The sequence below is a fragment of the Pan paniscus genome, chromosome 10 (assembly GCF_029289425.2).
Source record: "Pan paniscus chromosome 10, NHGRI_mPanPan1-v2.0_pri, whole genome shotgun sequence".
Classification (NCBI taxonomy): Eukaryota; Metazoa; Chordata; class Mammalia; order Primates; family Hominidae; genus Pan; species Pan paniscus.
Window position 1 is genome coordinate 99,592,683 of NC_073259.2, and position 144,179 is coordinate 99,736,861.

Here is a 144,179-nt window from a genome sequence, read left to right on the forward strand (position 1 = left end):
CACTCCTTAGCAAATGCAAAAGAATGGAAATCATAACAAACAGTCTCTCAGACAACAGTGCAATCAAATTAGAACTCAAGATTAAGAAACCCACTCAAAACCATGCAACTATGTGGATACTGAACTACCTGCTTCTGAATGACTACTGAGTAAATAAAGAAATTAAGGCAGAAATAAATAAGCTCTTTGAAACCAGTGAGAACAAAGATACAAATACCAGAATCTCTGGGAAACAGCAAAAGCAGAATTTAGAGGGAAATTTATAGCACTAAAATGCCCACAGGAGAAAGCAGGAAAGATCTAAAATTGACAACCTAACATCACAATTAAAAGAACTAGAGAAGCAAGAGCAAACAAATTCAAAAGCTGGCAGAAGACAAGAAATAATTAAGATCAGAGCAGAACTGAAGGAGATAGAGACATGAAAAACCTTTCAAAAAATCAATGAATCCAGGAGCTGGTTTTTTTAAAAGATTAACAAAATAGACCACTAGCCAAACTAATAAAGAAGAAAAGTGAGACGAATCAAATAGGCACAATAAAAAATGATAAAAGGACTATCACCACTGATCCCACAGAAATACTAATTACCATCAGAGAATACTATAAACACCTCTATGCAAATAAAATCTAGAAAATCTAGAAGAAATGGAGAAATTCCTGGACACATGCACCCTCCCAAGACTAAACCAGGAAAACAGTCAAATCCCTGAATAGAACAATAACAAGTTCTGAAATTGAGGCAGTAGTAGCCTACCAACCAGAAAAACAAAACAAAACAAAAAAACCAAAAAACCCAAGACCAGACAGATTCACAGCTGAATTCTACCAGAGGTATAAAGAGAAGCTGGTAACATGCGTTCTGAAACTATTCCAAACAATAGAAAAAGAGGGACTCCTCCCTAACTCATTTAATGAGGCCAGCATCATCCTGATAGCAAAACCTGGCAGAGACACAACAAAAAAAGAAAATTGCAGGCCAATATCCCTGATGAACATTGATGCGAAAATCCTCAATAAAAGAATGGCAAACCAAATCCAGCAGCACATCAAAAAGCTTATCCACCATGATCAAGTTGGCTTCATCTCTGGAATGCAAGACTGGTTTGACATACAGAAAGAAATAAATGTAATCCATCAAATAAACAGAAGCAATGACAAGAACCACATGATTATCTCAATAGATGCAGAAAAGGCCTTTGATAAAATTCAACAACCCTTCATGCTAAAACCACTTAATAAACTACGTATTGATGGAACGTATCTCAAAATAATAAGAGCTATTTATGACAAACCCATAGTCAATATCATACTCACAAGGGGTTTATTGGGAGGTCACCCATCATAAGTTGTGGAGCATCTGTATTGTTCAGTGCCAGAGACTGCTCCAAGCTTTCCTCCCTTAAACTATAAAATTATAATTCTATGTAAAAGGTGAAAAACTAAAATCAAAAACATTTGGCAATTTGCCTAGAGTAGTAAGTGGCAGAATGGAAATTAACTGAATTTGGGACTCCCTAAATCCTTAAGTAACCATTCATATAGAAAGCATGAAGGTCTAAAACAGAAGAATAAAAAGTAAAAATCAATTCATCTCTCTCAGTATGACAATCATCATTTTTAGTAAACATTTTAAGCATCAGAATCACCATTCATTGTCCATCTGTACATTTTTTTCTTCTTCAAAAATATTTTTGGTTTGTGTTGTAGCTGCTGCCTCACTAAGTACAGTATATTTATTTCAGATCTTAGAAAACTCTTTTTTTTTCTGGAATAATCAACAACATGTGAAAATTCTTATTTAAAATAGAATTAAAGCACTCTAGAAGCAAGGGACACAACAATTAGTCTCTATAGCAACTGGATATTATACAAGGAAAACAGTGAGCACGAAGGAGAATTTGGGAAGAGGTAAGAACAATTCATGTGAATTGTGAAGAGTCCTACAAGAAAGCCAGATTGTTCCCTGGGGTCTCTTTGAGGGCAGGGAGAGAGAATGAAAATACAGATAATGAGGATGACTCTTGGCAGGTAAATGTTTGTAAAAGTAATGTCATTGTTTATAAAAGTAAGGTCATAATGGAAAGGCTGCAGAGGTGAGGGGTTAAATCCAGGAAGGGAGGTGAATGGAAACTTGAAATTTGGAAATTTTGAATAGTTTGATCTTAGCACAAACCATTTACAATAACTTTCAATATAAAAATTGAAACATGATATATAAGTATATGACTATTTTTCAGCATATGCTATGCATTATAATTTGGAAGAAGGCCTAGATCTCTATGTAATAGTGGAATCTCGCCTATAACTATGTCTAACATGAGAGGCAGAAGGTTTAATAAAATATTTTTAAATTGCCATTAGTCCTGCCTTCACTCATTTAGTTTCAATGAATGACATTTCTAGTTTAAAAAAATAGCATATGAAAATTTCCTCCAATGAAATACCATATTTAGTCCATAATATAAAATTTAAAAGATTTATGAAACCCAATTTTGGCAATGATGTAGGGAAATGAGTACTCACATACATCATAAATTGTCGGTAGGAGTATCTTTCAGCTTAGCAACACTTAAATGGTGTATGGTTTTTAACTCAGCACTTTCATACCAGAGAAATATTTGCACTTATGTAGTACAAGGATCCTTAAAAGAGGAAAGAGTGAGGCAGAAGAGTGAGAGTCTGAGAAGAATATGTGACTGTGCAAGTAGATGATGGGATCACCGTTCACTTTGAAGTATGGGGCAAGGAATGCAGGCATTCTCTAGAAGCTGGAAAAGACAAGGAAAGGAAATCTCCCCTAGAGCCTCCAGAGGGCACAGCTCATTCTTTATTATTTCAGCCCAGTGAGATCTATGTTCAATTTCTGACCTCAATATTCGAAGAAAATAAATTTGTGCTGTTTTAAGCCTTACATTTGTGGTAATTTGTTATAGCAGAAATAGGAATGTTGTGATTTTTAGTGTGCAAGAGATGTGATGTAATCTAATTGCCAATATATGGTTGGCTGCTTTCCTCAAAGCATGTTACCCCATTTGGGGTTCAGTTTCACTTTCTGTTCCTGGAAGATCAGACCTGCACTGGAAGCAATAGTCAGGCCAGTGCTGGTGAGAGGGAGCCCAAGCTGTTGAGTCAACGAATAGCCTCTGTCTCTACCATAATAAGAACAATATTCATGAACCTATTTTGCTAGCATTAAGATGGCTGAGGACAGAATCCAGCTGACATCAGCTAGTGAAGTCATTCTCTCCACTTGGTTGCTTAGTGCCTCTTCTACAATGGCACTAAGAAGTAGTATAGTGATGCTAATACTTTCTGTTCATTTCCATAAGTCCATACACATTTTTCCCCTCCTTGAACTTCTGATTTCACTCATTATAGGCTCTTCAACAGTGAGCTAAGTTATTTATTGCTCATGAGTTTATGTATACCCTTACTTAAGGCTGCTTCTCTCTCCACATTAAGTGAATGACTAGATGTACTTTCCAATACTCTCCCAGTTGATAGGATTTTCCTCCATCACTATCTTCCAGGACCATCCTTGCCTGGAACTTTGTTGCAGAAAAACAAAATTCCATCTTACAAACATATTTTAAGTTGGCCCTTTCATGAGCTCAGTTTGGGCCTTTTCTTCCTCTCGCAGCTGATAGCTCATGAAGCCACAGGAATGAGTCGAAAGAGTGGTGTCATACAGTTGGCATAAATACGTGGGTCATCTTTTTGTGAAGATTACTGTAATCTCTAGCATGTTCAATTCCAATCCTTCATGTATAATAGCCATCTTATGATAAATTGCTGATTAGCCTACCTCACCTTGTATCTTGGTTGGTCTTATAGTAGTCAGTACATGAAGGTTACTTGAGTTTCCATAGTCAGACATTTTTTTTTTATCATGGCATTGTAGCATGTCATGAGCTGCTTTTCAAATGATACATAAGTTCTTTTCTGCAGATGGCAAGGCCTAGTTCCATAATCTCAGAGGTCTGTGCTGTGATTCTCCTACTAGGCTTGCCAGGGGCTCCATTTGGTATTTTTGTTTCCCACAGATGCCACTAACCATGGCACTGCCAGGTTATATGCCTTATGTGGCATAGTTCCTCATATTTGTTAAAGTGGTCTTTCTTCCCTGGCCTCACTCAAAGTAAGCAGTTCCACATCTTTCCCAATACATGTGTCAATGCAATATTTACAAGTTCAAAATATGCTATCCACCAATGGATGTCAATATCAAAGGGCAAAATTTTGAAGAGAAACAGTATGTTGGCATAATCTCGAAGTAGCTTTCCAAAGATATTTATCAATTATAAAGAGAATGTAGTAACTTTATAGTGGTGAAACTCAGCAGATACCACCTATACCAGATAATCAAGGTTAACACACTAGCAATGCGGCACATCAAAATATTGTGCTCCCTGGTATAGCGTACTGACAAAAAGACAACACTTCTGTGGTATCCTTGCCAAAAAATGCATAATCTCCGTATGATCATGACAAAACATCAGACAAATCCAAATATTCAACAAAATGACTTATTAGAGCTCATCAAAAGTGTCAAGGCCATGAAAGATAACAAAACATTTACAAACTATTAGTGATTGAAAGAGACAAAGGAGTCACAATAATTAAATGCATTATGAGCTCTTAAATTTGATTCTAAAAGGGTAAAAGAAACGTTAGGCAGAAAACTGGTGAAATTCAAGTAAGGCTTATGGTTTACTAAATTTATTTAGCATTCTACCAATTTTCTGGTTTTGATAATTATACAATGGTTGTGTAAGTTAACATAAGGGTGTCAGGGTATAGGTTATATGTGAACTCTCTGTATGAGTGTTAACTTTTATGTAGATCTAAAAATATTTCAAAATACAATAGTGAAAATAAATTAAACATTAAAAATGTAATTGGATTAAATATTCTATTTTTTATTCCAAAATGGATGAAAGAATCAGACCCAATTTATGTCGCTTTCCAGAAACACATTTTAAATGTAAGCTAAAAATAGGTTGAAGTTAAAATGATGTAATACTAAGCACAAGAAAGCTGATATAGCTAAATTAACATCACACAAAGTAGACTTTATGACCAAAAAATATTATTACTAGAGACAAAAAGAGATATTTCATAATAATAAAAGTGTAAATTTTTCAAGAAGCTACAAAAACCTTAACTATGCAAGCACCTAATAAAAAAGCTTTAAAATAGGTAGAAAATCAAATAGAAAAAAGTCATAGTTGAAGATTTTAATAACCCTTTGTCAGTAATTTGTAGAAGAAATGGGTCAAAATACCAGTAAAGATACAACCCTATTAAACAATCGACCTAATTGACATTTTTAGAATACAATACCCAACAACTGAAGAATACATGCTTTGTTAAAATTAGGAAGAAAATCCTAAGATGGAGAAAATTTTAAGAGGCTGACAATGTAGAGCTTTCATATTAAGGTAACAAATTAATATTTAACGTGAAGGGCAATGAAAAGACAAAGAAGAATTTTAGCAGGGAAGTGGATGATATAAAGCTGACAATAAATTTTATATTGTTGATTTGCCAAAATTTACACCAAATGTCATCAGGAGAGTGCTAAGCAAAACATTTAAATAGGTTTGGGCCATGAAGAAGAAATTTCTAAAAATAAAATGAAACATAAAGATTATCAGAGCAAATAATTTTTAACATATAAAAATAAAATTTACAGAATGAAGAAAGGGGATTTTTATAATACTTAGATATGCATTAGGCCTAACTAAGAATAAGCAACAACAAAAAAAGGAATTCTATCATAATGCCATTCCCAAAGCATCCAAACACTCACACACACACAGTCACACCCACACACACCCCCACACACAGAGCTGAGTCAGCAGGAAGAATTTGTTCTGGTTCAGAATCTTTCAAGATATTCGTGTAGGATTAAAGCGATTTTCTAGTTTCCTTGGTCTCTCTTGACCACAAAGTCCACGATTCAGTCACTCTATGATTTCTATCAAACGTTAGTCTTTGATACAGGAAAGGAATGTAAAGATAGCATATTTTATTTTCAGCATTGTTATGTGCTTTGAGATTTCTCTTTTTAAGTACTAGATATTTCTACACCATCAGTCACAGGGAAAACCCTACAGGCTACTATGTAAGCTAGAGGCACAGGTTTGGGCCAAGAACAGTTCAAAAATAAGAGCCGTTTGAACACAGAGATCTAACAATGACAAGTTAAAGTTAGTTTTTTCACCCTTTTGGTCTCATAAATTTAAGGAAAGACCTAGATCACAGGAAACATTACTTCTTTCCTATAATTTTTCTTGCCTCTATTTTAGTCTCACAGTTTCTTGGGGCTACCCAAAGAAATCCATTTTCTGTCTTGCTTATCATGTGTCTGAAATTGTCTTTTAACCTTTAGATTTCCAGGCTAAGAAAACTGACAAAGCAAAATCTAACCTGACTTGAAATGTAAATGTTGACCCAGTTTTCTCTTTTATCTTGTTCCCTTAGTACTGATTTGTGTGAAATGGGAACAGATGGTAATGTGTTACTTTTGGGAAAAAAAACACAACAAAAAAACCTTACCTCTAAAATGCCCCCCTTCACTCAATAACATATTGCCATCAATAACTGTCTCATTTGCTTCATTTAATTACTTTGGTCCAGAATCCTTCGGCTATGCAAGTCAAATAAAAACTCAAAATAGATGGTATTATTCTGGAAGGAAAGTGAAGAAAGTTATGATAATATAAATTATTTTGATAGAAAAATTTAGAGACTGAAAGCTCTGTATCTCAGGCTGAAGGGCCGCTGAAGAGATGGTCTCAGGGGCAAGTTTCAAAATAAGCCATGAAATTAGTAACATATAACTTTGTATATTCAGCAGCCAACACAAAGCAGGCTTGAAGCAAATCGAGGACTGAAGAACAGATGAGAGCCTCAGTAGACTGAAGGTGTGCAAATGTTGGCTGACCAGCACAGACACCAGAGTGTGTTATTATGTGTATAAAACAGCTTACTGGAAAACAATCCTAACACTTGAAATTTGCAAATAGAACTGAAAAAAAAATAATTTTGAGCTGCAAAATAAAAGAGTTCTTTTGGAGTAAGAGAGGAGTTCCCACAGGGACTGACTAAAGACAACAATCAGCTGCTTCTATTTAAAGTCTCCCTGTGTGTATGATTTTCCCTCTAGAGAAAGGGCATGAAGAAATGCTTTAAAACCTCCAGTTTCACAGTGATCACGCTGGGGTAGGAAATTGGGTTCTTTCCTTTATTTCCACTCTTCTTTCCTCCACCTTCTTTCCCTTCCTTTCTCCTTTCCTGCATCTTTTTCTCCCTCCTCCCCTCCTTCACTTCTCTCCTTTTCTTTCTTCCTCCTTCCGTTCTTCCTTCCTTATCATCCCTCTTCCCCACCTTCTTCCTTCCCACCTCCCTTCCCTCCTTCCCTCCCACCTTCCTTCCTTCCCACCTTGAAGCTTATAAATAATCCCCTTGACAAAATATTAAAAAGCAGTATCTCCCCCTGACCATTGGACATAATGGTCGTAAATTTTAGGTGATTTATGTCAATATGGATCATGGTGGAAACTGAATTCTCCCCAGCTGGTTCAGATGAAGTAGGTTTAAAGAAAGTACTACTCTCAAGATTTCCTGAGGTTGGATCGCATGACAATGGTCCCAAGATTGAATTTTCAAAACTGTTTTTTTGCTGTAGAATGAACTGGCATTGTAGCAATGCAGTTGTATCAATCAGATCATCATTGACTCATCACTCTTCTGGCATAGTTTCAAAAACACCGTCTAACATAATGTGCTAATTTTATTTAAGCTACTGAGAAAACTCTTAGTGAATTATTACAAAAGACACTGGTTACACAGAGCATAGCGTGATGTTTTAGCTATCAGGAGACCTGGGCTTGATCGCTCTAACCCTTCACAAGATATTGAACCTCAGGAAGGTCATCTAAACTTCTGTGAGCCACAGTTTCCTTTTTATAAAATAGTAATAGCATTAGTTTTTCCCCCAAAGGGTATGAGTATAAAATTAGACAAAATATGTGAAAGTGCTATGAAAGCCACAAGACACTTTGCCTATACTAAGTATTGTTACTGTTTGCCTAATGGAGACAGAATTAGAATATTGATCTTAATCTAGTGTTTAAAAGGCAGACTTCAGAATCTACCTGATACCTTTGATTTCTCAGTCTACCATCCAAGGGATTATTTTGATTCTTGACTGTTAACTAATTGTACTTACCCTTTCTATTCTCAGTATTTCCATCCACAAATGAAGGGTAGTTCTGTGAAGTTTTTTTTTTTTTTTTTTGAGACGGAGTCTCGCTCTGTCACCCAGGCTGGAGTGCAGTGGCGCGATCTCGGCTCACTGCAACCTCCACCTCCTGAGTTCAAGCGATTCTCCTGCCTCAACCTCCTGAGTAGCTGGGACTACAGGCATGTGCCACCACACCCAGCTAATTTTTGTATTTTTAGTAGAGATGGGGTTTCATCGTGTTAGCCAGGGTGGTCTCGATCTGCTGACTTCACGATCCCCCCACCTCGGCCTCCCAAAGTGCTGAGATTACAGGCGTGAGCCACCACACCAGGCTGGTTTTGTGAAGTTTTAATGAGATAATGCATTTAAAGCTTTTAGGACAGTAACTGGCACATATTTCTTCTATATACATGTCATATCTAGAAATCTATACCTAAAACAAATGACTCTTCTGCAAATATACAACAATACATTTTATATATGTTTTAAGTTCCCATTTTAGACTCTACCATAACTTACATTTTGTACTGCAAAATAAATATTTTCCAACAAATTCTTTTGCAAAACTACTCAGGGGATCTCAAAAATTTAGACCAGAGAATTGAAATTACACTGAGATGGAGCTAAGCATTGGTTATATAAATTCAGTTCAGCTGGTCAGGAGATGAAGGCCATGTATTTTTCTGCTGTGTCTGCATTCTCCATTCTCCAGCCATCATAGCTAAAAAATTCTCTCCTATGTTTTCACCTTTAAAAAAAATTATAGAAAGCTTTTCCTCTTAAGTTTTGTGTCTCTGATACATCACTTATTTGATATTTTTGAGAATCTGATTCTACTGTTTACGTTTCTAATGTTGATTTTAATCCTGCTGCTTTTAAAGGTTCTTATAACGTTTCCCTATCTCAAAAAATGTCAAGTTTTCTATCAGCATCTGCCAGTTTTTCAGCTCCCTGTTCAGCTGACCCTTTTTATATTATCTCATTTTTATCTTTTGTAATCTACTATTTTAGAATGTTATTGAGAGCATATGGCCATTGTTTTAAATTCTGCTGAGAGGTCAGACTCAGACTACCTGGGCTTACACTCCATCTTTGTCATTTACAAAGTCATACAGCTGTGAGCATGTTACTAACTTTTTGTTTCAGTTTCCTCATCTGTAAAATGGGAATAATCTCATAATTTATGTGAATTATAAGATACACTGTATATTAAATGTTTAGAACTCTGTTAAGCAATAGCTCTCAATAAGTAACTATTATTTTCTTAAACTATCATTTTTCTAAAAAATTAAATTATTTTCCCTAAAGTAATTATCTATAGCTCTAGATCTAAATATAGATTTAGAGATCTAGATGTGATGATTAATACTGAGTGTCAACTTAATTGGATTGAAGGATACAAAACAGCGATCCTGGGTACGTCTGTGAGGGTGTTCCCATAGAAATTAACATTTGAGTCAATGGGCTGGGAAAGGCAGACCCACCCTTTATGTGGGTGGGCAACATCTAATCAGCCACCAGCACAGCTAGAATATAAAGCAGGCAGAAAAACATGAAAAGACTAGACTGGCCTAGCCTCCTACCCTACATCTTTCTCCCATGCTGGATGTCTTCTGCCTTCAAATATCAGACTCCAAGTTCTTCAGTTTTGGAACTCGGACTGGCTCTCCTTGCTCCTCAGCCTGCAGATGGCCTATTGTGGGACCTTGGGATCGTGTGAGTTAATACTTAATAAACTCTCCTTTATATGTGTGTGTGTGTATGTGTATTCCATTAGTTCTGTCCCTCTAGAGAACCCTGACTAATACACTAGATTTCTCTCTTTTTTATTTCACAGTAAGCTGTTGGCTCAACCTGCCCCTCTTCTATTTTAGAGGTATTAAGATTCAAAAGTGGGAGCTTATTCCTGCCCCTAAATTCTGAAATAAGTATGAATTTCAGTCCACAAATATAATTGTTGAAGTAATAAAACTTGGTTTACTTTCTATAATTCAACTTAAATTTCTAACTCTAGATCTAGAAAAGATTTAGATACCCAGATCTACAGATATAGATATAGACATATATACAAAAACATATATATGCACACATATTTGTGTCTGTATATATGTACATACACATATATTTCCTCTTCTGCATTGAGTATGTTATTTGTAGGCTTCTTCATATTGCAGATTAAATATGTAATTAAAAACTTTTCCACAGACATTATAAAAAAACTACAGATATTCCTCATGAAAATATATGCTGCATTTTAATAAAATATGCCAATAAAAACTCTATAAATGTTTGAATAGCTTTGTGTTAGAGATAGAGAAAAGAGTGGAACTATCATGTTAACATTGGTTTCTTCAGAGAGATTAAAGGTGGTAAGGAAATCTAGTTCTTCACCTGTGTATTGCTTGAAAACAAATATACATACATTCATTTAAAAAAATTAAATATTTTTAAATTAAATTTTTAAGTGATTCTACTTTATCATTTATGACAATAGGAAATTTTGAATTCAGCATATTTATTTAACACCTACTAAGTCTTAGGCCTTATATATGGTGCTTGGGACACAACAATGAATAAGATACAGTATCAGTCTTCAATGATCCTCAATGTAACTGAGTGAGAACACATACCTAAACTACAGCTGCAACTAGTATGCATGGCTGTGAAGAGCATAAACCTCCTTCCTCAGTATCACAGCACCTCACATAGCATCTGGCACACAGCAAATATTATTTAATAAGTGTTTGATGAATGAATAAATGAATAATGTGTATGGTGCGGTGGGACACAAAGGGAAAGTGGACCATTCTACCTGGCAGGTTGTGGGGAGTACAGTTTAAGGGATGCATAGAGGAGATGCTTTAATTCGCCTTTCTGAGTTGTCGGTGTTCATCAGAGCTGCTATGGAGTAGATGTAAAGAACTGCAGGTAAAGTGAGCTGCATATAAAAAGGTGAAATCACACAGCATGATTAGGGAATGGAAGTTCCTCACCACAATTGCAGCACACAGTAAAAAGAGATGGCTGGGTCTGAAAATCTGTCAGGAAAGGAGATAAGGGATGGCTTCATTTGCTATGATAAAGCATGTGTGTTAGAGTGAAGATCAGAGAAAGCACAGGAGGAGGATTGTTACAGGCAAAGGAGTATTCCTTCCTCTGATTACATATATATGGATATAAATTCATATGTCTATATTATATCTAATATTGTGTATATATGCATATTTGCGTATGTTAGGATCATGATTGTTCATCATACTCTTTCTCTATTAAATAAGAGACAGGAGGAGAGTAAATGTGAGGTTAGCTTCAGCTAAGGTGCTTGAAGACAACGTAGAGGATTTGTAATTTCTGTATTCATTGTATGAGTCTCTTGGGTCTTTAGGAAAAGGTACCAAAAAAGAAAATCAAAGCCAAATGGTGGTGCTTGTATTCTTATCCTGGTGTCTAGTTATGGAAGGAATGACAGAGCAGTTGCCTGAGAAAACAATGTCATGGCTGCCCCTTTGAACTTCAGGCTTTTATGATAATGGCCTCAACACTTGCATTGAAGTAGAAACTGTCTCCTACAAAATACCAGCTCTCATAAGTAAATATGAATGTGCAAATTGGAGTATCCAGAATTCATTTTTATTTATCTTACACAATTTTACCTCATTCCAAATGTCACATATTTTGACACTGATAACGTAAATTCTATTGACTTGAGAGTTTCAGGAGGGGAAATGAGAACATGAGGTATTTTGCCAAATGATTTCTCTTTTTATTTCACAGTAAGCTGTTGGCCCAACTACCTCTGCCCCTCTTCTATTTTAGAGGTGTTGAGATTAAAGAGTGGGAGCTTATTTCCCCCTAAATTCTGAAATAAGTATGAATTTCAGTTCACAAATATAATTGTTGAAGTAATAAAATTTGGTTTATTTTCTGTAATTCAACTTAATTTCTTACACAGAGCCCTTACGCCACCACTGATGGGAACCTTGATCACATAAGCTTTGAGGACTTCTGTCCTGTGGTTCAACTCCAGCTTCCCTTCCAGAATCTTACACAAGGCAGGGTGGTTGGGGAATTCAAGTGGAGGAAGGGGAAGCAATCTGCTCTCTAGTCACTTGGATATGATGATCTTCTCTGGAACATCCATTATCTCCATCTGCCTGGTTTCCTCCAGATTCAGAGATTCTCTGCTATTCTGAGCCACTATTCAGGCATAAAAATCCTTTCCCATACTGCATACAGGGGCCATTTTTTTCCCTGGACCTTGTTGTTTCATAATGTACAGTTTTTCCTCTGCATTTGGGACACAGACCGCTCTATTTCATTTCTCATTTCTCCCCCACCCCAACCCAGAGTTCTCTTTATAAGGATATTTGGTGTATGTGTGTTGGGGGGGTGTTGTTTTGTGTACTAGTTTATTGCAAAAAAACCCATCTATTCTTTCAAATTCCTTCTTCCAAGTGTTGAGATTTTTTTTTTAAACCAAAACTCAGAAAGACTCATGGTGAGTTAGGGGATAAGAAAAAGAGAGTACCTCAAAATGTTTACTCACCATGTTTTTGTCTATCATAGCCATCCGTTTTGCTGGACTATAATAAAATTGGTAAAGAACTTTGGCATCCATAAATGTCCTTTTGTTGGGAGAAGGACTCCTATCATACACCTACCGGCTAAAGCTCAGTTTGATTTAACCAATGCTTACTGAACTTTTCCTGTTTGTAATATACTTTGCATAACACAAAGTTGAAGAAAAATAAGATGCTTGTCCTAGAGGAATTTGCAGTCTAGTGAAGAAGAAAGACGAGAACATAAATAACAGTAACGCAAAACCTGAAATGATTAATTGGCTCACAAGAGTCATAAACAAAGAGTTCTGACTGTACTGAGAAGGCAATTAATTTAAATCAGGTAATTGAAGAATACTTCAGACCAGCATTGAGTCATAGTCTACCAGAAAGAGAATATTAACAACTCTCTGGACATTTCTTCTGCTCTATGGGTAATTTGGAGTTGGGGTACAGAGGATTATTCTGGTTCTTCGACCCCTGCATAACAGCATTTGTGTGCTTTGGAGAGTCCAGAGCTTAAAGGTAATTTTATGCTCAACGATTCTTCTCATACATCTTCACTCACTGTTAGAGGTCCCTCTCGCTCCCACCTCACCCCATCCATCAGGCATTATCTGCTATTCTAAAGCTTATGCATTTCAGAATCTAGGTCAGTCCTTCTCTTGCCATCTTGTCTTTTGGTGGTGGTGGTAGTATGTGTTTGTTTCTCTCTGTATTTTTTTTGTGTGTGTGCTTCCATTAGCTCTTTTTTTCCCCACCTGAAAAATTGATTTCAAATTTTGAAGAAGTTGGTGCTTGGCATTTTCTGCTAACAACACTTTGGTCAGAAGCCTTTGGAAAATGAAATGTTCACATGACAGAAAAGGAACATGAGATTTCCTTTAAAAATATGAAAACCTTAAATGTATATTACAAAGTGAAAGAAGCCAATCTGAAAAGTCTACATACTGTATGATCCCAGCTCTATGACATTCTGGAAAGACAAAACTATGGAGACAATAAAAAAAAGAAAGAAAAAAAATCAGTGCTTGCAGAGGTTAGGGTGGGAGGATGGAATGAATACACAGAGTATAGACAATGTTTAGGGCTGTGAGACTATTCTATATAACACTACAAAGATAGAAACGTCATTATACATTTGTCCAAACCCATAAAATATGCACCAAGCTTGAACCCTAATGTAAACTATGGACTTTGGGTGATTATGATGTATTAATGCAGGCTTACCAATTGTAGCAAATGTAATAATACTCTGGTGGGGGATGTTGATGGTTCGGGAGGCTGTAGGGGAAAGGGGTACAAGGGAACTCTGTACTTTCTACTTAATTTTGCTATGAAACTAAAACTTCTCTAAAAAATAAAGTCTGTTCAAGAAGCTAAAAAATTAGTATGCACTGTTCTCTCTGCCCCACTTCTCACAAATTAGTGATTGCTCTCATACTCACCTAGTCACAGTACTATATTCTGATTGTGTATGAGTCTCTGTTGTCTGTCAACCTGGGTAAGTGAAATTGTCTTTCACTTGGCAGAACATAAGTGGTAAGGAAAATCTTTGACTATCTTGGTCCACATGAAAAAAAAAAAAGATTCACTTGATTTTGCTTCCTACAATAAGTATTGTGCCTTGATGTATACTTCAAAGAGACATGGCACAGATAGAGAAAGGGCAAAAAGAAAGAAAAAAAAATCAATATGGGAAAATATCATTTCTGATTGCTGTGAACCATTTCAATGTTCCCTATTTGTTTTATCAATCAAAGAAAGACTCTGATGGTATACAGGCTTATTTAGCACCATAGAAAATGTGTGTTTATGATGTCCAGAGAAGACAGTCTGTCCTGGCCAGTCACCATGGTAACCTCTAAAAGCAAAGATTATGTCTGATTAGGTTGCCCTTCTCAGGAGGAACTGACCAGAAAAAATCTTTTGAAAAGTTTAAAATGAAAGGTAGGAAGATACTGGTACTAATTTTGCACAGCTGTTCTCCTCCCTGACTCCCTTAATAAGAGTGACTCACGCTATTTTCTAGAACCTTTTTTCAATCCCATAGAGAGCTTCCAAAGACATCCTCCCCTTGTTGAAAATGTACCTCAGCTCAGTCCTTTGTGGTTATTGTCACCACAGCCCATAATCAGAATTCCTGATACCTTTGTGATTGCCTGTAAAGAGATTAATGAATGTTCCGAAAGAAACAATTAAGGAAATAAAAGAAGTGAAACATAATCTGCTCTGAAGAAGTTGTGAAAGGAAGCAAAAGCTCAATCATGCCTCTCCTTCAGTGATTTGGAAGGCGAGCAAACGCCAGCAAGGTGGAAATATTGAAGAAGCCGGAAGACTACTTAATGTCAGAGTTAATTTGTGGAAGTTATTAGTGCTCTTTGTATTAAAAATAATCCTTTTTGAGCAAGATTTGTGTTTTTTTTCTCAAGCTTCTACAGCTAATACTAGTGCCTTTAAAGCAGAGGGTATATCAGTTATTCTGCTTTCGATTTCATTTTTTACACAATGTAATAAGTGAAATTATTGGGGAGTTACTAACATAAAGAGAAGTATCAAGTAGAGGAAATGATAGGTGTACTCCTACTTAACTCAGATGGTATATTCTTACTGGACTGATAGAATATTCTGGACTGGCAATATAATTTATGTAAAGTCTGCAAAATATTTGCAAACTTTTTGGTGTTTAATAGACCTAAAAAAATGGGTGGCATTAAATGTCACTGTAATCATTTACATGGTAAATGTGATTATTTATTCAATTTATTGCCTAAAAAAATCTGCATTTGAGCAAAAGATAAAAGCTAAGAGTCATTCTTTTCTCTCTTTTTATTGAAAGTAAATAGTTTTTTAAATTATACATGATTATTATAATAAATCTGTGGGAAATGTGGTAATATATATACAATTAAAACTGCACAACCCCTTTGCCTACAGGTTGATTTCCACGTGTACATGAAAATGTGTTAGATGATTCTCATTGAAGCAAAAGATACAAAGCTATATAAATGCCCTCTGTGGGCACCAGGTTTAAAAATTATGATGTATCCATATGATGTAACACAATGTTGTTTTCAAAAAGAGTGAGAACCTGCTATATAGGTCAATAAGGAATATTATCCAAATATCTTAAATGATGATGCAGCAAATACATAATGTCTATGATGTGTCAGATATATTCTAAATGCTTTTTGTGTATCAACTAATTTGATCCTCACGACAACTCCATTAAGTAAATACCCTTATAAGTCCCATATTATAGAAGAGTAAAGAGAAGCACAGAAAAGTTAGGTAACCTGCCCAAGGTAACACAGCTAGCAAAGGGTAATGACAGGTTTTGATCCCACAGTCTGACTTCAGAGTCTGCTGAGTAATACTGTAAAGCAACTGTCAGAACAGTGCGTGTAATATATTGCTAGTGTATAACTAAAAGAATATATATATACATACACACATACATATAAATACATACATATAAATACATACATATATATACAGTTGATCCTCATTATTCATGGGTTCTTCTACTTGCTAAGATATATTTGTATTAATAACTCCAAAATCAATACTTGCAGAACTTTCTAGGTTAAAGAAGGCAATGCTCTGCCCTCTTATTTCAGCTTCCATACTATAAACAAGTGTCCTTTTCATGGTCTATTTAGTGCCAAATGTTTCTCATTTTTGTGCTTTTTTGCTGGTGATTTTACTGTTTAAAAATTCCCCCAAGCATAGTGTTGAAGTGCTGTCTACTGTTCCTAAGCACAAGAAGACTGTAATGTGCCTTATGGTGAAAATATGTGTGATAAACTTTGTTTGGGTATGAGCTATAGTGGCTGTGAGTTTAATGTTAATGAATCATAAACAAGATGCCTTCATACACAAAAACACACAAAATAAAGTTACGTATAGATCAGATGATGACACTGTTGTGACCAAAGGCTTTCAGAAACCTAACTCTGTATTTCCCATAGAAGCAATGGTACAGTAGTGACTAATTCAGTGTTCACAAAGACTATAGAACACACCTACTGAAAACAAACATTTTATATTTATATATATATTTGTATATATATATATATATGTATGTATATATTGCCTAGCAAAATCTTACAAAAATGATGAACTATAAACTGTGGGTGTCTTTGAGAGGGAAATTAAGGTACTGGAGTTCAGAAATGGAAGATTTACCTTTCACCTTAAGAAATTTTATCATGTATATTCTTCATGAAAATATTTTTATGTAAACCGTACAGAGAAAGAAAAAGTTTTCCAAACTTCTGCCTAATCCCAACTTCCTGCAAATAGTTTCATAAATAATTTTTAGGCTTTTAAAATACAAATAGAAATATATTATTATATTCTATAGCATCTTTCTTTTTGAAACTTTATATGCTGAACTTCTAAATCAAAACATAAATGACTACCTATTTCTCCCTTTCTATGTCCCACCAAAAAGAAATAAAGCCCCACAGTCTCACACTAAGAAACAGAATCATGGATTTCTTTTTCCAGACTGTCCACCTACGACTGGCATTTCTGCAAGAGTCCTGTAACAACATTTTGAAGATAAAATCATGCCACGACTCTGAAATTGGAAGTACAGAACATATAAGAAAATAAATCAAGAAATGAGGGGAATCTCCTGAAAGGTTTTGCTAATTTTTATATTTTCACTTCTTAGCTCCAACCAGAGAATTTTTATTACAATAGAAGAGAAAATAATTTACTCCAAGTCAGTCACATATTAAGCATTTTCTAGATTTTACTTGGTCTTCATACTACTAAAAGGTGATATAATTATTCCTATTTACTGATAGAGAAAATAGGCTCTGAACGATTAGGCAGCTTTCGCAAATCAAATCATTCATGTCTCTTGAAAGCAAGATAAGGAGCCCTTTCCTATGCTCATCTTCAGGTGAATGTCCATAAATATTTTTGTACCAATTCTAATATTTGACTGTCATATCTGCAGGTTACTGGACCACTTTTTATTGTGATACTTAATTTATACAACATTAAATGGCCTCCAGTGTCCTCAAAGACTGCCTAGCAGATGTAATGTGGATATCCCAGAACACAATAATTAGACTTTTAGAGTCACAAACACACACCGCTCATTATATTAGAAACTGAAACTCTAACCATTTCAGTACTGCTCTTCACGAGGGTTAAGATTTTGATTTTGTTGTTTAAAAAAACAAAAACAAAACAAAGCAAAACAAAACAAAAATGACCTCCTTAAGATACTGACACCTAGGTTTAAAGGAAAAAAGTGCTGCAAACTTAGAGCTACTTAAGACAATGGCTTCTAGAACTGAGTTAAGTTGAATACAAATGAAGTCAAGGAACAGTTCTCAGGATCGTGCTGTATTTAAATTAGACCTACTGGCATATTTAATGTTTGAATTGTAATACTCACTGATATCCTCTAGAGGGAGAATGAAACAAGAATAGGCAAATTATTTATTTTAAAAAGTGGGTGAATTTGAATAATCCTGAAAATTGTCCCGTAACAGAAAGAAGTCATTTAACCAAATCTGTCATAAACAAACCACAGACTGGTTAATTTTATTGTGGTATATTTTCTAAGTAGCTGAATTAGCTTCTATAATAAAGACCCTATTTTTAGTTTTCTATTAATTTTGAATTAGAAAAAAAGCTACATGCACACACCCACAAAATTTCACCCACTTTACTACTTATAAATTGCAAAAACGTCTATATTATAGCATAGATAATGATCTGCTTAAAACACTTTCTAAAAACTGTGCATTTCATTCTTAGTATTCATAAAATAAACACAATGCCCATCTACCCAAATATAATGTGACACAGCCTAAGTAAAGGAGGCATTCTGCAAAGCAAATTACCAAAGGCTACATAAAATACTTCATAAGGTTAAATCTCAGAATAATTATTCCTCTTCCCGTCACAATTTTCTTAGGATGGTCAATGTTCTGCTAAAATCATCCAATCTTTTAATGTTTGGAGACCCAGAGAAAAAGCACCAAAATAAGTGTTTATGTGCATTGTACAAGAACTGAAATCCAGGTAGCTTCACTGTTATTACAGAATCTGAAGAAATAAACATCCCACAGAGATGAGATCACTATCTCCAGAAATAAAGGTTTCCAAAAGAAAAACAATTGTGAAAGGAAATTATCCTCTTTACTAACAATATGGTGATCAGCCATTCCCGCTTTCTCCTGATGATGAGGTGATGTCACCGGTCAGAAGCACTGGCCTATTTTCTGTACTGCCTATGGTGGGTTGGATTGGATGAAAATAAACATCTTACATAACAGGCCGGCTGTGCTCTCTGTCTTTTTTTTTTTTTTTTTCCAAAGAGATTTTCCCAGCATGAATTCAGTGTGTACAATTAACATTGGCCAAATTTCAGCTGAAAAATCTGTTAGGTTTATAAGCAGATTAACAAATACAGCTTATGTATGCTGCCTCCCATTCCTCTACCAGCCCAGCTCCTTTTTACACACACACACACACACACACACACAGGCACACACACACCACCACCACCATCACCACTGACATCACCTCACCCCCACCACCTCCACCCCTCCTGTAATCAAAACAGCTTTGTACGAACAGAAAAGGGACAACAGGCAAGTTAAAATTGAAATTGGTCTTTGAACAGCAGAAACAAAATAGAAGATTGCAGATTAGAGCCATTGTCTTGTCCCAGTAATGTAAACCAGACCCCCCTCAGTGCTTATTTTCTCAGAATTGAAGAAGATAAATCAAAGATTATGAGCCTAACCAAAAAGAGGCATCCTTATGCTAGTGGCTTTTACAGTCATGAAAAGAGCAAAGCCAGAAGTGAGTATTTTCAATTGTCATTTGTAATAATTAGTAAAAATACTGCAGTTTTCTGTCATAAATCCTGTTGTACATGGAGGAATTTATTAATCTTTAAGCTTTGGTATTTATTGTAGATGCTACTTATACAGAGGAAACATAAAACTAAAGGACTCAGCTTGATTTTCCTAATTCCTGAAGGTACAATAAAATCAGAGATGCCAAAGATCTGAAAGAAACATGTGCTTGAACAGCCTGGATAGCAGCTCATTTAAAATCAGCAATATAATTCACAGTGGGGTTTGGATGGAATACTTTAACTGACCTAGTGGTCTTAGTTTCAGAGAAAATCCGTCATACAGTCTAAACTCAGTAAATATCTGAATATGTATCATATGCCTAACAAATGGCAAATATTGATTAACTTAAATATTATAGAGTTGAACTTAGATGATGAGATAATTCTTTGCATTGTTAAGCAATAAAAAACATTACTAATTTGTAGGCCAAGACAGAAAAATGATTCAGAGTGAATGCAAAGGAGATGATGAATTAAGATGATCTGATCCTTCCTGTCATAAAAAATAATCACCATTTTTCTAACCCAAATAAGAGCCACACTGAAAAGGGCTGAAATGCAGCTCTCTTTTACTTGGTGCATATATTTAATGTCAAGTCAAGAAAGCCAGTCCTGTACCTGTGTATGCCTTACTGTGTATCCATTTACAGTTGCTGATCTATGTTTACAGGCTACTCTATCTCTTAGTATGTGCTTCAGTATGTTATATATGTACTTAATATATACCAGTAATACCCGTTTGTTTGAAGATAGAATATGCATGTGAAGAATTAGCTGTAATATTTTGGAAATATAATTAAATTTGCATTCTAAATACTTGCATTTAAATCTCAGCTTTGATTGTTACTGACAGTAAAACCTTAGACAATTAATTGTGCTTCTCTAATCTTCAGTTCTCTCATCTGTAATGTGAAGACAATTATGTTTTTAAGAGATGTTGGGAGGAAAGAAAGAAAACACGTACAATGGATCCAACACAGTGTACAGCAAATAGTTGAATATCCATGTATGTGTGTATATGTATGTGTATATATACATAACTTTGAATGATCAAAGCAATATATATTCATTGAGTAATTTTGCAAGGAAGCAAGATTGAATTATTTAACATTTAACAATAAAGGAAAAATATAGCTTTTTAATTTCTTAGAACAATTACTTATTTACTTGACTTAAAGGATGATAATGACCCGTAATTTTTGTATATGTATAGTTATTTGCATTGAATGGGTAGTATTCAAATTAATTTTCAATTGTTGAATCAAACAAATATGTTTGAATGCTTATTTTATGTTTAATAATAGAAGAGGGGAAAGAATTATTTCAGCAGTTTATTGTCTTCCAGGAGATTTCAAAGTTTTGGGAGAGATGATACATTAAAGAAACAATTATAAGACACTTAGTAATTATCTTATTATATCAGATGTAAGTGTTCTAGGAGGCAAAAAGAAATGTTGGTAAATTAAGAACAGTTACTGCTTTTATGTGCATTTATAAAATGGCAAAAATCTGTTTATTTTATGAAAGAAAATTCTTTACGAATATCTAATATGAAATTATGATCTCTTGAAATATCTTCTATACATTTAGGAGAATAATGTTTCTTGAAGTAAGTATTTTTTGACAGTGCTAAAAAACTCAAATCTCAGTAGGTTTACAGCTGAAAATAATTTAAAAGAAACAGCAAAAAAGATGAACATCTTCAGAGAAATATACTTGTAACAAGTTAATATCTTTAAAAACTACATGTACAAAATAGTAATGTATAGAACATATTTTCAAGTTATAGTTCTGTGAGAAAATTAAAAATGTGGAATCACGGTCCTTTTTTTACAAGCTTTGAATTACCATTTTTAAAACTGGTGGTGAAAGCTGATTGATTTTACTAGAGTTTTAGTTTGCTATTTTTGAGAAAATTCTGACTGAAGGAAATATAGGTTTTATACACTCTGGAAAAGAAGGAAGAAACCCAGCTTTTCCTTTGTGTAGAATCTCAAGTCCAGATGCTGTTTTTTTCTTCATGAAAATTCATAGTGTATCTATTATAGCTTCCTAATTAAAGTCATACATGTATGAATAATGTTTTGAAAATCAGTCACTACCCACTTTACATATGTTAACATATATTATGTTTTAGAGTCATTTTTTGCCAAAGAGCTCAGGGTGCTACATAACTTACATGAAGTAGCAGTACTACTAATGTTTTGCTCATTGATTAGCTTCAGGAATTTTATAATGATGAAAAGTGAAAAAGCTAGAGTTTAATATTTTCTAAAACCCAATTAAATTCTGTGACTATAAAAGTGTTGTTTCATTTTCTTATGCTTCCAAAAAGCTGTACCTTTTAATTAATTCAACAAATATAATTTTTAAATATCTAGTTAATGCCAGTCACTCTTGAAAACATCTGGACTATATCTGTGAAGAAAGCTGACAAAAATGGCCGAGCGCAGTGGCTCACTCCTATAATACAGGCACTTTGGGAGGCCGAGGCAGACAGATCACCTGAGGTCAAGAGTTCAAGACCCGTCTGGCCAACATGGTGAAACCCCGTCTCTACTAAAAATACAAAAATTAACTGGGGGTGGTGGTGAGTGCCTGTAATCCCAGTTACTCAGGAGGCTGAGGCTGAGGCAGGAGAATCGCTTGAACTCGGGAGGTGGAGGTTGCAGTGAGCCGAGACTGGCCACCGCACTCCAGCCTGGGTGACAGAGCTAGACTCTGTGTCAAAAAAAAAAAAGAAAAGAAAAAAGAAAAGAAAGAAAGCTGACAAAAATATTTCTACTCTAGCTTCCATCCTGGATCAATGGTAAGTTAGAAATACAACAAATAAGTTAATTGTATAACATATTCGAAATTGTATAACATATGTAACAAAACTGCACATTCTACACATGTATCCCAGAACTTAAAGTATAATAAAAAAAAAAGAAAAGAAAAGAAAAGAAAGAATTGTGTTGAAGAGCCGTAGAATAGGGTGAATGGTTGGAGAAGGAAGTGTTATTTTAAATGAAATCTTCAGGGTTCGCCTGATTGAGAAATTAACATTTGAACAAATATGTAAAGGAGGTGAGAGAGGTGAGATTTGAATGTTTTACTGCTATTAAACAGCGCAGTATCAATTATCAGGAGTCTGGCTCAGTCACTAACTGAAATTGGTGATTCTGGCCAAGTATTTTACTTCTTTACCTGTAAAACAAACACAATAAAAATATCTACTCAAGATTGAGGAGAGGGAATATAAGACCATTTATTGCACAAATACATTGCTCATTGCCAATGGGGGCTAGGCACGCAAAATGAACAGTACACAATCTCGTCCCTTCAGGAACTCATGTTCATTTCAATAATGATTACATGCCAGCAATGAACAATGACAGTGTATTGCAAGGCTTTTTGGAGACTGTCATGTATTTTGCAATTGAATGGATATTGGAATGCAAAATTGCCTTTCTGATTTGTCCTTCTCTTAGAGCTGTGTATCACTGAACCTGACTGACTGGATCTTCTTAAAGCTTCTCATTGGCTGTCTCTCTCCTTCTGTAGCTTCTCCTACCTCTCAGTCACTCATTCTCTATTTAATTCACTGACTCTTCTTATTCTTTCAGATCCTTTATAAATAATATACCTTAAGAATTCTTTCTCAGTCCTCTTTGTATTTATTTGTGCATGCTCTCTGTGGATAATTGAAATGTTATTGATTTTAAATATCAGCTCTAAAGACACAGCTACCTCTCCATCTTACCCAAATTCTTAATTGAGATGTAAGACAAGTCTGCAGATAGAGAATAAAATAACTTTTATATTGCTACAGTTAAGAAGGAGGACTCAGCTTTATATGGGGAGCAAATGAGTCAGCTAAATGGCCCTCGCAATTCCCTGCCCACTTACCACAGTTGGGGACCATGTCAAGTCTCTCCATTTTGAGTATCCTCCTGGGACCCCAGCAGGCAGTGTCAATTTGATCTGTAGCCTCTGTACCAACAGCAAAAATTTTGCTCTGTATTCCTTTGTCCATCCCAAATTATGTTCAGCCATGTTGTGCAACCTAGCATGTTGGGGATTCTCCAGTAAAATTAAAGAACCACGTTAGGATACCCATATGATAAAAAAAAATAAAGATTATCCAGTAAAAAATTTAACCCCAATAGATAATCAAAATGTGAATATAAGCTCCCTGACATTATAAAATTACCAGAGAGAGGCTGAAGATTCAATAAAATTTCAATTTCAATAGAATTAAAATCAAAATCAAATTCCACATGAATTAAAAGTTCACAGAAAAAAGAGTCAAAAATTCATCTCTGTATGACCTACTATTCATGGTTGTGGTTGGAGATGTTCTCGATGCCTGGGTAGATTTCAGGCTCCTTTAGAAGTTCAAGCCTAGGGTGGCATGGATATGGTTCTTTCATATATCAGAATTTTATGCCTCATTTTTTAATGTAGAGATTATTTATTATTTATGTTTCCATTGAGGAGTGATTTACAAATAGTGTCACGTGCAGATGTTAAGTGTACAATTCAAGCAGTTTTGACAAATATATACACCCACACTTGCATTAAGTAGTAGAATGTTTCTGTCACTCCAGAAAATTCCCTTGAGCCACTTGCCAAGAAATTCCTGTCCATCAAGAAGGGGCCATTGTTCTGATTTCTCTTACCAAAGATCAATTTTGCCTGATCCAGAAATATGTATACACAGAATCATAAAGTGTGTACTCTGAGGTGTCTTCTTTCACTCAGCATATTTTTTGAAATTCATTTATGTTGTTATATGTATTGATAGTTCATTCCTTTTTATTACAGAGTGATATTCTACTGCATAAATATACCACAGTGTAATGGTTTTTTTAAATTAATTCTCCTGTTGATGGATGTCTGAGCTGATTCCAGCTTCTTGGAGTTTATGATATGTACATAATGTACTTTTGATCTAAATACTTTGTTGGTATGGAGCCTATATATATATATATACACACACACACACACTTGCATACATATATATATGGCAGTGTTGTACAAGGATTCTAGTGAGTAAATTTTCATTTTTCTTGGATGAATACTTAGGAGTAGAATTCCTGAGTAATATGGTAGAAACATATTTAATTTTACAATAAATTATCAAATAGATGTATCATTTTATACTCCTATGGTAATACTGAGAGTTTTGGTTATTAATTGTCTTTTTAATTTTATCCACTTGTAGGTGTGTAGCAGTATCTTATTGTGGGTTTAATATTTTTACCTCACAGTAATGGCGTCCAAACTTCCAAGATTATTACAGCACTGGCCTCAAGTCAGTTAGTTTTTTTCAGACAGTACAGTCCCCAGCTCCTAGAATAGCTTTTCTCTTATGTAAAATTAGAAATTCAGTACTCAATGATATATTAAAGAAATAGCAAAACTCTTTCACATTATTTGAGTGAAGGAAAGCGTGGAAGGGGACATTCTGCTTGTTTCTAGTGTCATTAGGATGTCAGTCTAATCGATCCATTCTCTATAACCAATGGACTTAATCTCAACTGATAGAAACCTACCAGCAAGATGATAAATTAAATCCTAAGCATTTACTCTTCAGGGGGAAGCAAGATCTACTATGTTTGATACTTCTGAATTTTCTCCTTAGTTCCACCATCTTCCCCAGGTGGCTTTCAAGGTCACCTTGTTCAGCTGATTAAGCTGATGGAGAGGACTAAAGCAGAGAGGAAGGTACCAGGAAGGTTTATATGAGGCAGGGCTGAAAATGGTACACCACCACTACCACTCAAATTCCATCAGCGAAAACTCAATCATATGGACCCAGCTAACTGCAAGAGAGACTGGAAATGGGATCTAGATGCAACCTGTAAGAAGAGAAAACAGGTCAAAACTAGCTAGTAGTCTCTGCACACCTCATTCTAGCCTGCAGTGCCAAGCCTTATGGTGACTGTAATAGTGCTCTACACCAGCCCACACACTGAAATTGCCTGTTAATTGCTAAAACCATCATCGGTTTGCCAAAATCTGCTTGGCTGAAGTCCTTTGACACAATCTAAAAAGTGTTCAGACCTTTACTGAACCTCCTTTATGCACCTTCACCACCTGAGCACTTTTGGCAAGCCCAAGTATCTTTGCTGTGGTCTGAAAGCCTTTCTTGAGGTCTGTGTGTACTCAGGTTGCTGCCTCTATAGAAAGACCCCACTTGGGTGTGACAAACCTATTATAGTCTGAGGTCACTCACCTAAGTAAAAAACCTTTGACCCAAAGTTTTAATTTAAGCCTTCATTCAGGCTGCAGCAGTTTAAAGTGGATCCATATAACATTTCAAAAGCCACCAACATCAAAACATCCTGCCCGCATATAAAATTTAAAGCCCTAAGCCATATACTCTGGCAACACCAGATGCTTCATCACTCGCTATGTATATTTTGCCCCCCCAAATTATTTGTTTCATTTTTCAATGTTCCCAGCCAACATATATATATTTTAAAAAATGCTGGATCTTGATATCGCTTTTTCCAAAAGCCACAATTCTCAAATCCTCACCCTCAGCAGCAGAGGCTGTCTCAGCACAAGGATTAGTAGAGGGGAAAGTGACTGAAAGCACATACTGACTTCCAAGGATGGAAAAGAGCCAAGCATGCCGAGTTTCTTCTCACATTTAACAACCATGCCTCCATTCCCTGGTGCTGAGTACATGGAGAGATAGGAGACCTTACGAGTTCTTGTAGTTGAGCTTCCGTAAAATGGGAGTTAACACCAATGAAGAAGTGGTTCCCTGGCCCTTACAAACAAGAGCAGTGTCTATTTATCTGGCCCTTATCTCTTTCCTAAACTGCTCTAGAACCCTTTTTAGAAATCACTCAGTGACTTCCCATTGCTTTTAAAGGTCAAAATGCTTTAACTAGGCCGCAGGCCCTGCATAAACTTTCCCCAATCCGGCTCAACTTCATTCCTTCCTCACCTTCCCTGTCGCTACCACACACCAGCCAAATTGACTTTCTTTCATATCCTTGAGCTAAGCAAGCTTATTTCTGCTTATTTCAGGACTTTTGAATGTGCCTAGAACAATCCCTGTGTCCCACTTCCCTTCACCCATTGTCCAAACTTTTTATCTAATTAATGCCCACATATCTTTCAAGTCTCGGCTTGAATGTCACTTATTCAGATGAGTCTTTATTGACTCCTTAGAGAGTATCAGGCTTCCCTTCATATTTAAATATCATCATTAATTTCCTGAAAGAACTTAACACAGTTGAAACTACTTAATTCTTTAATGATTTGTGTTTACTGTGTCTTTCTCCCATAAAACCTAAGCTTCACAGTGGAAAACATGTCTGTCTGAGTCATTCCTGTTTAAGACAATACTTGGCATTTAGTGGATGTTCAATAATTATTTGTTGAATTAATATATCTAAACTTAACGGGACTCTCATGATACGACCCTCAACATAGATCATCAGTTAAAACTTACAAAAAAGACTAAGTTTTCTCAAACACACTACGCTGTCCCACAGTGATAACGTTACTTACAATTAATCTAGTACTGGAATATTCTTGTTGTCTTATCTACGTCTGAAAGTGCCTTAACAAGCCTTCTATGCCAACCTGTAGGATTATTATTTTCTCCATAAATCCATTCTGATATGTTTCATAGGTTGTCATCTCTTTCTTGCTTCTTTAGGCTAAAACAAAACAATGTACTTTGATACATTTTTCATTACAGTACAATTATGCGTGTCCCCTTTTTTAAGCCCCGATAAGACTATAGACTTCCTTAGAGGGGAGACTTATTCTCTCTAGCTACATCAGTGCCTGCTACAGTGCCTCATAAAGATGTTGTTCAATAAACAGTACTGAATTTAATACCACAGGATATAAGTCTAAATCTCACTGCCATAGATCTAAAAAAGAACGGATGAAGATCATGATATAAAAGCCACAGTCTCAAAAATTTATTTATATCAGTCCATTGATATAAGCTTGCTATGAGCTGAGCCTCTCTCCCTTGTAAGGCTGTCTTTTCTTTTTTTTTTTTCTTTATTTTTTTCATGTTCTTTTAGAGCATAGATAACAATGGTGCACTTAAGCAATCTCCCTGAAGTAAGGAAAATCTGTACTGAAATGTTAGTTCTGCCCCTTACAAGCTTTAACCATGAATTGTCTCCTAGACAGTGTCAAACCGATACTTTAAATTCCATATCTCCTGCATCTGTAAAGCACTCTAAAGTGGATACACTGCTTTTATTGACATTTAATGGATTCTCCCCTAGATGCTATGCAAATGCTTTAAAAAGATCAAATTGTCTTTACCTAAAAACCAGCTGGCTATACTTACTAATCTATTTTTTTCAATTATTTTATTGTCCCTCAGGTACTAAAGAAAGAAAACTAGTGTCTTACATCTAGTAAGTACTCAAGCTCGATAAACTGTTTTTAAGACCTCCATGTCGTTATTTGATCAGTTGTGTGATATCACAGAAAAAGCATAGAATTTTCATTCAGAAGATAAACTTTTATGTATCTTAGCTCTACCACTTTCTAAAAACCACGTAGTTTTGAGCAAATCACTCTAGTTTTTGCTTTTGTAAAATGGAATTAAAAATAACACTCACCCTATTTCTTTCACTGAAAACTTTTTCCTAAAGTTTAATTGCATGTATCTACGAATACTGTAAAACCCAATTCAAATAATCATGATAGAAGTCGTAAGTATTGCTGTTGTTCTCAGTATATAATTTGCTTATCATTTTTGATAATAAATTTATGTCAGATTGTACATTCTACTGCCAACAGTGCTATACAGAAAGCAAATTCTCAATATTATAAATACTGTTTGAATTTAAACATAAATGTATTTCTGATGGAAAAATATTAAATACATACATTTGTATTTATAAATGTAATAGTAGGTATTATGTGTATATTTATCCCTTTTTCTCAACTAAAATTAAGAATGTAAATAGTTTAAGTATAAATTTTTGGGAAGCAAATGTCTATATTTAGAGTAGTGGATTTTAAACAAAACATGAGTTTTTGTCTTTTAGTGATTAGAAAAAGTAAACATAACTTATCCAGATAATTCTATCAATTCTCTCCACTCTGTCCTTATTCCAAAATTTCTAAACTAACTAGATGTGAGGAAAAATTGCATCCAAAATAGTTTTAGGTGGAGATAACCAAATATTCAATTCCAGGTGTTTTTATGTTCATTGACAGTCATTCTAGTCACTAATCTGAAATGGTAATGATTATTACAGATTTTTTTCTTTCCTGAATTTTGAAATATTGGATTTAAAGTTGATGGTTTAAAAATCCTTATAGGTCCTTTTCCAGCAGTTCATTCTCAGTTGTAGGGACTTTGCAGAATCTGCACTAGTAAAAGTGCTGAAATTGACTCTCTCAGGGTCACAGGAGAAGGCTGCATGTGTGCATTCAGGTGCTCAAGGAAGTATGCATTCTACTCCAGCAAGATGACTTGGCTTAATGCAACTTGCCTCATTAATAACAGAGCCCACAAACACACAAGTCAGGGCTGAAGGCTTGCAATTGGGAGCAATATTCAGATTAAGTAAACACCGTCTCCTGGAAAAGATAGGAGTTGAAATCAACTCTGAGAGAACTCTCGGAGGATTCCAAAAAAATTCACCTCACTTCCTCTTTTGGCTCAGAGGGTTCAGAAAAGCAAAGGAAGTAAGATATGACTCTATGTTCCAGAGCAGAGAAAAAAATATGCACTTGGCACCTTTTACCTTCAAAGTGCTGCACATGGCTTAGAATCAGGAATTGGGCCATTGTTTTATCTTTTTTCTACCTTAGCACAAAACAAAAGATTTGAGAATAACAGTAAATCAAGATCCTAAGGGTAGTTCAGTAGGCCAGAGAAGATTTTATGAGATGAGAGAAGAGGTAAGTAAAATTATTCCCAGAAGTAGAGCGAAGAAATGAAATCATCTCTCCTTGTCTCTCGTGGGAAATGTGCCTTTTAATTCCTGAGAATAAGTGCACACAAAAGCTAAAATAGAGTTTGGTTTCTCTGAAATAGCAATCTTCAAAATATGTTCAGACTGCTTGACATACTAGTAAATGAATAACTGTGAAGAAAATTAACTAGAACATGTAGATATGTCTAGTAGATTGTTAACAATCTGCTTAGCTCCAGGTAAACATTTTGTTCAGAGTGGCATTGAGAGGGTGAGTTAGTCAAGCAATGGTTTGCAAATGCTTCCCATGTGGAAAAGAAACACCAAACATTTGCCCCTGGTATAATTTGGCTCCACACACACGCACACACACACACGCATGCATATATGCATAAAGATACAAACATATACATGCAGTTGTGTTTGAATATAGCACATATTTAGGTGTATACCATGTACATTATTTGTAAGCACAGATTACATAAATGATAAAAATGCTTCTGTAGCTGGTGATTACTTCTTAGAGTGAGTGAAAAAATATTTCATGTGACACCTGAGTTATATCAATACATTAAAATTTGAAAAATATACAAGTCCTACATTAGAGGAATGAGGTTCAAGAAGAGTTAATAAGCCATACATATCATATGTGTGTCTATGTGCACATATAACCTACATGTACATATAATATTTGTATGTATGTATGTGTTTATGTACGTTGGTTTTATATATATACTTACTTACATACATATACATACAGATATATTATCAGTAAAGACAACTTTAACCATTAAGATAAACAATGTTTCTGAGGATAAACATCCTCAGATTTTCAAATTTGAGGCATTAAAAACATATTTTCCACTAAAACAAAGAATTAGCCCCAATTCTCCCCCAAAACACAGACATTTATATACAACTGAATTTTGTTGTTGTTATTGCTTGCCTAGCCTCTATTTCCCATATTCCCACTCAATTTATGTGATTTGAATTGAGCTGGCCCTAATCCCAACCCCTTAGGAAGATAAAGTGACACAGAGCTGAACCATAATCTTTGTCATTGACAACAGTGATTGGTTCAGAAATGGTCCATGACCCTATATGGGAAAATTAGTTTCAAGCCCAAGGTTGGAGTCAAACTGTTATTATCAGAGAAACTGCCTGGAAATGGCATCAGCACAGAGGAAAGTAGAGCGGAGACCTAGAGAGAGCAAGGGAGTCAGTATGTAGGTTTTAGAGTGGGTACCACAAATAAGGGAGAAGCCGCCATCTGAAATGGATACTTAGCAAACCAATATAATGTGAATAATCTAGGCCATGTCAATGCTATAGACTGAGAGGAGGCTTAGAATTGTGTTATTGACTGGGCTGGGATCGATATTTATCTTAACGACTCAGTGCTATTGCATGTCAGACATACTATAATGATAAGGTCACTGATTTTTTTTCAAGGGATTGGGGAATAATTGAATAATATTGTCCATACTCTTTTATCCTTAAACCTTCCTCCAAAAGAAGGGCCCCATTTAATGTCATATAATGAAGCTGTCAAGGAAATGGAAAGACTTGGAAGGGATAATAAAGTTTCACCATCTGTTTTCCTCTCTAAGCTGTAGCAGAGCCTGAGGGAGCTGAGCCTCCTATGAATGAGCAGGGAAGGATTATAAAAGCCTCTTCTTGCCCTAGATCCTTTCCAGTTGTGGGCAATATTAAAGAGGTAGCACCATCCTTATTGGAGTTTGGAGTGTTGTCCTTGGGAAGGGCACTTGGTATTTAAGTCACAACAGGGCATGGAACTAGAGGCTTAGGACTAATTCTGGACTCTGGGTTTTAAGGGGTGGATGAGTAAAAGGATAGGGGCTTTCCTCTCTGTTGTTTGGCTTCATTTAGCAGCCTAGGAAATCATATCAAGAATTCGTGGCTGTATTATTTTATATGTACAAGTATGCATTGCTAAATCGTGGGGATAAATTCTGATGATTTCATCATTGTGCAAACATCGAAGAATGAACTTAAACCAATATGGTCTAGCCTACTACACACCTAGGCTACAGCCATGTACAGCATGTTACTGTACATGAATACTGTAGGCAATTGTTAACACAATGGTATCTGTGTATCTAAACATATCTAGACACAGAAAAGCTATAGTAAAATACAGCATAAAAGAATTTAGAAAGGTACAACTGCATAGGGTACTTAGCAGGAGTGCAGCTTGCAAGACTGAAGGTTGCTCTGGGTGAGTCAATGAGTGAGTGGTGAGTAAATGTGAAAACCTAGGACATTACTATTCAGTACTTCAGACGTTATAAACTGTGTATCTAGGCTACACTAAATTTATATTGAATATATTTATATTTCTTCAATAATACATTCATCTTAGCTTACTGTAACTTTTTTACTTTATAAACTCTTAAATTTTTCAGACTTGACTCTTACAGTAACACTTGGCTTTAAACACAAACCCATTTTACAGCTGTACAAAAGTATTTTCTTTATATCTTTTTTCTATAAGCTTTTTTCTCAATTTTATTTAAAAAAAATTTTTTTTTACTTAGAAAAAAATTGTTGACAACTAACACACAAACATCCGTATTAGCATAGGTCTACACAAGGTCAGGATCATCAAGACATCACGAGAAGATAGGAATTTTCCAGCACCATTTTAATTTTATGGGACTATCATTACATACGCAGTTCATTGTTGACTGCATGTTGTTATGCAGCACATGACTGTATTTGGCTGCATGTCATACAAATAGATAATGGCCAACTTAAACCGCAAGGGGATATATTACAAGTATGCTTGGATAACTCATAGAATTCAACCAAATACAATGCTAAATCTCTGGAAGAGTATAAACTAGTTGAGGTCAGGGAGTCTCAGCAATAGAAATTTGTAAAACTTTTCTTTAGACAGCTGGCATTAAGGTGAATTAGTGTTGCATTTTCATTCAAGATTCTCAATTTGAGGGAGAAAGTTTTTTTATTAAATCTTAAAGCTATAGAAGGAGGTCAAAGTCACCTTCGGCCCACCTTTGGGTATCAGAAATGGTTGCATAGGTGAGAAATTATAAATAGGCCAAAATTGGCTTAGATTATAAAAGAGAATATTTGACCAAGAAGAAAAAAAAGTGTACATTTGGCCAGAAAAATCCAACATTATATTTGGGAAACCCAACTGAAGTGATAGATAACTAGATGGGTTGCAAAACTAATAGATAAGAAGGGAACAACCCACCCTTTCCCACTGAAAATAAAAATTTAAATTCTCATGTGCTGATCTTCAGGGATACACATGAATGGGAAGATCTTTGAGTTGAATTTAACTCACTTCATAAGTGTTCTTGAGTGGAGGGAGGCTACAAAAGATAGAAAAGTGTTTAAAGAGAAAGCAACCTTAGCCCTTGAGTGTAGCAGAAATGAAGAAAGAAAGGTACAAAATATGTCAGGAGCTTGGTATTAACTTGGGATTTAATAGATTAAGGGCTCCTGATTCAATTATGATTGTGTTGATTGAAACAGCTTAGGATATAGCGCAAACCACTGGGATTTTTCAGACCCTGTTTGAATCATCCTTCAAGATTATCTGAATCCCTTTGCTCAATCTGTATATTTACCCCAAACCTTCAGATGGCTATTTTTCTCCTGAGATAATAGTAGAATAGAAGCAATACAGGCCTTTTAACATACACTAACTGAATTCTGCTCTGAACTGTATTAATTGCTTGAGGATTTAATGAGATAACACACGTAAAATTCTGGAAATACACTAGGTTCTCAGCAAATATAATTTTCTTTTCCTTGACTTTCCCCTTGATACTGTGAAAGAGATACTCAGGATGTTAGATATTTGCATTCTAATCTCTGCAAAGGTACATTCTTATTGTATATAGAAAATTTGGGGATAAATTTGTTGAGAAATCCCTCCTGAATTTGCTTACCATTCATCAATCTTGCAGAATATCTGAGTATCTAACGGAACTGGGAGCATCTAGTTTCTGTATGCAAACCAAGATTATTCCTTATCCTTTGTGGCTGCAAAAAGGCTTTGCTCATAAAGCAAGCAGCAAAGCAATATTCTTCTTTAAACATCTTTTAATACAACACTGTCCAAGAGGCATGTATACTCCTGGATTGTTCATTCATTTCAATCATTGATGTGATCATTTGAAACTGGAGGAAGGTAGCTCTTTAGCATATGGTCTCATTTTTCTTCTTAGCTTAAGTCAGAAACAACTTGGCTTCTCCTAGCAAATGGTTAGTTGTGAATGATACTGGAGCATTTCCTAGGTTCTAGAAGTAGTTAAATATACCTATGTGTGTACCATATAGTATACAGTTGATGTATACCTAAATTTTCACTAAGAAAAATTTTGGGGGGGAGATAAATCAACTCATTTGAAATGCATGGGAAAGTTTGTTCTTTGAAGACACCCACAAATAAATCCCTTTCCTAAATGATAATTTTAAATACAGATTTTTCATATATTGGATTTTCTAAAATATATAATTCATTCTTTATGTGAATCTATAAAATGTAACTTCAAAGGCAGAGTGACTCCGTAGTGACCATCAGCACACACATGCACACACACTCTCAGAGACATACACACACTCATTCACTCTCTAAAAATATCCATATGTAATTGACTAACAAATAAGTTGAAAGCTTTGGTAGTTTGTGTGGCCACTGGTGAAGAAGCTTTGTTCTGCTACTTCAAATAAATATAACTAAACTCCTGCCGGGGATTGTATCAGACAAACAATAGTAACACTGTCTCTTTACTATAAACTCTGCCAGGGTAGACACAGGTCTTTGAGCTTTTAGGAGCTGAGCAGAAGGAACTCTTCACCATGTCTGCCCCCAGAAAGCATCTTTTTTATGACAAATGGCAACTTGTATTTATCGTTCCCCACTATTGGTGGTAAGGGAAACAGTTCAGCCTCCATTATCAAAAGAAAAATTAAAATTTAAACTGGAAAGAAATCCATGGTTTATCTCACACAGTGCTTTTCAGACTGTTGAATTTCATGGACTAGCAGCATTTGAAAATATAACCCAAAATTCTAAAAAGTAAAATAACCAGAAGGAGGAAAGATACTGATATAGAACTTTTATACAGTGAAAAAAGTATTAAAAAATACCACTGCCAGTTTGAAAATGGCAGCTTAGATTCAACATCTTTTTCTCTTTTTTTCTTAGAAATCATTCAAAGCAGAAAGAAGACCATGAAAAAAACGTACAAAATACACTTTCAGTAAAATTGGGTGGTATCTGTATCCTCAAATTGTAGAATAGGAAGGCATTTTCAAGGGCAGTGGCAATAGAAGAGGAGTGTCACAAAGAACAGGAAAGCCACAAATGTCAGAATAGCAGAGTACTTTTCTAGAGCTACTTTCTGAAAAGTAAAACCTTAACCACCTGTTAGCAGCATCAAAAATGGGTGTACACATTAAGAACACACACTTCAAATTCATATATCTATATATATGAATGCCACAGCTACTATTGCCATTGGTTCAAGAAAAGTATAAACTTTTCACCCCAAATATTGAGTCTAAGGAAAGTTTAGAAAAACTCTAGTTTCTCCTACTCATGAGCCCCTACAAATAAATGATAAAGTACACACTAACTTCAAAAATAAGTATTCTACATATAACCCAAAAATGATGGACACAAATATTCTACAATAATCAAAATAAAGTAACAGAAATGCAGACATTAAACCTTTATAAGAAAATTATGTTCACGGAGTATCTTCAAATTGAGACCATATATTTTGTCATCATTAAAAATATATTAAAATTTTTCTCTTTATGAAATATAAATACAAAGAAGAGATGTAGTAGTTCAAGGAGGATATAACAATAAAACAGGAGGATATAAAACAGGAATTAATATAGCTTGGGAACGAAGTGGAATAAAAAAATGGAAACAAAAAAAAGGCTGGGTGCAGTGGCTCATGCCTGTAATACCAGCTCTTTGGGTGGCTGAGGCGGGTGGATCACTTGAGGTCAGGAGTTTGGACCAGCCTGGCCAACATGGTGAAACCCCATCTCTACTAAAAATACAAAAATTAGCCAGGTGTGGTGGCAGATGCCTGTAATTCCAGCTACTTGGGAGGCCGATGCAGGAGAATCATTTGAACCTAGGAAGCAGAGGTTGTAGTGAGCTGTAATCGTACCACTGCACTCCAGCCTGGGCAACTAGAGCGAGGCTCTATCTCAAAAAATAATTTAAAAAAATAAGTGAATAAAAATGAATTTCGAAGGTCTTATATATATTATATAAATATATAATTTATATTTAATAAATTTAATATATATTATATAAATATACAAATATAAATATATGAATTTATATTATATGTATATGATTAAAGCACCAAAGAAAAATGTAGTTGCACACTGACTAAATATGTAAAAAAACTTTAATCTAGCACATGAATAGGTGCTCAGACTTATTAATTATTAAGAAAATATAAATTAAGACTTCAATCAAATACCACTACCCAGATACTAGAATGGTTAAAATTAAAAGACTGACAGCCCCAAATATTGGGAGGACATGGGGTACCCACACTTACTGGTTACTGGTTGGATCTAAGGTGATCCAACCACTTTTGGAAAAGGTTTAGTAGTCCTTTACAAAGATAAACATATATGTGCCTTAGACACAGAAATTCTAATTCTTGGTATTTATTCAGTAAAAATAAAAAACATTCACTATAATAACCATGTATAGAAGAATATTTATACTAGTTTCATTAATAACTCACAGAGGAAAAGATATACAAAGAATATAGTGTGGAATGATACTAAGCTATCAAAAGGAACAAATTACTAACATACCCAATATCTAAATGAATATCAGAGACAATATGCTGGGTGAAAGAAGCTGGATTCAAAATATCATATACTGTTTGATTCCATTTATGTGAAGTTCTAGAACAGGCAAACATAACTATATTTTTAAAAAATTCGGGCTAGGCACGGTAACACATGACTGTAATCCCAGCACTTTGGGAGGTCGAGGCAAGAGGAATGCTTGAGCTCAGGAGTTTGAGACCAGCCTGGGCAGCATAGTAAGACCCCTTCTCTAAAAAAAAAAAAAAAAAATCAAAAAATTAGGTAGGCATGGTGGCACACACCTGTGGTCCCAGCTACTCAGAAGGCTGAGGTGGGAGGATTGCTTGAGCCTAGGAGGTTGAGGCTGCAGTGAGCTGTGATCACACTACTGCAGTTTAGCTTGGGCAACAAAGCAAGGCCCTGTCTCAAACAAACAAACAAAAAATTGAAATAGCTGTTGTCTTTTGTAGGGAGACTAATTGAAAGGGGGCATAAGATAACTTTCTGGAGTGATAGAAACATATTTTATCTTGATGGGATTTGGGTTAAGAAGTGTATACATTTGTCAAAATTATGCAGTTAAGATTAGTAAATTTAAATGTCTGTACATTTAACTAAAAAAAAAAAAAGACAGCCAATACTAATGAATAATCAAATGAGAGTTACAGAGTAGGTGGAAGCACAGATAGAGCAAAAATGGCAAAATTTTGTTTCTGTTTTTGTGGTTTTTTTCTTTTTTAATTAGTCATTTTTAATTTTAATAGGTTTTTGGGGAACAGGTGGTGTTTGGTTACATGGATAAGTTCTTTAGTGGTAATTTCTGAGATATTGGTGCACCCACCACCTGAGCAGTATACCTTGTACCCAGTGTGTAGTCTCTTATTCCTCACTCCCCTCCCACCCTTTCACCCAAGTCCCCAAAGTCCATTGTATCATTCTTATGCTTTTGCGTTCTCATAGCTTAGCTCCCACTTATGAGCGACAACATACAGTGTTTGGTTTTCCATTCCTGAGTTATTTCACTTAGAATAATGGTCTCCAATTCCATCCAGGTTGCTGAAAATGCCATTAATTTGTTCTTTTTTATGGCTGAGTAGTATCCCATGAGAGAGAGAGAGATATATATATGTATATATATGTATGTATGTTTTATATATATATGTTATCTATATACACATACATATATGTATGTATATATGCTATATATATACACATACATATATGTATGTATATATATGTTATCTATATACACATACATATATGTATGTATATATATGTTATATATATACACATACATATATGTATGTGTATATATGTTATATATATACACATACATATATATATACACCATACATATATATATATCTCACATTTTTGTTATCCACTCATTGATTGAGCTGGTCCATATTTTTGCAATTGTGAATCATGCTGCTATAAACATGTGTGTGCTGGTATCTTTCTCATATAATGACTTCTTCTCCTCTGGGTAGCCACCCAGTAGTGGGATTGTTGGATCAAATGGTAGATCTACTTTTATTTCTTTAAGGAATCTCCACACTGTTTTCCATAGTGGTTGTACTAGTTTACATCCCTACCAATAGCGTAAAAGTGTTTCATTTTCACCATATTCAAGCCAATGTCTATTACTTTTTTATTTTTTTATTATGGCCATTCTTGCAGGAGTGAGGAGGTATCGCATTGTGGTTTTGATTTGCATTTCCCTGATAATTAGTGATACTGATCATTTTTTCATGTTTGTTGGCCATTTGTATAACTTCTTTTAAGAATTGTCTATTCATGTTCTTAGCCCAGTTTTTGATAGGATTGTTTGTTTTGTTCTTGCTGATTTGTTTGAGTTCCTTGTAGATTTTGGATATTAGTCCTTTGTCAGATATATAGATTGCAAAGATCTTCTCCCACTCTGGGTTATCTGTTAACTCTGCTGATAATTTATTTTGCTGTGCAGAGGCTTTTTAATCTAATTGAGTCCCATCTATTTATCTTTGTTTTTGTTGCATTTACTTTTGGGTTCTTGATCATGAAGTCTTTGCCTAAGCCAATATCTAGAAGGAGTTTTTTAATGTTATCTTCTAGAATTTTTATGGTTTCAGGTCTTAGATATAAGTCTTTGATTCATCTCGAGTTGATTTTTATATAGGATGAGAGATGAGGATCCAGTTTCACTCTTCCACATGTGGCTTGTCAATTATCCCAGCACCAAACATGGCAGAATTTTGATCACTGTTAAAGCTGAGAGATGGCTTGATGGGGATTTATTTAGTCATTCTTTCTTTCTCTGTATAGGTTTGAATTGCCCCCAAATAACAGTTAAAATTTCTGAAATAAGAGAAAACTTCATTCTACTTGTAGAATTGGTATAATGATGAAAGGAAAACAGGTTTTGTTTTTTGTGTTTTTTTTGGCCTAAATTTCATTCATCTGTTATTAACATTATGGCTGATGTATTTTTTATGCACATTTGCCTGTTAATTCTTCGCCAATCCTTTTCATTTTAACAATCTAAATTTCTTTGTTTTAATTTTCATACAGCCTTGAGCTGCATTTCGTTTTGTTAGCCAAACTGAATTTTTTTTTCTTTTAGTGTGTGCAATAAGCTCACATTGATATGAGTGATTGGTTTAGTCTTAGTTCTATGACATTGTTTCATATTATCTTTTCAATGTCTTTCATATTGTGGTTTGAGTTCTCTGGTTTTAATATTTCTTTTGATATTTGGAAAGTATATCTTTTTTCTCTAGTTGTTACATTTATATTAATAATTGTACATAACACACTTAAGTCACCTCTTTCTTTGGAAGCTGAGTTTTTACTATTAGCAATATTGAAATTAGGCAATATCTATTTATTTTCTTCTTTCCTCTTTCTCATTTTCCAATTTTAACCATTGATATAATTTTAATTTTAATGTTTTTATTCCTAAATAAACTACTCCATTTGTGAATTTTAGCTAATACCCTTATACTTCCTATTAAAATCTATGAAAATATCGGAGAGCTAATTTGACTTTACATTAGTTCTCCTCGTTTCATATTTTTGTTAGTTTTATAATGCCTTTTGATATAGTTTAGTTATGTGTCCCCTCTAAATCTCATGTTGAATTGTAATCCCCAATGTTGGAGGTGGGGCCTGGTGGGAGGCGATTGAATCATGGGGGCAGGTTTTTCATGAATAGTTTAGCACCATCCCCCAGGTGCTGTCTTATGACAGTGAGTGAGTTCTCATGAGATCTGGTCGTTCAAAAGTGTGTGGCACCTTCCTTCCCCCCAACTCTCTCTCGCTCCTGCTCTCTCCCTGTGACGTGTCTGCTCCCACTTTGCCTTCCACCATGAGTAAAAGCTCCTTGAGGCCTCCCCAGAAGCCAAGCAGATGCTGGCGCTATATTTCCCTTACAGCCTGCAGAACCATGAGCCAATTAAACCTTTCTTCATAAATTACCCAGTCTCAAGTATTTCTTTATAGCAATGCAAGAATGCACTAAATACACCTTTTATTCTTAAAGCATATTATATTTATATACTATTCTGCCAAGGTTTATCTTCCTCTTTTTGTCTCAGTTCTACAGTTAAATATGTTCAGTTTACACCTCACAGACCTTATAAATGAAGTTTCTCCAGTCATTTTGTAGTGGCAGAAGTTTATTCTCTACTACATTCCTGAGCAAATACTCATGGGAATGATATTCCCAGGTAGCTTGCCTGTTCAAAACTTCCTTTGATTGGTTGTCAATGGCCTTACACTTGAAGGATATAAAAATTCATGTCTCATATTTCTTTCCTGAGTGTTGAAAAATATGTTTTATCACTTCCTAACCTAAAAAAATGCATTTTACTGTTTTCCTTTTTTTCTTGATTGAGGTAAAATTTATAAACATTGAAATTTACCCTTTTTATTTTGTATTTCTGAAGCTTCTAACTATGTTTATTAATGGGTTGTAAGAATTCTGTTCCAAGTAGACTAAAGTCCCCATTTCCTTACTTGCTGTGAGCAAAGGGTTGTTTTTAGTTTCAACAGGCTCCTGTATTCCTTGGCTCATGGACCCTTTCTCTGTCTTTGAAGCCAGCAATGACCAATTGAGTCCTTCTCATGCTTCAAATCTCATTGACCTCTCCTTCTGCCTCCTCTCTCTTGCCTTCCTCTATTACTACACATCTGACTGACTCTTCCATTTTCTGTTCTGCTTTTAAGGACTTTGTGATTAGACTGGGCCCATCCAGGTGTTCCAGGATAATCTCCCTATTTTAATGTCAGGTGATTAGTAACTTTAATGGCATCTGCAAAGTCATTTTCCAACAGTATGTGAAGTCATGTTTGATTATATTTTCTTTACAACAAGAATGAGAATCTTAGGGGGACACCTTTAGAATTCTGCTTACCACATACAGACATGAAAAAACTCACTTGATGTTACTTACACGGAAAGTATAAACTAAGCATACAGTGAGATACCATTTTTCACCTTTCATTTAGGCTAAGATCAACCAGTATGATAACATACTGATGAAGGATAGGAGTAACAAGAACTTGGGTATATTGCTACTTCAAGTTTTAACTGTCATAACATTGATAGAGGGTAATGTGGCAAAATCATAACTACAAACATAAATTTGTGTTTGTCCAGAAATTCTACTTCTAGAAGCTTTTCTACAGATGTTACATATGTATGAAATGAACAAGGTTGTTTACTGCATGTTGATTTTTGTAGCAAAATATTGAAAGCAAACTAAATACCCAGGGGACTAGTTAACAAGGTAGCGTCACTTGATATCAATAGAACACAATACATAGACTGCAATAGAATACATAAAAACAATGATGAGCTTCTTTATATACTGTTAGAAATGATATGTAAGATATATTATTTTTAAAAGTTATAGAACAGCAAATATTATATGCAACCAGTTGAGCAAAAAAAAGGAGTAGCAGAATATATACACCTATGTGTATTTGCTTACATCGGCATAAAATATCTCTGAAAGTATATGAGAGAAACACAATAATAATTGATGCCTTCAGGGAAGAGGAATTGGTGGTACCTGGTGGAAACTTTTGGGACTGTTTGCATCTTGAATCATGTAAATGTATAACCCAGATAATAAGCTAAATGAGTAAAACAAACTATGTAAAGTTATTTCTACCAACACCACCGTTTCTTGAAAGTAAATATTTTTACAGGAGAGGCAGGCATCTAATGAGTATCAGTCAACCAGCCAGCAGAGCAACTTCTGTATATCATGTTTTTCCATCTTTAGTATAGTTTGTATGATTAATGGTAGTCTCCCCATCTTACAGTTGAAAAGACTGAAGCCCAGAAAGATGTGCAATTACCCAAGACTGCAGAAGTGCTAAGACATTTGTCTGGGGTTCAACCCGGGGCAATTTTCTATCACAATTTTAACCACTGCATGATAAGACCATATTTTTTTTTTAAAAAAAGAATATTATCTTAGAACAAAGAATATCCTTTTTTAAAAAAATTTATCTTTACATAAAATTAAACCCATTGCCTATTTTCCATTTTGTGTGTACAGTGGCATTGGTCTCCAAATTAAAGTTTAAGAAATACTGATGGAGGCCAGGCATGGTGGCTCACGCCTGTAATCCCAGCACTTTGGGAGGCTGAGGTGGGTGGATCACCTGAGGTCAGGAGTTCCAGAACAGCCTGGCCAACATGGTGAAACTCCGTCTCTACTAAAAATACAAAATTAACCAGGTGTGATGGTGCATGCCTGTAATCCCAGCTACTTGGGAGGCTGTGGCAGGGGAATCGCTTGAACCTGGGAGACGGAGGTTGCAGCGAGCCAAGATTGTGCCATTGCACTCCAGCCTGGGCAACAAGAGTAAAACTCCATCTCAAAAAAACAAAACAAAACAAAACACTAATGGATTTCAGTCTGCAGCTGGATACTGCAGTCCCTACTATAACACCTTCTACAGGAAGACCCAACGCCTCTCTTTGAAAAACTTCATTGACAGTGAACTTTCCCATAAGGTAACTTTCTCACAAAGCAGTCTATTCCTTGTGTTGAAGCAAGTTTCAGTGCTACAAAGTTTGTGCTACATCAGTCTGAAATAGGCTTTCCTTACAACCTTGGTGTCTTTGTCCTAAATTTCCCCTGTGGAGCCACCATGAAAGATTGAATTGATTCTCTTCCTTAACACAGCTCTTCAAGCATTCAAAACATTTCCATTTCAAGTTCAAACCTTCCAAGCTTCTCTATGTCACATAAAACAGGATTTTTTAAAGTCTCCTAATCTGCATAAACAAATAATTATCCTCTGAGGCCACTCCAGTTTATCAATGTTTTTGATAGAATATTTTACCAGGGAAAATTGGCCAGCATTAAAGCAGGCAGGGGTTATTGCCACCAGTTTCTATATATCATCCTGTTAACACAGGCAAAAATAGATTATCTTTACGACAGGAAGATCAGCCTGTTACCTGTTATATCAGCCTGTAAAGCAAGCAGGCATATACAACTTTTAATTATTTTTCACATTTGCAACTTAGGTTTCCCAACACACACACACACACACACACACACACACACAGAGAGAGAGAGAGAGAGAGACAGAGACAGAGAGGGATAAAGAGAGAGAGAAAGAATGTATTCCTTGCCTTAAGGGCAAGATTTTCATATTTCCATTTAATGTTTTTCAGAGTCAGGTTGTTGAAAAACAAGAAAGCTAAATTCAGGGGAATAAAATGGAGAAAGTAGAGAAAAGTTAAAAATGGAAAAAAAAGAACTTGAAATATATACCATTATGACTTGGTATATTATTTTTTCATTAGATTTATCTATTGAAGCTCCTGGCTTTTTTTGCATAAAATATTTAAGATGCTTTGTTAGCATCTAAATTTCAGACCATTAATAAAATTACATCATTACATGTTATAAATAGCTAACATTTACTGAAGCACTTGTGTACCAGGAACTATTACAAGGGCTTTCAATGAAAGACATGTTTTTATTTCGCAACCCTGTGACGCAGATATTATATTCTATTTTTAAAGATGAGAAAACCGAGGTCTGGAGGAGTTAGCTTATTTGCCCAAGCTCATAGAACAAATGATCAATAAAGCCGCTATTCAAAGCTAAGAAGTTCAGTTTTGAAACAAATGACATGCTGTTAATTATATAATAGTTCTGGAAAGGGCCATGCTTGCTTGAGTTCCTTCTTGAAAAGGGAAAAAATATTGAAATTCAGAATATGCAGAATCAGTAATGGCTATAGACCAGGGAAAAGCTGCAGTCAGATTAGCCAAAAATTCACTCATAGAAGGAAAGCAATAGGTTTAGTGGTTAGGTGCAACACATATGCTTTGAAATCACATAGACTGAACTTGAATTCAACTCTGCTGTTTACCAAGGTAAGGACATGGACAAATGGCCTAACCTGAAGCCCCAGCTTCCTCGTCTACAAAATGAAGCCAGGATCTCCTTCAAAGGGCTCTTACCAAGAACAAATGTGATAATATATGTAAATCACTTCACAATACTGGACACATAGTATGCACTTAATAAATGATGGCTATTATATTATTATTATAGTCAAGTTTGAGTCATGATGCCGGAGGGAGCTTATGCCTGGTAAATTCAATTTTCTCCCTCAGTGAAGTTGCTAGTGTCCCTAACCTCTAGTAGTGCCTAATTCAGGAATGTGTGCTCAATAATTAATCATAGATTATATTTTATTGCATTAGCTGATGTTGCTTTCCACTTTTAGCTGTTTCATAACTTCATGGGGAATTTGTCATTTCTTTCATTAACAAAAAGAAGATGTAAAAAGAGAAATCTGGAGAATATTCTCATTTCTACTATTTCTAAATTGTATTTTTCCTTCCATGATATCATTTATTGTTTACTATAAAAGACTATTAAAATGTCAGTAACAATGGCAGTTTCTGTGGCTGGAGAACACATATTGTTTAGAATAAAAATTCAACAGAGTATGTAGCTGAGAGCCTGGGATAGTCATAGACTTTTATCAGAATCATCATAAGTGGAAAAAGTGGAAAAAAAAGAACCATTTGTTTAAAATAAAAATGTTATTTTTATTATTTACCTTGGGTATCAGTACTTTCACACTATTCGCAGCTTTTTTTTTTTTTTTTTTTTTTTTTGAGACAGGGCTTTGCTCTGTTGCCCAGTTTGGGGTGCAGTGGCGCGATCCCGGCTCACTGCAACCTCCACCTCCTGGTTCAAGAAATTCTCATGTTTTAGCTGGGACTACAAGTGCGTGTCACTATGCCCGGCTAATTTTTTGTATTTTTAGTAGAGATGGGTTTTCGCCATGTTGTCCAGGCTGGTCTCAAACTCTTGACCTCAAGTGATCTGCCCTCCTCAGCCTCCCAAAGCGCTGGGATTACAGGGTTGAGCCACCTGGCCTTTTCAGGTTTCCAAGGACTTGTGTCTCCCAGGAAAAGTCCCTCCAGGCACAAATGACTGAAAGCCCTGGAAATGACCAATTCTAGCCAATTTTACTTCTCTTCGAATAGCAGATTGATATAATTATATTCAATACTTTTAAACACAACACAATTTTACTAATGGAGACTATATTATTGAAAAGTGAAGTTGAAATTGAAGTCAGATCCTCTGATTTTTTTGGTCTTAAACTGGATTATCTTCCTATCGAATTCAGAATATAATCTACACTCCTTACCAAGTTCTTTAAGGTCTTCTGTAGATTTGTTGTTGCCTCTTTCTCTGACCACGTCTCTTTTGCATCTTTTCCTGTGCCCTGTCCTCTAACCACACTGACATTCCTTCACGACTCGAGCTTTCCTGGCTTTCTGGCTTTTTGCCAGGGCTCTTCCTGCAAAATTCACTTCTTCCAGACCTTTACTTAAAAGGCCCCTCTTATCATTTAAGTCTCACCTCAAAGCCCTGCTCTGAGATATCTCTACCTTGATTATCCAATCTAAACTTGATCCCGCATTCCTACCTTGATTATCCAATCTAAACTTGATCCCGCATTCCAGTCATACACTGGGCAAACCGTTACATTTTATTTTTAAAGATCGTTATCTGAAGCTATCATTGTTATTTTCATGTTAATTGTCTGCCTCTACTAGAATGTAAGAATTGTGAGAGCAATAATTATCTGTTTTGATCACAGCTGAATCCTCAGTGCTCTAGAGGAGTGCCTGGTACATGATAGATACTCAAGACATATTTGCTCAATTAAATTATAGGGACTTAAAATATATACAAATTAGAACAATAGCGTAGTGGCTACACCTACTCTGGAATTAGTCTGCTTGGGTTTTCATACCCCATTTCTGCCACTTGCAGCTTTTTATTATTCTATCTGTCAGACTGTATCTATTAGATTGGGGCAAGAGTTATTACAGTTTTTACCATTACCTAATGGCAAGAACCACAATTACTTTTCCACCAACACACTATCTTATGGGATCACTGAAAGGATTGCCTACAATAATGAATGAATGTATTCAGTACAGTAAGTTCTCAGTAAATATTAACTATAACTATGCATTTCTTTTGTATTTTGAAAGCCTTGTTTTCTTAGAGGTTTTACCATATACACATTTAAAGTAGAACTGTTAAGAATCTCCTGACTAATGTGGGTAATTCTTCACATTATTAAATCATATGTGCATTATTCTAGGATTAGCAAATGAAGATAGCATCCCCTTCTCTCTTTGAAATTGTTGTGTTATAGAGGCTCTTACCCACTCTATGCATGTAACTTTCAATTTCTGTGCCAACAATTTTCACAGCTTCATACATGCATCAAGTAAATGAATTTATCTAAAGAAGAGCTTTATGCTAGAAACTAGAGATATTCTCAAGCTATATGGGAGGGCAGGTAACTATAAAACACATTAAAAATTATATAATTACAATCTGAGATAAGTCCTATGAAGGAATTACAGAGGGTGCTGTGAAAGTGTATCATAACAAGACTCAATTAGATTTAGAAGTGGGAACAGTAAGGGAAGGCATCTTGCAAGAAATTATATTTGAGCTGAAATTAAAGACTGAGTGCAAGTGAACCAGGCAGAATCCAGAAGACACAGAGTTCTAAGGAGAGGAAACCAAATTTGCAAAGTTCCTGAGAAATAAGGCCGTTAAAAATTTAAAGGAAACAGAAAAGGCTTGATATAAGGTGATGAGTGGAGAGCAAACTGTTACAGATGAATCTGTAGCGGAGACTGAGGCCAAGTCCTAAGTACCTTAAAGATGACATCAGGAATTAAGGATTTTCTCTTTCATGCAGTTGAAACCCATGAAGATTTAATGGAGATGAGTCAAGACAACATGTGCATGTTTAGAAACTCACTTTGACTGCATTGTTGAAGATGGATAGGAAGGCAGGCAGAGGTTATCTCATTCAGGTAGAGAGGTGTTGGCTTAGAATAGAGGAGAGATGGTGAGAGAGAGAAGCGAATAAATTCCAGAAATATTCCACTTTTAGTCGTGAAGCATCAGAAATTAGAAGTATGTTGAGTATCAGAAGTCTTTAATTAAGTAATGATGACAATGAAAAATCACCTAGCTGAGGTCACTGACCAGTCTATCAACAGGTCCTTGTTTCAGCTATCAGCTGTTATCTTAGGTATGCACATGACAATGGTATCCTTCATTAACTCCAGTAAAACAGATATGGAATGGAGTCATATTAAATAGCTGACCTCTTTGAAAAAGTTTAAATTTAAATATAAAATATGAGTTTTGATTGGTATTTTCCTAGATACACAGTTGTATCTGAAACCTGTTTCTTTACCATTTATCTACAAATAAATTGCCACCACTGTTACATAAATTGGATGTGTATTCTCCAGCTATAAGAAATAGGATGACAGTTCATTTTAACAAACATGTATTCAATATTGTCTGTATGCCAGCCACTGTGATATGTAGTGGCAACATGAAGATCAAAAGACATGTCTCTACTAAAGAATACAACAGATGTGCCTTCATTCTAGTACTTGCAATTTTTTATTATCATAAACTGGTTTTAAGGAACAGCTAAACTCACCAGCTAACTATGGTCAGAATGGCATTTTTACAGCTAGTGTGCTATAAATAAAAGCACTACATTTGTTGAATGTTCTCCAACACTTACGTGAACAAAATAAAAGATAAGTAGGTATTTAGATCCAATATCATCAGTTCCATGACAATAGGTGCTATATCCATTTTGTTCAATATTGTATTTTCAATATTTAGCTCATTATCTAGGACATGGTAGATATCTGTCACGGTAATAAATGACAAAATTAAAATGCTTGAATTCTGCTACGTGGAGTAGAATTGAAAACCTCTACATTTAGAAGGGCCCATCAGATACATAAATATTCAAAATCAGGTATTACACAGGGACTAAATAATTAGTAAGAGTTGTCCTTTGGCTTTTTCCAGATAAAATTGCTTTCCATCCTTTTCAGCCAAAAACTCTAGGGTTTCTCCTGAGAGTTCATTGAAACAATCAGCAAATACAAAATTTGTATTTCTGATTGTTTCAATGAACTCTCAGGAGAAACCCTATTTGTATATATATTTGTATATGTATATGTATATATTTCTACATATGTATTACACATACATATATATGTATATGTATATATTTCTACATATGTATTACACATACATATATATGTATACATGTATAATACATATATATGTATGTATAATACATATAATACATATATATGTATGTATATATGTATAATTTTCACTCAACTTACTTATACATGTCTCTCATATATACAGTAGTCTCATACCTGTACACACTCATATATATACACACTATATAGTGTATATATATAGTGTGTATATATATACACACACTATATAGTGTATATATATAGTGTGTATATATATACACACTACATATACTACATATGTAGTATATATATACACACACTACATATATATACTATATGTGTAGTGTGTGTATATATATAGAAGTATATATAGAACTCTCAGGCAAAACTATTTGTATATATATATTTGTATATATGTGTATTATACACGTATATATATTTGTATATATGTGTATTATACACATATATGTATATATACTTGTATGTATCTATGTATGTATAATTTTCACTCAATTTACTTATACGTCTCTCATATATATAGTAGTCTCATACCTGTACACACTCATATATAAATATGCTATATATATCATATATACTCATATATATACTGGAATATATATGAGTGTGTATAGATATATGAGACTACTATACATATGAGAGAAATGTATTTATAAATTGAGTGAAAATTATACAAACATAATATATTATATATAGTGATATATAATACATATTTACTATACAGAGAGTGAAATGTCCTGCTCATTGGTTTTGCTAAGGTCTACTTCTATGTAGAAATCAACTAATCTGTCTGGGAAAGAAGTTAGAACCTAAGCTTTCACAAAACTTCCCTTCCTTGATGTCTGGTAATCAATTCAAATCAGTTGCAAAATTCTTTCTTAACATCTACTATGCCTTGGGTACTTGCAGGTTGTTGGGAAATAAAAATAAACAAAATAAGGCCTGCACTCAAATATTTTCCATTTGGGGAGAAAGAGAAGTAAGCAAACAATTATAATGCAGTATGCTATGTGCTATAAAAGAATGACATCAGAGCCTTGAAAAAACATGTCCCAGTCAGCTTGGGCTGCCATAGCAAAATGCCATAGATTGGGTGGCTTAAATAACAGACATTAGTTTTCTCAGTTCAGTTTCTGGTGAGAGCTATCTTCCTGCTGGCAGACACCTGCCTTTTAGCTGTCTCTTCACATGACAGAGAGAGGTAACAAGCCCTGGTCTCTCTTTCAGTTCTTATAAGGACACCAATCTTATGAAGTTAGATCCCCACCCTTATGACATTATTTAACCTTTATTATTTCCTTAAAGGCCCTTTCTCCATATACAGTTGCATTGGGGGTTAGGGCTTCAACATAAGCGAATTCTGAGGGATACAATTCAGTCCATAGTAAGGCATTGAAGGCAGAGTGGGGGCTGACAGACATCACAGAGAAAGAGCAGCCAGGAAGCAGTCCTGTTAGGAAAATTATTACGACTTTCTATTAACATGAGGAGGGGACAGTGTGAGCATATATGAAGGCAAGAACTTGAAGAATGATATACAATGTGAATGAGAGTGGGGCCATTGTTGGAGGCTAGAAATACACATTCGGGAGTCATGAGCATGTTAGACTGAATGAAACCACCAAGGCAGATAGATGAAAGTCCTGGTGATTAATCTCTGGCATGGCACATCCACAAGTAGAGTTTGCTGAAAGGAGGGGGATCCTGCAGAGGAATCTGAGGAGTTACCAGCAAAGTAGGTGGGGGGGAGATCCAGCAGAGTGTGTGTTTCAGATACCAAGAGAAGCCTGAGTTTCAAAGACAAGGGTCAAAGATCAAGGGTGGTAAAACTACTGATGAGTCTAGGAAGATACACACTGAGATTGACATTAGATTAGCAAAGGGAGAGATTATTATTTGTAACTTGAACCAGAGCAATTTGCCTGCAGTTGTAAAGACTGGGCTGACACAGGTTCAAGAAAGACAAGGGCATGAGCCCCAGAGAAAGCAAATATCAAGGCTTCAAGGAATTTTGCTGTAAAGGGAAACAGAGGAGGAGTATATAATATGGGATAGCTCCAAACAGAAACAGAGCCCCCGGCACCCCAATACATCTACCTGCTCCAAAACCCACATTATTCAAGTGTAAGTTTATATTTATGTGTAATACCACCTGGAAAAGGTTTGACTATGATAAAAACAAAAGATTAACTGAGAACAACTGAACAAGCCCACATTTTGAAATATGAACTATAGTTTACTAAACAGCTTTCTAAAGCTTATATATTTAACAGACAGGAAATTACATGTCTTTGGTTTTAATTTTGACTTCCAATTCCTTCTTTAGATAAAAGTATGTAAACTTCTCAGCCATATTAAGTTAAAGGAAGTGTCTCTGCTCTAGCTATATTGAAATCCACTTCTTTTCATATTCAGTGGCTTCATCACCTACTTTTTATTTGTTTTTACTATTTATTCCCTTCACTTTATGAATGAGAATGGTAACTTTTTATAATAGTGACCTCCTTTTCTCTGTTATTTGTTTGTTGTTTTATGTTGGCTCTGGAAAATTTGTATCACTCTGAGTATTATGCAAAAGTTTAACTAAATAGGTACCATCAAGGGTATTTTTAAGGTTTATTTCCCATCTGTCTGCTCTTTGATAAACCTCTAGGTTCCTTGGCCGTGGCTTCTTCTGATCTGCTTTAATTCTTGTGGCTTTATGAATTTTTATTTTACTCTCAAGTGTGACAGAGATATCCTATGGTAACACCCCTACTGATCCACACCTTTGTGTAATCACCTCCCTTCAATTGTGAGTAGACCTCTAACTTGCTTCCGTCCAGTTGAATATAATAAAGGTGATGAGATATCTCTCCTATGATTATGTTACATTATATAAGACTCAGACTGGAGAGACAGACTCCCCTGCTGGCCTTGAATAAGCCAGCAGACACACTACGGTCTGCCCCTGGAGAAGCACACGTGACCCAGTTCTTGGGTGAGCCCTAGGACCTGTATGACTGAGGCAGCTTCTTACTAGCCATGGCTCCAAAACTGAATGAGCTTGCAAGTGGATTCCTCCCTAGTCCAACATTCAGATGTGAACAAAGCCACTTTCACCTTGATTGCAGGTTTGTGAGATTTATCAATGGACCCAGTCAAACCATGCCCAAACTACAGACTCAAAGAACCTGTCAGATAATAAATGTTTGTTGTTTTAAGCCACTAAATTTGTGATGATTTGTTGTGATGCAATATAAAATGAATACACAATGCTTTCTTTGTTCTCTAAGACTATGTCTCTTTTTATGTACATATCACTGGATGTTTTTAGACCCAATTTAATAGTCTCTATCATTAAGAGATAGTTTTGACAAATTTCAATGTATTATATTTATAGTCATCTCAAATTATTTCTATTATCATATTTCATATTGTTTATTTGTAATGCTTTCTTTTTCTTTTTTTCCCCTCACTTCTGGTTCTTGGTTAGATAGCTTGAGTACCCTTCAAGTCTCTTAAAAATTACATATTCTATTTTTGTTTATGGCTGGGTTTCTTGTATATACTTAAAATTATTTAATCCTATTTATTCTTAAAACGATTAATATGTATATCTTTCCCCTAGTAAAATAAGTATTTTAGCATATTGCCATGCCAATATTGTCTCCCCTTCCTATTATATTAGTAATGTCTCAAATTTTAATTAGCAATAAGCTATACCACCTCAACTTCACACAGCATCTCCTGGACCGATTAACTAATGAGAATTTCCTTTGAATATGTTTTCATTTGGGTCTTTGGCAAAGCCTGTGATGTTTCATATGCCTGAGAATATTTTTACATTATGCCTTAATTTTGGAATGACAAGTTTGTAGGCTATAAATTTGGTTCACAGCTTCTTTTAAAAACTTAAAGATGTTGTTCCATTATTGTCTAGGTTGCAATGTTTCTATTACGAAGTCTGAATCTAATTTTTTTGTCTCCCCTAGGTAATCTGCTTTTTCCCCTCTGGAAGCTGTTAGAATTTTCTTTTGGCCTTTGGTATTCTTAAATGTCACTCTCAGATATCTAGATATAGGTTTTTCCCTTGTCCTGCCTACTTAACACTTCAGTTCCTCTTTTAATCTAATGTGTTTATCAGTTCTGGAAATTTGTCTCCAGTATTTCTCAAAATATATCCTTATTTTCATTTTTATTTTTCTCTCCTTCTTAAACTCCTGTCATTTTCTCTGTACCTGTTAGGTTTCTTTTATCCTTTCCTTCTGTCCTCTGATCTTCCAGCTCACCATTTTTTTCTCTACTTAAGTTCACTCTTTAAAAAAATCTTATCTACTGTTTTCTCAATTTCAACTATTACAATATTCATACCTAATGTTTGCAATTGCTTCTTTTTATGATTTTTGTACTTGCTTGAAGATGCTAATATCATTCTCCATATTTCTCCATGTTCTTTCTCATATTTGTCATGACAACTTTTAATTGTTGGTCCATGTGTATCAATAGCTCTGCTTCAGGTGGGATGCTAATTCTATTGTAGCTAGTGTAGGTAGTATATGTTGTTCAGCTTTTGCCTTTCTTTTACAATATTATATAATATTATTTCTCAAATGTCAATTTATTTTGTCTTGTAACTTCACATTTAGCTTCTCTCTTCGGCTCCTGTTTGTTAGGAAGGGGCCTAAGCCTAGGCCCTAGATTATGACAGCAGCACTAAATTCAGAGAGAGGGAAGATAAAGCCCAATGTAGAGAGCTCCTAGTACCACAAAGCCAATCCCCTGGGGGAAATCCTCCAACCTGACTTTAATTCTAAACACTTTAGGAGAAGCAGGATGGGGAGATGAAACCTCCCTAGGCTATAATCCATCAGACTTGGAGGTTTAGAAGGGAAGGAGAGGATGCTCAGGGGAGTTACTTATTCTGTATCTGTTTTTATCAACTCCTTGCCCCAGAAAGGCTTTGCATTGCTTTGAAATTACCTCATGGACACCAGGAGCAACAGCTTGATCTACATAGGTTTAAGAATACATGGTAGTCAATGACTGCCAGCCGCCATGTGCCAGCCACCAAGAAGCAAGAGCAGATCCTCCAACCAACGTTCTGTCTACAGCGTGCAGCATCCTTCTCTTCCTCCTCTCTCCTCATTGCCCCTCCCTCACACTTTCCAAAAGCGCCAGTTCCAACAGCTTTCAGAGCTGGCTTTCAGGAAGAGTCAGCAGCTTATGCTAGCTCACCGTCTTCATTGTATGTTTTTTCTCTACTTGGTCTCAGGCCTGTCCATATACCATCTCTAAGCTTCAGCAGAGAGAGGACATTTTTAGGAAAAAAAGGAAGAAATTTTCCAGGTTCAGTAAAAGAGAAAAGTGCTGCCAATCCCACTAAGCACATACATTCTAATATTTCTGGTACTACAACATCAAACCCTTTTTGGTAGCTGTAGCTACCTGTGATGTTATTGTTTAACCAGTTAGTTCATTTGTGTAATGATTTAATACAATTGAACATTCATATCCACCTTTATCAACCTATAGAAAAAACACGAAGTCCTAGAAAACAGTGGTACAATTCATCCATTCAGTTAGTCAAAAACCATTTAAGGAGCATTTTCTATGTGCCAGTCTCTAGGCTATAGCAACAAATGTGACTAGAATGAAGTACTTGTCTTCAAGAGACCCTCACTAGATGAATCCTAATTGAGATAAACAGTCTTTTAAAAATAAAATTAAATATATTCATAGACTTTGTACAAAGTCCCAGTGGAGTCCAGAGAAGGGAGCTCATAACTTACTAGGTAGGAGTACAAAGATTTCCTGGAGATGAGTCAGCTGAGGATGTGCCACAAAATCAAGGTCATGGTGTTCTGGACTCTCAGAAACTTTTAATTTACAAGATCTACCCTTAACTACTCCAAAATCTCTAAGCACGGACTTTGCCTGCCATTGCAAAAAAGTAAAAATAAAACTGGTCTGACGGTTGCTGCCTGAGCCTAAAAGTTGTTTGCTAATAGTTTGTATTGATTACAATTATTATAATATATACAGTTTAGTATATACTGATTCTGAATGCGAGTGTGGTTATGTGTAAGCCAGTGTCTCCCTATCTAGATGTGGGCTTGCATGTATACCAACGGGTAAGCACCAGGGCTTTTGAAACCCTGACATGTGGTCATGTATATATTCAAGATGAGGATGTGAAGCCATGAAAAGTTTATCTCCTGCCTTGTTGCTACTTACTTTTCACCATTTCCTCTACCTAGGACCAATGAACAAATCAGTTCTGGGAGCAAAGTTAGAAGTTTCAGCTCTTAAGCCTCCAGTAGGTACCTTATTACCAAATCTACATGAGCTCTATCATGATGGAGCAAGGACTATCTCACTTACATCATTTCTTACTCTAAGTCTTCATGAAAAGATTTTACAAACAAAAGGCATCAAAGGCTTATTTAGCAAATATGCATTTGGCATTGCTGTGTTCCAGGTATTGGTGTAGGTGCTAGGGATATAGAAGTAACCAACACAGAATTTCTACTTCATAAAATTTATACTCTGATGACGCAGGGAGACATTGAATAAGTAATTACAAATATGGTGAATGCTATAAAAGAGAAGTATGGGGTGCTGTGGAAGCATAGAGCAGGGTGCTTTAACTTGTCACTTCTAAAGAACTACTGTGGTAAATTGAGATTTCACATTAAAACCAATAGGACTAGAATTGTATGCCTCATTTTTCAGAGGTTGTATTGTGAATGGTTTGTGCTTTTTATACGTGATACTCAACGGAGGAATCTTGAGGCCACAGGATAAACACAATGCATATTTCTAGGGTTTCAGTTTTATTTGAAGATTTCAGAAAACAAACATTTTATATTAAAACAAATATAGATATACTATGGAGTAGACTGTATGCATGTTAAAGATAAAAGATGAAACTTCAAAGAAATTTCACACTTGCTGTGCTTCCCTTTGAACTATACCCCCAGACTCCCTAGGGGTGTATATTCATTCTCGTCTGCCTTTAGGGTTACTTTATAAAAAATAATGTTTAGCAAGCGACGGATGGAAAGAGCATGGAGTCAAAGAGATTTGGATTTGGGGTCTGATGCCATTCAGAATAAGTGGGTAGCCCTCATCAAGCTAGGTAACCTCTGTGACTCAGTTTCATCGGGGATAACACAGAAATAATCTCATACTTTTCTACATTGCTGTGAAGATTTAGTTGTAGCAAATAGAAAAATTTCAGGGCAGTATTTGCTACAAAACAGGCACTTAAAATATTAGTTACGTCTTCCCAATAACAGTGAAATAAATGATTGTCTAGCAATCTTATTGCTTAAACTCAGCACGGCTAGAACTATAGAAGGAACAACTCAAGAAAGCAGGTTTTAGAAAGCCCCGTGTTATGTTACCATCTGTTTATCCATTCGCATAATAGCTACTGTAATAACAGCTAACAAATGTGAGTGTATGTGTGGGGAATCTGAAATGTTGTAAACTGTAATTTAAGGAAACAAAACAAACAAACCTATCCATGTTCCATATGTTGATATATTTTTATTCTACTGCTATTTTTAACCATTTCATATATAAAGGGAAAAAATAACAACAACCAAAATTATATCCATCCCTGTTATGAATGAAATACAGGATTAAAGAGTATAAGAGTCTTTGGTAAACCCTCTATCAATATAAAACTATAATATGTAGTTCTATAATTACAAAGATAGGCTAATAAAGGGCTTCGTGATTCTTGATACTAGGTACTCTCAAATCCAGGCAGTTGTCATATTCATTTTTTAAAAATTCAGTCTCAACTGAATTTTGTTCTCTCCTTTAACATCCTAAGCCCCAGTGAATGAGGCAAACTGAAAAATTAGCTGATTATATCTTGATATTTTTCATATATAGAAATATATATAAGAATGATATATATGTTAAAATTCATTTTAATTTTTCCAATTTTGTATCTAAAATAGAATTCAGTGTCTTAAGATTGCAATAGACTAATTAAATAAAGAATTTCTATTTGCCTTACCTAATGGAACCAAGAAAAAAGAAAACATATCAGGGTTGTGTTTAGTCTCAAACTTTGTTACTTAAAATATTTTATAATAAAAGTGCTGTGACATAAACCTGAGTTGCTGATTAAAGGCTTCTTTATCAGTAGCCGCAGTGAAGCAAAAAGCAGCTTCATAGGGAGCATGGTGGGCCTGAGCCACGCCGCCATGGAGAAGGTCGCAACAGTTCAGCAGGTATAGATCAGGCAGCGCTCCTGGCCTCACTCAGAGGAGGCCCAGAGAAGTGATTCCCAGTGAGGAGGAGCATGTGTATGTCCTTGACTGACTGCCAGGTTCTAAAAGGTACAAAGGGAGGCTTCAGCTCCTAGCAGTCCTCAAGACTGGAGTGACGGAATGATGGTTTTAATGTCAAAAGATCCAGGAATTCTAGTTGCCTCAAGGTAAGACAATGTCTTTGGACTACTGTAAATGGGTAAGTGTCTGGCATTTTTTTAAGGTTCCTGGTGGCTATTTCACATTATTGCTTAAATACAAGACTGAATTACTCTTACCAACAACTAAGTGTAGGGTAGAAATCTTTGCCTGCATTGGACATGCACAATCATACCAAATACATTAGCTTATGACTCTAATTTAGCAATGTAAACAGAAGCTACTGCCAGCATCATTCTAAGGCTATATGGCCAGCCCCTACTTTTTTTTTTTCTTTAAGTTTGGGGCTCATGGAAAAGTGGCATCTCACCACATGTCCCACCAACTTCCCTGTTGCGGTGGATCCTGCTAATCCCTGCAACAGACAGATCTGGATCCTCCCCTGACGGGAAGCTTCCTGAGAAAGCCTCAGGCCCACAGAAAATGGCACAGCTCCTCCTATTAAAAGTGAAGAGAAAGAAATCTGACACCTCAAGCTTCTGCAGCTGCTTTCTCTATCAATTTATTTTCATGGATATGTGAAACACCAAGTTCTTTAACATGACTTTTCAGATTTCTAGCAGCTCTTGAATTTATTTGACAACTTTGTCTAAAATTAAGACTGATTTTTTTTGTTGTTGTTTCTAAGATTCATCCTAGTATCTGGTAGACAGTACATGTCTTTAGTAATGCTAAGATTCTTGGTGAATGTGCCTTTCTTCTCTAAATAAAAATATCTAAGAGGGCTTCATGTTATTCTCTACCTCTATGCATCTCTTACAGTCAAATTGGTCCCCTTGGATAAAAGATCAGCTCGCTTTCATTCTGAAGCCCCAAAATACTAAATCCACATTTTTCAGAGAGATTTAGCATAAAAATTAGTTAGGGTTCTCTAGTTGCAAAAAACAGAAACCAACTCTAGGTAACTTAAGCTAAAGAGAACATCAGGGGCAGGGCACAGTGGCTCACGCCTGTAATCCCAGCACTTTGGGAGGCCGAGGCCGGTGGATCACCTGAGGTCGAGTTTGAGACCAGGCAGGCCAACATGCCAACATGGTGAAACGCCGCCTCTACTAAACATATAAAAAATAAAATTAAAAAAAAGGTAACCGGGTGTAGTGGTGGGAGCCTGAGGCAGGAGAATCGCTTGAACTCAGGAGGTGGAGGATGCAGTGAGCCCAGATCGCACCACTGTACTCCAGCCTGGGCAACAAGAGTGAAATTCTTAAGAAGCAAAAATGGATAATAGGTTACTCATAAATATTATTTTTCTTTAGGAATTGCAATATTCCTGACAGACTGTACAATAGATTTATTTGTACCCTCAGTTCTTCCACAAAACTGGTGCTGGATACAGTTATTGATATTAATAGTGATCAACGTTTCTTAAGCATTAACCTTTAACTGCTGTCTTTTAACCAGAACTGGTATCTTTGATGTCTATGGTTTGCCATAGCACTCCCTGTTTTGTGAAGTCCCTATTATCCTCACCAGAGTAATATTTCCAAGTAAAAATTATTGTGAAAAACACCAGGAGTTCTTGCTTTCCTATAACCACAGGCATAGACCCAGGACTTTATTTAAAGCCCAAAATTTTTATCACAAATATTCATTAGTGAATTAAACAAATGCCTGCCTGTGGTATTACCTTTTAGATTTGATCTAAAATTTCAGAAAGATATCTAAATTGAATAAACTGCAACAAGTGTAAACCAAAAGCTGCAGCAACATCCTTTTTTTTTTTTTTACCTACTGCATTTCTCTGTTCTTGAAGTAATGACTCATTTCTTGAGAACCTCTGGTCTCCAGGCTCTGAAATTCTCCAAAAGTGATTGGCACATGCCTAAGTTTCCAATTACACTTTCTATGTGTCCCAGATGAAAGCTTCTCCTTTTCACTTACATTTTTCCTCAATTATTTTCTCATTCAGGGAAGGGCTCTAGAGAACGACACAACCAAAATTATGTCCAGTTAATTTGCAGTTCTTGGGTTGTTCTCATGCTGTATTGGCAGTAATAAATCTTTGTGTCTTTGTCCTGACATAATTTGGTCCTTAAGGTACGTGGAAAGTTGACTTCTTTTTAAGGTGAGATGGAAATATACTGAGTAATGTAGTTTAATTTGAACATTAATCTAAATATCTGTTCACTGTGGGGAAACATTTGAGAGGAACCATCATTGACGGAGATGAAACTAGAAATTGTGTGAAGAGGCCTGAGTCTGACCAGGTGTGATTTTAGAAAGCTAATTTTACTGCCTTGAAATTCCAGTGATGATGTCACTCATCTTACAAGGTGGTTATGTAAATTATCTGATATGATCTATTTACTCAATGATTCAGCAAATATTATTTGTGCTCCAACTACATGGCAATCCCCATGCTAGGCACTGGAAACACAGAAGTTAATAAAACAGACAAGGACCCTGCCACGTGAAGCTTGCATTTTATTGGAAGAAGAAAAATATTAAACAAATAAATACAATAAAGACGTATATAATAGCATAGTATCAGATAATGATAGTTGATTTTAAGAAAATGAAACAGGATAACAGAATGGACAGTGAGGGCAGGTATTTGATTAGGATGGTTGAAGAAGACCTCTCTGAGAAGATAACATTTGAATAGAGGTGTGGATGATAGAAAGAAGCTGGCCAGGAAAAAGGGATGGAAGAACAGCTTTCTGGACAGAGAGACCAGCTAGTGACAAGGCTTAATAGAAAGAGTTTGACATGGAGCAGGACTGGCAAGGAAATTAACAGTAAGAGATCACCCAGGAGAGGTATGCAGGGATCAGACACTGGTGGATCATTTAGGCCATAAGAAGAAATCTTAATTTTATTCTAATTGCAATAGGAAACCATTGAAGAGTTTCCACCAGGGAATAATAGATTAACATATTAATATCTTATTTTCTGCTATTTTAGAATTGGTTGTAGAAGGGAACTGTAGAAATTGAGAAAAAATTAGGATGCTATTGCCCAGAGATTTGAATAAACGGTCATGAAAATAGAAGTGTTGGGATTTGGGATATATTAGAGCTGACAGGATTTGCTGATAGATTGGATGTAGGGAGATGGTGCTGAAGAAAGGAAACCTGGATGATATATTTTGGGGCTGGGAAACTAATGGAATGAATGGTGGTACAACATACTGTTTTGTGGAATATTGGGGAAAAAGTAGGGTTGGAGGGTTGTGGGAGTGAAGAGACGCAGGTGAGCAGGGTAAGAAATTAAGACAGTTTGGATGTGTTAAGTTGAAACACTTATTAAGCATCAAGTAGAAACACCTATTGACTCTAGTGCACAGGGTAAAATGAGAGCTGAAGGAATAATAAATCATCATCACTCTGTATGTAAAGTGAGTGTTGAATTCATCCATCCATCCATCCACCCATCCATCCATTCATCCATCCATCCACCTATCCATCCATCCATCTATCCACTCATCCATTTATCCACCTATCCAATATTTTCTAAATGTTTACCTTCTTATTACTTACAAATTATAATTGCTTGTTATTACAGATACTCATTAAATGTGAGTGGGGCCTGAATCATAAACTTTTATGAGATATAGTTTCCATCATGTTTCTTATATATAATCCCTCTTTGTGAAATCTGTAGCCAACAATGTAAGATACAATTTCATATTCAGGAAAATTTAATTTGGTGAAGGACACCACTGAGTACTACTTAAGTTTTTTTCCCCATTCAAGTAACTCCAGAGAATCTCTAATTTTTCTTAATATTTCCAAGAGAATCCATATATAAACAATTGACAAATAGTCCTAAACTGGACTCCAGTCTAAAAAACTAATTTACCTGAAAAATATGTAGAGTTGATAAGTCTTATAATCAGTTTCCATTTGTTTCTTTTTGTCTAGATTCCTTTAGTTTATTAATAGAATTAACAGATTAGAAAATGACCTGGGAAAGTTGCTCAGGAAAGAGAGAAAACTGAAAATAGCTGTCACTTACAAGAAAGAAAATACTACACTTGAAAAACCTTAAGATTTGCCATCAGCTTAACATTATAGATATTCTAAGGAATTAGAAATTCTTGGTACTATACAATAAAAAATTTGCAATTTGTTTTGGAGAACGTTTTATTTCTGAGACAGAGAACTACAGACTGGGAAAGAATAAGGGTTGCATGACTGAAAAGTATCCAGAATAACAGGAAGAAAGAAAGAAAGAGAGAGAGAGAGAGGGGGGGGGAGGGAGGGAGAGAGAGAGAGAGAAAGAAAAGAAGAAAGAAAGAGAAAGGAAGGAAGGAAGGGAAAGAGGGAGGGAGGGAGGGAAAGGCAGGAAGGAAGGGAAAGAGGGAGGGAGGGAAAGGAAGGAAGAAACTAATTTTATGTGGTAAGCTAAGGAGATTTTTTTGTTAACAAAACATGTAGAAGTTACTGGAATTTTCTTCTGCTACAAAATTTCAGCTTTCTTGGATTCAGAGAAGATAGTATTTGCTAATCATTTGAACCATAAGATAACACTTTAATGAGAATTATATAATTTCACTGGAAGGGAAAATGTTCTAAAGCCTCCCAGTAGAAATTGACGGCGTGTATTTAAAACTGTCTGACACGTTCTACAGTCAAACATGGATTCAATACTGGGAAAGAAAGGCTGGGGCCTCCTTTGTCAGAATTTTTGTCTTTTGGAATTGCATTCTTTGATGTTAGAAGTCTAGATTTTTGGTGTAGTTCTACTTCCTCACACTATGGCAAGGGAGTCTAAATAATTGAAAGTAATGGAATCAGAAATAATCTTTCACACTTTGTTCACAGTCTGAGCCCCATGGGCAATAATTGTTCCTGTACCGTCTGCACAGTGTTTCTCAGGCTGCCTATCAGACTGTGAAACGCTTTTACGGGAGAGGGCGCCTGAGTGAAGAGCTCGCAGGCTGAGAATGCATAGGACAAAGCACATCATGGGCGAAGTGTAGAAAAGCATACAGCTGCAGAAACAAATGAAGTGTGATTAGAGGAGCCACAGTCACTGCTGAGGGGGTGAATATGAAAAACAAGGGATGAATATTCAGAGACAGTAAGTCCTCGTGGTTGAGAGCTCAGGCTTGAATCAGACTGACCCATCCCATGCCAGCTCTTCCCCTGAATAGCCGTGTGACCTAGGACAAGTGGCTTAACACCTCTATGTCTTGTTTCTCCATTGAAATAATGAAGATAACCATAGCACCTAACGCATAAGCTGCTGTGAGGTTTGGTTGTTGCTTATTGTTGTTTGAGACAGGGTATTGCTCTGTTTCCCAGGCTGGAGCGCAGCGGGACGATATCGGCTCACTGCAACCTCCACCTCCTGAGTTCAAGTGATTCTCCTGACTCAGCCTCCGGAGTAGCTGAGATGACAGGCGCTCGCCACCATGCCCGGCTAATTTTTGTATTTTTTGTAGAGATTGGTTTCACAGTGTTTCCCAGGCTGGTCTCAAACTCCTGACCTCAAGTGATCCACCAGCTTCAGCCTCCCAAAATGCTGGGATTACAGACATAAGCCATTGTGCCCAGCCTATTGTAAGGTTTAAATGAGTTGGTGTGTTAAAAAAAAAAAATAATAGAATAGTATCAGGCAAGTAATAATCTCTTGGTAAATATTTAGCTTTATTTTCAAGCCTTAGGAGAGTTTAAGAATGAGTTCAAAAATCACACGAAGTGAAGCATGGGCTAATATTCACAACTACTCTTTATCCTTACCCAAGGACATTTTTAGTAGACACACACACACACACACACACACACACACACACAGTGTCAATCCAATCATGGACCTGGCTGGGGTAGGGTTAGGAATACATTTCAGGAGAAGCCTAGTACGTTTCAACTGAAAAATAATAACCAGAGATTAAAGAACTGTGTTATGGCTCCAGAGGGGAAAAAGTAGAAAATTCTTCAGGGCACGTTATTGATATTTTATGAGAATTTGATAAAGCAGAGCATTAGAGAGTGAGTGCTAAATTTGTGCAGGGTAATAAAGGCTTCAGTAGGTAATAAGAATCTTGGACCCTGCACACATAAGTTGCTCTAAGAGGCTTAGTAATTGCCTAAATGAAAGGACATTGCCATTTCTGCAATCACAATTCAAATCCAGGGGTCACTTATGGTTGACAATGTTATTGATGCTGTTCCTTCTTCTGTGGCACAGGAAGCTTTTAGCATGAAGCAGTTTTCAGCTGTTTCCTGTATATTGTTCATTTCACCATCATTTCAATGAGATATTTTACCTTTGTTTAGAAAACATTTTGAATACTAGAGCCTTCTCATATAAAGCTTTGTGGTCTGAATATAACATCAATGATATGAATGTGAGCAACAAAGAAAATTTGATGAAAACGAAGTCCAAAGTACTTACATCAGTGACATTTTTGTTTTTATACTCCTGGAGATTATCACATGCAGAATTATAATTCTAATCATACTTTCATCTTCCTCAGGTGAATCAAACAAATTCAAGATATATTAAAGGGATGCACTCACATTTGAAATTGTCCTAAATAATCTTGACCCAAAGTACATGACAAGCTCATTACTCTCTTGAATTATAATATTGATAATCCATGTCCAATGCCTTGTTAGAGGAATAACTCGGGTGACAGCAAGATAATGTTCCCTAGTAATTTACTGTGTTGGGGATCCCCAAGACCACCCCCTGGTTTGATACTTCCCTATAAGGACTCACAGGACTCAACTTATAATCATGTTCATGGCAAAGATTGGTTACAGGGAAAAGGAACAAATCAAAATCAAGAAAGGGAGAAAGCACATGGGGCAGACGTCAGAGGAAACCAGGCATAAGCTATCAAGAGTTGTCTTCCAGGGGAGTCACACAGAACGTTCTTTATTCCCCCAGCCAGTGATTTGTAACAACATGTGTGAAATGTTATCTGCCAGGGAAGCTTGTTAGAGACTCAGCACCCTGGGTTTTTATTGGGGGCTGGTCACATGGGCACTCTCTATGTAGCTTGTACCAAAATGTCAGGTTTCCAAAAGGAAAGCAGATGTCTAGCATAAACCATATTGTTTATGTAATTTAGGCACAGTGAGCCACTCTTATTATTTAGGGAGAGTTTTATATTAGTGCAGGGAACCATTTGCCACACAAGCTCATAGACACCAGCCAAGAGACAACCTTGCAAGCAGACGTCTCCAAAGATAGCAGTTCCAGGCTCTTTTCTGCAAATATGCCAAGGTAAATTTCTGGACTATTTTTTAAGACTGAAGAGAAGAGATCTTAGCTTTTCTGGACAACCCTGAACTTGACTTATCTAATGAAACTGTCAGAAATGGTAGCAAGGCTCCATAATATAGGTCACTGCCAAGTGACAAGTGAATAGGCTCTTTGAACATATTTCATCACTGCCACCCATCCACTGCTTTTTCATTTCTTTTCCGAAGAAACCCTCATCCCCACTTCCCATTTTAAAGAAAGAATCTGATAAAGCATTCAGAAAGGTCAGAATCCCGTCTATCAAAAGTATGTTTAATTCTACAAAAGGGCATCTTCACAAATATCAAAAAAGAGGCAAATATTTTGTTAGAGATTCAAGAGCCTTGAAGCAATTAAAGTCAATTCTTTTTTCTTTCAAAACTATAAGTTTGAAAATGAGACACAAAAACATGGAAGTCATTTTAGACATCACCCCCTTTTCAGCCATTATATTGTCAATTACTAAATTTATAGTGTCAATGTTAGTTCCTAAAATATTTCCCAAATCTGTCTACCTTTCTCTATGTCCACTCTGTGACTCTAGTCCAAGCAACCATTATAAAATGATGATATAACAATATAGACCCCTAATTGGCCTTCTTGCTTTCCATGTTGATCTTGCTTTATCCATTCTCTATTTTACAGAATGATCTTTCGATAACACTGATCATTTCAGGATATGCTTAATGTCTTTCCATATATTGAACACCCAAATTATTTGTAGGTCTTATCTGGTTATGCATCATCTCAACATTAGCACCTTCACTTTATGCCTTTTGTTTTCTAAATTCCAGTCATACAGACTTTTATACAATGTTGTTTCTGCCTATCAGCTGCTCTTGCCAACACCCTCTGTTCTTACTTGGTTAATTTCTCATCATCCTTTTGGTCTTGACTTAAAATGTTACCTCCTTTGAAAAGCCTTTCCTCATTGCTGTTTTCTTTCAAAGTACACATGCCTTGCTCCTTTCTTTCAAAATGCACCTTTCAAAGTGCACACGTGCACGCACACACACACACAAACACACACACACAAACACACACACACACACACTCTTGGTTGTATTTCCCACTGGGTATTCTTTAGCATGTCATAATTCTCCTTTAAAGATATATTGGAATTAAATCTAATTATGTGCATACTAAGTTGTATGTTGGATGTCTCTACCTTTACAGTATAAGCCACCTGAGGGCCGCGACTCCTTTTATTTTGTTTATTTCTCTATCCCCAGTATCTAGCACAGTACCTTGCAGACACTAGATGCTAAATATAAATGGAATGAATCATCAATCAATATATCATTATTTCTATGCCTCACAGGATGTGTTTTCCCACTTTTTTTTTAACTAGATGCTTAGATGAAATTCATCTCTCTTTCTCAAAGAGCTTTTCCTGCATCTGAATCAGACATCTAGTATGCACCTGTGGCTTCTTCTCAGTTTCCATCTAAAAGAAAAAAAAGGAAGAGTTCTTGCCTTTGATTATCAATCACATTTCATTTACTCACAGATGTTGAACTTTGAATGTTGTTCTTATTTCCCTGTCTATGACATCTTCCTGTTTATTCAGTCTTAAAATCAAGACATTCAGAAATTTTCTTCCCATTAGCTCTGGTAGAGTTGGATTAAAAACTTTTGAGTTTAGCTTTCATACAAATGTAATTCATAAAACAAACCATTACTAACTATAAAGCAATGAACTGTGTTGGACTTAAAATAGCATCTTCCTAGATGTTCTAGTTGCAAAAATATAGACAAAATTTCTCCATCCTGTTTCTCTCTCCTTCTCTTTGGTAGTTAAATAGGAAGTACATAAGACACAATTTGTTTGTTTAGTTGGATAATATAGCACTGGATGTAGCCCTGAAAATATGCCACACCCATTACCCAAACTTCCCTCCCAAGGACTTTTTCTACCTGACTTATATGGAATCCAATCACATGCCATGCTGACACAGAATTTTTCAAGGTTTTGAGGTTTATCTAGCGCTTTAGTTTTTATTTTATGTAAACACAATTCACTAAACACCACTGCCACTTTTTTTTAATGCCTGATAACCTTTTGATAAGTTATATAACTGACCCATTTTCCAGCTGTAAAAACACTGGATCCAGGTGACTGACAGAAATTACTCACCAGCCAAGGCCAGGCGCGGTGGCTCGTGCCTGTAATCCCAGCACTTTGGGAGACCGAGGCGGGCGGATCACGAGGTCAGGAGATCGAGACCATCCTGGCGAACACGGTGAAACCCCGTCTCTACTAAAAATACAAAAAAATTAGCCAGGCGTGGTGGCGGGCACCTGTAATCCCAGCTACTCGAGAGGCTGAGGCATGAGAATGGCATGAACCCTGGGGGCGGAGCTTGCAGTGAGCAGAGATCGCGACACTGCACTCCAGCCTGGGTGACAGAGCGAGACTCTGTATCCAAAAAAAAAAGAAAAGAAAAGAAAAAAGAAAGAAGTTACCAGCTACAACATAGCAATAACTGGATGTGAGCATCTATACTGATTCTCCTAATTTTGTAGTTTGTTGCTGTGCTTAATTGCCTGGGAGTGCGTTTGTTATTCATGGTGGGCCCCTCTTACCACACCTAATAGTTGATGCTAACAAGGTGACTCATGGCGTGCTCCTCTTGCCACATGGTATCAGCTAGACCTCTTCAACACCGGCAGAATGTGGCTGGAGACTGAGTTCAATCATGTGGGCAACCAGTCAATCAATTAAGCTTATATAATGAAGCCCCAACAAAAACTCTGGACACCAAAGCCAGGGTGAGGTTCCCAGGTTGGCAATTCTCTTTGCATATTGTCATATATCTATGCTGAGAGGATAGAACATCTTGAGAAATCAGGAGCTTCATGTTTGGAAACCTCCTATACTCTGCCTTATACACGTTTTATTTTCACTGGTTCTAATTTATATCCTTTCCCTGTAGTAAACCATAACTGTGAAATAACAGCTTTTTGTGAGCTCTGTAAGTCCTTCTAGTGAATTATCCAGCCTGAGGGTGGTTTTAAAACCCCTCCAACACAAACTTGCAGTTGTTATTAGAAGTGAGGGCAGTCTTGGGAACTTTTCCACTTTTCCATTTTTCTAACTCCAGGTATCATCTAAAATCAAAGTAAAACAGAAAACACGAACCTACACAAATAGTATAAATATGAGAAAGCCTGTATTAAGATTCACACACCAAAGAATGAAAAACTTTGATATTGCAAATTAGTAAGTGTAATAGCCACAGGATGCCCCACAAATAATTCCATACTATGTAGCCTTTTTCAATATACTATTTAAGTTGGCAATGTGTTAATTTGTTTCACTTGTCATTGATACTTGTTAAACACAATCCACTAATGCTGACAGCTTAGAACCAAATATTTATTGCCTGGACGCCTGAAGAAAACATTTTCTTATCTATTAGCATCTTCACCCCAGTACCTTTCTTACATCCATTACTTATTTCTTAACAATGTTCTTTACCTTACTGTGGATATCACGCTTTCTTAGTCACATACTTATCTTTCTTCCTGGAATAATTGTCCTTCCCACTCTTTGTCAAATAGCTACTCATCTTTAAGTTTAAATTAACTTAAGTTTCACTTGTTATATGCTCTACTTTTCCTCCATTAGGTTTCTTATAATTTGTAGTTATATTTGTATAAATGCAAATATATTTACTCACATATTTTAATATAATTGACTATAAGCTTTGGTCTGTTTTGTTTACAGATATAATAATAATTATTAACAAACTTTATTTTCAGAGCAATTTTAGTTTCACAGCAAAATTAAGTGGAAGATACAGAGATTTCTCATATACCCCCCCGCCCTCCACCAACACATGCATAGCATCCCCCATTGTCAACATCCCTCACCAGAGAAGTACATTTGTCACAATCCAAGAACCTACACTGACACACCCACAGAGGCTGTAGTTCATGTTAGGGCTCATTCTTGGTGTTCTGCATTCTATGGGTTTGGACAAAGGTATGATGACATATATCTACCACTGTAGTATCACAGAGAGTAGCTTCACTGCCCTAAAGATCCTGTTTGCTCTGCATATTCTTCCCTCCCCACTAACCTCTGGCAACCACTTATCTTTTACTGTCTACATAGCTTTGCATTTTCCAGAATGTCATATAGTTAGAACCACACAGTATGTAACCTTATTAGATTGGATTCTTTCACTTAGCAATATACATTGAAGTTATTGCCATGTCTTTTCATAGTTTGATAGCTATTTTTTTAGCAGTAAATTATAGTCCATTGTCTGGATGTACCGCAGTTGATTTATCCACTTACCCACTGATGGACATCTTGGTTGCTCCCAAGTTTTGACAATTATAAATGAAGCCAGCATAAACAGTACTATGCAGGTTTTTGTGTGGACATAAGTTTTCAATTCATTTGGGTAAATACTAAGGAGTATTGTTGGATTTCATGATAATAAGAGTATGTTTAGTTTTGTAAGAAACTGCTGAACTGTCTTCCAAAGTAGGTATACCATTTTGCTTTCCCACCAGCAGTAAATGAGAGTTTCTATTGCTCTCCATCTTTACCAGCATTTGGTGGTGTCAGTGTTTTGGATTTTGAGCATTAATAGGTGTGTAGTGGTATAGCATTGTTTTAATTTGCAATTTGCTAATGACATATGATGTTGAACATCTTTTCATATGTTTGCTTTCCATCTGTATATCTTCTTGGGTGAGATATCTGTTCAGGTATTTTGCCAATTTTTAAAATCAGGTAGTTTGTTTCCTTATTACTGAGTTTTAAGAGTTCTTCATGATTTCATAATTTTTGGATGATATTCCTTTATCAGACGTGTCTTTTGCAAATATTTTCCCTCTGTCTGTGGCTTGTCTTCCCATTCTCTTGATTTCCATTATAGCTTAATGTCTTTTATGTGATAATATGGGTGATAAGAGATGCTATTTTTAAAAAAAGCAACTTACTTGTCTTAACTGTGATCTTTGCAAATTGGTTTTAGGTATGTGAGATATTTGATTGGCAGAAGATAAAGGAATAACAAATTAGGAAGCTTAGTATTTGATTAGCCCCAAAGGTGAACAGATGGAGGGTGGGGAACAAGAAGAAAACGTCTGCAGAAGATGATGAGGAAAAAGATTTGGAGATACAAACATTCTTTTGTGGTAAGATGACCAGAAATCCAATAGTAGGGTGAATTTGACCGAGACAGAGAGAGGATGTCTAAGGAGCTTCTAGGCAACAGATTCATGATAAAGCAATAAACAGCTCAATGCAATGCAATTGCTGGTGGAATTTATCCATTTAGATCCAGACTCTGTGGGTGGATTGAACATCATTCTTTCCCAGGGCCTGGAGCTTCTGAGAAGAGCCTGACTTGGGCACAAATCCAGCCAAAACTATGAAAAAATACTTCTGTTAAGCCAGAACAAATTAAATTCTGTGACACAATATGTGCACTTATCCTTTACCACCTGTTGATAATTTGTGCCCCAAGATTAATCATGCAAAAGACACTTGAAAAAAAAAAAACTCACTCAGTCCTTCTTTCAGTTTCCTGATGTCACCAAGCTCATTACCATCCAAGAAACTTGCATATGCTCTTCCTTGTGATCTGAAAGATCTCCCCTGCTCTGTCTTCTAAATTCCTGTGATTCGATGTACTCCTTTTAAAAGGCTTTCTCCATTTCACCCAATTTAAATCCGTGTACTGATGGCTTTATAAAATAAATTCCTAATTAGACATTTATATAAATTGTTCTTATATAGATTCATAATAATTTATGTTTTTTTGTGTTTATATTTGTTGAACAACCTACCTCCTCTACAAGAATATTAAGGTTAGAAATGTAAGATTAGAGTTTGTCTATTTTGTTATAACTGTTTCTCTCTTAGTACATTGACCAGTACGGTGATTAATAAATACCGATTGAACAAATGAATGCCAGTTTATGAATATGCACTGGGCTAATAATCCCATATGGAAGAGGAATAGGAAATTGGTAAAGGCTGTGAGCACAAAGTCTCAAACTTATATGGAAAATTCCTACTAAATTGAAACATAGTCAAGCATGGGTACCTTTCTGCTGTGGGTGCCTTGATGGTTTTATTATAACTTATCTATGCAATTTTTTTTAACTTAACAATATCTTTCAGGGCTGCAGACACTAGGTTCACCTTAATTGGTCTGGTTGTAAATTAGTAAGTGCATTAGGTCATTTTTATAATGTACTATCCGAAAGAAGACAGTCTATCTGGTGAAAATAAATTTAATTAATCCCACTAAACAAAATCAGATGATCTCAAAAATAATCATATTTTGAAAGAGGCTTCATTTATACTGAATACATAAATTGCCCTATAAATATCCACTAATTTTCAAAAAAGAATAAAAAGAAAAAACATGAGTACATATTAAGTTAGATGATTTTTTAATCATGTTTTTTAAAAGAAATAACTGAAGATGTGGAATAAACTTGATCCTTTTTTTTCTTAAATAACCATATACCAAAAATCTGCTTTGAGCACCCTATTGTCATAAGACCCACATTAATTACTACTAACATTGATGAACAGCCAATAGTGGGTGGGACTAATGGAGCCCTACCTTCTGTAATTAGGGATGTCATCTAACTTTGTTACCGCTTTAGATTAGTTCTTAACTGAAATTGCTTATATGTGACTGTTATCGTTAATGAGAAAGGATATTAAATATGGATTATGGCTTTCATAGTCTAGCTAGCTGGGCATCTTGGACTTAATTCTCCCCATCTGTGACCCTTTACAATACATTAAGCACACCTTTTCAGCAGCAGCCCTATTACAGTTAATCATGCTGAGGAAGAGATTGCACTAAACGTATTATCAAGACACCGACATTAACCAAATGCTAGTCAGATGGGTTAGGGAACAAAGAGCTACATCTGGGCTCTTGTTTTCAGCAGACTTTGAGCTTTTAAATCAATGGTATCTGAGTCTTTCCATCCATGAATATGGGGATTTCTGGCCTCTCAGATGACACTGACATGTGGCCACAGGTTTTGATACTAAAACTACAATATTCAACTCATTTGCTTGTTTAGCAAATTAGATGCAAATTTTGCATTTATTTCTCTGTAATATGTATATTATTTTAGTAAAAAGCAATATGTAGTTAAGTACATGGAGTTCCAAGAAAGAACATAAGGGTTTTAGATTCTTCAGGAAAAAAAAAAAAAGTCAAATAGTAAGTATAATGATACTCTTAACAACATATGGACTGTGCTGTAGTGGCATTTTTTATTTTTGGAAACTTCATTGCCTCATGTAAACATTATATAGGCGATACAGCCTTATGGTAAGAAAAATGTAAATGTTGATGGGATGTATTAAATGTCTGGAGGAGAATATGCTGCTGAGAGCCTTGAAACATGGAGAGGAAACATGGAACTGGTTCCTGCATCTATCAAAGATGTTTGTTAAGTTGAATTGTTCTTGCTTGCCTTTTATAAAGGAAAGCGGCTAAAGGTCTGAAGGGTGGGCCTGACAGATGGGCTTGCCTTACATCAGAGACAGCCTGAGATCCAGAAATAAGCTTTTTAACAAAGAACAAATATTCCTACAGTTCTGGGTGGGTCATAGGCCAGAGTGTAAAGAGGAAGTTGATTAAAGGAGACTGCAGATCTGGTGTTATTTAGGACGAAAATAGTACTGAAAAAACGCTGAGCTGTCCACATGTGACTGAGGGCTTCATCAGTTCCTTACTCTTCATTAGAAAATGGTGCATGATCTACTCTATAGAGTAATTTTAGCTCCTCTCAGGGAATCAATTTAAAAATACATTTCAATTTTGCTTTGTGTATTGAAAGCCTTAATATTTGTACAACCTCTCACTTGAAAATTCTACTCCCAGAAATTTTTGTTTTTAATCATGAATTATTAACCTATATATATATGCACTCACCATGAGCCAGCCATAGTCTACACATTTTGCATGCATCTAAAGCCTCAATTAATCCACACAGTTACCCTGTAAGATAGTTACAATTACATTTCACACATGAGGACACTGAGATCCAAGACGTTTAAGTAGCTTCCCTAATGTCATACAGCTTTTGGCACACATGGCAGTAAATCCATAGGGTCTGGATAGGGTCTGGTTCTTGATGACTGTACTTTTTTTTTTTTTTTTTTTTTTGTAGATGTTGTCTCGCTCTGTCACCCAGGCTGGATTGCGGTGGTGCGATCTCGGCTCACTGAAACCTCCGCCTCCTGGGCTCAAGCAATTCTCTTGCCTCAGCCTCGCAAATAGCTGGGATTACAGGTGCGCCACCACACCCCACTAATTTTTGTAGAGACAGGGTTTCACCATGTTGGCCAGGCTGGTCTCAAACTCCTGACCTCAAGTGAACCGCTCACCTCGACCTACCAAAGTGCTGGGATTACAGGCCTGAGCCACTGCACCTGGCCGAGGACTGTGCTCTTTAACACTAGGCAATATATGTTCTCACAGGAATGGGAATATCAGGTAACTAATATTGTGAAACCATCTAGATGCAATAATTGGGGATTTGTTAAGAAAGTTAGGGTGTATCTACATAATGGATGACATAAAATATTATTTTATGAAAAAGAAAACAATCATGTTATATTGATTAACCAGAAGAGTTGCCTTAGCCATGGAGCATGGATGCTGAGGACCAGAATCCCCAACTGACCAGCAAAGGATATGTAACACAAACAAGAATTAGACCTGTGCTGCTTTAAGCTATTGAGATTGTGGGCTGCTTGTTATTGCAGCATAATATCACCCATCCTAATTAATACAATTAATGCTCTAAATACAAGGACAGAGTCTGAAGAAACAAGCAAAGCATAGTGGTGATGAATTCTAATCACACAGAGGATTACACTAGGACAGAATAAGGCACAGAAGGACTTCAATTCATTTATCATGACCTCTGAAATGAGACACATACATTTTTAAACACCACCTTTTAACTGTTGCCAATACTTAAGCCTCAATCCCCTTGTCTCAAAATGTGAATACTTTGCTGTGAAAATCAGATAAAACAAAAAACTTCAGGCACTTAGCACAGAGCCTAGCACACAATCATAACTCAAACCGCAGTAGCTTTCATCCATCATTCGTGGGATGTCCATCTTAGCAACATAACAGAGACACAGGTTGGAGCTAGAGCTGCCATAAGAAGGGATCAAATTTCTATTGTCGGACAAGGACTCATTTGTCTTTATCTTTTAGCCACTTTTAGAGTCTAGGCAGAAGTGGGACGTTCTGGGAGGGCTTGCTCCATACCCCATTTGTTATTTCCGATAAAATGATTATAACCTTTCATATGATCCACATTTCACAAGTAAGGAAGCCAAAGTTTCTTAGACAAAGTCAAAAGCCAGTAATCCACAACTATCAATTTCTTTTTTAAAAAATACAACATGGTGGAACATTTTTATTTGATGTCCGATCTCATCAGCTCAGAGGGAGAGTCATGATAACCTGCCTGAGAGGCTGGGACCCCTAAGAACTCACTGAAAAATCATGAGAAACATCTCTAGTCCACAGAGCTCCACCAGGGTGGCCACAGTTATTTTTGGCCATGAGGAAAGAGAACATGTTGAAGAATAGCCTATCTTTATTTGACTGAATACTCCTACTGTTTGTGTGACATAAGAAAAGATTAAGTTTGCTCTGAGCAATGCGAAATTCTTAGATTCTTGTTGACTTCACTGCTCCATATGACTTGAAACAAACAGAACACCCTATACTAATCATAACAGACTCAGGAAGCCTGAGGAGGGGTGAATATTTTATATTTATATAACAAAAAACAAAGCAGTGGCAAATGGAAACCTACGTTAATAATAAGATAAAATGAATGTCATAATATTAGAATATACCACCTTCTACTAAGTTTAACAAGTGTTACGTGACTTTGAAGAGAAGATGGTAAGGAACAAAATGCTGTTGACAAATTCTGCTATATTACCATCATGCTTCATGAAAGCTGTTTTATAGAGTTTTCATTTTTTGCTGAATATTAATGAGACAAATATTTTTGGAATAGATTTGCTCCAGAAATATTGGGATAGATTCCTTAGATATCTAGGAGAAGAAATAAGAGATCAATATCAATTCATTCCCATCTACTAAAAAACATGTTTTCTTACTTCTCAAGGGGTCCTCTTAACAACTGTTTTGAACTTAGTAGCTTGAGCCTCTTTAAAACAGAATGAACTCTGCTACTGAGAATTTAAGATTATATCCCTACCTTGTTTATTTATAAAGCAGATCCCAGATAGTCATAGTGAGAGGTGACAGCATGCTGGCAGTCGTCGCAGCCCTCGCTCGCTCTTGGCGCCTCCTCGGCCTGGGCGCCCACTCTGGCCGCGCCTGAGGAGCCCTTCAGCCCGCCGCTGCACTGTGGGAGCCTCTTCCTGGGATGGCCGAGGCCGGAGCCAGCTCCCTCAGCCTGCGGGGAAGTGCGGAGGAAGAGGCACGGGCAGGAACCGGGGCTACGGGCAGGAACCGGGGCTACGGGCAGGAACCGGGGCTGCGCGCAGCCCTTGCGGGCCAGCTAGAGTTCCGGGTTGGCGTGGGCTTGGCGGGCCCCGCCTCCCTGGGCAATGAGGGGCGTAGCACCCGGACCAGCAGGGTTTAGCACCCGGGCCAGCAGCTGAGGAGGGTGCGCTGGGTCCCCCAGCAGTGCCAGCCCACCGGCGCTGCACTCGATTTCTCGCGGGGCCTTAGGTGCCTCCCCGCGGGGCAGGGCTCCGGACCTGCAGCCCGCCATACCTGAGCCTCTTCTCCCCTACACCCACCCCGCCGTGGGCGCCTGCGCGCCAGAGCCTCCCCAGGATCGCCGCCCCCTGCTCCAGGGCGCCTGGTCCCATCGACCGCCCAGGGCTGAGGAGTGCAGGGGCACAGCGCGGGACTGGCGGCAGCTCCATCTGCCGCCCCAGGTGCGGGATCCACTGGGTGAAGCTATCTGGGCTCCTGAGTCTAATGGGGACTTGGAGAACCTTTATGTCTAGCTAAGGGATCGTAAATACACCAATCAGCACTCTGTATCTAGCTCAAGGTTTGTAAACACACCAGTCAGCACCCTGTGTTTAGCTCAGGGTTTGTGGATGCCCCAATCCGCACTCTGTATCTAGCTAATCTAGTGGGGACTTGGGGAATCTTTATGTCTAGCCAAGGGGTTGTGAATACACCAATCCGCACTCTGTATCTAGCTCAAGGTTTGTAAATGCACCAATCAGCACTCTGTGTCTAGCTCAGGGTTTGTAAATACACTAATCAGCACTCTGTATCTAGCTAATCTAGTGGGGACATGGAGAACTTTTGTGTCTAGCTCAGGGATTGTAAACGCACCAATTAGCACCCTGTCAAAACGGACCAATCATTTCTCTGTAAAATAGACCAATTGGCTCTGTAAAATGGACCAATCAGCAGGATGTGGGTGGGGCCAGATAACAGAATAAAAGCAGGCGGCCAGAGCCAGCAGTGGCAACCAGCTGGGGTCCCCTTCTGCCATGTAGAGGCTTTGTTCTTTCAGTCTTTGCAATAAATCTTTCTGCTGCTTGCTCTTTGGGTTCACACTGCCTTTCTGAGCTGTAAGGCAGTGAAGGTCTCATCACGAAGGTCTACAATTTCACTCCTGAAGTCATCGAGACCACGAACCTACAGGGAGGAACGAACAACTCCAGACAGGCCGCCTTAAGAGCTATAATTCTCACCACGAAGGTCTGCAGCTTCACTCCTGAGACAGTGAGACCACAAACCCACTGGGAGGAACCAACAACTCCAGACGGGCCACCTTAAAAGCTGTAACACTCAAAGCGAAGGTCCGCAGCTTCACTCCTGAGCCAGTGAGACAAGGAACCCACCGGGAGGAACGAACAACTCCAGACGGGCCACCTTAAAAGCTGTAACACTCACCGCCAGGGTCCGCAGCTTCACTCCTGAGCCAGCGAGACCACGAACCAACCAGAAGGAAGAAACTCCGAACACATCCAAACATCAGAAGGAACAAACTCCAGACACGCCGCCTTTAAGAATTGTAACACTTACTGCGAGGGTCCGCGGCTTCATTCTTGAAGTCAGTAAGATCAAGAACCCACCAATTCCGGACACAATAGTACGTTTTTTAAAAAGTTTATATACAAAGAAATAAAATTATTTGTAAAAAAATAAAAACTTAGATATTGAAGTTATTGTGAAAGATGACACGTTACTTGTTATTGTGTATTTTTACACTAAAATTGAATTTAATTTTTATTTCTAATTCCGATATTACTACAGATCTAGCGCTTATTTACTACAGAAAACAGACATTTGAATTCAAACGTGCTTTCTGAATTTAAGTGTTTATGAGCAGCACATTTAGAGTCTCATTGGCATATTTAAAAGTATAGAATCTTTCCATCTAGAATTTAAAATAATTCAATATTTTTCTATGTCCCGAAAATTCCAAACTTTACTCCTTAAAACCCTTGAAATCCAAAAAATTACAAGTTGCTGAAAAAGGGGTGTCTTAAAATATTATAGTGTTGCCTAATTCTTATTTTTATCTCTTTTATGCTATGGGGTAGATTTTCTCCTATGAATTTGATCCTTAAGTTAATCAACCTACTATATACATACATATGCACACACATATATACTTACAATGTAGACATATTGTATGTATCACCTAGCTCTAATTGTTCTATTTCAATAATATTTTTTAGGAAGCAGAACAAAAAGTTAATCATTACTCCCAGGTATTACTTGTTTCTGCATGCCACTGTTTTCTAATCTTTGAGAGTGCCTCAAATTTAAGTATATCATTCTGTCCAGTTTCTGTTTGCAATATTAACAAGAATTCTTTCTCTTTCTACTTAATGTATATATTTTTTAAAAAAAAATCCATGCAGATTTTGGTTAAAATGCCATTTTAGCAATGGAAGTCCTTCCTTTATTTTACTCATATCGTTCTAAAAAGGTTAGCAAAGTAATTACTTAAGAGAACTTGCAAACTTTAAGCTTTCTTAAAACTTAAAGCAAACTTTAATTTTGAGTTCACGGATTATATTGTGAACCACTTATTTAAATACAAGTGTTTATATTTTTCGTAATAGAGTATCGCTTCTGACACTGAAAATGTTAATAATTGGTACACAGCTTTTAAAGCTTATTTGAAACAAAACACACTGATATAGTTTGCATGTGTGTGCCTGCCCACATCTTATGTCAAAATGTAATCCCTGATGTTGGAGGTGTGGCCTGGTGGGAGGTGATTGGCTCATGGAGGTGGTTTCTCATGAATGGTTTAGCACCATCCTCTTGGGTGCCCTCCTCTCAATAGTGAGTTCTCGAGAGACTTGTTATTTAAAAGTGTGTGGCACTTCCCCTCTCTCTCTCTTGCTCCTGCTCTGGCCATGTGATGTGACTGTTGCCCCTTCGCCTTCCACCATGATTGTGTCTTGAGGCATCCCCAGAAGCTAAGCTGATGCCAGCATCGTGTTTTCTGTGCAGCCTGTAGAACGATGAGCCAATTAAACCTCTTTTCTTCATAAATTACCCAGTCTCAGGTATTTCTTTACAGCAATTTGATAATAGACGAATAGATGCACAAATGTGTGTATGAACCATAGACAAACACAAGATTTCCATGAAGTAAATATTTTCAAATGAACAATTATGCCTAGCGTTTTTTATTTGCACCCATATATTTTATGTCATATAGAAAGTATGAAAGATAACACAGAGATGAAACTGCAATCACACAGTTGAAAACATGTAATTCTAGTCTGAAAAATTTTCCTCTTGGTCACAGTATATTCAAAAATAATACCAAAAAGATTAAAACTATTTTCAAGATGGCCCATTTCCAAGGGATTTTTTTTTGAGAATTTTGGGGTTCTTGTCAATTGATCTGAAATAATTCTAAAGGCCCTCTATATTCCTATTTCTCCTTTCCCTGTTCCAACAGGGTGCTATGTACATAATTATGCAGTATTGCAATTACCCATTCTAATATCGATTTGATGTACTATATTGAAAACTTCATAAGCCTAGAAATATATTTTAATTGTGCTTTTACTCAGTGGTGTATTTATAATAAATGGGTTGCTATAGTAACATTATTTGATAGCTGGAGCAGATAATTTTTTAACAACCTCCCATTTGACAAAATTATTTTCAGTAATAGTGTAACAAATATATTTTATCTGTAAACTAAAATTTGTGCTTACCAACCAAAAATACTACACCTCAAAGTTTGCACTCTACTTTAAGAACAAATACAAATTCCAAGTGGCCCCATAGGATAAGAAGATTGTGGTAACTCAAGTTCCGTTTTTCATCTATATAATATGCTACCTTTGTTTGCTTAGAAACAGCTGTTTAAATGAAGGAATATTTATATATTATAAAAGCTGGACAGTAGTTGCAACATTGGTTTCAAATATTTATACTAACAAGATATTGGGGTAGGTAGAGTACTTTATGACTAATTTTGCTTACAATTGCCAGTATATAGCGATAATAAAAAGAAGACTGACTTTTGGTTGCGTTTATGATTGTCTTCAAATTCTCTATGAACAACACACCCCCTAATTGCCTGCACCTGGGACAGACCATTCCTTACACCCTGACCTTGGCACACCTTGTATTGCTTTTATTCCCAGTGTCTAGACTGTGTCTTCTATATCATATAGGCTAAATAATTTTTTTATGAATGGATTATTAAGAAGTACCCTTATGCTTGTTATTTTATTTTTTCATAGACTTTTGGGAAATACTATTCGGCACAAGAATAACTAGAATATGGCTCTGGTTCTTGATATGATTGTTCTCTGTTACAACTAAAAGCCACAAAACCACGCGCTTTACTTCTCATAGTTTAAGAATCAAAAGGGCATCTAACACCAAGTGAGAATCACTTCTTACTGTAGTTTGTACAGCAGGCTTGGGCATCCCCCAAATATATTTCAAAATGAAAACAAATAAGATACTTATATTATACCATTAGTAGACTATCCAAAATGCTGTGCACATGGAATACATGTGAATTCCCTTCTGCTTGATTTATGATGCCGGCCACTTGGAATAGCAAAGAGAGATAAAGGAGGTAAGAAGCCATCACATTACTATTACCAGACTTAACTAGTATTAGACTTAACCAGTCTAACTAAAATTAAAATAGTTTTTATTCATGTCATTGGAATAGTGAAGACTCATAAAAAATGTATTGTTATCTATATTCTCTTGTTGACTGCAGAAAAAAAATTTTAAAAAACCTTAAGTATTTACTGCCAGATCGGTAACATAATATGTTTTACTGCATATTTCCTCATACCTGTTTTATAATATAAAAGCAAAACTGCTATTTTGAGCTTTCCCATGTCAGTTTGAACATTTTCTATTCCTTATAGTATTTAAGGTTTAAATCAAGAATAAGAAGTGTAGTCCGAAATTTTTCAGGATTTAAGATGATAATGAAAAGTATATTTGGATGCTGTCTATTATTTTCTCAGCAGAATACCCTGCCTCAATTTGATTTGTATATCATAGAGTGTATTCAGCAGAAAAAGAGAGGGTTACCAACAGACAGTTAATATTGCAGAATTTTTTAAATAAACATTAAGGTGGCTGCAATTATTTACTCTTTCAAGCAGCTGTCTTTTAACTAATGTTAATTAAATATTGATTAATAAACACAGCATGTGCGTTTCTAGCAGAATCTCTGCAGACAGTTTAAATCATTCCCATTCATTTTTCCAGGGCCCTGGATAGGCATTGGCCTTCCACATTGAGTCTGGGCTTGGCCATGTGACTAGGTTTGGTCAATGGGATAGTAGCAAATGTGTCACAAGCTAAAAATTGCAAACTTTTTGTGTGTGCATTGACTATTGCTCTCCCTTGCTGCTTTGGTAAAACTGTCATCATCACTGTATCAAGAAGCCTAGGCAAGCATGCTGGCTAATGAGAGATCAAGACCCTGTCATCCCAGACACTTCTGCTGCCGTGATCAACAGCCTGCTAACTGCCAGTATACGAGCTACCACCTGACTCCCCATCTAGACACAGGTACATAACAGAGCCTGGCAGAGACCAGCCAGGCCTGCTTAGACCAGAAAAACTGTCTAGCTGACCCACAGAACTGTGGGCTAAATAAAATGATTGTTGTTGTTTTATTTGACTAAGTTTGGAAGTAGTTTGTTCCACAGTAAATATAACAAATACATTTTTAGAAAATTTCCAAACACACAGCCAATACTGGTGGAGCTAGCAATTTCATTCAAAGAGGAATTTGTTTCAAACTTAAGAATATTGACTATATAGGCACAAGATGTCTTTGTACAAGCACCTGTAATTGCTGTCCTTTTTCTAGTAAAACTATAGATGCCACACCCTTTTTGGCAATGTGATGAATGCAATGATGGTCAAAAGCTACCAACAGTCTTTGGGAAAATGAGCAGCATGAAACACGGATGTAATAGGAAACATCTATTGAATATTTATTAAGTGCTGGGCATTGAACTAAGTACTTCTCATTCATTATTACCTAATTTATCTTTTAAATATGTTGTATTTTTAATCTCCATTTTAAAGACAAAAAATATACAGAATGACTAACTTATTAGCCCAAGGTTACCCAACTAATAAGTTGATGAATCAGGCTTCAAAAGCATGTTTGACTCAAAAGGCATTTAAATATTTCTCAATCTGCAAAACATCTCACAGGTGTTACAAAGACTTAAGACTACTAGAGTTTAAAGATACTTTAGAAATATCTAACACTGCTTTTAAAAACGAGGAAGCAATGATCTAAAGAAAATAAATTCAAGATTTCACAGCAAGAGAGAGGCATAGTGGGAAGAATCTGCATTACAGGAAATTAGAGTCTTCAGTTCTAACATGGTTAAGTATAATTCCTGGAGAGTGATAGTGGATTGATGGCAGGTGAGGGTGGCAAGGATATAGAAACTATCCCATCGAAATTTTTGAGGCTGGCAAGCGAGTGTGGCAAGGATATAGAAACTATCCCATTGAAATTTTTGAGGCTGGCAGGTGAGTGTGGCAAGGATATAGAAACTATCCCATCGAAATTTTTGAGGCTGGCAGCTGCCAATTTCCCTGTTAATATGCCAGCATCACATGATTGTTTAGCTATGGAAAGCTCAAATTTCTTGGTTTTCTAACTTAAGAAATTTTCAAGGAGACAATTACATGAGCAGTTCCCTAAATATAGCAATATACTTTCTCTCATTTCCTTATTTGGGATAAAAACACCACTGGTATTTTGACTTGCAAGGCTAAGGCAAATTCAAACAAGATTCTCTTTAATCAATTCAATAAGACCTAGAGCCAGAATTAACTATTTTTAAAGGAAACACCTGAAAAGACTCTTTTAGTGTTCAGGAAAATGAAATGTCAGCAACAATGTTTCGGCACAAGAATGTCTCCTATTAAAGAGTGTATGTAAGCTGTTCCTTATCTGACTTTCAATCACCTATCCTAGATTTCTGCCTTACCTCTGATTTTGTGTGTCCTTAACTTTTTTTATAATTGCATGGTCCCTATTTACAATATTATGTTGGGTAGTATAATTTCATTCAAACGGGTAGAAGAATTGCGTGATTTAGGAATTTCAACATTTAAAATGGAATTTTATTTCTGAACTTACCCATGACTTATATTATTTTGCATGCTGTGTTGAATATACCACGACTAAGGCATTGCTGGAATCAGAAGGTTACATTGTCTTTGGAACCATAAATATGTGACAACACCTTATGCTTAGGCACTGGGGAATCAAGTGTTAACCAACCACATTTATTCAGACTATGGTTTGCTAACCTTATCAATCCCTTTAACAGTGAGAACTTCCATTATATAAAATAATGTGGCTTGCCCCACCCTGCCCTCTCCATTCTCTATTCCTTCAACTTTGTTCCATTTTTCTCTGTAGTACTATCGCCATCAGATATAAAACATACTTATTTAGTTGCTAATTGTTATCTCATGTAAATTCCATGAGGTCAGTGACACTTTCTATCACCGTTTTATCCTCAATGCCCAAAATGGTGCCTGACACATAGTAAGTGCTCAACAAATATTATTTGAATGGGTGCATTAATCCTCTTTCCACCTTTTCTATTTATAGAAAATATTGCAAAATTAGCCTTTTAAACTTCAGTTTCTGGAATAATCTGTTAAAAGTGTGAACTGTATTCTTCAGCTACCACTGGGTAGTCAAATTATCATCTTCTTATCTCTTGCCCCTCCACACTTATTTCTGGGGTTTCCCATGATATATGTTATGTGCACTGTCTACTATATATATTTCCTACTATATGTATCTACTACGTATATGTCTACCATATGTATCTTCTATTGTTTTTTCTTTCCTATTTCCTTCCCTTTCCTTCCTTTCTTTTATTTTTCCCTCGCTCCCACCTTTCTTTCTCCTTCCCTCTAGTCTCCCTCTAATCTCAGCTATTGCCTTTGGTACCCACAGACAAGCTGCTACTACTAGGTGTTGCTATTTCTCCAGGTTCCTGCAATTCTCAGAATGGCCCTAGGTTCTCAAGACACACAACTTAGGCTTTATCTGGGCTTTTGGATGACTTCTCTACTTGAAGACATCTAGTGCACCAATTCAAATAGAATCCTTGTAGTTTTGATTGATGTTCTTATCATGTATCTTCAATCTAAGCAAGGGACACAATATAGGCTGACAAACTCCCACTGAATTTTCTCCTAAACTCCTGGGAGACAGTAGGCAGCAAATGAATATTAGTTTCTGTCCAGAATCTAGAATGGAATTACAGTTTATTATTGTGGATCTAAAAGGGATTTAATTATTATTCATTACAGTTTCCTAATTTAATGTATGAGAAAACTAACCCATAAGAGGCCAAGAGAGAAGCTTAAAGTCAGTGAGTAGTAGGAACAATGGTAGTTGAGACTAAATAAGGCAAAGTATGCATGAAGGGACAGCGATTTTGAAATATTAATCAATGTATGTCTGCATGTGTGTGTTTCTGTTTCTTGGAGTTTTCTTCTACCCTAGGCTCTTCCTCTATTTAGACAACACATACGTTCAACAATTATTTGACACAGAAAGGAAATTACATAGCAGAAACAAAAATGGAAAAAATTTATAGCTTTTTTGTTTTAAAAGCATAAAGTCTAGGCTTGGAAAATGGAAGATGTGTGTTCTTAGGCAAGATGTATGGGGGAATGTGCAAAGAATAAGAGAACAGGTCACCTCTCCTAAAACTAGGAAGATATCTTTGGTTACACAAGAAAGTTGAGAGACAGAAGAGAACTGGCCTAAGGGGAGGTCAGTGGGGCCTGAAATGAAGGAATAAGAGCTGGTGGGACCACACGAACAGGAGGAAAGTGAGTGTCCAGAGATGTAGGAGCACTGTTTGGCCCTCCTACCTTAGCACCTCCATGAGAAGAAATGCTTCCAATTCTCAATAGACACTAAAAGTGTTTGGGCTCAGAAACCACTTTGTCTGTCCTTTCTATTGACATCTAGATTTAACTGTAGACTTTGACCACTGACCACTAGGAGTTATGGTCATCCTTGATTCTTTTCTTCACCTGAATATCTACATGAAACCCTTTGGCAAACGTATCAGGTCTCTTTCATAAGCTCACCTCCACACCTGTCTATTTCCCTCCGCTTTGTGCTTCAATTACTTTGGTGCAATCCACCCTCATATCTTACCTGGAATCCTATAATAGCCTCCTCACTAGTTTCCCAGTGGCCTACTTTTTCTTTTGTTCTTCTAAAATCTATGCTTTATGTAGCAGCCACAATGATTGAAAAAGTCAAAATGTAAAGCAGATTACTTCACTGCCTCCCATGGCTTTTCCTATCCTCACAGTAATATCTAACTGTGGGATCCTGGCTTATCAAGCTCTCTTTAGTCTAGCCCAATTTCCTTATCCCATACTCCGTGTCATCCTGGACTTTTCGATTCTTCAAAAATTTCAAGCTCTTCACATGTTGGGTGGTTTTTGTCTAACTCTTCCGTCTCAAAATGCACTTTCCTCTAATCTTTCCATAGCTACTTCCTTTTTATCATTCAGATCTCAGCTCAAATGTTCAGAATGGCCTTTCCTGATCACTAGATTTAACGTAGTCAGTCATCCTCCATCACACAGTTCAGTCCTTTATACTGATACATATTATGGTTTATTGTTCGCTTGTGGTCTTTCTTCTTCATTCGTGGAGTTGTAAACTCCATGAGAGCAGATAACCTTTTTTTTTTTTTCTTTTTCAGTGCTAAGTCTCCATGCCTGGAATAATGTCTTGTAGACATAGAAGACAGAAGACAGTCAATTTGAGAGTGGATGGTGAAGGAATAGGTGGCTGAATCTTTGCACATTGTTAGGATATCATCTGGCTCATTATTTTCAGTGTCTCTGGACACTGATAAGCACTTTCTAAGAACACTGCTGGAAGGGTAGGAGAGGTTTGGAGGGGATCTCCTCTCATTACACCATTCGCCCATACACAGTACACACATGTATTAACTGATATCAGAAGAAAGCAGCTGAAGATCTGCTTCCAGATGTCTCAGTGGGGAAACACGGTCCCAATGCAGAATAAAAACCCCATTGAGCATAGGTACAGCCCAATAAATGGTAGTTACTTTTCCCCCCAAAGACTTTTTTTTAAATCAGTTGTAGGGTCACAAGAAATAAGCAGGAAGTATAGAGTTTCCATATACCCCTTCCCCTGCCAACCTCCTCCACTACCAACATCCTCATTAGAGAGGTACGTTTGTTACAACTGACGAACCTACATTGACACATCATTACCACCCAAAGTCCATAGTTTACATTACGACTCACTCTTAGGGTTGTACATTCTATGGGTTTGGACAAATATATGACTACATGTATCCACCATTGCAGTATCACACAGGATAGTTTCACTGCCCTAAAAATCTCCCTTGCTCCACTTTTTTTGCCTTTCCTCCTAACCTCAGGTAACCACTGATCCTTTTACTATCTCCACAGTTTTGCCTTTCCCAGAATGTCATATAGTTGGAATCATACAGTATGTAGACATTTTCAGATTGGCTTCTTTCATTTAGCAATAATGCATTGAAGTTTCTTCCTTGTCTTTTCATGGCTTTATAAAGTTATAGAGTTATAACTCATTTATTTTTAGTACTGAATAACAGCTCCTTGTTTTGATGTACCACAGTTTATGTATCCATTCATCTTCTGAAAGACATCTTGCTTGCTTCCAGCAATTATAAATAAACATCCATATGCAGGTTTTTATGTGTATAGTTGCCTTTTTAAATTTGTTTTTGAATTATTTGCTTAAACTCAGAGGCAAAAACATATAATCCCTCACATTTTGGAGTTAGACAACTTCTGCCCAGTGCTGCCAATTATTGGTCATATAATCTCAAGCAATTTATTTTTTCTTTCTTGACTTTGCATGATCAAGCATCTGCATAAGGAAGAAACTAGAGCCATGGTTAAGAAGGTTTTTCTGAAATTAGAAGAAGTAATGCTTAAAAAGTAATGACAGGTGTCATGTATGATCACTGGCTAGAACAGTTATAAGAAGTTATCATGAATGTTAAAAATTACCACTAAAAATAGTTATCGGTAATGCTAACATTAGCATTGTTATTAATTACTAATATTAAAATTATTATTTTAATGCTAATAGTTGTTACAAGTGATAATAGCTATTAATTGTTATAGTTAACATTAATGATAATATTTGTAAGTCCTTAAGATGTGCTAGTCAACATTCTCAGTGCTGTCCATGTAGTAACTCTTCACTCTTACTGTAAGTGGTTGGTTCTATGTATTATACAGGTGAGGAAATTAAGACCCAAAGAGTCTAAGTAACTTCTCTAAAGTTCTAAAACTAGTAATTTGCCAGAGCTGGAATTTGAATCTGCCTCTAAAATCTGTGCTTTTAGCAGAGAATATAATTCATAATAAATATTAAATTAGTTTTAAACCCTATCGTATCATTTACTTATTTATTTATTCCTTTGGACATTTTTAAGTGTATGTATAACCTTTTTATATAGCTTTTGTCATATTTAGTACCAGGAAATATCTTTTTAATATCACAACAAAATATCAAGTATAAAATGGCGGTGTCTATTTGAAGTCTTTAGTTACTTAAAACTAGAAAGAAGTAAGGCTTTTTGGGGGGAGTGGGGAGTAGCTTAAATCTAAACCCTTGATAATCATGTGAGCAATGTAAGCTACATAAGTAGCTAGGCTCCCTCAGTTCTGCCATCCAAGAACAAAGCTCAATGTCACTGGCAATTGTAAAACTGCCATTTTCATTTTAGGGTATAATTTTTGATCTGTGCATTGGTATCTTCTAAATCTGAGAATCCCAACGATCACAGAAGTGAGAGAAGTTAAGCTGTAGCTGCAATATCTCGCCAAATTAATTCTCTTTCACAGATTTAGACTCAGTGGCCTCTGTTAAGAGCATGTTGTGTCCGGTATTTGTCTCATTATTTTCAAATTGTGCTTTAGAAAATGCATCTGGGCATTTTGTGGCTCCTCACGAAGGGAAAAGATATAATTTGCTGGGCTGATGTGACACAGTGGGAAGATGGACCACATTCTCTACCAATTTCAAAGGATGATGGCAATAAAGCTTTTTATGAGCTTCAGCTATGCTGCACTGCAATGATCAGCTTCCATCCTAGTGAAGAATATTGTTACACATGGTTCTAATAAAAAATAAATCTACAGGCAGTTCAAGGTCGGAGTGGAGATGGGGTTTACAGAAGAGAAGAGAGACATCTTTCTGAATTTCATAACATTTAAAATATAAAACCCTAGAAATTAGAAAACCAAGAGCCTTTTCTTATTCTTTATTCAATAGAGTAATCAGGCATACAGACATTTAATGTACCTCCAGATTTTGGCTGATTTTCCAGGATATGCTGGCTTCAAATAGTCAAATATTCTTTCTAGTTGTCTCCATCCATTTTAACCACATGTTGATTTTTTGTTCCAAAAATATGCTGTATACCTCGTACGCACAGTTAAAAACGATTAAGATGTATTTGGTTTATAATCATCACTATTTTGTATCTAACAGAAGATCAAGCATATATATATGTATATATATATGCCCATCTTTATAATGTGAAACTGAAGACTCAGAATGTGAATAGTATTTGCCTTCTTGAATATGGTTCTTTGAAAATACAGACAGGCCTCAAAGACACTGGACAGTGGGAGGGATAAAGCTATTTCAGTCTGTAACACATTGGAAGAAGTAAAAATATGATTCTTAAATTATGCATTATTTCTTTTAATGCAATGAAAGATAACATGTAGTATGCAGAAATTAACACAACAGGAAAGAAAACGACATTTTACATGATGATTATTCCTTTACAAATATGGAAAATATTTTTCAACATTTGAGACACATGAAAATATACTTTATCTCTAAGGAAATTTTTGTGTAGTTACCTATCTTTTGGTTTTCAAACATTGGTGTGCTAATAACAACTTGAGATGTTGGTTTAAAATGTAGATTTCTGAGTTTGGTTCTGGGATATCTGACCTGCTAGGTCTGGGGAAGGGCCTTAGGATCTTGCCTTTTTAGCAAGTACCCTTGACCCTGCTTAGGGAAATACTACCTATATCTATATTTTCCACCTGTGAAAAGAAATCTCACTTTCACAGAACACCTATTGTGTGTCACTTTTACAAATGATTTGTATTTTTACTCTTTACGCCAGTCTTTTGAGTTAAGTATTATTATACACATTTTATTGACAGGCTAATTGAGGTGGAAGGAAGATGTTTCTCATGATTACAACTTACAACAATTACAGAGTGGACTTCAAATTCAAACAGAGTTTGATGAGTCCAAAGACCCTGATCTTTCCTATGTACTATCTATCATGATAAAGACACATTTAAAATCAAAACTAAAATTAAAGCTTTTTTCCTACTTTGGAGAGAAAAACATTAAAGAATAAAACAAAATGTGAAGAGAATTACAATATTTTTAAAGATTTCTTCTAAATTCTCATCAGAAAATCACAAACCATTGCAAGGAAAAGATTAAGCATTACATTAAGAGAGTAGTTTAAAATGAGAAAACAAATTACATTTTCTGTAAGTTGGTGCAGAAGTAATTGCAGTTTTTGCCATTAGTTTTAATGGCAAAAGAAAAGAAGGAAAAGAAAACCAGGAAAAGAAGAGTAAATTCAATGCCACAACCACTTGGAACTTAATTCTGCCAATAGCTATATGAAGTTAAAACAGGATCTCAAGCTCCAGAAAATAGCACAGCCCAGCAGATATTTTGATTTCAGCCTGATGAGACACTGGGCAGAGAATCTGCCTCAGCCATTGGCTAGACTTCTGACCTGTGAAACCATGAGAGAGTATGTCTGAATTGTTTTAAACCTCTATGTCTTCTTTGTAATTTGTAACACATGAAATAAAAAAAAAAACTAATACAAGTACCTACTATATGCCAATGCTAATATAAGCACAAGAGCACAGCAATGAATGTGATAGACCAAAATCTTTGCTGTAGTGGACCTAAGATTGTAATGGAGTGAAGGTAACAATACAATTGTGAGACAGAATAAAGGTATACATAGGTATTCAAGAGTGGCAAGAAGTGCTACAAAGAAAGTAAAACAGGATGAGCTGGATATTGGCTTGGTGGGGACTGGGAACTTTATCACAATAAGAGCAGGAGGAGGCCAAGAAGTGGAAAGGAAGAGGAAGGTGGAAATTTTTGTAACTAGTTAGAAAGCCAAAAAAATCGACCTGATGTTTTTAATAAATTAGTAGAACAGAGGAAATTGAACTTTAAAGCTTTAGCCAAAGTGATCAGAGAACAACTGTCTGAAGAGATAAGAGATGTACCAAGGACAAAATGATGAAAAGAAAGCAGCACATAAAGACTGGAGTTTGGATCTTATTATAAACCCTTTGAAGAGTTGTAGACTGGAGGAACGGTGTTTATCTGAGTTACACTTTGAAACGATGTCTCAGTGGAGAATGAATTGAAGGGGTCAGGTGTCAGGGGCAAGTGTGGAATCATCCAAGCGGAATACTGTTCATTGCAAAGATTTTGCCATCACTCAGAAAAGATCGCAAAGGATTAGATTGAAGAGATAATCACCAGGCTTGGAAGAGGGATTCCACCTAATGTTGTCATAAATCACATATCATAGACTCTTTCTTTCATAATTTATAGTAGAGAAATTTTTCTGTAGGGTATTTCCAAATCCAAATAATGCAGAATTTTATCACAGTAAGAGCAGGAGGAGGGCAAGATGGGGAAAGGAAGAGGAAGGTGGAAATTTCGGTAACTGGTTAGAAAGCCAAAAAAATTGACCTGATGTTTTTAATAAATTAGTAGATCACAGGAAATTGGGCTTTAAAGTTTTACGTGCTTAAAATATTTCTGAAGATTATCCAAAGCCACATTCAAAGCCTGGTAATCATTTTTTTTTTTTTCCTAACGATAGATCACAAGAATTCAGTCAACATTTTTTGTTTTGCCAAGGACATAAATGTTGAAACTATACTGTGAATCCTGCTTAGTTCAAAATTAACTTATTACAATCAGTATAAGTGTTAGACTCTAACAATTGGGGGCTTATTAACATATATTCTTCTTTATTACATGGACAGTGTTCTACAATGAAAAAAATGTAGATATGGCATATATTTAAATGTGAGCATTTTCCTCTACATATCAACCTCTCAGACTAATAGTAAAAAATAACAATTTGCACAGAAAAGTAAACCTAAGAAATTTTCTTCAGAATTAATTAACTCCAACATGCAAAATTTAATACATGCTTTCAAATAAAATTCCCAGCTCTAATTAGTCCCAGAGAGAGAGAGAGAGAGATTATAATGGAGTAGAATAAAATTTTCTTCTCTCACTCATTGTTTTCGTCTATCTTTCTATTTTCATCCCCTGGGAAAGCTGAATTTAAAAATTAGAAAAAAATATATAATCGCACATTTAGAACACCAGTGATATCATGAACTTTAAAAGAATTCGAGTTTTACACAATCAAATCAACATTCTTAATCTTCCAGCTAGTTAGTCGGCTTTCCATTAGACCACAAATATGGGGATCCCTAATCTTTGAGAGTATTAATGTTACATTGGCCATTGAAGAGAACTTTTGTTTTTAATGCCTAAGATTCTGACCAGTTTTAGTGAAATTCTTAACAAATTTAAGTTTGCCCTGTTCTGAATTGAAGATTAGTTTAGGCAAACGTATTATTCATAGAAAGCAATTTTTGTATTAAGATAGTAGGCATTGACTAAAATGACTAAATTCCCTTTACTCCTTCGAGAAGGAATTGTCTTATCTCCATATTTAATTGACAACAACAGCGAACAAACAAACAAACAAAAATTATGGCCATATTACACTTCTCAGGAATAATGGCTGAGTGGCAGGAGTAGTAATAAGAGTGGTAGTAATAGCTTAGGGTTTTTCTACCTCAGCCCAAATGACATTTTGGGCCAGATACTTCTTTGTTGTGAGAGATGCCTTGTGCATTGTAGGATATTTAGCAGAATCTATGGCCCATATCCAGTAGATTCCCCCCAAGTCGTGACAATCAAAAATGACTCCAGAAATGAACCAATTTTGCTCCCCTGGTAAAGCAAAATTAATGCCTCATTGAGAACCACTAGTCCTAGCTCATATTTGTTCAGAACTGACTATGTCCTAAGTGAAGTGTGGCAGTATATGCAATCCCCAAAATATTGTTTTGATCTAAAGGCACTTAAAAAACAGCAGGTATAAGAAGGGCCCCTATGACCTCCCCTGCTTTTCCTGAAAACAAACAAACAAGCAAAAAACACATATGGAAGATGTTCTCCTTATACCAGGAGGAGAGTCACATTCTTGTCATCCAAGGACTAGAAATTGAGGCTGAGAGAAGTCTGTGCAAACCAGCCTTGCAAACTAACCCACTCCTTTCCAGTCACTTCTCCACAATTAACTGCCCTAGTCCAAGTCCCCTTGCCTTGCAAAATTTTCATAACTTACTGCACTTTATCCAACTCAGTATATAAGTGTTCAACTGTAACTGCTTATTTGGGTCTTCATTTTCTTATGGGGGCTCCTGTGCCATGTAAAACTTTTATTAAATAATTCTGCATGCTCTTCTCTTGTTAATAGGTCTCAGGTCACTTTAACTTACAGGCCTACCAAAAACCCTAGGAGGATAGAGGTAAAATTTTGCCTACGCTACATAAGTAAAGTTTAAGCATGTTTACAAGTATAAATTAACTTAATCCTCAAAATCTTTTTATAATGGAAATATTTTTATTAACTCCATTTTAAAAATTGCGGAAATTGGGGCACAGGAGTTAGCTTCTTGTGGCTACACAGCTGACATGCATTTAGTAGAGCTGGGATTGAGATCCAGACAATCTGGTACACTTTGTAGAGGGAAGTTATAATCACTCATTCATTTAATACATGGAATTGATTGAGTTTAACATGTAGAATATGAAGAAGGAAAATAAATTAGAAAAAAGTGAATAAGTCTTGATTATTGTCTTCAACTTACTCATAGTTTAATAGCAAATGCTAGGAAGGGCTGTTGGTGTTTAAGTATGTAACAATGGGGTGTTAAGTCTTCCTCACTCTTCTGGCTCTTCATCCAACATAATTCCCTTCTTGGTCATTTTCCAGCCCCAGCTAAACTATCTGGCAGTAAATCCCTGAATAGATGCTACCTGATGGTTAAAACATTAGCTAAATGGCAGTCAAGAATACCATTCCTTGCTAGTAGTATTTGCCATTCAGTAAGAAAAGTATATGGAATCGATGACTTTCACATTCTACAAGAATCAATCTTATATCTGTGGAATGAAGGGTAAATCCTTGCAAAGAGAAATACTGAGATTTGTGAAATGAACTTTATAAATCTTTAGACTGAGTTTCACTTGTAGCACTACCCAAGCTAACTAGATAAGTGGGAGCATTTAGGCATCTGTCTCAGGATGTAAATTTAGAGGACAGGATTAAATAATATGTAAAATCAAGTCCAGTTCAAATACTCTGTGGATCTCTGGATTATACAAGTAAAAGACATACTTACCTGGATTATCCCACAACATTTATCTGGAAATAAGTAGTTACATAAATGTTGGAGTTGGTTTTAGAATTTACAGATTGTGGAGAATTTGTTTTATGATTTAAAGATTCGAAAACGCTGTATGGCTATTTTTCAGTCTTCTTCTGCAGGCCAATAAGATGAATATAATTTGAGGACACTTAGTTAATGACAGCTCAATGTTAATTTTAACAGCTTCTGAGGGCATGTTACATAGTCTGTGAAGCAGTTTATATGCTTGGTATATTTTAGTACAGTAATTTAGAGCTATTTTTACAAGCAATTTGATATCTCCCTTATGTTTTGAATGAGGAAACAACAGAGGAACAACAACTCCAGTGTCTAGCTTGAGGTCAACTAGCAAAGGAGAGAGAAGAATGGAATCAAACTTACAGACCAAGCACATTTCAAGAGTCATTTTTTTCAAAAACAATAGGACAAAAATTATTCTCTGGACTTTATTTTATCAAACTTATGAAGCAATTGATTTGCCAATTTACATTCATTTTGTTAAGCCCATTAAAATTTATTATAACCATAATCAAAATAAGAAAAGACAGTAATAAACCAGTCCATTTACTTTTTGATCAATTCTGTAGACAAATTAAATTTAAAATTCTCCATGAACTGCCATTTTAAGAGACATATCCAAAGAATACGAAGAATAAAGACGATCCTCTAATTCATTTCATTTCTCTTTCATGCACTAAAAACTTATATTTGAATAAAGGCAGACAAACAAAATATACCATGGGTCAGCAGGACATCTAATCTGTGGAAAATGCTATGGGAAAAAAAACTTTCTTTTAAAATGTGTAGAACTCAGTTTCTCAAATATATTTAGATTGTGGCCAAAGTTATTGAATACCCTGTAATAATGGTTTTGAAAAAAGAAAAAGAGACTCTTTTTATTTAAAGTTTGGGTAATGCTACCATTTCTATTTTATTGTTTTCTAAGATAATTTTATCCTCAATTTGATATATTGCTTGTTAAAGTAAAATAGTATGTAAGGTAATATTATTATGACTTATACCTCTCGATGTATCTATATTTGTGTACAAATATATATTTGTGTGTATATACACGTTTTATGACAAAATGTTTTAGTCTTGATAATAACTTTTCAGAACTCCAATATAATAGCTACTTAATATGAAAAAGACACGCATATTAGTTTCCTGTGCTTGCTGTAACAAATTACCACAAATTTCATGAATTAAACCAGCATGAGATTATCACCTTAACTTTCTGGAGGTCAGAAGTCCAAAAATGGGTCCTACAGGAATAAAAGCAAGGAGTCAGGGGACTGTGTTTATTCTGGAGACTCTAGAGGTCCCAGCCCTTATCTTTTCCAGCTTCTAGAAACATCCTCTACTTTTTGGCTCCTGGCCCCTTGCAGGAATGCCACCTCTCTCTCCTCTGCTTCCCTTGTCACATTTCCTTTTCTGACTCTGACCCTTCCACCTTGCTCTTACAAAAAACCTCATGTATACCTACCTAACAAACCTGCAGGTTCTGCACATGTATCCTGGAACTTAAAGTAAAATACAAAAAGTTAAAAAAAAAAAAAAAAAAAAAAGCGTTGGCCAGGCGCAGCGGCCTCACGCCTGTAATCCCAGTATTTGGGGAGGCTGAGGCGGGTGGATCATCTGAGGTCAGGAGTTTGAGACTAGCCTGGCCAACATGGCGAAACCCCGTCTGTGCTAATAATACAAAATAATAAGTTGGGCTTGGTGGCACACGCCTGTAATCCTAGCTACTCAGGAGGCTGAGGCAGGAGAATTGCTTGAACCTGGGAGGCAGAGGTGAGAACCGAGGTCACACCACTGCACTCCAGCCTGGGCGATAAGACCAAAACTCCATCTCCAAACAAAACAAAACAAAACAAAACAAAACAAACAAACAAAAAGAGTTAGGAAAAAAACCCCTCATCTGATTCCATTGGCCTACCCAGATATTCTAAAATAATCTTCCCATCTGAAGATCCTTAATCACATCTGCAAAGTGCCATGTACAGTAACATAGTGACAAGTTTGGAGGATTAGGACCTGAACACCTTGGGGGAGATGTATTATTTTGCCTACCACAAAACCTCTGCCATACTATTTTCTATTTATTATGTGTGTTGGTGTGTAGGATTTGAAGACATATTTAACTGTGTATAGTTCATGCTGGAGAAGACAATATAAAACATAAAGTATGGCAATGAAAAGAATGTGTAAATTTTCAATTAAGATTGGTTTATTTTTTCTAAATTTCTTCTGTGAAAAATGTTATATTGATCTAGAAAAGATATCATCTCACACAGGATATACTGCAACCCTAAAATCTTCAAAGGCCATTATAAAAGTACCTTGCCAAATCTTACACCTGGAAAAAAGTTATTCAAAGATTGATATGAGATGTGTTGACAAATAATTAAAATAATTAAGGGGGAAGATTCTTTCTATTTGGGAAACTTGCAATTGTGCTCTAAGCTATATTATCGATATTGTGAGAGCTACTATGTTAATAATAAAGATCAATGATGAATTCTTACTATGTGTTAACAGCCATACTACACCCTTTACATGCATATGCTTATTTTGTGCGATGTGCATTTTTATGATCCCACTTTGTAGATGAAGAAACTGAGGTTTCAGTTGCCTCAGCTATTACACAACTTTCTTGTTATTACATAAGTTGTGCTAGTATTCCAAGTCAAGTCTGTTTATAAGCATATGATAAAACAAAATGGCTTCAGTTAGTACAAAATGCTCATCATAAAAAGTACCGATATTTCCCAGTTGGGCGTGGTGGCTTATGTCTGTAATTCCAGCACTTTGGGAGGCTGAGGTGGGTGGATCACTTGAGGTCAGGAGTTCGAGACCAGCCTGGCCAACATGGTGAAACCCCCTCTCCACTAAAAATACAAGAATTAGCCCAGCGTGGTGGCGGGCACCTGTAATCCCACCTACTCAAGAGGCTGAGGCAGGAGAATTGCTTGAACCCGGGAGGCGGAGGTTGCAGTGAGCTGAGATCATGCCACTACACTCCAGCCTGGGCGATAGAGGGAGACTCCCTCTCAAAAAAAAAAAAGAAAGGAAAAAAAGTAACGATATTTCCCAACTGCTCAGTAACTATTGTTTTTCATGTACCTTTCATAATATCCCTAGGAAATTTAGATTATACTTTTCATCTTTTAAAGTAGAAACTTGTGGTCTAGCAATTTTATTTCAGTCATTCTCCCATTTTTTAACTTTCTAAGTAGTAGCATATAATGTATGAAAATAATGAACTAAACTTCAAGTCAGATCCTAATAACAAAAAATGTGTTTTTTCTTTGAACCTATGGTAGATATTTTGATCTCTTCTTAAATTTTGAAACTGGTCAGATGTTCAGGAAAGACCATTGATTTTGGAGAAAGTACAGATTATATTTGTATCTGTATTTTGCAAATTACTCTCTGTGGGAAATAATTAACTTCCCAGAGCCTTGGATTCCTTATCTTTAAAATGGGGAAAACAACACTGGCACCATGGATTGTTATAAACTCTCAAAAAAGCTAGATCCCTTCTCTAATGGAGTATTATTTTTACAACATTCTCAAAAGGTAGAACTCTCCTCTTTTCCTTGATTATTTTGCTATTTATAAAGATATTCTGAAGCCTGTGGGGCTGGGTATGGAGGAAAGCTACATTTTCTTTTATTGTGTTGAGCAAATAGTTTCCCAAATCCTGTTTTTTTTTCTGTTTCTTTTTTTTTAAACAAACAAAAACACTACATTCTTGGTTGCTTTGAGCAGGGCTGGTTATTATTTCATTATAAATCAATCGAACATTTTCACAATGACCAAATTACAATGGGATTCATTAGGAATTTTCAAGTTTGCCACTGTTCTTTGCATTCTCTCTTTCTCCCTTCCAAGAGATGCCAACATACTTACTGTGAATAAAAAGCCAACATGTCTCTGATTAGTCGAGCCCAATACTATGAAGAACATATAAAAGACCAATAATAAATAACCTTTTTAAAATGCTGCTTTTTTTGAGATAATGCAGCTTCATGTTTTAACAAACCCAACCTGGAGTAATAAAGGTCTCTTCTGACACCCAAGACTAGCAGTAACTTGATTCCATTGAGGTCCAACTCTAAGTGGGTGTCAAGGCAGGAAGGACAACATTCATAGCAGTAATTTTAGAAATATTTTATTTAATTTCGAAACCCTTCTAGACACATTTACTTCATCTCCCATTTGCTTGGTGTGGAAAACCAATTACTTCGTGGTGATGATGCAGTCAAATCTGTAAACAGTTATTACATTTCAATTAGAGCTGCATGAAACTATATATTTGGCTTGCAAGAAATTAATGCAAATCTTTTTTGATATTTCAATACACAAGGGGTCATACCCCTACACATTTGGCTTTCAGTGTAACATTCAGAGCCATTCAAATATCAAAGACTATTTTCCCAGCATAAAACATCTGGCCTGGAGTTAAAATCTCCTATAGCATTCATCTGTATTTAAACTCCCACCTACAAACTACACCAGAAACTTTGCCAAAAGACGTCAACTTAGACCGGCTTTTTACTATAAAAGAAAATTTCTGGTGAATCTTTTACTATAAAACATAAACTTGATCACATTTGTGGTCTTGGTTGAACACTCATAAATCATTGAAACACAAACAAGAGTTTTTCATCATTGATAACAGGAATTACAGTGAGATGGAAGGATGAGAATAAGGAAACAAATACTTACTGAACACTTTCTATGTTCTAGTCACTGTTCTTGTATTATCTTACTAAATTCTTTCATTAGCACTGTGAGGCTATGTACCACCATTCTCCATCTAAGAACATTCAGATTCAGATTAAGAAACTTGTCTCGATCACATAGGTAGGTGGTGGTACTGGGAATGAAGCCAGATCTCTCTACTTCCAAAGCCTATGATGATTATCCTGTCTCCCATTGTGCATAGATTTGAGGAATATAGTTAATGTTTATAATTACAGTTGACCGCTGAACAACATGGGTTTGAACTGTGTTGGTCCAATTATATGTGGATTTTCTTCAGCCTCTGCCATCTCTGAAACAGCAGGACCAACCCCTCCTCCTCATTCCCAGGCTACTGAACATGACGACCATAAGGATAAAGACCTTTATGATGATTCATTTCCACTTAATGAATAGTAAACATATTATCTCTTCCGTATGATTTTCCTAAGAAAATTTTATTTTCTCTAGCTTACTTCATTGTGAGAATACAATATATAATACATACAACATACAAAATATGTATTGACTGCTTATGTTATAGGTAAGGCTTCTGGTCAACAATAGGCTATTAGTAGCTAAGTTTAAGGGGAAGCAAAAGGTATACATAGGTTTTCTTGATTTTTCCATTGACCATTGCTTATCATAAATGCCTTTCAGAAGAACTGGGTTGGCCTGTCAACTCTTTACACTAGTACCTCTGATCCTCTTTAAAATCTCCATGTTACTTGAGGAAAAACGGAAGCTACAAAAGTCAAACGATAAAGGAATTATTCTCTTCATTCCCAAGATGTGTTACATATGGTGGCAGTGGGGGGTGGGGAAGTGGGGAAGGAGAGCAAGCGTGCAGGCTGAATTTATTGAGGAGGACTTCACACTTCCATCAGTTACCATGAAAAATAACATATGGACTGAACATTTATTCCAAGGAACAGATTTGTTTCTAGTTACTCTCCAGCAGTTGAAAGAGAAAGAAAAAAAAAAAACATTTTAAAAGCCATCTGAAAATACTCACCAAATGAGAGAAATAAGGTTGATCCCTTTTCAGACTGCAGAATTAACATTAAGAAAAATGAGTCATAACAATTCAATTTAAATGTATTGACTGAGCTACTATTATCATGAATCGACTTCTCCACTAGGGATGATGTGGTGAAACTTAACTTCGCAAAAGTTTAAGCTCTAATTTTTTGGAGAAAAAGTGTCTTGTTGTATTTTTTTTTCTGTTTTCAAATTATTTCCTTTCATTTATTTTCATCATTATCTTATACTTCGTCAGCCTTTTCAGTACCATGACAAAAATACCCCCAAAATTTATATCAGCAAATGGGGACACCTTCCTGTACCCCATCATTTGTATATAATCAATCATTTGCTTCATGTCACCCCAGCTACTGGTTTGAGTCTGGAACGATTCATAACTTTTGGCATTGTGAAATTCCTCAGGCTCAGTAAAAAAGCATTGTCAAGAAACCAAAATTAAAAAGTTTAAAATTGTTTCTACCCTTCAGGCTCCTGACATACAAAAGTATTAACAGCATATGTCTACGTTAGATTTTTAAACCACAGGAGAGTTAAATAGGATGAGCTTTTTCAAAATACAGGGGTTTTTGAAAATAGAAAGCAAAAGAGGATAAGAGAGAAAGCCTATAATTGCCTTCAAAAAAATACATGAACTTTTCTCATGCACCCAGGCAAACTAATCTTATAAATGGGCCTTCCTTTTATGTGAGCCGTCACTTCTTTTAAAGCCAAGCTGAAGATTCTTCACCTACAAGAAGCAGTCTCTGACAAACTCACTCCTTCTCCCCATTAAGACTTTCTCTTTTTTCCAATCATTGTCAGTGTGTGTAGTTGAGGTTATGTCTTGCTTTGTAGGGGGGGGGGGCGAGGGGGGGGTGGGGGGAAGTATCTTTTGGAAATTCTTTTCAGTGAGGGTTGGTCATAGAAAAAGAGGTTGCAAAATTTAGACCTCCATAGTCTGAAAAGACAAATGCTCATCAAAACATAAAGTAGGTTTAGAATGAAAGTGAAATTATCATCAAATCCTGTTGTTAAGAAAAATAAAGGAAGTATTCTTTTAAATTACAGTAATGAGGAGACATAAAAATTACATTTCTAAGATACAAATAAATTTAGACTTGGGTGATCCAATATGCACTTTCGTGTGCTGGTGGATATTTTGAAAACATTCCCTCATCTTGAGATTGCTTTTTTCCCAGGTATGCCAACCTTCCCAGTCAAATTTTATTCCTTACACCACCTTAAGATGGATCATGGCTCTGATAGGCTGAGGTTGCATTCCTATCTTCAGTCTTAGAGAGACATCTGTTTACTAGAGCCTCATATTTTCTCCAGTTTCATTAAATCTTACATCAGGCAAATCATATATAGACATCCCAAACCTAACATGTAAAAAATTGAAGTATTTATCCTCCACCCCAAATCTTTTTCTACCATAATGGCAACTTCCTCTTTCCAGTTGCTTATACTAAAATGTTGGAAGTCTTGATTGACTTCTGTCTTTCTCTCAGACCACTTATTCCATGGCTAAGAGAATCCTCTTGGCTCAACTTATAAATGTTTCTAATATCTGATAACCTTTCCCTATGGCCAGACTTACTATGAACGTCCAAGCCACCACTGAATCTCACTGAGCCACCTTCTAACTGTGCTTTCAGCTTCAACCCTGGGCCTTTCTATTTCCATATGGTGGGCAGAGTGGTCCTCTAGAAATGTAAGCTATATCAGGTCACTCCTCTGCTCAAAACATTCTACTGCATCCCTCCCCACTAGGAGAAAAAGCCAAACCCCTTAGAATCGCCTAACAGTTCCACATGATCTATGCTCCCATCCATAACTCTCCACTCCTCATCGTCTCCTGCTTTCACAGGCTCACTTGGCTCTGGTTCACTGGTCTTCTATTTGTTCTTCAAATGCAACATGTACAGTCCTGGCTCAGAATTTTTGAATTGGCTTTTCTTCATTCTCCTTAATGGGCCTCACCCATAAATGCATGTAGACCCTTTCCAAATCTCCTATACATATTTGATCAATTGTCACCCTACCAGACAGGACTATCTCCACTACTCTGTTGAAAATTATAATTACTCCGTCTCTTTTCATCCCCTTCCTTGCTTTATTTTTCCACATCACCTTCTAATAAACCACAGAATTATTGTATTTTATTTTTTGTTTTTCTTCCACACTAGATAATAAACTCCACAAAAATAGGACTTTTGTCTATTTTTTTCCACCACTGTATCCAAGCATCTAGAATTGGGCCTACTACATCATAATGATAAATACTAGTAGAGTGATGGATTGCAATGCTATATACTTGCTGAGGAAAATCTTTTGAAGAGTCTCATTACAAATATCAAAATCCTGCCAAAAACAAGAACTTAAACTAAAAACATACATAAAAGGTCATAGTAATTCTACTGCCTAGACACAGCTTATTAAATATGCACCTAATTTATCTATTGCCATGATGGAATTAATATAAGAGGAGGATAAAAATGAGAAGAAATATATGGAAGGAAAGATAAAAAGAGGGTCCCAGAAAGAGAAAGAGTCCATAGCTACTTAAACTAATTTAAATAAATTAGGATATGATTTAAAGTCTACTGACCTAATTTCTCATATTAGCTCTTCTTCTTGTTGTGTGACATATAATTTGCAATTTTATTACTTTCTCTGTAAAATGAGGCTCATAAAACCTAACTCTATAAAGCTTCCGTGAGAACAAGATGAAATGAGAAATAATAAGTGTCTAATATGGTGTCTGACATATGGAAGACACTCAAAAATAGAAGTTGTACCTGGTTTCCTATATGTGTTTATGTTTCCCAGGTCTCTCTGCAGAGAGGGCCTAGAAACTGCGACACTCCAGGGCTGATGAATACAACTAATGCTCGGATCTTGATTTCCAATATCATTCTCCAAACAAACAAACATATAAACAGCTCCTTGAAAAAAAATACTAATTCTAGACTTGGGCAAAAAAAAAAAAAAAATCAAGATAAGCTTAGAATATTTTGTGGGGTCAGAAAGCAAGAAGTTGTTAAAATAAAAAAAAAATGAAAAAAAGCAGCAGCAGCAGACAGGTAGATGAGGGGAGGGGGGATGGTCATAAGAAAATAGGCAGCAACCTGAAAGACTTTTCATTAGCTACCTGGATCAATTTGAATATTAACATAAATAATGACAGTATTGATTATAACCAAAAATATAAAACGCATACTCATGAGCCTATGTTGATATATAAACAAATGATTGACTGAGTAACTAAACAGAGGAGAATGGAAAGACTTTTCTAACAGACCAATTCCTGTGAATAAATGTAGAAGGAATGAGGGGACTAGAAACTCACTGTTAGGATACCACAGCAAGATCCACTGATAGATGTTAAAATTAGTGGGCAAATCTTTAAAAAGAAACAGGATATTTGCATAGCTTCAAGATACCTCACCCAAAATGTTTACTAATGACTATGATGGCTTTAACTTACATTTACAAAGTCTTTGGAGCTTCTCCTTCCAGCAGGTAGAGTTTAATTCTTCTCCCACTTGAGTGGGATTTAATGACTCACTTTAAAAATATAATTTTGAAATGAAAAACCAGTGACTTTACAGCAGAGAAACCTGCCAGCACCATTACCAAGTAATCATGGTTAACATTACTAGTAACAATAATGCATATTGCTATCATAAAAAGGGCACATCAATTCTACGGTTTTGTTCCCCAAAGTCCAATACCCTAAGTCTAATTAAGAGAAAATATCAGACTAACTCAAATTGAGGAGCGTTCTACAAAATATCTGACCAGTACTCTTCATAAGACTCAGGTCATGAGTGACAAGAAAAGACTGAAGAGTAGTCACAGATCAGAAGAAATTAAGGAGATATGGTGACAAAATGCAATGTGGTATCTCAGATTGGAATCTAGAACAGGAAAAGGATGTTAATGAAAACACTGGGGAAATCTGAATAAAGCCTATAGTTTAGTTCATTGTATTGTATCAATGTTATTTTCTTGGTTTTGACAACTCTAGTAAGGTTATGTAAGATGTAAACAACAGGAAAATCTGGGTAAAGGCATAAGAGAATTATTTTTATTATCTTTGTAATTCTTATTTAAAGTTAATGCCATTTAAATTATTTTAAGAAGTTAGAAAAAAATAAAGTTGTGATCAAATGAGATAATGCCTGTGAAAATATTTATAAATACTATAATGTTATTATTATAAGCTAGGCACTATTATTATGTAAATAGTGGAAAGCAGTGTTTGAGAAAGTGATAGTGTGCTTAAACTAGTCAACAACTGTATAATTTGAATTGACCAGTCCATTTAGCCAAATCAAACAATTATCCTAAATGTAGACATGGCATAAGTTTAAGTGACAACAATTGTGAGGCCAACTTCCAAGATAGCTCTGGAGGATCCTCAACTCTTGGTCATTACACCTTGTAGAATCTTCCCTCACATTTAGCAGGGTCAACCTCTATAATTAATAGAACAATGAGGAAATGACTTACTTACTATTGTGTGACTTCCAAGGCTAGGTCATTAAGGACATTCTAATTTCCATTTTGCAGTCCTGGATTGATCATTCTGGAATAAGTCAGCCACCATATTGTGAGGACATACAAGCAGTCCATAGAGGGGTCTACTGGGGAGAAATTGAAGCCTCCTGCCAACTACCAGCATCACGTGAGTAAGCTTTCTGGGAAGCAGATCCTCCAGGCCAAGCCAAGTCATGAGGAGATGTAGCCTCAGCTGACATCTTGACTGTAACCTCATGAGAGATCCTGAGCCAGAATCATCCAGCTATACCACAACCAAATTCTTGACCCAAAGAAAATGTGAAACAAATTCTTACTGTTTTAAGCCACAAAGCTATTGGGTAATTCTTATGTTCCAGTAGATAACAAATACAACAGTCTTTGAAAAATAAGCAATAAACATTTGTGTAGGAGACCAGGGCCTAAAGCCATTAGTCTCAAAATAGAAGCAAATGATATTCTGTCATGAGCCTGATGAGAAATGTAGTAGACTCTTTGTTTTCTTTCTTTCCTATTCTTTGTTTTATTTTTATAATAGTCCAGGTTTACGTATATTTAGAAAGTAGGTTTTTGCTACTTTTCTGATGCAGCATTATGCCACAAAACAGAAGGAAGCATGGCAAACTACAAGGAGGAGATTAGAATTGATGTCATTTGAATACAACAAAGACAGCTTGCATAGGACATGCCAGTAACAGGAAAGACTAGCACTTGAAGGATTTGTTTCTCTGTGTGGGAGATCTTTTTATTGCTGTTGTTTTGTTTGTTGGTTATTTGTAATCATCAAAATATCAAGGGTGCCTTTCTGGAAATATTATCCAGAAACCACCAACTTGATATTTTTCCACTGAGAATTTGAGTGGAAATAGGATAGGGTTAGGATTTAAAATTCTGGCTGCTGCTTTACCACCTCTAGACATGTGGTTTGAGGAAGTCTCAAATTCTTCTATCCTAAATGCTTTCATTGGTAAAATGAGGATGTATAAGTCAAAAGCTAAGTTTTCTGGAGCTTCCTAAGTTCTCAGAACTATTTTAGAAAATTAAAAGTGTCATATATGTTGCTTCTTTTGAATGAAATAATTTAGCTGCAATGCCTCCCTTAATTCAGATAAAATATGGTAATGTTCCAGAATAATCATTTATTGAACACAGTTCCCAAGGAAACAGGCACCACCACAGTATTACCAAATATGTAAATGTTATAAAGCTATATCTGGTGGCTGCAAAAACAAACCTTTGTCTCACTGAACAACCACTATTTTGTGAGGCCGAGGTTCTACATTTTATCCTACATAATTCTTCCTGGAATTGATATTTTAAAATTGAGAAGCAATTTATTGTGCTGCATAGCCCTGCTCTATTGGCCCAGGCCAACATTAATGACACATTTTAATAGAAAAATGGGCAGTTGGGCACCTACACTTTACCCTGTCGTGGATCATTTTTGGCAGCTGTGCTTTTTATTCATCAGTCTGATTGAAACTCCCTTCCTGACTGAAGCAAAGATATTCTCCTTTGTTCAGGATTTCCATAAAAGGCGAAATGGAAGTCTTTGCACACAGGCAGTCGTGCCTGAATAAATTTATTTTCCTAGGCTTGCAGCCATAACAGTGAGCAAACAAATGCCACTTACCTACATCTTTATGTACACCATAGGATAGCAAATTTATAGAGTTAAATAATGCTCATTTATTTTGGCTTCTTCTCTGTTTTAAATTACTGCCCAAACTTGCGTTTTTAAATCTTTCTCTCATAATTTTAATCTTTACCCTTGGGCTAGTTGGGCAATATATGGCAGTGTGTGTGTTTGTCTCTGTGTGTACACATACATTGTCTATGATGTTATGGGGCGGGAGGACCGGGCTTTTTTTTTAATCCTCTTTCTTTATAGAGAACAGACCTCAAAGGGTTTCCTTTCCTAGCTTCTTCACTTCTCTTCCACGCCTAATGATTCTAGACAGACTGAACAACTGACCAGTGATCCATCGTGTTTTTAATCATTTACAGTCTGATTCCTGCACAGCCGTGCCTGATATTTGGTTTTGAAGAATGCTTTCCTGGGGAACACATTCAATCCAGTATTTCTGAGCAATAAATTACTCATGTTTGGGGGCCCTCGACAGCCTATATTACTTTGCCCTGGTTGAAAATAATAGACAATTTGGAACAATGTTCTCTTTTGAATTAAAATACAAAGGGTTAGATTCTTAGGGTTCAAGATGATGCGTAGGCTCTCAACAGACTGGATACAAATCTCCCCAAGAGAGGAAAGATTTGGAGGGTGAGGAGGCGAAGACATAGGGTAGAGGAGACAAAAGCATGAGCATTTGTGCAGACACATTACTTGTTTTTTCAGGGTTGAAAAACTCATTTCGCATCCCTCACTGTCCCAGATGTTCAGTCATCTATATAGTTATAGTTATACTAACAGGAGGCAGAACAGAGCTCTGTGCAATGATTATGATCATCCTGAATCATCTGGAAGAACTCTGTGGTCTATCTAATTGGTGAGCTAACCTCTATCTATCCCCAATTGGGAGGTTAGGGTAAGGGAGTTGTAATGGTTGGCATTATGGATAGATCTTAGGAGAAACTGATTTTTAGCTGAAAATGGATCTGTTTGCACATTGGTACAAATTAATCAACATTGATTAAATTGTCACGCTATAGTTTAAATACTTATAAAAGAAAGAAACATGTGTTTTCATATGTGAGCATGTATTTACACATAGGTAGTCCCCAGAACAGAAAATAATCCCAAAGTGAGGATGAGGTTTAGAAATGGGAATATCTTTTGCCATATAAATAGTGCATTTTTAATAAATAGTGATTAGCTTTCCATGCTAAACAAAGGTGACCTCAGTTAAACTAGAGTTTAAGATTTAGATAAGATAACTGTCCAAGAGGCAATATACTATAAGAGTTAAAAATCAGAGGTGTTTACTTTTGAGTCCTGGCTCCCCTAGTTGTTGGGGCTATTGCTTTGGAAACGTTCTGTGTTCTCTCTGAACCCCAGTCTCCTAGACTGTATTCTACTGGGGTCAGCAAACTACGGCCTATGGGCCAAATCTGGCCTGTTCACTGCTTTGGTACTACTTGTAAGCTTAGAATGATTTTTGTATTTTTAAGTGTTAAAAAGGTCAAAGAAAGAATAATGTTTCATGACCTGTGAACAGTATATGAAATTTAAATTTCATGGTGGATAAATAAAGTTTTATTGGAACATGGCCATGCTCACTTGTTTGCATACTATCTGTCTGGTTTTTATGTTGCTTTCATACTACAACAGCAGAAAGTTACAATAGCGACCATATGGCCCACGGAGCCCAAGCTACTTAATCTAGGGTACCTTACAGAAAAAAGTTTGTCTACCTTGTTGTGATGCTTACCTTGCAGCATTGTCATAGGGACTGAATGTTATATAAAGTGCTTGTCACAGGGAATTGCAGTGAGGAAACAGAGATAATGCTACTTGTGAAAATGAGTGTGGCTGTGTGGGAAGACTTCAAAAAAAGACAGACAAAAAGACAAAGCAGAGAAATAATTTCAGCATACTAGAGTCTTTCTTCAGTTTACAAGAGTGCATGATAATGTCAAACGGTATTTATAGAAAAAATGGAAATGTTCCAATTTTGTCAATCTATTTTAATCTACTAGCAACTGGACTATAATTGCTGATAGCGAATTCAGCATCCATTTCAGTAAGAAGTAAAATTGTGCCATAGATAATACTTCCTTACTAGTTATTGTTGTTCTTATTATTTAATATTTTATAATGACAATCTATTTAAATAAATAGAGGCACATCAATATGTCTAACAATTAAAATATACATTCTAAGGATAGTTTTCATGGTCAGATGCTTCATTACTAAAGTAAGGATGATGAATGAAATGTAAGAATACTTTCCATGACAGAGGTTCTTTTCCTGTGTTCTTAACAATAATGAAAGCTACCCTACATTTAGTACTTCCTCTGTTAAGTGCTATGTGAACATTTATTTTTAGTTTTAAACTGGGACTAAGGATAGCTAATTCCACTGATTTGGAAATTTCATACATATAGCGACCAAGAGAGAGCATGATGGAACCCTGTGGAATGTATCCTCCTCACTCCTCAGCACTTTGGTGGGGCCACAAGGGGCCTACAATCAAGCCAGAAACTCACCTCTAATGGAAGCATCTAGCTTTGCTTCAAAATAAATTTCTATTGTAATTGTAATGTTATTATTAAATCAATACCCATAGCAATATTGGTAAGAATACCACTACTAACAGTAATGCTCACTTATTGGTTCATACACAAATAATTATGGCCCACAATGTAGCAGACACTGGATTAGGCTCTGGGTACACAGTGGGAAACAAAACAATGTCTCCGCCTCATGCATGTTACATTTAATAAGTGGAGGCAAAGAGAAATCTAATAAAAACAAACTAGAAAATATCAGAAAATACTAACTCCTATGATTGACTATGTCATCAGGAAGTGGAGAGCAACATTTTGATTGGTGGTCAGGGAAGACCTCTCCAAGAGGTGATATTTAGGCTGAGATTTGAGTAACCAGGGTTCCTCCATATAAATATTTGTGAGAAGAGCATTCCAGGGCGAGGAAATGGCTAATGCAATGGCCTTAAAGTAGGAATGAGTTAGATACATTCAAGGAAATGAAAGTAGGCCAGCATGCCTAGAGCCTAGGGATTAGTAAGAAGAGACAGGATGTCAGAATGGGAGGCAGAAGAAACATTATGTAAAGTCTTGTAAGACATTTTAAAAATGTGATAGAAAACCATTGGAGAATTGTAAGCAGGAAAGTTGCATTATCTAATCTGTACTTTTTAAAGACATTCTGGCTACTGGATGGAGAATGGATTAGAGGAATTCAAGAACATAGAGACACTAGAGTCTCCAGATATGCTGTTGGATTAAATAGAGAATATAGGCAATGTGGGAGTCTTTAGTGTCACTGGTCTCCAGCTGGTCAAGTTTCCTGGTATCGATGCCCCTTGTATGGTGTCTTCCCTTTAAATCTGGTCTGTCCCTAGCTATGACTCACTGGAACCAAAATAAAGTGATCACTTTTGATGGCAAAAGTGATGTTATACCACTTGCAGGCCTAAGCCATAAAGGGACCTGGTAGTGTCTACTTCTGTGCTGTTGGGATCCATGAGCTGTTATGTAAGAAGGAGAGGTCACACGGAGAGGGAGAGTCAATGGAGTGAGAGAATATGAAACCTCCCAGGCATCCTGCCTAAGCCAACCCCAGAAGGTCTTTCAGTGAAATGGAAACATATAATAAGTACCTGTTTGCAAGACTATCACAATAACCTCCAAATGGAGATGATTCTTTGCTGAAGAACTTTGAACAAATAAAATGATTGTGGGTTTAAGCCATGAGGTGTTGAGTTGTTTGCTGTGCAGCAAGAGATTACAAAAAAATTGAAATAAAATTTTGGCTCAAAGTCAATCACGTGCCACTGAAAATAAGTGAAATTTATTTGTTTTGGAATTAGGTGGTTCTTTCATAATTCTTTCACTTTTCAGAATATAGTGATTACTGAAAAGATGGTAAAAAACTTGCTGTTGGGGACTACAGATAAGAGGATGTGAATTGTGTACTGGTAAAATCATTAGGGAAACTGCCACCTGCAATAATGTGAAAGAAAGAAGATGTGCCTAAGGAACTTGTGGATATGGCGAAGGAAATTCCTCAGCGGAACGTCGAAAATACCATCTGGGTTCATTTAGCTGTTTATGATAATGTATAGGAGGACTGAGATGAGCAAAAAAAGGGGGCTGTTCCATCTTCAAGCAGAATTTAAAAGAAATACAAATGAACTAGGAAATGATGGGTTGAAAATGAAAATTGTTTCTTATCTCCGTCTTTCCTGTGAAAGACTATAAAAGTAATAAATAGTCTCAGGGCAAAGATCAAAGCTAGGACTCTGCCAATAAAATATAGCCTCAGGGTAAAGGTCATATGAAAAGGGACTATAAGACCTCTTGCTGTGACCTCAAAGAAATTTAAGATTGCATCTCAGAGATCATCTCATGTAGATAAAGGGCTGTAAGAATCTTAAAGGCCTTGTCCAGAAGACCCTTATTTCTGCTTAGCCCCCAGTAAAGTGAAACCTGTCTCAAAGAAAGAGTTTTGTGGGTGTGGCTTGGTCTAATGGCATAAACTACAATAAGAATTTATAAGAAACTCAGAAAGCTTTTAAGAGAATTGTATTTGTGGAAGTGTTTCCAGCTTTGATTGAATTAAACACAAGTCATTTATCTTGAAAAAAAAGTACCCGGCTCCCAAACTTTTACGAGCAGAAAACAGACTGAGAAAACTACTTAGCTGCAAACACAGGCCATTTCTAAAGCAAAGGAGGGTGACTTACGAAAATACATGGAAAACCACTTGCAAAAAGTAGAATGGAGCCCTAATCGAGGGCTGGAAAACAGGGGCTTGATTGGAATTTTTAATTGTAATTGATTAGTGACTTCTTTGGGCCTTCTATTTGCTGGTTTTGGATTGCAATTATCCAATCACAGTGTGTGTGTGTGGAAGGGGTAAAATGGGGGAGCTGAGGGAAGTCAAATAACAGGTCTCTTAGTTCACGAATCTTCAAATCAAGAGAAGCCATTCTCAAAAAGCTGCAACTGAGAAACTTTTTCTGAGAAGCTTCTTCTGATCCCATTCCACCTCAAACAAATTTACGTGATGAAATATTCTGGACTTGAACCTAAACCTTACCTTATAATGGGATAAGATTGGGAAAGCATAAGTTCAATCTGAATGTGGGAGAATTGTCAATCATTAGGGCCTAGAAATTCCTTTTTAGTTCATTCCTCCTCCCCTCCCCCAAATTTCTGACAACCATCAATCTTTCTACTATCTCTCTAGTTTTGCCTCTTCCAAATGTCATATAGTCGGAATCATACGGTATGCAGGGTTTTCAGACTGACTTCTTTCACTAAGTAATATGCACTTAAGTTTCCTCCAAATATTTTCGTGGCTTGATAGCTCATTTATTTTTATTGCTTAATGGTAGTCTGTTCTATGGATGTATCATGGTTTATTTATCCATTCACCTTTCGAATGACATCTTTGTTGCTTCTAGCTTTATGGCAATTATGAATGAAGCTCTTCTAAGCATTCATGTTTAGGTTTTTGTAAGGACAAAAGTTTTCAACTCATTTGAGAAAACACCTAGCAGCACATGGCTGGATCATATTGTAAGACCAAGTTTAGCTTTGTAAGAAACTGCCAAACTACTTCCCAAAGTGTCTGCACCATTCATTGTTCCCAACATCAATGAATAAAATTCCTGTTGTTCCACATCCTCACCAACGTTTGATATCCTCAGTTTTGTTTTTGTGATTGTTAATTCTTTGGGATGTTCTACGGAGGTCATGTAACCTGTGGACAATGACAGTTTTATTTTTTCCTTCCCAATCTATTTACCTTTCATTTCCTTTTCTTGTCTCATTGCATAAGCTAGGATTTATATTATGATGTTGAATAGGAGTCATGAAAGGGGCAACCTTGCCTTGTTCCTAATCATAAGGGGAAAGCATCTAGTCTCTCACTATTAAGTATAATGTTAGGTGTAGGTTTTTTGTTAATTTTCTATATCGAGTTGAGAAAGTCTTTCTCTATACCTAGTTTCCTGAGAGTTTTGTTTGTTTTGTTTTAAATCATGAATGGGTACTTTTCTGTATCTATTGATATAATCATATAATTTTTCTTATTTGGCTTGCTGATTTGAGAGATTACATTAATTGTTGAGCCAGCCTTGAATATCTGAGAAAAATCCCACTTAATTACATTGCATAATTCTTCTTCTTCCTTTTATTTACTTATTTATTTTTATTTTTGACACAGGGTCTTGCTCTATCACCCAGACTGGAGTGTAATGGCATAACCATGGCTCATTGCAGCCTCAATTTTCCAGGTTCTAATGATCCTCCCACCATAGTCTCCTGACTAGCTGGGACCATAGGCATGCACCACTATGCCTGGCTAATTGTTTAAATTTTTCTAGGGATGAGATCTCATCATGTGGCCCAGTCTGGTCTCCAACTCATGGGATCAAGCAGTCCTGCCACTTTAGCCTCCCAAACTGCTGAGATTCATAGTGTGAGCCACCGTGCCCAGACAATTCTTCTTATATATTGTTGGATTTGAGTTGCTAATATGTTGTTGATGAATTTTGCATCTTTATGAGAGATATTAGTCTCTAGTTTTCCATTTTTGTATTGTCATTTTCTGGTTTTAGAGGGTCTGGAATTTATCCCCAATTCTTCTTGCCATTCTAGCTTTGAGTATTCCTCTTGAAAAGTCTATTTGGATCCTAAATTATTTTCTTTTGTATGTGAACTTTTAAACTTTTTTATTTGAAAATTTTTACATCTGCTTATGATTGTCAGTATTTTAAAGTTTCATGCTGATGAGCACAGTGTGTTAATTTTTAAAAATCATTAAGCTGGACATTTGCTAGGCTTTTCTTGTTTGGAAACTTGGGGGCTTATGTTTGGGAACTTTTTCTTCCTTATTTGTTTACTAATTCCCTACCTTCTCTTAGCTTTATAAAAAAGACAAAATCTCTTTTTGATCAGTGTTTGGACCTTCTGAACTGATCTACTAATATTCTTACCTATGGCAGTTTCCATTTCATTTTGTTCTGCTATATGTGAGGATGCTTTAATTTTATTATTTAGCTCTTCCAATAAATCTTTTATTTCATCTTAATATTTTTAGTTTTCAAGAACTCCATCTGGCTAAACTGACACTCCGTTTTTATGGTAGCCTATTCAATACAATGACTTTTCATTCATCTGAGAATAAAAATTATAATTTTAATTTTAGAGAGCAGAATGAATCTACTTTCTGCATTCTCTGTTTTCTATGAGTTCCGTTTTTTCTCTTTGGTCTTCGGTGTTTTTGATCTCTGGTGGGGCTTTCCTAAATAGCCAATGATTTTTGTTGTCCATTTATTTTTAAAATTAAGGCATTAAAATCCGGAATGGATGCCCTGTATGAGGAGATGGGGCCTTCCCGCTTAGGGGCTTCTACATGATGGTGATCTATTGGGAACCTTTTCATTTCATATTGGGAATTTCACCCTACTCCTTATCCACAGGCTTGCCATTTTCTCCAAAAACGAACCCTCTAACCTCCTGCTAGCAGGGTATGCCAAGTAACAGTAGGGGCTAGTGGCTGCACAGTTTGGTATGTAGACTTTTACTTAACTCTCTGCGTTCAGTTTAGCTCCTTTCTTATGCCTTCTGCTTTACCTCCTGAACCTGAGCCCAGAGCCTGTTGTTCTGATTCAAAATAACAGTTTTGAACTCAGTTCAAAACAACCGAGTCAATTGGCTATCCACACGAGGAGAAGAGATCTCATCTCACTGTCTCTAAAGAAACTTAACCAACACCTTCTTGATTGTAGCCCCACCCCTTCCCCTGCTTTTTGTGATACTCAATTCCAGAGCCTGTACAGGGTCTGGAGAAGGAATCAAGTATAGGTATCCTTGCCTTTCTGCCCATCCAGTGCTGTTATGCATCTTTCTGTGCTCTGCTAACTCCTCCATCCTCTTAATAGTGCCATTTCAGTCTACTATTGTCTCCTCTTGCATTCTTTGTGTGTATTTACTATTTTTATTTTTTTTTATTGTTTACTTTCATTTTAATGAGGTTTTGGGAGGAGCAGAAATGAGAAGCATGTGTTTAAGCTATGTTTAATCAGAAAGCTACTGAATCATTACAAACATACCAAAAACATTTTTAAAGGACGTTTTGCTACTTTGTACTAGCTATACCAAGAATATATTATTACTAATCTAGACATGCAATTAATTTAAACAAACAAAATCTTGGTCTAAACATTCATGTTATTAAATACCAGAATTCCTAAACTGTATAATTTTATAATCCTCACTTCCTAAAAATGCTATAATCACTATAGGAAAAATGTTTTCCTGGGTGTTAACACTGACAATTTTAATTTTTTTCCTTCATATCACTTATATGAGATCTTGTGAAAGTCTATTGGAACTGAACTTAGGAATATTAGAGCCAATACAAACCATAAAGTAGGGAAATTCTTTTCATCCCCAGCCTCATCCCAAGCTTGTGTTTTCATTCTAGGGGAAAATGAAAGCACAAGTAAACAGCAAATGTCATCTTTCTTTTTCTGGGCAAGCAATGAATCTTTTTCAATATTTAAAATCACTTCTAATTACCCTGCCCCCATTTTCCCTTTTGGATTATTCCCCACTGTGTGTAGTACACGCCTTCCAATTGCAGAATCTATTCGTGAATAGAGACTAAAATTTATCTGGGATCTGCATGCAAAGCCTGGCTCCTATAAGGCTGCCTCTCCCCAGATGAGATGTCATGTTCTAATTAACATAAGGACTCCAACTCTTTTCTGACTAGCAATAGTTGTGGTCGCTCAGATCTTGCTTCTGGGGTTTTGCATAAAAGGTGCCCTCATATGCATTTCAGTTACAGTAGCTTGTGGACCAGATAGATTCTGCAGCATCACTTTTAATGTGGTTTCTGATGCCCAGCCCTTAGGTGTTTCCAAGTTTTATCATCTTTCTACACTTGATCTCCCATTAATATTGTGAACCCCATAACAGCTCAGTAAATTTCACTTTAGCTGAAGATAGCCAGTGTTGATGTCTACTGTTTGAAATCAGAATTGATAGAGTGTATAAATGCATCAGTGGAATAGCATCGCCTAACTTTGGGGTGGGTATAGGGGTGTGGAATAGAAAGGGTGGTTGATAAATTATTGAAAAAATGTGAGCTCTGATTCTTTGTAATATTCTATATCAAATACTTCCCCTCCACTACCATCTCTCTACCTTGTCTGCCCACCCCCACCCCAACTCCTTGACCTGCAGCCTAGTGACAAAGATGTGAAGTGTCCAGCACTTTAGACCTAGGGGCAATTGCTTTGGTAGGCTTTATTCTAGGGACGACTGTCGACACCAATAAGAACAGACAACAGTAATAGGAGTGAATAAGATGGTGGGAATGTGAACATCAAAGCAAAGAACAATATTCAGCTTGAAACAAGGTCACTAGCTCTTGATGTAAGGTGAGAGTGGGAGGAGGATCTCAGACCACAGATTTTTAAGTTAGCAAGAAACCAAATAGCAATGCTCAAAAAAAAATTGCTTCTTGGTGGAAGTCAGTGAAATGTAAGTTTGCAAAGTGAAATAAAAGAATCAAGAGTCTAAGTTTTTTTCTTAAATCTGAGGCACCAAAGGAATAGAAGAGGCTAATTAAAATGAGCTACTTTATCAGATACACACAGTATTTTATTAATTCCAGTGCAAACTATTCAAAAAGGAGAAAAACAAAGCTCAGATGAACACTCTTAAAAGCAGTGTGAGCTTGGTTTTCTGGGTAATGTAACCCATAAAGGGAAGTATAGATAAGCAATTCAATTTGGAAAATAATGACCCATACTATGAACTGGGCCCCATGTGACAAGCTGTTGCTACAAAATACAGCAAAAGTCTGTCATAAAGGCTTATGGAACTGGAACCTCTCAAAATGATAGAGTACTTACTGTTTACTTTTGTTAGCTTTCCCCCTCCTAGTCCATAAGCCTCACTGGACAATAACATACACCAAGAAACTTATTAAGAAATGTAATATTTCAAAGTAGATTTAACAGCTGCCTTTGCAGTGTTTGAGAAGATGAAAACATAATGAAGGGGACGGAGGTAAGGTGTGCACACAGTTGAGTGTACAAGGGGGTCTCCCTGGTTTTACTCTATTAATTGCACTAAGGAGATCCCGTGGTAATTCACACAGAAGCTGGATTGAAATGTTCTCTACATTATTTATTTCACTTAAAAGCTATTTGTGATCCTATTAATGGATTTGATGATGTTTGCTAAGTAAATCAATTCAGAAGATGCTTGAAAAATGTGCAGGTGAACTATGCAAGAATGAAATTGAAGACCTGTATATAACATATTGTGATTTATTTTGCTGAGACACAAATTTGAAATATGGACTCTACAAAGCTGGAGATCCTAAGCAATCACTCGATATGATATATTTTTGTTGTTGACTACATATCTGTAAATAAACAGTACCTCTTGCCTTTACATAAAAATCAAGATTTTGTTTCACTCCAGGAAAACTTGCCTTTTACATAAAAATCTTGCCTTTACATAAAAATCAAGATTTGGTTTCATTCCAGGAAAACAGCTGGATGTTAATTGCCTACATCTAGGGAATACATTGGAATAATGGAATTTCACTTTGGGATGCTTTGGCGGTAATTCAAAGAGGTAAGGTATTATCTTCTAGATCAGGTGAAACTGAGGACAGATTTTTGTACCAAATTGTAAGAGTAAGCCTATCCTGATCTGCCATAAAGAGCTGGGTTTCAAGTACACACAAAAAGCATTTGATGGGGTGAGAATACCAACACATAAGCATGGTTCTCCAGGGGAGCTGGAGTAGGAGCTCCTGTAGGGAGCTGACTAGAAGACCAGCCATACGTACTGAGCCCCACATTGAGACTCACAAGAACAGATCCTCTTATTTCCAGGTTTAATTTGCAGGGTAGCTGCTGCTCACATGAGAAGCTTCTAGTAGGCATGTTCCAATGTTGAACAGCTCCAAGTAGTTCATTATTTAACAGTGATTAATAACTTGTCAGAACAATTCCATATATGTCATCTTTGAAAGTGATAAAAAAAATTGGTCCTTTATTAGAAATGGTCAAGAAAATAGAAGACAGTAGTTCATTTTGTTGGTAGTAGTGACAGAAGATGAAACAAAAAAAGTTTTTTTCAACTTTTAAGTTCAGGGATGCATGTGCAGGATGTGCAGGTTTGGTACACAGGTAACCATGGTGGTTACAGGTGCCATGGTGGTTTGTTGCACAAATCAACCCATCACCCAGGTATTAAGCCCAGCACCCTTTAGCTATTCTTCCTGGTGCTCTCCCTTCCCACTCCCCTTCCCACAGGCCCCAGTGTGTGTTGTTCCCCTGCCCTGTGTCCATGTGTTCTCACCATTCAGCTCCCACTTATACATTTAGTATTTAGTGCAATAGTTGCTCACCGGTGTGATGTGATGAATTACATTAAAGGCACTAATAGAAATATAAAAAATATGTTATTTGTGAACTTAAAGATTTTTCTGTAGTCTTAGGGTATGACTGTCAGAATGTCAAGCAACTACCATAGTGTAAACAAGACTTGATAGGAGGTGTTTCAGCTACTTATGGGATTAAATGGATTTCAGGTAGCCTTTGGCATTAGAGTTCACACACTTGACATTTGCCTCTCAGGCCTTCAGCGAGCATTCTAGCCTGCAATTCTGAGCTAGTTGTTTAATATCTCTCAGCTTCACTGCTTCATCAGTAACATAGAGTTCAAAATGCATTCCTCATCTACCATATAGGGGTACTCAGAGTATTAAAAAGAAAATAATATTCGAGAAACTTTTTTTGTGATCTCTAAATTACCAAAAAAAAAAAAAATTATCATTACTTCACCATGGAACCATGTGCTAATTTCTTACTATTCCTATCTGTTCCCTGAAACAAAACAACAGTGCTGCTTAGGACTATTTCCAGCTGTCTTAGTTCTAGTTACCCCTTCATACCCAATGCCAAAATACTGCTTTTGTAAACAAAATTCTGTAATTCACACTTTCCGCTAATGTTTGGCTCCTTTCTTCAATTCATCCTAGTGGAATTTGATCATATTTGTTGAAAGATAGTATCACATTTCTTCATTGCCTGTGCTTGGTTTATTTTCTGCCATCCTAACTAATTTCTAAAAAATGAAACATGTTTCAGATTTATTTTTATCTTCCTATGATATTTTGGTAGGCAAAATAATGGCCTCCCAAAGATATCTATCTGCTAGTTCCTGGAACCTGTGGATATGTTCTTTTACGATGCAAAAAAATAAAACAAAATTTTTGTCTATGAGATTAAGGACCTTGAGATGTGAGTACCTTGGGTTTTCCTAGTAGGCCTATTAGAATCACAGGATTCTAGTAATGAGATGCAGGAGAATTAGAGTCATAAAAGGCCATGTGAAGCCAACATACATGGGGAGCCTCTAGAACCTGGAAAAGGCAGGGAAATGGACTCTCCCCTAGAGCCTCCAGAATGAACACATCCCTGCTGGCCTATTTTAGACTTCTGACCTCCAGAACAGTATGTGAATAAATTGGTGCCAATTTAAGCCACTAAGCTTATGGTAATTTGTGACAACAGCATCAGGAAACTAGTACAGCTATTTTTGTGGGTTATTTATTATTTGTTGGAGGAGGAATATTTGTGTTGGTGATATATGTTTTATAATTGAGTCAAGAAATCAAAGATGAAGGAAATGCCAGGATGGGAAGTCTACCAAACCAAGAGCGCTATTACAGCTTCCCAGTTTCTCACATAAGTTAATAACAATAGACAGGAATGTAGCAATTTTAGAGACTCAAAGAACTTGAGAAATAATAAAAATTAATACTTGGTTACTAAGATATTATCAGCTGAGAAATTTGAGGAAGTGCAAAAATGGTGTTGAAATATTGCAAACTCCAAATTATTTAAAACTTTAATTTTTTTAGGTCATTATTGTCTGTTTTCTTGTTTGTTTTTTCACTATATAGAGTTTCCATTTGTACCAGGCAGTCATATCTCATTTGCCTCTTCAAACAACTCTGGAGGTGTATATTGTTAATATCCTCCATCTTAATAGGGAAATTGAGGCAGGGACAGAATGAGTAACTTATGTAGTCCATATAGCCAATAAGCATTATATCTCCTCTATAGCCCTAATTACAGCAAGTTGAAATTGTGCTTTTTAAATGTCATTTTCTTGTCTTTGTGAAACTCTTGTCTATTTTTGTGTCCCCAGTGCTTAACATAGTGACTGCTAACTAAGAGACACTCAATTTGTTGGTTGAGTAAATAGATGCCATTACTATGCTGTGGCTAATTCTTAGGTTGGAGAGTGAGCAATTTATTTGATCTTTGGACCCCTGTTACAGCATGATATGGTTAGACTTTGTATCCCCACCCAAATCTCATTTTGAATTGTAATCCCCATAATCCCCACATGTTAAGGGAGAGACCAGGTGGAAGTAGTGCAATCATAGGGGCAGTTTCCCCCATGATGTTCTTGGGATAGTGAGTGAGTTCTCACGAGATCTGATGGTTTTATAAGGGGCTCTTTCCCCTTCACTGGGCACTTCTCCTTCCTGCTGCCTTATGAAGAGGGTACCTTGCTTCGCCTTCACCTTCCGCCATGATTGTAAGTTTCCTGAGGCCTCCCTGGCCATGCTGAACTGTGAGTCAATTAAACCTTTTTCCTCTATAAATTACCCGGTCTCACGCAGTTCTTTATAGCAGTATGAAAATGGACTAATACATAGCATCTCATCCAATAATTATCAAACAATCTTTTGACCTTCACTTCATGAGACCTGTGAAAATATAAAAAGACCTTGTTGAGATTTTTTAATGAATCACCTAATATACAATAAAACATATGGCTATTTAATTTTAAATGGGTTTGTGAAGGTCAATATTATGTTAAATAATGCAATAATAATGATTCCAAAAAGAAACTAACAAAGATTCTTCAACAATGTGGTAAGAAATTCCCAAGAATTAAATATTTAATCAAAAACATTTAATAAAAGTGAAATTGCTTCTGAAAGCCAGGCTGAATTTTTGGTAGATTAACTGGACAGATTCCACAAACATTTGTCTAAGCCATTTGGAAAATCACTTTCAACCCTAATACAATGAAAATATATTATCCATGTTAATAACAATGTCCCATCTGTTTAAGCATTTTACAACCAACTGAAAGCCATACCTGCAGAGAGCCTTATGGCTCTGAATTCAAAAACAGTTGCAAGTTGAATGCATGTGACAATATTACCTGGTAAACAGGCCCTATGAACTTCCTTTTAAAGGACTTCAATGATACTGTGAACCAGCCTTTCAAAATAAACCCACTGAATCAACCAATTTTACGGAGAAATAGAATCTCTCCAGTCAATGATAAGTGACTTCTCAGTTTTGAAGATACTTTAATGGAACTGCTTCTTTAAAATTGAAGCCTATCTAGTATGAACACCAAAAGGGTAGGCAAGCCACACAACCACAAATGAAATGCATTTATAACCATCAGTGTTTAAACGTCCAATATATTTAGAATATCTATCAACCCATCTAATTAATGATATAAAAACTTGAAGGTAAAGATAAATGTTTCATCCATTATTTCAGCTTTAAAATTAAAGAAGGAAGGTTGACATTTCTGTCTTCATTGAATAGAGAGACTAGAACTAAAATATTCCATTCCGGAAGCATATTGGGGATTAAAAAAACAGAAATATTCAAGAGATAAATTAACCAAATGAGGGGTTCGTGTGTAGATATTAGATAACCAGTAAATATAGCTAGATTTTTTAAATAATAGTTTCATTAACAAAGCACTTTGAATATGGTATATGATTTTTATGATATCCATGTGTAATAGGTAGGTTTAGAATCATCTTCATTTTACAGAAGATTAAGGCTCAAGGTGACTTATTTATTGCCTAATGCCACACAAATTTTGAGAGGCAAAGTGGAGGCTTTTGGCTCTAATCCAAGTATACATTTTTCAATATTTGCCTCTTCTTTGCCATCTCCACCAATTCAACTATATTTATCACTAGAAATTTTAAAGAGATTACCTACATATTACATCTGAGAATAAAACCCTTAATATTAAGGCTGTAAATTCTAGAAACATTACATACATCAAACTCAAAAACATTCTAGGATCATTTAGACATAAAAAGCTACTTGCTATGTTAGATGGCAGTGTTCCTTGTGGTAGACTCAAATTTTCTAAAGCCTGAGTAATTTTCCAAAGCCAACTCAAAGAAAGCAGTAGAAAGGTGATATATCAGGCTGTTTAATCAGTGTCCAATTTACTAACTATAGGGCTACAAATCGCACCACCACACCCAGCTAAATTTTTTGTATTTTTAGTAGAGATGAAATTTTGCCATGTTGCCCAGGCTGGTTTCGAACTCCTGGCCTCAAGTGATCTGCCCACCTCAGCCTCCCAAACCGCTGGGATTATAGGCATGAGCCACTGTGCGTGGTCACAAATTGCAATAAATTCTGATGGTGTGTATGTACAATCAAACAAACCCAAGCAAAAATTTTGGCAAAATGCTGAAGGACAGGAAAAGTAAGAAATCAAAGGAAGAAGTTTCAGAGTAAGTAAATAATAATTTGGCTGTGTCAAGAGGCATTCCAATGGAAAGAAATTAGAGCTGAAAGGGATATTCTAAGCACTGATCCAGAGACATCTAACTATCTCCAGAAATGTGAACTTCTCTCCACAATATTTAAGATTGATGAATCAGACAGCAGATAATTGTTCATGAAAACAAAAACCTTGTGGAAAGTGTCCTGATCCTGGTTTACCATCCAAAGACCTTGATAAGCCTACTTGCAAATCAAATCTTCAGTGAAAATTTTGGACAGATGATAGTCTCTTTAAGTGCAGTTCTAAGAGCTTTGGAGCCCTGAAAACTCAGTTTTTACTTCGGGGGAGATTCTGACCAATTTTTTTGTTTGTTTGTTTTTGTTTTTTTGAGATGGAGTCTCGCTCTGTCACCCAGGCTGGAGTGCAGTGGCGCGATCTCGGCTCACTGCAAGCTCCGCCTCTTCGGTTCACGCCATTCTCCTGCCTCAGCCTCCCGAGTAGCTGGGACTACAGGATTCTGACCAATTTGGTGTGTTCAGCTAAACTTCACTAGATTCATATTTTAAGAAGCTATGGCTGATCCATCTCAGGCGGAATATTTTTTTAAAGTGAACATTCAAAATGTAGTTTTTAAATTGTTTAGTTTTATTTAACTTATTTATTTGTAACATCAGTTGTTTATATTTTCATAATATAAAACATGTTATTAGGAAAAGAATAGCCAAAGTACAACATTTTGTTATTAAAAAATACGATTACTATATGGCAACATGGAAAAGCTGGTCAATTAGTTGAAAAATACCCATATGAGATGATCCAACAGTGAACTTTCTTTCTTTCTTTTTTGTTTTTGAGATGGAGTCTCCCTTTATTGCCCAGGCTGGACTGCAGTGGCGTGATCTCGGCTCACTGCAAGCTCCGCCTCCCGGATTCAAGCGATTCTTCTGCCTCAGCCTGCGATTCTTCTGCCTCAGCCCGCGATTCTTCTGCCTCAGCCTCCCGAGTAGCTAGGACTACAGGCACGTGCTACCACACCCGGCTAAGTTTTTGTATTTTTAGTAGAGATGGGGTTTCACCAGATTAGCCGGGATGGTCTCCAGCTCCTGACCTCGTGAACCGCCCGCCTTCGTCTTCCAAAGTGCTGGGATTACAAGGCATGAGCCTCCGCACCCGGCCCCGAAACTTTCAACAAGAGTTAGAGGAGTACAGAGAAGAGAATAAATTGGTGAGGAATTTCATGGAAGAGGTGAAATTTAAGAAGAATTTTAAAGAATAGGTAGAATTTGGTTATGTGGAAAGGAGTCAAAGTTTTTCCAGGCAGAAGGAAAATTGAGTAAAAACTTTGAGTCAGAAAAAAGCATGATCCAGAAATGTGAGAAAACTAGTCTGGGACACTGAGTTGTTTTTTTCTTTGCATGTATTCAACAAATATTTATTGAATAACTACCAAGTTTCCAGCGCCATACTAGGTGAGCAAGAAACAAGATAAATAATGCGTAGTTTTGCTCTCAATAATCTCATTGTCTGGCTAGAGAAACTCTATTAGTAAGAAATTATGTTCAGCTGCCTGAAAAGGCAATCTTAGCAAATATTCCAAACAGGTGTGCTATATAATGCATTCTTGTTTTGCCAATGTGTTACAGGTGCGACAAGATAATGAACCTCCATTCCTCTGAGAGAAGAGTATTTTGAATATTCGACTTTGCCCATGAATTTCCCTTTCCATGCAAGTATTAAATATTTCAATTTTTTATGTATTTTGTGATGTTAAAAGAAAATAGAAACACTGGCTTCATCAAACAGGTTGATATTTTATTGTATTTTAAAAATCTGTAATACATACCCAGGCATGGTACAGAGTTTCCTAATGTCACTATAGCTTCCTTTTTATCTTGTTTCGTCATCCTTCATACATGGCTTTTATTTTCATGGTTACCACATGGCTCCAAAATGCATGCTCTGTGTCTAGCCTCTCATCAAAATTCCAGTTATGAAGAAGGAGGCTATGCCTATATTAGGAAGCCAAAATTTATCTTAAAACCACCAGCAATATTCTAGTTGTTCTCATTGATTAGAACTGTGTCGAGTGGGTAGCCTAGCAGCAAGAGGGTCAGAGGGAATACAGGTTTTTAGCTGGATAGAAAGCTATTCAAAATAAAATTATAGTTCTTTTACTAAGAACAAAGTAGAGGATGGCAATTGGGTCTCTTGGTTCTGTTCCAGGTGCAAATACATAAGCAAACAATTATAGTGTAATATATTAACTAAAGCAATGCATAAAAGATCTTGAAGGAAGAGAAGAAATACAGGGAATCTGAGATGACAGAGTAGGAAACACCAAACATCTGTCTTCCCACCTATCCAGCAACTGCATTTGCAGGATCTGTCTAATGTAACTGTTTTGGAACTCTGAAGTCTATTGTACATTTGCAGCTTCCAGCGGGGAAGGCCTGGATGGTAAATTGCAGTTAATTTTGGTCTATTTTAGCTCTTGGCAAAGGAGCAGCTACCCATTCCCCACTCTTCAACCAATGGCAGACAGCTGTGCATTTGCACACAGGAGCAGCTTGCACACAGCTTGAGGAGGCCAAGGTAGGAAAAGTGGACTCAGTCTTCCAAATATCAGGGATTTCTGCTCTGATTGCTGATCATTGCTTCTGATCACAGAGGTGCAGATAGAGAGGTAGTGGTCATTGTTGCATCTCTCACCTTTGCTGTAGGCCCCTCCTACTTCGGTTGACATATTCCCCAGGGAATTTAAAGGGTCAGCATCTTTTTCCCCTTTTATTTCGCACCCCTCCCCCGCCCCGCCCCACCCCGCCCCGTCCCGCCCTGCCTTTTGAGAGTGAGACATTGAAGAATAAGACATTCAAAAGCAACCGCATATATGGGAGTAAGTAAAAAGTTACTGTGCGTGCCTAGGTAAAGGAGCAGGCTCAGAAAAATACCTGAGAAGACCTAAAGTTTGTATCTCAGGCTGGTGCTGGGCAAAGAACAATAAAATACAAAGATGAAAACAAAACAAACAAACAAAAAAGAAACCCTGGGGAAAGGGAAGAATCTGCTATTCAGAGTTACCATATTATTCAAGTCAAATGTTAACACTTTAGAATATAACTTTAGGATATTTTGCATGATGCAAAAATGGTAATCACAAGAAAAATTACACAAAAGGAAATGAGAAAGGAATTTAAAGTTTCACTACAATAAATTGGAGAAACACAAAAGAAAACAGTAATGCAATAAATGAAGATGAAAAACCTATAGGCATATAGAAAAAAAATCTAAACACGACAAAAGCAAATTCCACCATATCAGTAATCACTCTAAGTGTAAATTGCTTAAACTATCCAATCAATAAACAGACTGGCAGAATGGATTTTTTAAAAAAATGAGCCAACTATATGCTGTCTACTCACATGAGATCCAAAGACACAAACAGGTTGATAGTGAAAAAATGGAAAGGGATATTCCATGCCAGTAGTAATCACAAGAAAGCAGGGTGGCTATAGTATGTCAAACAAAATGGACTTTAAATATAAAAAGCTTATGGTTTGTATAATTTGAGGTCTTACATTTAAATCTTCAATCCATTTCGAGTTAACTTTTGTATATGATAAAAGGTAGGGGGTCCAGCTTCAATAATTTTCATATGGCTAGCCAGTTATCCCAGCACCATTTATTGAATAGGGAGTTCTTTCCCATCACTCGTTTTGTTGGCCTTGTTGAATATCAGATAGTTGTAGGCTGTGGCTTTATTTCTGAGTTTTCTCATCCGTTCCATTAGTCTGTGTGTCTGTTTTTGTACCAGTACCAAGCAGTTTTTGTTACTGCAGCTTTACAGTATAGTTTGAAGTTGGGCAATGTGATGCCTCTGGCTTTGCTCTTTTTATTTAGGATTGCTTTAGCTATTTGGGCTTTTTTGGTTCCATGTGAATTTTAGAATTTTTTTTTATAATTCTGTAAAACATGATGTTGGTAGCTTGATAGAAATAGCATTTAATCTGCAAGTTGCTTTGGGCAGTATAGCCATTTTTACAATATTGATTCTTGCAATCTATGAGCATGAAATGTTTTTCCATTTCTTTGTATTGTCTCTGATTTCTTTCAGCAGTGTTTTGTAGTTCTCCTTTGTAGAGATATTTTACCTCCTTGGTTAGCTATATTCCTAGGTATTTCATTTTCTTTGTGGCTGTTGTAAGTGGAATTGTGTCATTGATCTCAGCCTGGACTTTGTTGGTGAATAGAAATGCTACTGATTTTTGTACATTTATTTTTAGATCCTGAGGCCTTACTAAACTCATTTATCAATCTAGGAGGCTTTAGGCAGAGTCTTCAAGATTTTCTAGGTTTAGAATCACATCATTGGCAAACAGAGATAGTTTGACTTCTTTTCCTATCTGTATATCTTTTATTTCTTTCTCTTCCCTGATTGCTCTGTCTAGGACTCCCAGTATTATGTTGACTAGGAGTGGTGGGAATGGGCATCCTTGTCTTGTTCTAGTTCTCCAGGAACATGGTTCGAGCTTTTGCCATTCAGTATGGTGTTGGCTGTGGGTTTGTCATTGATGGCTCTTATTATTTTGAGGTATGTTCCTTCAATGCCTAGTCTGTTGCCAGTTTCTGTCATAAATGGGTGTTGAATTGTATTAAAAGCTTTATCTGTGTCTATAGAGATAATCATATGGTTTCTGCTTTTGATTCCATTTATGTGGTAAATCACATTTATTAATTTGTGTATGTTGAATGAGCCTTGCATCCCAGGAATAACGCCTGGTTGATTGTGATATATTAACTTTTTGATGTGCTGCTGGATTCAGTTTGCTAGTATTTCATTAAGAATTTTTGCATCTATGTTCATGAAAGATACTGGACTGAAGTTTTCTTTTTTCATTGTGTTTCTGCCAAATTTTGGTATCAGGCTGAGGCTGTCTTCATAGAATCATCTGAGGAAGAGCCTCACCTCCTGATTTTTTTGGGAATAGTTTCAGTAGGATTGATATCAGTTCCTTATACATCTGGTAGAATTCATCTGTGAATCTATCTGTTTCAGGGCTTTTTCGGTTGGTAGGTTCTTTATTAGTGATTCAATTTCAGAAATTGATATCAGTCTATTTAGGGTTTCAATGTCTTCCTGATTCAATCTTGGGAAATTGTGTGTTTCCAGGAATGTATCCCAGGAAATACGCTTCTCGACATCAATCTTAGTAAAGAATTTTTGGCTAAGTCTGCAAAAACAAGTGCAACAAAAACAAAAATAGACAAGTGATACCTAATTAAACTAAAGAACTTCCACACAACAAAAGAAACTATCAACAGAGCAAACAAACAACATACAGAATGGGAGAAGGTATTCACAAACTATACATCCAATAAACAACTAATATCCAGGATCTATAAGGAACTTAATCAACAAGCAAAAAACAACCCTTTTAAAAATGGGCAAAGGACATGAATAGACATTTCTCTAAAGAAGTCATATAAGTGGCCAAAAAACATGAAATAATACTCAGCATCACTAATCATCAGAGAAATGTAAATCAAAACCGCAATGAGATACATCTCACAGTAGTCAGAATGGCCATTATTAAAAGTCAAAAAACAATAGATGCTGGTGAGGTTGTGGATAAAAGGGAATGCTTATACCCTGTTGTGGGAGTGCAAATTAGTTCAGTCACTGTGAAAAGCAGTCTGGAGATTTCTGAAAGAACTTTTGACAGAGCTACCATTTGACCCAGCAATTCCATTACTGGGTATATCCCCAAAAGAAAACAAATTATTCTACCAAAAAGACGCATGCACTTGTATGTTCATTGCTGCATTATTTAAAATAGCAAAGATATGGAGATTGGAAAAAGAAAATGTGTGAGAGATACATAATATATATCATGTGCTATATAATATATATAATATATTATATATAATGCATATAATGATATATAATGTGATATATAATATATATAATGTGATATATAATATATATAATGTATATAATGATATATATGATAGATCTCTCATGTCTTTATCCAATCTGTCATTGATGGGCTCTTGGGTTGATTCCATATCTTTGCTACCATATATATATATATACACACACACACACACACACACATATATATATATACACCATGATATATCACCACTGTTTTTTTATATATGTATATACATACACACAAAATTCTCAGGACGCAGCATTTTTTAGCAATAAAATATTTTTAAGGTATGACCACTTTTTAAGACATAATATGCATAACTTTTATATGCACTGGGGAAACAAAACATTTGTGTGGCTCACTTTATTGAGACGTTTGCTTTATTGTGGTGCTCTGGAATCCAACTTCCAATATCTCTGAGGTATTGCCTGTATGGTCTCAATTAATCCTTACAACTCTTCCTTGAGGTAGGTACCTACTCTTAACGTCCCACTTTTACAGATGAACAAAGTAAAACTTGGAAAGATAAAGTAATAGTTAATATTGTAAGAATAATTTTGTTCAGGCAGCATAGGATTGACCTGCATGTTCCCTGAGGGTACTGTCTTTTAGGTAAGACTATTGAGCTTCCTGTGAGGTTCACTTCAATTTAGCCATAGATAATGCATATTTATTGGGTGCATGGTAATCTAAATAATCCTTTACATATGTAGAAAAGTTACTAATCACAAATGACTTTCCAGCACTAAAAAACAGGTAGGTAGGTGAAATTCTTCCCAACCTATAGGGTCCCATTTAAAGAGGTTAAGTGAGTTATCAGAGAGCTATCAGTGCTGCAGGTATAATTTGAATCTAAGTCTTTTATACTTTTCTACTAAACCTTATTTCTCTCTCTCTTCTCTCTCTGTGTGTGTGTGTGTGTGTGTGTGTGCATGTGTATATGTGTTTCCTTTTATGTATTCATCATCACTTTACATGAGTCAGAGGGCATGGGACATTGTTGTTTGGTCTCCTTAGCAATCTTTTCAAATGCTTTCAAGGTAGATCCTGTCTCTGACATGAAAACTAAATCTACAAATGCTCCACATGGTGATTTCTATTGCTAATGTGCCTTTTAGACTAACTAAATGCCCAGCCAAAGCAAATATGTGAGTCCATTTCATCTCATCTCAACAGTATCTTTAACTTTACAATATTAATCTATGTATAACTCCTCTATATAATTATATTAATGTTTTAATTAAATAAGAAATTATCAAAAGGCTTTACTGGAACTCTGATGAAATATATAAAGAGCTATTGATCCAAATCCAATTTAACATAGAAGAAAGGAGAAAGAAGCAACATAGGATAATTAATGGATAGTTGCAATTTGAATAAATTGAATTGTTTTAAAGATGGGGAAGCATTATTGAGAATTAATGGCAAAATCAAATTATAGAAAAATTTAAAATATGTATGTTAGATCACTTAAATCCATCCATAATGAGCTGATTTTAATTAAGCACTTACTATGCATACACCAAGTAATAAGTTAAGCACTTTCTATCTCCAAGCCTGGCTACAGAATTGCAGGGAAAATGAGAACAGAGGGAGTATACTAGACAACACAGAAGGCAGAGGAGAGGAGCCAGTGTTACGGAGCCATGTGCTGTTTGACTCAAAACATATGCCTCCCCTCACCTCTAACCAGGCAAGCATAGGAGACAGAGTCCCTGGAGTAAACTGAAATGCAACAATCTGAGAGGTAAGAAAAAAAGTTAAAACAAGAGAAAACAGTATTTTGGATTATAATAGTCTCCAATTATCCACAGGGTAATGTTCCAAGACCCCCAGTGGATACCAAACCCAATATATTCTATGTACTATTTTTTTTCTATACATACATACCTAGGATAAATTTTAACTTATGAGTTAGGCACAGTAAGATATTAACAGTAACTAATAACATAGAACAATTATAACAATATAATGTAATAAAGGTTATATGAATGTGGTTTCTCTGTCTCTCTCTCTCTCAAATACCTTATTCTACTGTACTTACCCTTCTTCTTGTTGTGATTTGTCAATCTGATAATGAGATGGCTCCTGAGTGAGTGTCTGGCCAGTAGTGTACACAGGGTAGATACATAGGACAAAGGAATGATTCTTGTCCAGAGGTGGGATGGAGCAGGAGGGAGAATGACAGTGCAGGAATGCAATATAAAACATGAATTATTTCTGGAATTTACAATTTAATATTTTAGGGTGACAGTTGACCTCAGATAACTAAAATCATGGAAAGCAAAACAATACATAAGGCAGAGACTACTGTAGAAGGAAGAAAAGAGATAATGAGTAATGTTGACTGCCACTGAGATGAAAGGATGGTGGTTGAATTTGCCAGTTGGAAAGTCGTCATTGTTTTAATGAGAACCTTTTCTAGTAGTGCAGTGTGGCTAGAAGCTGGTTTGCAGTAGGTGGAGAACAAACAGGGAATGAGGAAGTGGACTGTGGTATGGTTTCCTTTACAAAAAAATTTTTTAACAGTGAGAGAGAACATTTGTGAGGGTTTCTGCTTATTATGACCTTTTATCTTTTCATACCATAGGGAAAATGTTATCTATTGAGAGTAAGGATCATGGAGGTGGGACAGGCAAGCCAGATAATGATTGGGAACCAGAGGGGAGATATGAGCTATGCATTAGGGGGTGAGTTAGATGTACATCAAGATGACAAGAGAATTGCTGTGTGTCCATTCCTTAAAAATGAGATCTGCAGTTGCAAAGTGTGCCTATGCTGCAATGTATTTTAATGTACTCTTTAGTACACACTTTCTAGAGGCAGGAGATTCATTGTTCTATGTGCCACATAGATTCCTGTTCCATTAAAGCTATTTTATCTCCAATATTAAAGCAAATAGTCTGAGATGCACAATTCCCAGAGACAAAGAGCACGCTTTGACAGACACACGTAAGCTTGTGTAGCAGAGGGCAGTGCCTACTCTATATTATCAAACATATATGTCCACACTGGTCTCTCCAGAAGGAGGAAAGAACTTTTCAATGCAAATTGATGAGGTTACAGACACTTCTTTTAAATGACAGGAAGAATCCATTTAAAACAATTTTATTAAACCTGTTTGATCTCAGAACCCTCCCAGAGCAAATGCATTGATTCATTCATACCAATTACCAGGTCCTAACGTGGGTAACTGTGATGCATTCCACAGCCCATGAATTGTCTTTAATCTGACCTTGGAAAGGCACCAAAGTGCAACAATGACTCAAAATGGAAAAAAATTGTCTTCAAGTTGCACAGCAGACCAAAGTATGACCTGGGAAATGCCATGTTAGCACAAGCCCATTCTTTTAGATACTAACCTGGCTAGAATTGCATATTGTGAATTTTCTTACCATTTTAAAAAATGATCTCCATGCCATGTAAACGCAACCTTATTTTATGAATAAATACTTTTCTATTTGAGTATTTCATGCCATCACTGTGGGCTACAAACCTCTGTCAATCAGGGCATTGTACCAGATAATCTGCCTTTCCCACTCCCTCTTGTAAAACTGTCTTGAATTACATAAAGTTGCAATTCCCCTCTGTCCACAAGATAATGATCTGGCACACATGGTGGAAGGATCAATGTCAAACAGAAGGGGGAGATAGTTTTGTAGCTATCACTTTCAGTTGCCATGTGATTCCATTTGCAGAAATCAATCTCCTCCTCCTTGACAACTCTGAGTATGCTATCACTGCAGCTCCAGTTCATCGGACAACCAAGTGCTCCCTTTAACTCAGGAGAACATTTTCTATCAGAGCCAAATGGAAATGCAATATTTTTTTGCAGCAGTGGAGAGAGAAGGAGAAAAAATAAGAATTCTATTGTATGTATGAAAATGGAGTGTGTTCGAGTGTGTATGTGTAGGTGCCATATGTGACTAGAGTGGCTACTCCTGTGTATGAATGTAGCTACAAAGTTGATGCCATCAACCATTATGCACTTAGAAACCAAAGATACCCGCAGCTGGGTCACAGCCTATTGTGGAAATATTCACAAACATACCCATGTGGATAATGGATGTAAGTCAACTTTTGACTCACTGTGCTAGTTCGAGGGGCAGAAATAATCTAATACCTATCACTTATGCTTGGATTTATAGTAAAGTTTTAATATTTTCAAAAGAAAAGCCTGGTGATCTAAAAATGCATAATACTGCAAACAAAATAATGACCCCACATGCAAGCATTCTAACTACTGAATTTGGCAGGAGCTGATACACAAAGAATAGGCTCCAATAAAAACTTGGAGGATCACAGCATTCCCACTACCGGGTATTTATCCAAAGGAAAGAAAATCAGCACATCAAAGAGATACCTGGTCTGCTCCCCCATGTTCATTACAGCCCCATTCACAATAGCCCAGATATGGAATCAACGTAAGTGTACATCCACAGGTGAATGGATTTTAAAAATGGTGTTCATATACAATATAATACTATTCAGCCATAAAAAAGAATGAAATCCTGTCTTTCAAGGCAAGATGGATGAACCTGAAGAACATTATGTTAAGTGAAATAAGTCAGGCACAGAAAGATGGACACGACATGTTCTCACTCAAATGTGGGAGCTTCAAAAGTTGAGCACATTGTAGAGGGTGGAATTATGGTTATTAGATGCTGGGAAATGTATAGGGGAGAAGAAGATGGAGAGAGGTTGGTTAACAAATACAAAATTACGGCTAGATAGGAGGAATGAATCCTAGTGTTTTATAGCACTGTTGGGTGACTACAGTTAACAATAAATTACTGTATATTTTCACATAGCTAGAAGAGAGGATTTTGAATGTCCCCAACACAGAGAGATGACAAGTGTTTGAGGAAATGGATATATGCTAATAACCCCGATCTGATCACTATACATTGCATACCTGTCACAACATCACTATGTACCCCATAAATATGTATAATTATTATGTATCAACTAAACATAAAAGAAAAACTTGAAGCATCATAATTGCAGAAGCCAAGGGCCAAAAGAAGATGTAAAGGATTTCCTCTGGCAGAAGCCCTGCTCCCGAACACCTTTGGTAGCACAGTGTGAGAAGAATTAATGTGTCTATTGGAAAGGCCCTGAAAAGGAAAGTATAATTAGGAGAGGAACTAATCCATGCAGAATTGAGAATTAAGACATTGATATGGGTAGACGATCAGACCACAATGGTGTAATGAAGGATGAAATCACGAAGGCAGGAACAGAGCATGAGCCTTGGATGTGTAACATCAAGTTTCACAAAAATTCAAGAAAGGTTAGGATGGCAAAGAAGGTAAATTCTTTCTTGTGGTCACTTTCAAAATTAGCTGCCATCCATTCACCTTTCCTGGGGTAAAGGACACACTTCCAGTTCTTAAAGTGATCTGAAACTGGCTAGGGAAAGAGCTATGTGCCTGTTAGTGCCAGCTTGTTTTAATCACCCCACTATTCACTTCCATTGGTGATGGAGAAATTTCTACCTCAGAGCTATGAGGATTTCTGAACACAGCACACCCAACACTGGACAGGTGACATAACAGCAGTTTATTAGTCACATATTCCCACAGTCCAGGGAGAAGGACACAGCACACATGCAGAGCCACACATGGGTGACTCTTAACAGAGTGAATAACCAGGGCCTGTGGGAGGCAGGTTTTGTAGTACCAAGGAAGTGCGGTGGTCCCTGGTTCTATGGCAGTATGTGGTTGGCTGTGTGGATATTCCATGAGCTGGCGGGGAACTGAAATCCACCACTCAGGGATAAGCAGGCACTGTGCTTAGTCCCCATGATAAGCAGGGTTGTTTGGTGAGAGGACCTGATTTATGGGAGAAGAGAGCTGTGGTTAGGCCATTTGACATTCTCCTTGCTTCACCCGATGTCAAGGCAGCACACAATATTGGGCCTTCATTGTAGGTCTTACACCACACATCGGAGGAGGGACAAGAAAGCTGGCAAATGGACCATCCCCTAGTTATAGCTGTTTTAGAATTTGCCTTGCAGATCTGGTTTTTGCGGGAACACCCACCTCCAAAACTAAATGGACCCCTCCTGCTTCCTCCATTTAGGGCTTCTTTCTTTCTTAACTGTGTGCTAAGAATCTATAACCTGTCCGACTGAGGAAAACTTTCTACCTAATCACTCGTCTCTCCCCCTAGACTCACAGCTTCCAGAAGGGCACAAGAAGCAATTAAACTTTTGGTTTCAAGCAGTTTGCCTGCTGCTTTCAAGGCTATATGTGAAGCAGAAACAGACAGAGGTAGAACAAGAAGTCAACAGAATCCTTAATTAAGTAGAGTAGGTAGTAACAGCAGTAAGCATTTGGAAATAAGATTTGGTATATATGAGTTGCCAAGACACTACCTGGAGGATGTAGGTGCTTATTGCTATTTTAAAAAATATACTTTGAAAAATTCTCACTTGCCTAGACAATAATAAAGGAGATGGAAAGGAAATTGGCATCCCTTCAATTACTCATTGGAAAATGTTATCCCCCAAAATGGTGCTAAAACTAATCAGACAAAATACAACATGTGAAAAATGTTTTTACTTTCCGCACATGCAGTGCATCGATTCTTCGATTTGTCTCTATTTGTATTTGAGGTAATTTGTATTTGGGATGATTCCCCATGGTCTTTCTGAAGATATTACACTTAGCTTTCAAAGACCACATGCACATTTACAAGATTATTTTCAGAAATTTTACTCTAGTAACTTGGCATCATATTTGCACTAAAGATAAAATACTATCAACGTCAAAATTTTAGCAACTCTGAAAATGTCATTCCTCACTATGTCCTTTACCAATTCCTTTAAGCAGAAATGGTCATGCCATTGCTTTTTATTTAAAGTGCTCTGTTTCTTTCTTTATTATAGTACTTATTGCACTATATATTGATAGTAATTATGCATCTATATGTCTGCTTTCCCCATTAAAAAAAGAACTTTTTTTTCTTTTTTTTGAGACAGAGTCTTGCCCTGTTGTCCATGCTGGAGTGCTGTGGTACGATCTTGACTCACTGCAACCTCTGCCCCCTGGGTTCAAGTGATTCTCCTGCCTTAGCCTCCTGAGTAGCTGGCATTACAGTCCCATGCCACCATGCCCGGCTAATCTTTTGTATCTTTAGTAGAGATGGGGTTTCACCATGTTGGCCAGGCTGGTCTCAAGCTCCAGACCTCATGATCCACCCACCTCGGCCTCCCAAAGTGCTGGGATTACAGGTGTGAGCCACCGTGCTGGGCCAAAAAAATGATAGTAACACCCCCATCGCTAGCAGAGTTAGCTAACATACAATAGTTTTCTACAGGTTTTTGTGAAATGAGTGAATGAGTTAATGAATGGCATCCTTGTAAACAGTACATTTAGATACACAAATGTCTATTTGATATTTCCACTGGAATAACCATTAGCTACTTCAAACGTAAAATATCCAAAAGGACATCTTGATTTCCATTCCCTCAAATTATCTTCTTACTCAGAACGTTCTATCTCAGGAAATGACAGCACTATACACAGTTGTTGAGCCCAAAAATGCACAAGTCAGCAGGAGGAAAACATTCCTTAACTTCTTAATCCAATCCAACAGCATGTTCCACATCCAAAGCATAACAGGTACCCACTCACATATCTCCACTTCTGTTACTATTTGCCCTAATCTAAACCACCACCATCTTTCACCTGACTACCTGCTTCTTCTCTTGCCCTAGCCTAGTATCTGGGATAACCTTTTAAACATATAAATCATATCATATCACTATTTTGCTTGACACCTGCCAGGAGATTCCCATTTCTCCTACATTAAAGTACCTGGGCCTAAGGTGACTGATACGTGTAATCTTTCTACTCCTCTGACTTCATCTTCCACTGACTTCATTTCCCTTCATCTTTACCAGCCTCACTGGCTTCAGAAATCCTCAGACAGCCCAAGCTCATTCACTCATGTAGTTTTATTTAGAAGTTGTTTCCTTTGCACAAATTATTTGTCCCCTAAATGTGTTTGTGGCAAATTCCTTTTGGTCATTGAGGTTTTAACTTAAATGTCATCTTCTTTTTAATAACTTTCTGACCTCCCAACCTAAAGCAAACCCTATTGCATTGTCTTTCACATCATCTGGCTGTATGTTTATCACAATATCAAAGGACCACATATTTATAGTGCTCTGATATTTTCTTATTTGTTTTCTCATGCCAGTGTTTATTGTTCAGGCTAATTTTCCAGGGCCTTGAACAGTGCCTGACACATAAAAGATCTTTATTAAACAGTGGTTGAGAATAAATAATTTCATAAATACATTAAGAAACTGAATCAATGAGTATATTAGTTTGTGAACAAATATATGAATAAAGGAGTTTTATTTCTTTATATTTGTTATTTATATTATCTTGATTGTATCAATACAAATATGAAATATTATATATTATTAACCATAAGCTATCCATATTATAAACTTTATACATGATATACACATATTAATAAAGTCTAATAAAAACCAACCTTATAAAACTAGGAGTACAATCAGCCCTCTATACCTGTTGGTTCCACATCTGTGCATTCAACCAACCACAGATCAAAAATATTCAAAAAATAAAAGATAATACAAATTTTTAAATGCAGTATAACAACTATTTATATAGCAACCTAATGAAGAGAATCTGTAATAAACCTACAACTAACATCATTCTCTCTCTTTTTTTCTTTTTTCAAGACAGGGTCTTGCTCTGTTGCCCAGGTTGGAGTAAAATGGTACAATCACAGTTCACTGCAGCCTCGACCTCTCCAGTTCAAGTGATCCTCCTGACTCTGCCTTCTGAGTGGCTGGGACTATAGGCATGCATCATTATGCCTGGCTTTTAAAAAAACTTTTTGTAAAGATGGGGTCTCCCTATGTTGCCCAGGCTGATCTTGAACACCTGGGCTCAAGGGATCCTCCTGCCTTGGCATCCCAAAGTGTTGAGATTACAGGCATGAGCCACCATGCCTGGTCCCAACATCATTTTTTGGATACTGCACTTACTTCCTAAGATCAAGAACAAGGTAAGGACATCACTCTACTCACTTCTATTTAACATTGTACTGGATGTTCTGGCCAGGACAATAAGGTAAGAAAAAGGAACAAAAACCATAGAAATTAGAAAAAAATAGGTAAATTCTCCTTATTTTTAAGCAACATGACTGTCTGGTGTAAATTCTCATGGATTTTACAAAAAAGTTATTAAAACTAACAAGAGAGTTTATCAATTTGAAAAGTTACAAGATCAATATAGAAAAATAAATTTTATCTCTATATACTTTGCACTGAGTAATCTGAAATAGAAAATTTAAAAATATTAATTACAATAATATCAAAAACATGAAACACTTAAGAATGGATCTACCAAGACATATATAATATCTGTCCACTGAAAATTACAAAGCATTGCTGAGAGAAACTAAGGAAGACTTAAATAAGTGAACATATTCATGGATTGAAAGTGTCAATATTGTTCAGATGTCAAATATCTCCAATTGATATATATGCTCAATGCAATTCCAATCAAAATCCTAAGTTTTTGCAGGAATTGACAAATTTTACATTTAGTATGAGAATGCAAAGGACTTAGAATAATCAAAACAAATTCGAAGATTATGAAAGTTGGAGAGCTTATACATCTGTATTTCAATATTTACTTATAAAGCTATAGCTGTCAAACACTATGGTATTGACATAAACAAATAAATCAATGTGACAAAATAGAGTTGAGAAATGGACCATCACATATGTAGTCACTTGATTTTCAACAAAGGAGAGATGATTTAGTGGAAAAAAAAATGATTATCTTTTCAACGACTGGTGATGGAATCATTGTATTTCCATAAGACAAAAAATGAAATTTAATTCATACTTCACACCACATACAAAAGTTAACTCAAAATAAACCATGGACCTGAATATGAAACCAAAACCTATAAAACCTCAAGAAGAAAATATAAAAGAAAGTCTTTGTGACTTTGGATTGCAAAAGAATAAGAAGAAAAATATCACAGAACCTATGGTTCTTATTTAGAGGGGAGTTAAAAATGGGGTCAATTAATTCTTCCCTAATGGAATAAATTTGCAGATTTTAATGATTCATAGTAATAATAAATCACTTGAATCTTTTATTATTATTATACTTGAAGTTCTGGGATATATGTGCAGAAAGTGCAGATTTATTACATAGGTATACATGTGCCATAGTGGTTTGCTGCACCTATCAACCCATCATCTACATTAGGTATTTCTCCTAATGCTATCCCTCACCTTGCCCCCAACCCCCTGACAGGCCCCAATGTGTGATGTTCCCCTCTCTGTGCCCATATGTTCTCATTGTTCAACTCCCACTTATGATTGAGAACATGTGGTGTTTGGTTTTCTGTTCCTGTGTTAATTTGATGAGAATGATGATTTCCAGCTTTATCCATATCCCTGCAAAGGACATGAACTCATTTTTTTATGGCTGCGTAGTATTCCACGGTGTATATGTGCCACATTTTCTTTATCTAGTCTAACATTGATTGGAATTTTGTTGGGTTTAGTATTAATAAAAACTCTGCTGTAAGGTTGATTCATAAGGAATTTCTAATTCTTCCAATTTGTTATTGGAATTATTAACTGAATGTATATTCAATAAGGGAAAGAAAGACCTTTAACATATGTATTGAGCAGGATAAATTCTATTATTTTCCAATAGATTCTACCTGGATTATTTTGTTCATGTTTGCTTTTTGTACTCACTAGAAATTGCCTAGCTCTTTCTTGAGATATATCCATGACACGTCTTCTTCAACTTACAGCTTCTTTTAATGACAACCAGGACAGGTAGGATACCTACCATCCAGCAATGTTTCATGATGAAAACCCAGAGACAGTTGATTTTCCAAAGCTATAAAGAATATGGCATTGAGTAGGGCATCGACATTGCTGAGAAGCTCACCATCTGGTGGTGGAAGGTGCTGTTACAGAACTGATATGAATGAGACATGATAAGAACTCAAAATAATAGAGGCCAGCTGGTTGTGTTTAACTGTGAGAAGGCAGGTGGCTGCAATTATAGAAATAAGCAGCAAGGTCTGAGTGGGGCAGCAAGCCAGAAAATGGTGGTGGTGCCGACCTTCAGGGAGACATAGGGATGGTCATATAGAACACAGTGCCTTAGAGACAGGATGGATGGGCAACCTACAAGGATTCTTGCTCAATCTATACAATCAAAATAATTCAAGGATGGATGATCAGGAAGCTAGGGCATCCATTTCAATAAAAATCATGACCCCTTCCCACTTTCTAGATCTAAATCAGATTTTAGACCCACAACAGAATGGCGGAAAGAGAGGCCAGGTCCTCAGGAGGAAGAACTCTGCAACACCACTACAGGTGTGCATTCTCAGTCCTTCCTCCGGGGGATTTGTGACCATTGATACAACTAACTGTGCACCAGGGAAAGGAGAATACTCAGACTGCTAAGACATATAAAAATATGTTGGACATAGGATATGAACTGATACCGATTCTTGGAGATGTGAAAGATAATCATGATGCCCCTTTTAGAATAACGATGTATGGGGGCCAACCTTACATAGTTCTGGTCTAGGTTCAGCTTACAGTAGGTCCATTGAGTTCATGGATCCACTCAGTGGTCATTTTTCCAACTAAAAAGTGAATAATTTGAACATACTTGCTGGTTGGGAGAACTGCTATATTAATTCCTTGGTCTATAGGGTAAGAGCTGTAAGACTGAGGAAAGCCAAGAGGAAGACACACAGCCTCAGTACATGGTATGCAGACATCTATTTGGCAAATACATTATTTTCCATTCTTATTAGGAAGCATGACCAGAAGAAGGATCAGAAGCAGATTATGGTTCACATGGGATGGGCAACATTGTGTCAACTCTCTCATCCTCTGTTATAATTGAAGCTGAAGTGACTTGAACCATGTGTACATTGTACAAAATTTTTTAATAGTACATTCTATTGATGATATAATGTTAATCAAACTGGATGTGCTAGAAATGGCAAGTACATTCGAGGTCTTGGTAAGATACATGTGCTGTAGAAGATGCAGGGGCTCACTACGTCAGTGAAGATTTTAGGAGCATGCTGGTTTGGAGAATGCTGGAGCATCCCTTCCAAAGTAAAGAACTTATTCAATCTCATATCTCCTGTCACTAAGAAAGACACACAAAGATCTACCAAGTGACACTGCAGTCAAGTTTGAATTAGGCCTAGAGTAGGAATAAACTTTGCAGCAAGTCTTTATTGGCCCGTTCTTATGCTGTTAATGAAGACATACCCAGGATTGGGTAATTTATAGAAGAAAGAGGATTAATTGACTCACAGTTTAGCATGGCTGGGAAGACCTAAGGAAACTTACAATTATGGTAGAAGGGGAAGAAAACACATTATTTTTCACATGGCGGGGAGCAAGGAGAAGTACCCAGCAAAAAGCAGGAAAAACCCCTTATAAAACCGTCAGATCTTGTAAGAACTCACTATCATGAGAACAGCATGAAGGCAACTGCCCCCATGATTAAATTACCTCCCACTGGGTCCCTCCCATGACACATGGCCATTATGGGAACTATAATTCAAGATGAGACTTAAATAGAAACATAGCCAAACCATATTATTTCTCCCTTGGCCCTTCCCAAATCTCATGTCCTCACATTTCAAAACACAATCAAGCCCTTCCAACAGTCCCCAAAAGTCTTAACTCCGTCTAGCATCAACTCAAAAGTCCAAGTCCAAAGTCTCTTCTGAGACAAGGGAAGTCCCTTCCACCTATGAGCCTGTAAAATCAAAAGCAAGTTAGTTACTTCCTAGATACAACGGGGGTACAGGTGTTGCATAAATACACTCATTCCAAATGGGAGAAATTTGCCAAAACAAAGTGGCCACAGGATCCATGCAAGTCCAAAATTCAATAGGGCAGTCATTAAAGCTTAAAGTTCCAAAATGATCTACTTTGACTCCAGGTCTCACATCCAGGTCATGCTGATGCAAGAGGTGGGCTCCCATAGTCTGGCTGCTTTCACAGTCTGGTGTTGAGTGTCTGTGGCTTTTCCAGGCACACGGTGCAAACTGTTGGTGGATCTACCATTCTGGAGTCTGGAGGATGGTGGCCCTCTTCTCACAGCTCCACTATGCAGTGCCCCAGTGGGGAATCTGTGTGGGAGCTCACACCCCACATTTCCCTTCTGCACTGCCCTAGCAGAGGTTCTCCATGAGGGCTCCATCCATGCAGCAAATTTCTGTCTGAGCATCTAGGCATTTTCATACATTCCCTGAAATCTAGGCAGAGGTTCCCAAACCTCAATTCTTGACTTCTGTGCACCTGCAGGCTTGACACCAGTGGAAGCTGCTAAGGCTTGAGTCTTGCACCCTCTAAAGCCATGGCCCGAGCTGTACCCTGGCATCTTTCAGCCATGACTGGAGCAGATGGGAGGTGGGGCACCAAGTCTCTAGGCTGCACACACCACGGGGGCCCTGGGCTTGGCCCACAAAACCATTTTTTTTTTTTTGTAAGCCTCCTGGCCTATCATGGGAGGGGCTGCCATTGAAGGTCTCCGACATGCCCTGAAGACATTTTCCTGATTGTCTTGGTGATTAACATTCTTCTCCTTGTTACTTACTCAAATTTCTGCATCAGGCTTGAATTTCTCCTCAGAAAATGAATTTTTCTATTCTATTACATTGTCAGGCTGCAAATTTTCTGAACTGTTATACTCTGCTTCCCTTTTAAACGTAAGTTCCAATTCTGAACCATATCTTTGTGAATACATAAAAACTGAATGCTTTTAACAGCACCCACGTTACACCCTGAATGCTTTTCTGCTTAGAAGTTTCTTCCAGATACCCTAAATCATCTCTTTCAAGTTCAAAGTTCCACAGATCTCTAGGGCTAGGGCAAAAATGGCACCAGTTTCTTTGCCAAAACATAGCAAGAGTAACATTTACTCTAGTTCCCAATAAGTTTCTCATCTCCATAGCCTGGACTTCATTGTCCATATCAGCATGTTAGTTAAAGACATTCACCAAGTCTCTAGGAAGTTCCAAACTTTCCCACATCTTCCATGAGCCCTCCAAAGGGTTCCAACCTCTGCCTCTTACCCAGTTCCGAAGTCACTTCCACATTTTCAAGTATCCTTACAGCAGCACTCCACTCTACCAGTAACAATTTACTATATTAGTCTGTTCTCACACTGCTAATAAAGACATACACAGGACAGGGTAATTTGTGGAGGAAAGTGGTTTAATTTACTCACAGTTTAGCATGGTTGGGGAGGCCTCAGGAAACATACAATCATGGCGAAAGGGGAAGCAAACGCGTACTTCTTCACAAGGTGGTAGCAAGGAAAAGTGCCCATCAAAAAGGGGGAAAAGCCCTTTATAAAACCATCAGATCTCATGAGAACTCACTCATTATCGTGAGAACAGCATGAGGGTAACTGCCCCCATGATTAAATTACCTTCCACCAGGTGCCTCCCACAACACATGGGGATTATGGGAACTACAGTTCAAAATGAGATTTGGGTGGGGACAGAGCCAAACCGTATCAAAGTGCAAGCTACAGAACAAACATCCCTGCCATTTGGGCCATGTAAACTGGCAGAATCTATAGTACTAGAGGTATCCGTGATGAAAAGAGAAAAATGCCTTGTAGTGTTTATGAAAAGCAGCAGTTGGAAAATCATAAAGTAGATCTTTAGAATTCTGAAGCAAGGCCATGTCATCTGTAGCAGAAAATTACAAACCATCTGAAGAAACAGCTCTTGGAGTGCTTTCTTGCTCCAGTAGACATGGAGCATCAGAGACCTTCCAGCCTCCTTCAGTTCAAAGTACTCAGCATGCCAAGATACCAAACTTTGGGGTGTCCATGTCCTGAGCCTCATCAATACACATTTAGGGTATATGTATTTAAAGAAAATATTAAATTCTACTAAATTATTTACTCATCCTTGATTCCCAAAGTTCTTGTAATATCCTCCTGGAATTCTTACCCTTTATAATGAAATATTTTTTCTAATACTTTTTCTAAGATTCCTCTTAAAATTAGTCTTCCTGTGCTAAAACTGCTGGGGTCTTATATGCCTGGGAATATTTGTATTTTACTCTTACAGAGGTAAACAAATATAAAATTTGACATTAGGGTTTCTATTCTTGTTATTTCACTGTATTCTTTTTTAAAGTTTTCGAGAAGTCTGAAACCAAGCTGTTTCTTATTCCTAATGAAGTAATCTATTTTTTCTCTATAAGCTTTTATACTCCCCTCACCACTTCTTTTACTGATGTTTTTAAAATTCAGCTTAATGTTTTTAGAGGTTTTTTTTTTTTTTTTTTTACTTTGTTCAATTTGTTTATTTTTGTTTGGCATTCTATGGGCTTCTTCAAAATTAGGGTTTCTTTCCTTGAATCTGAGAAAGTAAGGTAAATTATTTCTTCAACTATGTCTCATTTATTTACTCTTTAGCTTTTTCTCTCTTATGGAAAATCCATTATATAGCTGTTGAGACTTCTAGCTTCCATGTGTCTTAACTCTCCATTTTGATTTTCAATCTCTCTAGTTTTTACTAATCCCTTCCTGAGAATTATTTTAAAAGTTTCTAAACCTGATCTTTAAATTCACTAATTTATTCTTTGGGTGCTTTCAACCCATTCACTGAGTTGTTTATTTGAATTATTTTATATTTCATACCCAGTATTTCAAGTTAGTTCTTCTTTATAACTGCTTACTCCTGCTACACCAATGTCTTTATCTCTTTGAAAATGATTTTTCTTTGTTTTATTCCTTTTTCCATATGGTCAAGTACTTCTGCTTCTTCTGGTATAAGCTGTGGAATGTGTTTTTCTGTAGTGAAAATCTTTCTCAGATAAGTTATTGTGGTTCCCTGTGGTCCCCTTTTTCCTGGACAAGTCAGCATCTGGGCTGATAAGGACTATAGGAAGGGGAGCAGCTGAAACAGCCCCATCCTGTTTTAGCAATCTCATATACGTTTAGGGCTTGGAAAGAGATAAACCTCAAAATAGCCTCTTGCTTTACAAACTTTTCCACACTGGGCATATCCGTCTTACAAGGAATCTTCTTGCACCCCTACCAACATTATGTTACCTGGATTTAACCTTCTTACTTTCAGGTTTTGAGAAAGGGGTGGGGAGAAGAAGTAACAAATGCTTCATGGCCAGCCAGTCTACCTGTACTTATTATGTGCAGCTCACCCTAGCTAGATGACATTACCTTACAAGCCCACCCCTGAAACTGAACTGAAACTGCTATTTTTCTATCTTGCATTAATACTGGCTGCGTTGGCCTGTCGCGGTGGCTCACGCTTGTAATCCCAGCACTTTGGGAGGCCAAGGCGGGTGGATCACTTGAGGTCATGAGTTCAAGACGAGCCTGGCCAACATGGTGAAACCCTGTCTCTACTAAAAGTACAAAAATTTAGCCAGGCATTGTGGCATGCACCTGTAATCCCAGCTACTCGGGAGGCTGAGGCAGGAGAATCACTTGAACCTGGGAGGTGGAGGTTGCAATGAGCCGAGATTGTGCCCTTGCACTCCAGCCTGGACAAGAGTGAAACTCTGTCTCAAAATAAATAAATAAATAAATAAATAAATAAATAAATAAATAACTGGCTGTATGATGATCTTCATGAGACAATACTAGTGGAAAGCAAGGGGAGGAGGGGATGAGGGAATATCACAACTAAAAGCCTGTCTATCTACCTCTCTCTCACTCATTGTACCTGATCCTCTCTGGCTTTGGGAAACTATTCTCCTCTCATACTAGACATAGCCAATTTCTAATTCCTAAGGCTTTTTCATAGTATGTATATATTCACATCTAAATAATGAAAAGTACTGAATATTTAATTAATGTGTACCCACACCAAAAATCAAAAAGTATTGAATATTTTATAAGTCCTGTAATGCAAATATCCTACTTATACCCATCAACCTTCTTGCTTCTGTGCATCTCCAGGGCTAGAGAAGAAAGGCGTAGCAGCCTGTTCTAGTTTGTCTCCCTGTCCCTCATCACTCAATCTGTGTCATTTAGACACTGTATTAGTCAGGGTTCTCTGAAGGGAAAGATCTAATAGGATAGATGCATATATGAAGGGGAGTTTATTAAGGAGAATTGACTAACATGATCACAAGGTGAAGTCCCACAATAGGCCATCTGCAAGCTGAGGAGTCAGGAAGCCACTCTGAGTCCCAGAATCTCTAAAGTAGGGAAGTCAACAGTGTAGCCTTCAGTCTGTGGCTGAAGGCCTGAGAACCCCTGGCAAATCACTGGTATAAGTCCAAGAGTCCAAAAGCTGAAGAACTTGGAGTCTGATGTTCAAGGGCAGGAAGCAACCAGCACAGGAGAAAGATGAAGGCCAGAAGACTCAGCAAGTCTGCTCTTTCTATGCCTGCTTTTATACTGGCAGCTGATTAGATAGTGCCCACCTAGACTGAGGATGGGTATGGCTCTCCCAGTCCACTGACTCAAATGTTAATCTCTTTTGGCAACACCCTTGAAGACACACCCAGGAACAATACTTTGCATCCTTCAATCCAATCAAGTTGACACTCAGTATTAACCATCACAGACACATTTCTTAAAAATCAGATTTCTGAAAGCTCTTTCAATTTCTGAAAATACATAAAGAGCTGCCTTATATATGAAATTTCCGTTTTCTAACTGAGATGATATAACATTCATTTCTGTACCTTATTTAATAGGAGTAAGAACCAAAAACAATAGCAGCAAAACAACCTGAGGCTCATTAACCATAGGGTACCTCGAGCTTTCATTCTGGCATCATTTCAGCTTTCAGTTCTTTGTTTATAATTCATATAATATTTTGCTTTAGACAAATTAATTAGTTGTACGTGTCAAGCTAGTTAAATGCATGCTAAATATTTTCCCAAGAGAACTCAGTTGAAACTGGGTGCTATTAAAACCTTCAAATGAACAAAATCTGTTTTTAACAAGTCACACATTATTAATTGGAACTGGATAGTGAGGCATATTTTTGGATGCTTGCCGAGAATAATTATGAAACTTCTTTTTTTTTATTGGAACAAGATGAGTTAATCAAGAAAAATATTCCAGCTCATGATGGCCAAACTTAAAAGCATGGCTGTAAACTAATTCAGCTTATCGGTTTGGTATAGGGTTAAGTGGAAGTCCAAGGATCATTCTTATGCTGTAGTTGGTACCTTAAAGAGATCTTTGCCCAATTTCCTCATTTTAAGTATTCACAAAATCGGATACAGAAAGGTAATATTATCAACCTAAAGTCACATAGCTGGTTGGTGGCAGAATCAGAATCAGGAACTAAATTTATATTCCTACTATAGCTAAAAATGGCTAAAAACATTGCTTATTATGTACATTTTATTATATGTCATTCCACTTTAAATTTAATGGTACATTATCTTTTTGAAAAATTATTACAAAATCTGTATAAAAATTTGCATGGAATGTGTTTGTAAATAATTGAGTCATTGCCAGAAAGAACTCATTGCCTTCCATAATGAATATTTGTTTTTTCCTGATTTGTGCTTGCTTAGCATCCACTTACTCTTTTTTTTTTTCTTGGTTTGGCAATTTAATAAATTGTCTTGCTTCCATGATTCACAGTGACAGTGGGACTTTAATTTGATGTGCCCTGCCCACTCCCTGCCCTCTAACCCAAGTTAGTTCAATCAGATTCTCTTTTTCAAGACTTTAAGTCTTTAGAATTATGATGTAGTGGCAGGAAAAATTATCAACTGAAGCATATTCATCCTGAGTAGTTT

General features: G+C 36.4%; 1 long non-coding RNA gene across 1 annotated transcript; it reads left to right on the forward strand.

Annotated features, from left to right (window-relative positions):
* Positions 1 to 18,999: 18,999 nt before the first annotated feature.
* Positions 19,000 to 73,964, forward strand: LOC129393530 (uncharacterized). Its single transcript, XR_008620460.2, has 3 exons — positions 19,000 to 19,650; positions 28,065 to 28,098; positions 71,878 to 73,964. It is a non-coding gene; the product is annotated as an uncharacterized LOC129393530 (long non-coding RNA).
* Positions 73,965 to 144,179: the final 70,215 nt, after the last annotated feature.